The sequence below is a fragment of the Medicago truncatula genome, chromosome 2 (genome assembly GCF_003473485.1).
Source record: "Medicago truncatula cultivar Jemalong A17 chromosome 2, MtrunA17r5.0-ANR, whole genome shotgun sequence".
Lineage (NCBI taxonomy): Eukaryota > Viridiplantae > Streptophyta > Magnoliopsida > Fabales > Fabaceae > Medicago > Medicago truncatula.
In genome coordinates, this window is record NC_053043.1 from 33,920,790 (window position 1) to 34,064,968 (window position 144,179).

The 144,179-nt window shown below is 33.7% G+C and overlaps 13 protein-coding genes, 2 long non-coding RNA genes and 1 pseudogene across 15 annotated transcripts in view; 7 read left to right on the top strand and 9 right to left on the bottom strand.

Moving 5' to 3' along the window:
* The first annotated feature begins 3,102 nt into the window (after positions 1–3,102).
* Positions 3,103–7,221, top strand: LOC120578383 (ATP synthase subunit beta, mitochondrial). The gene is made up of 9 exons (XM_039831066.1): positions 3,103–3,552; positions 4,870–4,945; positions 5,041–5,129; positions 5,257–5,374; positions 5,467–5,570; positions 5,674–5,829; positions 5,928–6,125; positions 6,215–6,523; positions 7,102–7,221. Exons 1-9 carry the CDS (start codon positions 3,103–3,105, stop codon positions 7,219–7,221), a joined length of 1,620 nt encoding a protein of 539 aa, XP_039687000.1.
* Positions 7,222–8,530: 1,309 nt separating this feature from the next.
* Positions 8,531–11,863, bottom strand: LOC120578074 (elongation factor G, mitochondrial). The gene is made up of 7 exons (XM_039830149.1): positions 11,754–11,863; positions 10,526–10,587; positions 10,375–10,441; positions 9,342–9,380; positions 9,158–9,209; positions 8,972–9,051; positions 8,531–8,809 (listed from the first exon to the last, which is right to left on the bottom strand). The coding sequence occupies exons 2-7, from the start codon at positions 10,558–10,560 to the stop codon at positions 8,714–8,716; spliced, it is 369 nt and encodes a 122-aa protein (XP_039686083.1). The 5' UTR covers positions 10,561–10,587; positions 11,754–11,863; the 3' UTR covers positions 8,531–8,713.
* A 5,928-nt stretch (positions 11,864–17,791) lies between these two features.
* Positions 17,792–21,237, top strand: LOC120578224 (uncharacterized). Its single transcript, XR_005644159.1, has 3 exons — positions 17,792–19,623; positions 19,789–20,157; positions 20,865–21,237. It is a non-coding gene; the product is annotated as an uncharacterized lncRNA (long non-coding RNA).
* LOC120578225 (uncharacterized) lies at positions 21,196–21,623 on the bottom strand. The gene is made up of 2 exons (XR_005644160.1): positions 21,524–21,623; positions 21,196–21,397 (listed from the first exon to the last, which is right to left on the bottom strand). It is a non-coding gene; the product is annotated as an uncharacterized lncRNA (long non-coding RNA).
* A 75-nt stretch (positions 21,624–21,698) lies between these two features.
* LOC25486940 (DNA topoisomerase 1) lies at positions 21,699–35,085 on the bottom strand. The gene is made up of 21 exons (XM_039831067.1): positions 34,805–35,085; positions 34,026–34,668; positions 33,847–33,933; positions 33,683–33,729; positions 33,230–33,339; positions 33,022–33,122; positions 32,089–32,181; positions 30,937–31,077; positions 29,836–29,919; positions 28,162–28,230; positions 27,036–27,095; positions 26,117–26,188; positions 25,500–25,607; positions 25,215–25,291; positions 24,752–24,838; positions 23,335–23,413; positions 22,452–22,604; positions 22,275–22,373; positions 22,104–22,184; positions 21,943–22,011; positions 21,699–21,770 (listed from the first exon to the last, which is right to left on the bottom strand). Exons 1-21 carry the CDS (start codon positions 35,083–35,085, stop codon positions 21,699–21,701), a joined length of 2,613 nt encoding a protein of 870 aa, XP_039687001.1.
* A 10,645-nt stretch (positions 35,086–45,730) lies between these two features.
* Positions 45,731–49,849, top strand: LOC25486943 (ATP synthase subunit beta, mitochondrial). The gene is made up of 9 exons (XM_024777066.2): positions 45,731–46,180; positions 47,498–47,573; positions 47,669–47,757; positions 47,885–48,002; positions 48,095–48,198; positions 48,302–48,457; positions 48,556–48,753; positions 48,843–49,151; positions 49,730–49,849. The coding sequence occupies exons 1-9, from the start codon at positions 45,731–45,733 to the stop codon at positions 49,847–49,849; spliced, it is 1,620 nt and encodes a 539-aa protein (XP_024632834.1).
* A 1,309-nt stretch (positions 49,850–51,158) lies between these two features.
* LOC120578384 (elongation factor G, mitochondrial) lies at positions 51,159–53,162 on the bottom strand. The gene is made up of 6 exons (XM_039831068.1): positions 53,140–53,162; positions 53,030–53,096; positions 51,970–52,008; positions 51,786–51,837; positions 51,600–51,679; positions 51,159–51,437 (listed from the first exon to the last, which is right to left on the bottom strand). The coding sequence occupies exons 1-6, from the start codon at positions 53,160–53,162 to the stop codon at positions 51,342–51,344; spliced, it is 357 nt and encodes a 118-aa protein (XP_039687002.1). The 3' UTR covers positions 51,159–51,341.
* A 6,270-nt stretch (positions 53,163–59,432) lies between these two features.
* LOC120578075 (uncharacterized) lies at positions 59,433–60,838 on the bottom strand. The gene is made up of 7 exons (XM_039830150.1): positions 60,691–60,838; positions 60,514–60,612; positions 60,343–60,423; positions 60,181–60,249; positions 59,953–60,008; positions 59,761–59,866; positions 59,433–59,634 (listed from the first exon to the last, which is right to left on the bottom strand). Exons 1-7 carry the CDS (start codon positions 60,808–60,810, stop codon positions 59,542–59,544), a joined length of 624 nt encoding a protein of 207 aa, XP_039686084.1. The 5' UTR covers positions 60,811–60,838; the 3' UTR covers positions 59,433–59,541.
* Positions 60,839–61,504: 666 nt separating this feature from the next.
* Positions 61,505–73,611, bottom strand: LOC120578385 (DNA topoisomerase 1). The gene is made up of 16 exons (XM_039831069.1): positions 73,043–73,611; positions 72,264–72,906; positions 72,085–72,171; positions 71,921–71,967; positions 71,468–71,577; positions 71,261–71,361; positions 70,328–70,420; positions 69,176–69,316; positions 68,075–68,158; positions 66,401–66,469; positions 65,275–65,334; positions 64,356–64,427; positions 63,739–63,846; positions 63,454–63,530; positions 62,991–63,077; positions 61,505–61,652 (listed from the first exon to the last, which is right to left on the bottom strand). The coding sequence occupies exons 1-16, from the start codon at positions 73,609–73,611 to the stop codon at positions 61,505–61,507; spliced, it is 2,496 nt and encodes an 831-aa protein (XP_039687003.1).
* Positions 73,612–77,810: 4,199 nt separating this feature from the next.
* LOC25486947 (fruit bromelain) lies at positions 77,811–81,596 on the top strand. Its single transcript, XM_039830637.1, has 3 exons — positions 77,811–78,077; positions 80,164–80,574; positions 80,888–81,596. The coding sequence occupies exons 2-3, from the start codon at positions 80,166–80,168 to the stop codon at positions 80,974–80,976; spliced, it is 498 nt and encodes a 165-aa protein (XP_039686571.1). The 5' UTR covers positions 77,811–78,077; positions 80,164–80,165; the 3' UTR covers positions 80,977–81,596.
* A 3,892-nt stretch (positions 81,597–85,488) lies between these two features.
* LOC25486949 (transcription factor bHLH52) lies at positions 85,489–86,625 on the top strand. Its single transcript, XM_013608781.1, has 2 exons — positions 85,489–86,169; positions 86,410–86,625. The coding sequence occupies exons 1-2, from the start codon at positions 85,489–85,491 to the stop codon at positions 86,623–86,625; spliced, it is 897 nt and encodes a 298-aa protein (XP_013464235.1).
* Positions 86,626–92,722: 6,097 nt separating this feature from the next.
* LOC112419045 (uncharacterized) lies at positions 92,723–93,674 on the top strand. Its single transcript, XM_024775813.2, has 2 exons — positions 92,723–93,050; positions 93,368–93,674. The coding sequence occupies exons 1-2, from the start codon at positions 92,823–92,825 to the stop codon at positions 93,557–93,559; spliced, it is 420 nt and encodes a 139-aa protein (XP_024631581.1). The 5' UTR covers positions 92,723–92,822; the 3' UTR covers positions 93,560–93,674.
* Positions 93,675–99,502: 5,828 nt separating this feature from the next.
* On the bottom strand, positions 99,503–106,209 carry LOC25486950 (uncharacterized; annotated as a pseudogene).
* A 9,136-nt stretch (positions 106,210–115,345) lies between these two features.
* LOC25486951 (thiosulfate/3-mercaptopyruvate sulfurtransferase 2) lies at positions 115,346–122,497 on the bottom strand. Its single transcript, XM_013608783.3, has 12 exons — positions 122,255–122,497; positions 120,766–120,957; positions 119,418–119,477; positions 119,239–119,301; positions 118,563–118,687; positions 118,284–118,446; positions 118,098–118,157; positions 117,788–117,846; positions 116,493–116,574; positions 116,244–116,307; positions 116,091–116,158; positions 115,346–115,756 (listed from the first exon to the last, which is right to left on the bottom strand). The coding sequence occupies exons 1-12, from the start codon at positions 122,354–122,356 to the stop codon at positions 115,649–115,651; spliced, it is 1,146 nt and encodes a 381-aa protein (XP_013464237.1). The 5' UTR covers positions 122,357–122,497; the 3' UTR covers positions 115,346–115,648.
* Positions 122,498–125,288: 2,791 nt separating this feature from the next.
* On the bottom strand, positions 125,289–127,153 carry LOC112419414 (UPF0329 protein ECU05_1680/ECU11_0050-like). Its single transcript, XM_024777068.1, has 3 exons — positions 126,914–127,153; positions 125,572–125,659; positions 125,289–125,443 (listed from the first exon to the last, which is right to left on the bottom strand). The coding sequence occupies exons 1-3, from the start codon at positions 127,151–127,153 to the stop codon at positions 125,289–125,291; spliced, it is 483 nt and encodes a 160-aa protein (XP_024632836.1).
* A 16,706-nt stretch (positions 127,154–143,859) lies between these two features.
* The window catches only part of LOC25486955 (uncharacterized), a 4,429-nt gene continuing 4,109 nt past the window's right edge, over positions 143,860–144,179 (top strand). Inside the window, exon 1 of the mRNA XM_024776348.2 lies at positions 143,860–143,978. The gene's annotated coding sequence lies outside the window, so the exon portion shown is untranslated. The remainder of the gene's footprint in view (positions 143,979–144,179) is intronic.

Below are 144,179 nucleotides of genomic sequence, written 5' to 3' on the forward strand. Positions count from 1 at the left end.
ACGCCATCTAGCACCTTCTCCTACATGATCAATTCTGAAATAGTACTTCCCTATAACAATTAACCTTGTGCACTTGTCAGAGATGCAAACTGTTTCATTTAGTGCCTCTGCAACAACAGTGTCAAAACCAATTGACTTGTCAATAACAGGAATATAATTGTCAATAGTTCCAAATCCGACCACTGCAACTTTCAAGCCACGTCTTCTAATTTCCTGAAAAACCATAGCTGCTTCATTTTGAGTTCCAAATTCTCCAAGTATATAAACCTGATTAATGTCTCGATCTTGAATGCTGTCAACAATCTTTGAAGTATCATGGCCGATATCAGGTGGTTTTGGCGGAGGTGCATTCAGCCGGTGATTAAATTTGGCGTGTAAGGTCTCATGTGCTTTTGAAAAATTGGGGACCGATGATACACTTTCTGTCGCCGTAGATTCCTTTTCCTTGTCACCGTAATTCACTTCCAGCCATACATAACTCTTTGGATGGGAAACAAAATTGTTCATGTCACACCAAGCATTCTTGGTCTTGGCTAAGAACTTTTGTTCAAACTCCTGGATTGCGCTTTCACGTGAAGAGTAAGGGTCGTGTACCTTGTCTTGGCCCTTTATGCCTACCATTCCCCATCTATGAACAACATCCCATAGCAAATTTTCCTTTGACCAGGCTTTTATTTTCCTCTTGGAAGCTGCGGTACCACCAATTGTTTCCTTAGGTTCTAAAGCAGTTGATGATACAGTTGGCAGCGTCTGTCTCGGGACAGTAATTGGAAACATGCTTGACTGATCCATCAAAATAGAGGGCTTCACACACGCTGAAGTCTCTGATGTAGATTCCACACAACCAGACGGTAATGTTCCAGAAGAAACTTCCACATGTTCATCGATTGCACCAATATTCTCAACTTCGTTCAAATCAGTCTCCTCCATAATAACAATAGGTTCGGTGACTGAATGTTCTTCAACTGGTTCCACAGACGTCGAAAACGCTTCGGTCGTCCGAGCAACGTCGATATCCTCTTTCAACGGCGTAAGAAATCTTAGAATATATGTTATCAAAACAGAATGTCTAGCAATATCTTTAACCATCTTACGCGAACACGAGTTACCTGCAATTCTGAAAGCATGTCTCAAAAGGCCGGTCAAGGAGTAATCTTTGTTGTAACAAAACGGACAACGATATATCGAATCGGAGATTTCAAATTTGTAATAATCATCCTTCAACCTTGTGTAATATCTACGCTCATAGTATTCCAAATCAGATTCATTGCTATATTTTGATTTTCGGTACGTAACAATAGTAGGGATGTTATTACAAACCCTAATAACTGGAATTGGTTCTCCTCCTCTGTTCGGATTGTTTCTGTTGTTGTTGTCAACCTTAGCTGTCCACGCCGCCATCTGATCTGACAAATCTTCGATGTCGTGGTAAGAGTCGCGGTTATGCCGGCAAACTCTGCTCTCGTCAATCAGTTGATCTCCCATGGCTGATCCGTTAGGAAAAGAACAGGAGAAACCTGCTCTGATACCAACTGACGCAGTACGGAAGCGTAGGGTTAGCAAGCGCTAAACCTAGATAGAAAAGAACAAGTTTGCAAGCGACAAACCTATGAAAATAGGGTTGCAAGCGACAAACCTATGAAAATAAGGGTTTCCGGAATCCACCAGAATTGAGAGAAAATCTCGAATAATTTTATTGAATCAAAAAGTGTGCCTCTTAGGCTACATAAGTTCTGCTTATATAGTGATAGTGATAGAAATAACAAACCCGTGGGCTAAAATAAAATAAAACGAAATAATAATAGAAAGTTCTAGAAAATTACTAAGATTTGGATAAATAATAAATACTACTAAATTACTAATAAAACCCTCCTACATCAGACATGATAAAATCAGATTAATTAGATGTTCATGTAAACTAATTTCCACCATTATTGCATAGTACGAAAATGCTACAACAAATGTAAGATGAGATATGAAAGTAAAGAATATAAGAAAATCATAATGTTTTGCAAAAATAATAATTTTTGAAAACTTAACCTCCTTGAAGGTATGAAATCATGGACACTTCACACCTACTTCAAAATCAAACATAATTTATAGGCTTAATTGCATGTTTGATCCCTTATGTTTATTTTAGTTTTTAAATAGGTCCTTCATGTTTTAAAAGTTTTAAATTGGTCCCTTACGTTTTAAAAGTTTCAAGTTGGTCCAAAACATTACCCACGTTGGAATAAGTTAGTTTCTTCCGACACTTAAATTTAAAGATCCAGGTTGACAATATGGGTAATGAAACTTAACTTATTTAAAAAATCAGTTTAAAAATATTTTTAATTTTTTTTTTTATTAAACTCAATATCATGTGGTGGAAGGGACAAACTTACTTAAACATGAGTAACGTTTTGGACCAACTTGAAACATTTAAAGCGTAACGGACCAAGTTAAAACTTTTAAAATATAAGAGACCTACTTGAAACCTAAAATAAACATAAGAGATCAAACATGCGGTACTGAATCATGAATTATTTATTTATTTTTCCAATTCAGTCAATTTCGTCCCTGTAATTTTTTTTCACTTTCGATCAAATTAGTCTTTAAACATGTGACATATGACTTGACAAACCACATCATCGGTTAATGTTCCACGTCATCACTGTTAACGACCCAACTTAACATATAACTCAATTGATGACATTCGTAAAATTCAAGGACCTAATGATCTGTATTTAAAAATTTGAGGATGAAATTGATAGGTACATATAAATTAGTCTTTACTTAATAAAGACCACTCTCTCTTAAGGACCTCTTATTGGAGGAAGAAAAAATGAGTCATTATTAAGTAAGAGACAATTATATAATGACTCTAACGGCCCCACATGTAAAAGAAGTAATAAAATATATACTGGTTAGTCCCAATTGCAAAAGAAATAATAAATTATTTTTGTAAAATGATGTAAAGTTAAGATAAGATATTTTCATTAAAATAAAAAAATAAAAAAAAATAAAAAATATGTATACACTAAGTTCTCTATTAATAGACTAACATTGTGATGCTCTAAAACCCTCCACATACCCTACAACGTCTTCGCACACTCTCTAAAAATGGTTGTTTCACGCAGACTAGTATCCTCTCTGATTCGATTATGGAAACCCTCCGTTTCTTGCTCAACATTAATACGCTCTTCTACATCCTGTGCTTCTCGCCATACCTACGGCGGTATTTCCCAATATGCTTCGTCTGCTTCAACTCCATTGTCACGTCAGGCGAAGATAGAAGTACCCGGAGGTCCTCAAATCAGTGATGAGTTCACCGGTCAGGATGCAATCGGTCATGTTTGCCAAGTTGTCGATACTTTAGTGGATGTAAAATTCAAGGAAGGTTTGCCTCTGCCCCAGATACGGACTGCCCTCGAGGTTTTGGATCATTCTTCTCGATTGGTCTTGGAGGTTGCAGATCATTTGGGTGAGGGCGTGGTGCGAACAATTGCTATGAGTCCAACTGAAGGAGTTGCTAGAGGGTGGCGAGTGCTCAACACCGGCTCCCCTATCACTGTAAATAACACTCAATCCCTTAAAAATATTATTGTTGTTGTTGCTGCTGCTGCTGCTGCTTTTGTTGTTGTTGTTGTTAAGAAAGAATCAATTAGCACTGAATAGTCTTTATTAATATTAGTATTCGGTGAAGTCGGCCTATTTGGCTCTTCAGAGGGGTTTAGTAGGGGGTTTCCCGCCTTCTTTTTAGTGTGGAAGTCGTGGACCCCTCTTAAGGTGAAGGTTTTTTCTTCTTGACCGAGTGCCGCCTCGTCAGAATCTCTTTATTAGGAGGGTTATTGTGGTTCCTAGGGACACTATCTGATGCTTTTGTGGGGAGTTCACTTAGTCGTCTAGTCATCTGTTTGTTTCGCGTCATTTCTTTAATTCGGCGTGGTATAGGTTCTTCAGGTGTTTAAGCTGGGAGTTTGTTCTTCCCTCTTAGTTGGGTGAGATTCTTCGTTTTGTCATAGCGCTTGGGGGCAGTAGAAAGATTAGATTAGGTTTCTAGGCCGGTATTACTATTCTGGCCATTCCTGTTCCTTCTGTGACTGGGAGGCGTGATCTTTTAGGAACTTATGTCTCAGAGTGCCCCTATGCCTACTCCTTCCCTCACCCATCTGGGTTTGGCTCCTATTGCTCTGCATTGTGGAGGTGGTTATGTGAGTTTTGTGGGTTAGGGAGCTGTTTTTTTTTCTTCAGTTGTTTGCCTCCGAGAAGTGGTTAGATGTTCGTGCTCTTTGTGGCTTAAACGGCCGTTTTTTTCTCAGTTGTTTGTCTCACGTTTTTTTTGTGTTGGAGTACTTCTTGCACCCACCTTATCTTGTATACTGATGTACTTTCTTTCTCTTCTCTTATCTTTTGCCTTCAAAAAAATAATAATAATAATTAGACACACAAGCATTCACACAGAACTTATTAGTGAATTTAACAGAAAAAAAAAACTACATTAGACGAACGAGGCATCACAACAGCTTCTTCCACAAGGCCCACACTGTCTACACACACCTAACCTTAAACTAAATATATATAATGTATCATGATATAAAATAGTAAAGTTAGCGGTAATGTTAGTTTTTGGGATCAAACCCAAGACCTCCTCCTTGTAACTCTTTCAACGTCCATTAGCTCACCAACCGAGCTGCTTATGCGGGACTTTTATGGATCATATTACCAATGAATCATGTGCATGGTATTTTGATCAGACCCTGCTGCTCCAGTTCTCCATTATCTTTTAGACTTACATTTCAATTTTGGTTTTAGTGAGTGTTTATGCATGTCTGGCACTAGCAATTACCTAATTAATATTATATAATAATTCTTCTGTATCCCATTTAGGTTCCTGTTGGTAGGGTTACCCTTGGCCGTGTTATGAATGTTATTGGGGAAACCATTGATGACTATGGTGAATTGAGTAAGTAATTTATGAAGTGTTAAGATTATTGTATTTTCTATTGTTTCCTTGGCGTTTTTTTTTTAACTCATGATAGTTATTGTCAATTGACTTAGAAGCGGAGAAAATGTTACCAATATATAGAAAAGCTCCTTCCTTTTACGAACGTAATAAGACTCCGGTCATACTTCAAACCGGCATTAAGGTATTTATTTATTTTTTTATTGTTTCTTAGTGTCTTTTGTTTATTTGTGAATGTATTATTTCTCACTTACGTCAATATTTGCTTGCTTGGATATCTAATGGCTTTTGCATAAATTTTTTCCATATAGGTTATTGACATGCTTGCACCATACCAAAGAGGAGGAAATATTGGGTTGATTGGTTGCGCTGGGGTAGGCAAAAGTATACTTATGATGGAACTGATGAATATTGTTGCTGACATTTATGGTATATGCTAGCTTAATGCACTTATTTATTCTTGTTGAGATGTCATTTTTCCTGTAATATATACTATAATTTAATTATTTCCCATTTATTAGGTGGTTTGTCTGTTTTTGCCGGAATTAAAGAACAATCCCAAGAGGGTGAGGACTTGTACAGAAGAATGGTTAGCGATGGTATCATTAAGCTAGGTGATAAGCAGGCAAGTGAAGTCAATGATACTATTATTCATGATATACATTCAATATATTATTTGAAATATTTGCATTTATAATAGTCAATCATGAATGCTTCATGGATTTCAGAGTCAAAGCAAATGTGCGTTTGTGTGTGGTCAAATAAATGACCCCCCTGGTGCTCGTAGCCGTGTTGTTTATACTGGACTTACAGTTGCGGAAGGTTTCCGTGATGAAGGACGAAAAGTGCTTCTTTTTGTTGACAACCATTTCAGATTTACTCAAGTATTACAACTTATCTATGATAATTTTTCTTCATATATCAATTGACATTCTGCTTATTTTTTCATTTGATAATAATATAATATATGATGCAATTGAAGGCTGATTCGGAGTTATCTACTTTGCTTGGTCGTATCCCATCGGCTGTTGGTTATCAACCAACACTGTCCATTGATATCCATAGTCTTCAAGAACGTATCGCAGCCACATCTAAGAGTTTTATTACCTCTTTCCATACTATCTATCCTGGTGATGACGTTGATGTTCACTTGGATGCTGCAACCGTCTTCTCAAAAGAGGTTTGATTATGTTTGTTAAAGTGGATATTGCTTTGATATTTTTGGTTATCATCAGCTAAATTATTTGATTTTTAATACTTATTGTATAGATCTTTGATCGTGGAATCTATCCGGCTATTGACCCTTTGAAATCAACATCTAGTTTACTATCTCCACACTGTCTGCATGAAGATCACTTTGAAGTTGCTGATGGTGTAATACGAAATCTCCAACACTACAAGAATCTTCAAGATATCATTGCTATTTTAGGAGTGGATGAGCTTAGTGAAGATGATCAACTGATTATTACTCGTGCTCGTAAAATTGAGCTATTTTTAGGTCAGCCTTTGTCTGTGGTAGCCTATCCTAGATCTCAGGAAACATATGTTCATTTGGATGATACCCTTAAGGGTTTCCAGGTATTTTTTTCTTTTTTCTCCATTAGTCTCATTTTATCCAACCAGACAAAGATTCGGTTGTTGGTTATTGTAACTGTAATCTCATCCTGTTGCTATTAGTGCTTTGGTAACCTAGAGTTTTGTTGAGTATTGTTATCATGTGGCCAAAGTTAATTGAAAATAGTTAAATTTAAAAAATAACATGACATTAAATGATTGTATATTATTGAGTAACATACCCAACAAAACTCCTTGCCTTTTTATTTTTTCAGAAGCTATGCATGTTTTTCGTTTTTGTTTTTGTCTGTTGCATGTCATTGTACTAGAAACTAAGTTTGGAAATTTCATTTAAATTTCCAATAATCTACATTTGAATATTTTTATATCTTAAAAATTTTCAATTGCTTTATTTATTTATTTATTATTATTTAAAAACGTGTATTATGGTGAGTTCAATATAGTACAAACTATCCAATCTGGTACTATTCCATATATACGTTATTAAAAGAATATGTTTAGTGATTATCTTTGAATTTACTCATAATGTTATTTGCTAGGATGGCTGCAAACCAACCGCTCTCTTATTGTGTAACTTGCAGGGTTTGTTGGATGGCGAATACGATTACATTCCTGATGCCTATTTTCACATGACTTGTGGCATTAAAGATGTCATTGCAGCGTATGAAAACCATCTCTTGGCTGGAATGCAATGCAACTAATTCTTCTCTATCATGCTATGTGCTTTTGTGGATATCATTAGCATGGGTAGTTTCTTCAACAAAAAATTCAAAGTGATCTATCTGTTCTCCTCGAATTGTTGATTTTGATAGTTAATTGACCGCCAACGCTTGTACACATAACCAAATCAAACACGATCTATCTGTTCTTCTACCTTGTCAACAACCAAATTCTACATTTTCCCAATCTCACTATGTTGTGGTTAATGAAGAAGAACTCAAAGTTAATGGCGCAAAGAGTATTTTTATTTTGCTATACTGTAGAGAAAAATTGTGTACCCATACTCGAACGGGTGTTCAAAATCGAAACCAATCCAAACCAAAACCGCAAAAAACCACATTTGGCTTGGATATATTCGGATAACTTTTTTATTCAACCGCATGGTTTGGTTTGGTTTGGGTTGCAGTTTTTATTTTATCAACCAAACCAAACTAAACTGCAACATAAGAAAACATTAATTAAATCTATGTCACATAAATTAATTAATACTCATAGAAATATAATGGAAATAATTATACAATGACATACTTTTCTCTTATTAAGTTTCTTCTTTGCTTTTTATTTCAAAAACTTAAAATTTTAGAGAACGATGAAATCTCAATCTTTTACATTACTTACCTAATAGAAATACTTTGTCCACATTTTTAATTTGGTGTATGTTTTTTGATGAAAATAAAATTGTAACGTTGGATGAAATTAAAAACATTGTTAAAAATATGTGGAAAACAAACAGCATCAACCGATCCAACTCAAATTTCATTGGTTTGGTTTGGTTCGAATTTTATTTTAAAACTAAACTTATTATTCTATGAGCTCTTTTCTCCTGCCAACTATTTTATGAGATTAGATTCAACTATGCTAAACTCTTATCGGTGGGGTTCAAACAAAAATAGTGGAAGAGGAATCAGTTAAGCTAGGAGAAATAAGTTATGAGGAAGGAATATGGAAGGTATGGGTTCATCGCCAAAGTTTTAATTTAGCCATACTGGAGACGCAAGGTTGGAATATAGTTACCAACCATGACATTACTGTTGCAAGAGTCTTCGAAGCTAGATATTACCTTAAAGGGGATTTTTTTGGGAGCCTAGTCAAGTCATAACCCAAGTTTCATATGGGGCGTAGTATCCACGCTACACATGTAGTGATTAGATGAGGATGGGATTGTGTGTGCGAGATGGGTACGAGATTAAGGTGTTGGTTAATTCTTGGTTGAGAGAGCAGGAGAATTGTTGTGCTACAAGCCCAATAATTTCGGATTTGAACGAGAGTTTTTATCGAGGAGCAGTTTATTGAGAGGATGCCTCGAGTATTCTTTATATTCCTTAACTATTTATTATTTCTCTCTCTAAAGCAACAGTCAAGCCTTATCTCCATAAATTAGGCCTCCTTATTAATTAGATGGGAGATAACTAAAGTTACATAGGAAACCAAAAGTAAAAATCTTTTTGGGCAATTATTACAGGACAGTGTAATTTAACGTTTGAGTAATCCAGAGATACTTTTCATCAATACCAATCGTCCTTTGCCTCCATAAACCTTGACAAATGGTAAATACGCATCGCCTTTACCCTGATAAGCACATCAAATTTGTCACAGATGAGAAAGGTAAAATGAATAAACTACAGCCTTCCCGGTCCCCAAACCAACTCGTAAAGTAGGATCCGGTCCTTGGAAGGCATTCAGTAAAAGCAATACACAAGAAGAAAATACAAAAAAGGAGAAACTACTTACTTGCACGTCAGAATCTCTTGAGACCGACTCAGAAACATCAATGGAAGTCATTGTATAACTTACTAACCCATCAGTAAAGCCTGATTAAATAATTAATACAAAAAAAAAGATTGTCATATAAACATTTGTTTCACATAGGAGCAGTTTCTCTAAACACATTACGACGGCTATGGCAAGAATAAGAACCTGGTGCATTAAAGACAGCAACTATTTCCCCAGCATTAGCCTCTTCAATTACCTTCCAATTTCATAGAAGTATCCCAGTTAGAATTTTAAAAGAGATATGGCAGAACAATTCTAAAAAAGTTCTCCAAAGACATTCGATTGAATAGGAAGATCAAATAATCATGGTGAAAATCTTAAAACTAACCTTAAACACATCATTACACTTCCGAAACAAATGAGGAACCTGCATTTGCATAAAACAAAGGCTTCAGCCACGAAATCACTAATCTCAAAGTGCAATAAATGAAAGCAGAGACATGAAAATGATCTTATGAGCTAAAACTAGTACTTGTCTTTGTCATAGCAATATTTTTAGAAAATAGTACTCCCTCCATTTCAAATTGAATGTTGTTTAAGATTTTACACACATAAAGAAATGCATTAATTAAAAGAAAGAAAGATGTTATTTTACCAAATTATTTTAATCAACTATTGGTTTGTTTTTCATTAAAGAAAAAATAATACTCCCTCCGGTCACTTTTATAAGCAAAAATTGACTTTTTAGGTTCATTCAATAAATTATGTATGTGGTCTATATATGGTCTAGATACATCATTTATTAAATGAATCTAAAATGATTTTTTGTTTATAATAGTGACCGGAGGGAGTACTTTGGAAGTAGTGTGTATAGTATTAATTGAAGGGTACAATTGAAAAGAAAAAGTTATTATTGCATTGGAAACTAAAAGTGACATTCATTTCGAAACATATTTTTTTTGTTGCTAAAACGACACTCATTTTGAAACGGAGGGAGTATAAATTGATGTGACAAGACTAGAATATGCAAGAGGATAATAACATTAGAAGTATGGTTAAATGGATACTATTCTGTAGGATAAGTTTCTTGAAAAAATGATGTGACAAGACTTGAATCCATGCACTTAGTGTTAAGACTTGAATCCATGGACTAGTAAGAAATAGATAATCTGAGGTCTGAGGGTAAATTAACATAAAAAGATCGCATAATTTTGTATATCTTTGTAACTTATTCTTCCCATGACAGAAATTAATTTCAACAGAGTTTGAAAAACATATCATAAATGCAATCTTGAATTGAGTCATATATTCATAAAAAATGAACAAATTGTGCAAAATATAAAAGCAGAATCACAACGCAAAACACCATGTGCACAAGACCAACGCAATTAAACGAGAACAGTGAGGAGCCTTAGACTTACCTCAAACGTCTTGTCAGTGTTAACGTTTGTAATAAAATCCCCCTTCCGAATGACGCCCTCGTAGATTCTTCACCCAATAAAAAAAAAGATCAACATATACATAAGACAACAATTTGAAGTAAGATTTAACCATATTTAAAGGCCAGGGTACCTTAGATATGTTACTTGACCATACTCCCTCTTCATTGTGATAGACAATGCCACAAGGGTATGCTGTTAAAATAGCCCAATAATATTCTTTTTAGTAGATTAAAAGATAGCATAACAACCATGTTTATCAAGATTATGCGGAACACTGCAGTATTTGCTATATTGTGGTGCATAAGAATAAAGAGTGTAGAAGTGTGCATTCTTTTATACATAGAACCCTAAGTTTGTCTCGGAGATTACAAAACTGAACATTGGGAATGGCTTTGTGAGAACGTCAGCAAGAACATGTATCACAACTAGAGAATTGACACAACTTTTCTCAAACAAAGAACAAATCAAGTTCCATATGTTTGGTTCTTGAATGCGGAATCAGGTTATGACTCAAAGCAACAGTATTTTGTTTGTCGCAGTAAATGATTAATGTGGAGATGGGAACTTGCAACTCATTAAATAAAGATAAGATAGGGATGAACCACCAACATTGACAAAGACTTAAGATTGACCCAGAAGTAGGTCACACTTTATCTTACATCAGAGGTCCAATCAACATCACAATAGGCTTGCAAACTTGTGGAAGACAAAGGAGAAGCATTACCCACAACTAAACCATGATCCAGAACCCTTTATTTGAGATATCTATCAAATGATTCTTCAGGGGTTGAACCACAAACGGGCACACTTTATAAAAAGCATATCCAACTTCTAGTCTAGTTGTGGTCACGTGCTGCAGTGCACCAACTATGGACCTGTTGGTGGCAAGATCTTCCATGTAGTCTAAACCAAACTGAGACAGCTTAGGTTTTTCTTAGAAAGGAGGTAGAGATACCCTTGGTAGAGACCATATCTTCTTTTGGAAGGAACCTCTGACATACATGGCCGGAGAAATAAAGAGATGTGATTAACCTCTATACCAAGAAAGTATCATTCGTCATGACCAAGCTATTTTAGAGCAAAGACAACATTATCATGACATACTTATATTGATGCATTTAATTTGGATTTTGTTTTTTTGGGACGAACAATAAGCTTATAATGTTATTGCAAATGTATTAATAAGTCATATATTGATATTTCCCGATTCTAATGAATCAAATCTAACTATTCAAGATTCAAGAAACTGATGTCAAGAAGGAAAAAAAAAACAAGAAACTGGCTGCCAAATTAAAACCTCAAATTGCAATTTCTGATAATTAAGATAACAAAGGATGAAGTTTCTTTAAATCTGGTACCTTTTCCCCGTGCTTAGATTGGTCAAGAGTATAATTACTAGCTTCAATTGGACACGGCAAATAATTAATTACACCATCCAAAAGTAGTTGTAGCCCCTGCACCAGCAACATCAAAAAAATGAAAAATAAAGAACTGATAAAACATTATAGTACAAGCTGGCTTGTATGCATTATTCAAGTCAAAATCAATTTTATCAAATAGTCTTATAAAATCTAAATCCAATGAGAATGCATTGAATATAGAATGTTCGTTTAATTATATTGATAATCAATTAGTGTCCGGAAATGCCTAAGTGTGTATGCATGTGAGAGAATATTATGGGGGGTTTGAAACTTGAAAGCAAGGATCATATCCTAGAGGAATGGAAAAGCTTAAAAAATAGCTAGTTTTTAAAAACAGCAGGACTCTTAAGTAGATTTTATCTGACAGAGATTGCTCTTTTATCATTTATGGTTTAACAAACAACAGGAGTATGTATGGCTAGATTTATGACACAGATTTCCCTTTAATCATTTATTGCATAAGTCTATAAAGCTCCTTGTAGGCTTGTACTATGTTCTGGGTAAGATTTGACCAGAGTGACCTACAGTTATGATTGGTCATGAACCACTAGTGGCCATCATCGCACTAAGAATGATATAAGTGAATTCAATTTCCAAAGTGAACTCTCTGGAAGACCCAAACTAAATTACATCATAATATAGATCATGATTAAAGAAAAAGGATTTTTTTTTTTTTTGAAGCCAAACTAACCCACCAAAATTGCCACCGGGGAGAATCTAAACTGAGACCTTGAGGGGAGCACAATCCAAGGTCTTGAGCCAACAAGAAGAAAGAAAAGGTAGACAGTGCACATATGAATTTAAAGTTAAAGAAAAAGAGAACATAAAACACAAAATGCAAATATGAATTCAAGGTAATTCAACTATTACCTTATTATATTGGAAAGAATTACCCATGAATGCTGGTATAAACTTGTGTGCTATGGTGGCCCTACGAACTGCGTTCTACACACAAAATAATAGCAATAAAAAACTATTTAAAAAAAAATTGGGGGTGGGAGAGAGAAGCAACTATGTAACAGGATTTAAGTAGTATTGAACTAGAAGTATTAATGAATTAAATTATTTTAAATATTAGTTTTATTTTATGTCGGTTTACTATTTTACCCCTAATGGTTGTACTTAAGCTTGCCTTTGTGGCTCATATGAAATCAATCAAACATTTCAACAAAATTATCTTCTCTCTAAAACCCAAAAACTCTTACTCTCAAATGTTCATAACAATTTATCCTTTGTATCGGATCAGTGGCGGAGCCAGAAATTTTGAATAGTGGGGGCAATGCATACAAAAATTTATAGCAGGGTCATCTTAAATAATTTGGAAACTTTATTCTAACTTATAGCAGGGTCATCTTAAACAACTTAGACGCTGATTTACAATACTAATTTAGAGGTTGATACCTATTTGGAGTAGTCATTTTAGTCTCTAAATGTGTGATGTGTTTTCACTAAAATATTTTATATTAGTCAAAACTACGAACACATCTTCAACTGGTTGTTTTGTTACTCATTGTATAGACCAAATTGATTAGTGAAATATATATTTAAAGATCAAATTAACTAACTAAAGACGCATTTAAAAATCAAAATGACTAATAAAAAATAAAGTTTGTTTTTGTAATTTTAATAGAAAGTTTGATAACCCATTTTGATTCGAAACCTTTAAGTTTTTCCATAATATATAATTACATTATTATCATATATTAATTATTAAGGAAAATGAAACTAACATAAAAGATGTTGAGAGATGCAGAGCCAAACGTTTTTGTTTAATAGGTTCCATAACATTTGTATGGAAACTTTGTTTTTGAGTAAATATAATAAATAAATAAGTAAATTGTATTAGTGTATATATGTAATGTAATATAGCATGAAACCATGATGATATAGAAATTTTAGTGGGGGCACAAGCCCACATAGTGCTGTACGTGGCTCCGCCACTGCATCGGATTCTGTTCTAGGTTATTAGAATCCCTACACTTGAGATTAACATGTAAAACTCCTATAAAAAATAATTGTTAACAACACACCTCAAGATCAGTTGCTGATATGGGCTTATCGCTGCAAAAAGCTTCAGCAAGTTTTTCGTCCACCTTTGACACAGTTTCTATGAGTTCACGCCTCTTTTCTGAGACCAAGGCTTTCATATCTGCAGGAACTTCTTCAAAAACTTCATCAACGGCAACCTCCTTTTCTCTGCAATAAGCAACACTTGAGAAGCTTGAAGAATAAACACATGTATAACCAATGTAGAAGTTTCAGAAACAAACCGATTTAACCCATGAAAATAATAGGCCTTTAATTGCACCAGATCAACAAGTCCCTTAAAATCCTTTTTTAAACCTATTGGAACTTGGACTGCAGCAGTGTGATGTTTAAGCTTTGATCTTGCCTGAAAAATAATGCAAAATGGTCGAAAAATAAAAACAACAACTTGAACTTGAATTATATAGCAACACTGAGTAAGAAATATAGAAAGAGAAATGCTAGCAACACTCTCTTTTGAGTACTCTCTCTAGCACTCACTCTTTTATTGGGTGAAATTAGTGTAGGACCTACACTTTGGAAGAGTGTTGCTAGCATTCCTCAATATAGAAAATCTCCAATAATATTAAGTTTACCTGATCTAAAACTTCCCAGGGATTTGCTCCATTGTGGTCAAGTTTGTTAATATATATAAGTCTTGGAAGTTTATATCTTCTCATTGTCTTATCAAGAATAATAGATTTGGTTTGCACCCCACCAACACTACAAAGAACAAGAATGCCACAGTCAAAAGCATGCAAAGCCTTCTCAACCTCAGGAGTGAAATAAGTAGCAGGATGAAGTGTGTGAATTATGTTAATCTGCAATGACAAATTTTAAAGAAAGTCAAAGTCAAAGTCAATGTAAGAAGAAATAATTACAAATAGATATGGTTGGACAGAGGGTTGGCATGATTCGGTTCAGGATGAAAACTGAACCGAACTGATTGCATTTGGAACTGAACTGCAGTTGAGAAAGGAAAAGGAAAAGGAAAAGGGAAAAGAAAAAGAAAGAAAAAAAAAAAAAAAAAACTGTGTACAGTTTGAAATAGTTTTTGAAATATACAAGTTCACTTCTCACAATAGTTATCCTTTTATATGTTTTAATTTTAGTTTTCAAAATTAAAAAATTCAAAACAGTTTCCAAAATTGTAATTTTAAAAAAATAGTTTAACAAAAAAGTTTTTAATTTTCAAGTTTTTAAAAACTAAAAAAGAGTTTTTGAAAAGTGTTTCAAATAGGCTCTAAATCCCATATTAGTTACCGAACTGTTTTGAATGGGAACCGTAACAGTTCAGTTTCAGAACTGTTATTCAGTTCAGCAGTTCAGTTGGGTAGTTTTTTTCCCAACCCTACATATGGACACATAATATAAGACATGGGAATCTTGTAAAAATGACAATAAGACTAAATCAGTATATAATTACCATATTGTTTTTCCAGCGGAGAGAATTGATATCTGACCGCGTCTCATTTATATACCGCCAAGTCTGTTCCAAAAAATTCAGATGCTCAATCTCGTCAATCTCCTCCGTACTCTTGCTGGTCTTTTCGCTCTTACCGAAAACCCTAGGTTGACTAGTTTTTTCTATCTGAATCTTGCGGCTATCTTTCGGCCTCCCTTTGGACCTACCTTCCACTAATCTATTGCCACTGAACAACGAGATCCAGATATTACGCTGCGGCTCTGCTGACTCCGAAAAGTGACGGAGGTAGACAGTGGAGGAAGATGGAGGGGTTGTGGAGGTAAGGAGTCGCGCCAAGGAGGACCTCGAGAAACGAGCCATCGTGATGGTGGTTGGTGTTCGTAGAAGAAGATATTTTGTTTGTACCGTTTCTGTGGAATCGGGATACAAGTACAACCCTAGTGAGCTGCAGATATAGCGTTAAAGCAAAGTTAATTTAGGGTTAAATATTTTTTCTTTTTCTTTTTCTTTTAGCTTATTTGATCCAATGGTCCCTCAAATAATTTCAAGTTTTTATTTTGGTCTCACAATCAATTAAAATATTTAACTTTTTTATATAATACTTCCTCCGGTCCTTATTATAAGAAACAATTAACTTTTTTGGTTCATTGTATAAGTGATATATCTAGTCTATATTTACAATAAGATACATTAATTATTCTATGAACCTAAAAAGTCAACTTTTTCTTATAATAAGGACCGGAGGGAGTAATTTCTTATGTTAGAATCATTAAAGAGTGTCTCGTAACACTCAATAACAAGACCTTTTTTTTTCAAATATTATGAATCTATGTTATATTTATCTCAAAACTTCTTTTAAAAACAAAAATCAAAACCCGCAAAAGTCATATTTTTATAGTTTTTTTTTTTTATTGATAGAAGATAATGAAGATTCAAATAAATAAGATGATGATTTAAAGGAAGAAGATGAAGAATATGGACATGTTCATCTTATTTATGGATTTTTTTATTTATTTTTAACAAAATATATTTAAAATATGAGAAAATTATATACATGCGCTTTTATGAGAGATAATAAAGAACTTAAACAAGAAAAAAAAAATAATGACCTATTACAAATAAAATAAGATAAAAGACCTCTAATTTAATTTTGCCCGACGTTAAACAATAAATAAATCCCTATTATTATGACTCATCAAATAAATCCCTATAAATAATTTTGACCTATTTTTTTGACAACTTTATCTCTATTGGTGTGACTTTTGTGCTAATATCTAATTTTCTTTGTTTATCTTTGGGTGTCAAATTAGTTTTCTTGATAATTGTTTGGTTAAAAAATTGTTGGGTCACGAGTAGAGCTCGGCTGACTGTCCACATCGAGGCTAGAACAATCCCACAAGCAAAGAGAGACGCCACACTCTTACCCAAAACCTTAAGACGATGAGTTTATGGGTCCTCTTACTTATAAGGTGTTCAACCTTTACTATTTTATCCGATGTGGGACATATAACTCACACTTGCAAACCAACAATAATCATCAATTTCAGCTGGTGTCAATATCCTGCAATATAATTAACAAACTAATAAGTTACCAAATCGGGTATTCAAAACAAAAACTTGAGCTTACCGACCGTTTTATGCCCCAATGCCACCCCACCAGCAAAAAATAAGAAAAAGAAACTTGCTACTCACAAAATGCATTGGGAAGTTATCCATTTGCATTGGTAAAACAAAAAACTTAGATTAGAGTCTTAATATTTTTGGGATCAAATTTGTCGAACAATGTAAATATCTTTACTGATTTTAATTAGCCTCCATTAAAAATATAGGTTGCATTGAAAGTATTTTTAGTGACCCTAATTGGGAAATGTTAACTAGTGCCATTGGTTAAGGATCAAATAGAGTGGTACTCCCTCCGTCCCTTAATAAGTGACTTAGTTGACCCAATTACGCATACCAATGCGTAATTTTGAGTTTAAATATCTTGAATAATACTCCCTCCGGTCCTATTTATAAGAGAATTTTGAGTCAACAAAAGTTGATGTATCTAGTTAAAAATTCAGTCCAAATACATTCACTTTTGTTGACCTAAATTTCTCTTATAAATAAGACCGGAGGTAGTATATTGGAAAAAATTATGAAAATTTGAAATTTTGAAAATACGCATCGAGACGAATCTAATGACATCTTATATGATGTTATTTATCTTTGTATATTAGTTGAAAAATCGGGACGGAGGGAGTATTTTGTATCGAAAGTTGTGTTGTCATTACATTAAAAGCTTAAAAAATGTTATTTTTAACTTAAAATTTTCACTTTTAACCGGTGCATTGGTTAACATGACCCTAATTTAAAGGAAAAAAATAATATACACATGTCATTGATTTCAAAACATGATGACAAGATACAAGATGGAGGGGTATTTGACAACGATGGAGGATATCACACGTAGACGAGAATGGAGCATGCAACATGGTTACAAACTTAAAGTGGAGGGTGTTTAGTGCGAGTGGAGGGAGGAGTACTTGGTGACAACATAATAGAGACTGTCAGGCAACGGGGTCCAAGAATTTATAACTTCACAGCAATTATTGAAAGTGAAAACCACAAAATTGGACATGGTGTTGGTTTTTAAACATTTCAAAACTAAACTAATAACAAAAACAAACAACACCGAGAGGACTTGATCTAAGCTTTTTGACCATGGTGCAAATGTATAACAAACACACCATAATATTCATTTCAGTAGCTAAATTCCATTTCGCAGTCCTAACCCATATGCCTCAAATTTATACCTTTTAATTATTCAGATTGGATAACCCATAGCATAATTTTTAGCTCAATTTGATCGGTAAAAGAAACCAGATGATACAAAGTTCAAATAAACAAATACTGAAAAGGGGGAAAAACATGACAGGAAAGTCAGCCAAAGTATATTTTAGGGAACAAAGATATGCACCTGAACTTTTTGTCTGCACCAATGATGCCGATTTCAATGTTTTTTGCTGAGATCTGTCCCTCAAACCTGGGAAATGCCAACAGAAGGGATTAGTTTCAAAGACTAACAAAGGCCGGATACAAACAACAAGGAACAGTAATCACACACTGTCATTTTCAAGTTCCTAATCCAACAAGCTTGGAGCCTTGCTAACATAAAGGCAGCTCATGATGATTTTACAGGGATGTGCCTTTGGTATATGCCAAGATCACTAATAAGAAATTTCTTTGATACACTAGATAAATAGCCTCAATATTTTTCAGTTGAACCAAGAAGCCAATCTTAGGTGCATTTTCCTTCTCCATTTTATAATTCCATTTCGCAGTCCTAACCCATAAATTGCGAAATGGAATTTAGCTACTGAAATGAAAATTTTAAAAGGCAAAAAAGAGGAATGCTTTGTAAATTTTGTGAACAAGGTTACTGATGATAACACTTCTTTAATTTTTTCAACCATTGGATTGGAAAACTTTTCTTTTGTGATCTATAGCAAACGTTGTGTATCACTTCAAAATACATGGATCTCTACCATCTTGAATAATAGGAGAGTCAAGAATCTTAGGATCCATTCATATTTTTATAAACTCCCCTTTTCTCCTAGTACATCTGATTATCTTTTCGGCTCTTCTTCATTGCAAGAACTAGAGTTGCGGCTTAAAGTGTACTCTACCATAAAATTTCCCTCTACCTCTCTTCATTTTCAACAGCTAAAATTTCTCAACTTGTATGGAGTCTTTTTTGACATTGATCCCTCTAGTGACTCTATGAACCTTAATTTACCGCTTGTAAAAAAGTTTGAGATCAGTAACTGCCATTAGTCGAATGGAAAATATGTTATTGTACAAGCCTCCCTACTTGAAACTGTTTCCATAGGACAAGACACTGATTTCTTTAAGGTGAAAACGCACGATCCATGTGCCCAATCAATCAAATTCAATGCTTTGAATCTTAAAGAATTTAATTACTGTGGTTATGGTCTGTCACATAAAATTCATCTTCCTGCTTGTGATTCTGTAAAAATCACATTTTTTAGAAGTTAGCAAAGTAGAATCAGAGGTTTGACGCATTCCTTTTACCCTTCTCCTTTTCCAGCAATTCCTTTTACCCTTTTATATTATTTTTTTCTACTACATGGAACTGTGTATGTTTGGTTATCTTGATTAACAGTTGCACACTTCAGTTTACTTTTACAAAATTAAGCGTTTCTTTATGTCATGCTCATGCAGGGTCTACCACTAGGCCATTTACCTGTATTTTCAGTGTTGAGTCATTTGGAGCTTGGCCTAGTTACTAGTATTGAAGTTATTATAGGCTTTCTTTAAAACTCACCAGTTCTGAAAACCTTAGATCTGAAGAAGGTTAGTAACAGTAATTGATATTTTTAAAAGAAAGTAGCAATGCAACTTTTGCTGTACTGTTTTCATACAAGTTTTGTGACTACTTGCTTAATGATTTTCTTTTCGTTCTATTTTCTTTGATCTTGACGAGTCTTATTTGTACTTGGTTTGATCGTTAATTAACAGGGAGTACCCAAATTCACAAAAGAGATCCTGAAATCTATTGCTGTGCCCGGTTGCTTGGTCTCTTCTCTTCCCAATTCTAAGGTTTTGAAAGAATTTAAGAATAAGTTGTACTCATTTAAGAAATGTTCCTCTTTTCTTATCGTTGAGATGTCATATGATTATTAAGTTACAGAAATAGTATGGTTGACGATGCAAAGAGGTCTTAATAATGCAAGAAAATATGTATATCTTGTCATCACCAGAAGCTAAAAAGAGAAAACCAGTGTTTAAATAACATAAAACAATTGGACGGAGCAACATCTGTCAAGGAACTTTCCTTCCGACGCGGCAGAAACAGAGCTGCTGTTCTTCATACAGGAAAGAAAGAAGGTAGTGATATGATCAAACAAGATTGCATAACAAGACCTATACATGTGTGAAAACATGCTTAGTGGACCACTAAATCTTATCATTTTGTACTACCATAGTCAAAACAAATTAACATAACAAAGAATATTGGTAATGTTCCTTTTCTGTTATGCTGGTTAGTAAAAGTTTTTCTAGTAGTACCTCAAATTAATTTTTAGTTTTGTTCATGGTACACAGATTTACCAATGCTTTACAAACCACTAAGTTTTTTCTTATTTTGAAGACTTCTTTTAAAAAATTGTGGATGTGGGAAATTTTTATTAAATAAGGTGATATGGTCATTTTTACAAACCATCCTTGAGGGGATTTGAACTCCGTCCATTGAGCTAGCATCTCATAGACTGTATTTTGAAGACTCCATGTATGTTTGGAATCACAACAACTTTAACAAAATCATGGTGTTGCCGTGGTTTTGTTAAAGCTCCAAAGCATAGCTTTTGCGAAAACCACAGTCATGCCTTGATTCTATCAAACTCACCGCAAATCCAAACATATGAGGACCATTCTGCATATCTACTATACCTCTTAAAAAAGGAACGTGATTTCTTGTTGATTGTGACATGTTACTATCCTGTTATTTATATGAAGTAGTCGGAAATTGTGATTGTTGAGGTTATTTATCTAAGTGGTTTGTTGGTATTTATGGCTTATCTTTATTTCAAATGTAGGATTTTCAAGAATTGTCCGGTGATGACTATTTTGCTAAGAATATTGAGTTTGCTACCTGGCTTAAAGAAGAGAAGAATGTGTTTTACGTGAGTTGCTTGCAGAATTTGTCAAAGCTTGGAATAAAGGAAAGCTTGAATCGAATTATTATGAAGTCATTAAAACTGCGCCTCGCACAGCCCATAAATGGAAAATCAAAAAGTAGATTTGAAGAAAGAGCAATCATTTTGATCCAATCTCTCTATAAACCCTTTGTTTGTTTAGATTTACTTGAAACTCAGTAAGTATAGATGTTATTTATCTATATAAATTTCGTAGTTCACGCTTGTAAACTTTTGTACTTCAAGAAATACCATTTCATTGTTACCAAAAAAGAAAAAAATACCATTTCATTGTGCAGTCAAAGCATGTTGTCTAATGTATTCTTCATATGAAGCTCTTGTTAAAAATGGTTCAACTGAGTAGGCGGCTGATGTTGTCTTATGTATTCTTCATATTTCGCAGCCTCTTTAAGTACTCTTGAGGAACCGAGTTCCTAGTAAAATTAAAAAGAATAAAAAAAAGCATGTTAGTAATATGCCTACAATTGTAAAGACTTCCTAGGAGGAAGAGCTATTGTATAAAATAATTTAGACAAGTTTCCATCAGACTTCAACATTACCATCAATCTCCAATAATGGCGCATGCCATATATATGATCCTCTCCAACAATCGCTACAATGGAACTCCGAGTTTTAGCATGGTCCCAGAGCCTTGTTATCATAATTCTTAAACAACAACAAACCAATTATCAAATATTTATACAGTATCAATTTATCTTATTATAAAAATTAATTTTAAACACTAAACTTACAAGTCTCGGACGTCGTAAAAAGCCATATCATGACCATATCTCTCAACTCCATATCCTACAAAGAAAAACATTAGAGTTGAGAATTTAGGTAGTTAGAGTTGTTGTGTTATACTAAAACTCGTTGTAACAATAGAGAATAAAATGCTAAATTAGAAATTCATTCCCTGAGATATTCTCAGTTTCTATCACTTTCTATATTTTAACAAGAACAAAGTAGAGAAATTTACATTGTCTTTTTCAAATCCGTATCTCAGACGTAGTTCATCTAACTTTCTATCTTCACATGTCTTCAAGCTCTGTCATACGATTAAAAAGGTTTAAAAAAATAAATCAATAACAAATAAATTTCATTTCTAAAATTATAAAAAAATAAATAAATAAATCTTACACGGTCGCAGATATCGCCAAAAATGATTTCCATCTCCAATGCTTTCGCAATCTTAAAGGCATACCCTTGTTCACAGCCCTCCTATATTAATAATTACATAAAACAACTTAAAATTCTGTTATATATTTGTTAAAAGTTAAATAAAAAATATTAATAATTAAAACAATTTACATGGAAGTATGAATAAAATTTGGGTTCCAAATAACATTCAAGGAACACCGACTGAGGTCGCAAATGATACAATGCAGTTTCCACGTCTCTTCTTGACTTCTGCATAAAATTAATAAAATGTAAGTTGATTTTGATTTTCTATTTGCAGTAAAAAATAAAAAATAAAAACCAAAATACCTCTTTGGTATGTACAACAGGCACAAGATAGACATAGCATTTTTTACTTGGGCCGGATGATGGGCAGCTCAAAGTGACAGTATTTTCATGGATCGGAAAGGAGTGTAAATTTACATTCATTCGTGCAATACTTGCCAACGAATTTGTCATGCTCTGCAAAATTGTAAAGAGGAAACAAAATCAGCAGTTAAATTGGATAAAACACACGTGTGATGCTTTTCCGTCACTTAAAATGGGCAAAACACGCCATAAATGTCTAATAAAAGTTGATCCATAGCACTTAACCCAGCCCTCTCTCACTATCTTCATCCAGTGAAACCCCTCAAACAAACCTCATTTACTTATGGCCCTGCTGCCCATCTTCTACTCAGTTTGGTTCATAAATTCAAACCATGTCATTCTAGGCAGACCCGAACAAAATATGGTGACACTATACCCGAACAAAATATGGTGACACTATACCCAGGTTAAATCCTAATCCCCGGCCCCACATGCCAGTATTAAGTAGGCCTGGTTTCATTTGACTCGAGGCTTTGCTTGAACTGTTTCTATGCCTATTTTCATCCAAGAATATGCTCCAAAACCAAAGACATAAGTTAACAAAGAGCAATATTGTATATTTTTTTTTCTTACCACTAATGCTTTTACTTAAATTCTTATTTAGCATGTGGTTGCCAAGACAGAAAGAAAGTAAAATCTTGATAAATAACAAAAAATGAAACTACAATATCTTATGAATTTTATAAACAGAAAAAAATAATTTCTTATGAACAGAAACATTTGTGCCAAGATATCTAACAGAATAGGCAGCCATTTAGCATTTCAAACAAGTCAAATTATGCCAGTCCATAAAAACATAAAATCGAGCCAAGGTTAAGCAAACCTTTGGTTCCTCTCTTATAGTGTTTGGCTGAGGTGTATCTTCCTCCTCCTCGTCACTATATAATGTTTTCCCAGTGTACCTGTTTTTAGAAATCACAAGTACCACTCATAAATTTGTAATTTCAACAATGATGTGTTTCACAAGGCAAAACTGCTGTTATGAGGACAAGAAAAATAGCAGCCTCAATATTTATATATGACCCTGAGAGTTAAACTATTACATACATAAAATGTCTAATGGCTATAAAGTTTTAGAAGTAATGGAATATACTAAATGCATTCTTTGAATCACAAAAAATACTAATCAAAGCATTAGCATAAAAAACAACCAGTTCAAAAGTACCATGTACAATTAATATGATGCTTACAATAAATGAGGCTGCTCTCATAAGAGCATATAGCAGTAACAAGAAAAGGATTTTCCCAGAGATCCGCTATATGATTCAAAAGAGACTATTATGTATTTTTGTGAACCGTGTCTAATGGCAAACCATTCAAAACTAAGCTCTTTTAAATAGCTTGGCTTGGCATGTAGTTTTATCGGCCTCTACTTCAATTGGGAAATTCTAAATCTACCTTTAACATTGCTTGGTTTGGCCTATAGCTTTATTGGTCTCTACTTCTGTTGGACAATTCTCAATCCAATTTACACCAAGGACTCCAGAGGTCTTCACCCATCTCAATATAAACCCAAACCACAGGCTGAAATTCTATTATATTTTTCATGAAAGGTATTACCCTATTAGAGTATTGATCAGTTTGTACTTTCTGTTTTGTTGGTATTTTTTGTTTGCAGTTTGTAAATTTGTTTCGGTCTGTTGTGTTAGTCATTAAAAATGTTCTGCTATGCTGTTTTTTGTCCAGATTTTGCTATCGTAGCGACTGCAAGAAGAAACTCTGTTTTCCGTGAATCTGAACGGATTTTAGGTAGGATCATACGAACAACATTACAATCCTCTAAGTTACAGTCCTTCAGCCCCTCCCGATGCTTCATAGGATCTCGTGTTTGACAACATTGCATGTCATTTTGTATGATAGACCCACGGATAGTTGAAGGTTTGATTTATGGTATGGTTTGGCATTCCAATTTTCACACCTCTAAAATCTAGAATTAATGTTTTTGATAATCTAACATTTCATATATTCTTGCTTCTACGAGCTTTTCATTTAAGTAGAAGTAAGCATATATGAAATGTAAGATTATCAAAAGCTCGTGCAACTAGACGCTTTGACTATTTAAAGTCAAATAGTTATTTGCACGTCAAACCTCATTATTTATTTGCATTGATAAGAGAACATAATAACCGCCATTCTTCAAAATGTGTATAGTGGCATACAAGTTCACCATTGTGTGAAATCACACAACAGTTAAGCTATAACTTAGAACTTATAAACCAAAAATTTAGCATAACACTTACGTGCACCTAGGATGTTGATCACAGCCTATACAGTAGCCAGCAGCACTAAGTCTACGTACTTTAAATGTCAGTGTGCCTTCCATACAACTAAAACAAGTCAAATAAGAATTTATCAGGAGAATATCTGAGAAACAATCCAGGCACCAATATAATGAATTCAATTAACAAATCATCCCTACACAAATTTTACCCTAGAACATTATAAAATGAATTCATATAATATATTCCTCAGGGTCAACAAATACCAACAGTAACGGATTACGGAATGTCAACCAAGTTTCATAACCAATAAGCATTTAAATTCTTAAACTTTAACATTCCAACAGTAGAGTATGCACACTTATCATGTGATCATCTCTTTTACCACAAAAGTACTGCAGCATAAACATAGCATAATGAGGGTGTGGCACGCATGATGATATTAATATTTAACTATTTCCAACCACAACGTGGCATAATTTACCTTGGACACAACCGACTCTGGTCTGGGAGTGAACCAAATAAATAATCCGCAAATTTGTTTTGTAACATCTCTTCAACCTGTAAGTATAAAAATCATTCATTAGTAGATAAGATAAAAAAACATGCAGAGCGCATTTTGCTTCCAGTCTATCATAGTCATATTAACAAGCATATGCAAACATACAAGGTGGATAGACAACATTAAAAAGAAAGCATACCAAGAAAAACATAATTTGAGACCCCAAAATGGCAAAGCATTGAGCAAAAAGAGAGAACCCACACACACCTGGCGAATATGAACATTAGAAGTACGCTCACAACATGTTTTAAACCGTGTCGAATAATCACGAACAAGGCTTTTCCAATTGGTGGTTCCAGCAGAAACATTATCAAGCTGAATAAAATATGAGATACATTTTCATTATAGAAATGGTAGGCAAGGACTCAATTAAAAATTTAAAAATACAAAATGGAAGTAAACAATCTTGGGTGCCACATTACCACTGCAATAGTAGCACAAACATACAGCTTTAGAAAGATTCACAACTAACTCCGAAGTAAAATTTATATATGTTTGCTAAATATATAATATTCCTAAGAATATTTTTAAAATTTATATTGGTTGAGAAAATATGATGTGAAAGTAGAAAGTTAAAGTTTGTTGAGTTCTAAAATGTTTATTGCCACGACAATACAAAATTCCCACCCCTTAACGGGAATGAAAAAAAGGGAAAGTGTGAAAACATATTCGTCGTGGAGTCCATGAGTAAAATAGATTTCTGGGAACCAATGATACCTGAGAATATTTTGCCAAAATATGTAAGGAATATAAATACTATTCCCAAGAAATGTTTTTGCATATTAAAAGAAATGTGATCTAAAATACACGATTGTAATATATACCTCAAACTCCATGGCAGCAGTGGAACTGTAGTCTGTAACCTCTGAAAAATGATGTGATAAAAAAGCAGACACCTAAATATGACCCAAAAACGACATAAAACTCATAAGTTACAAGAAATCTCATTTCTAAGATATCTGAAAAAGGACTCGTCAATTACAATATGAAACCAAAAGGACTCGCCAATTTAATTCATAATACGTGCATCTCATGAGCGGAAGAGATTTGTAGGGAATTAAATATCTAAGGCTCATTGATGAGAGAGATGGATTATTGCCCTATGAGAATAGTGAGGAATGCATAAATATTTTTAAGTTGTTATTATGCAAATTCACCCAGGCTTTCTAATCTCATTTCCTAAACCAATATGGAAAACAGTGAAGCAGATGACAAGGGTTCAAGCTGGCTTGATTCGGATTTCTTTCATGGGCCCAATAAAAGACAGCATATACACATTATTTCCGCATGATACAATAAAGGTAACAGGAGAAATGTTACCACAAAAATGATCAATCAAATGAATACATAATTATTTATTTTGTTTTAAAATGTATGGACAGACAAAAGAAAAAAGGAAGAAAAAAATATATAACTGGAGACAATGGTAAAAGGAGCACAAAACAAATCATATATCAGATAAATTGCATTTAATAATGATTAGCATAATTCAAAGGAATATATCTGTGAATATGTATAAGTGTTGTAGTTTGAAATTAGTGTGTCTGTAGTATGCATAGTAAGGAAAAAACTACAGAGAGAAAAGATATAAATCATTTGACTCCAAAAGTTCAAGCTACTATAAGCAAGACCAACATCACTTAAAGTCTTCTTTTGCAGCGTATTAATAACATAGTAGAACAATAGAACTAGTATTTTCATCCCAACAAACAATAATTTCAGAACCACAAGCCCAAAGCTTACCGCACGGCCACGAAATTTGGGAGTAAGAACACAGTTTTTTACTTTCACGTAGTTTCCATCCTGAAACAACAAACAAATGAAGACTCATAATCAAACTGATATTAAAACATTAACGCATGCGGTGCCTTAAAATTTATGTGCAGGATGCAGTAAACATGATGAAATAAAGAGTGGGAAACAGTGGCAACAAGACAAATTCCACAAGGTAACTCAAAATATAGTTTTGGGAGGGAGGATACAGAAAGTCGGTTTCTTAACTCTTGGAAAAATATCGTTCCAATAGATTAACTATTACTGTGTCACAACAACTCAACAAAGATAAAATTGGAAGTCACAAAGTATGACGTGAGTTTATTGATAAATTGTTTTTGTGTTGCTTTATTTTGATCCATAACAAGACATCATAATGTCATATGATTCATATATCCGACCTCAGCTAGTGGGAATAGGGTTTGGTCGGATCTAGTAATATATCCTGAAGGTTTCTCTTATGTCCAGGTGCCTCGGTTTGGCCTGGAACTTCAACCTTATAAAGCAGTGAAATCAATGCATTTTACTAAGCAAATCACTAACTTATGGTTAACATACAAACTACACGTGTAGCTCTAACCAACTGCTGCTTAAGTTCCATAGCCTTCTTACATTATATAAAAAGGACAAGACAATAAGCAAAGTTCTATGATTATACAGTTTCCGTTGTGAGAGAGAATATAAATTATCGACAAGGCTTTATTTTCTTGTAGATTACTAACAGCTGTTAGTCAGTTATCATGTTTCTTTTTTACTGGTTTATTGTTCTTTTTCACCAGCAGGCTTATTTTCTTGTTTTATCATGTTCTTTCATCATATTCTACTTTTTTTACTGCCCAGCTGCTTCCTTGTTTCATTGGCTTTTGATGGCACTTAGGGTCGAGAGTCCCACATCATTTGAGATATGATAGAGACCCAAGGATGAGGGGTAAGGGAAAACTCTTCAGATAAATCAAGTATGAGAACATCTATAATTATCTTTGATCAGCTGCTTCCTTGTTTCATTGACTTTTAACTTAATTGTTAGCCTTGAGGTGATATAAGATAGAAAAGACACAGCATAGTTATGCCATTAGACAGTCTCCAAGTCAAATACCTGCAATCCTTGTAATGTTTGTGCATATGATGCCGCTCTTCCGATCCCAATTTCGTCAAGCTTATTAACCTATGACATGCAAATATCATAAAGGAAGTCCTAACATAAGAAAACAAAACAGACAAGCAAAAGAAACAAAAGCTATGTATCTCCTCCTTGACATCACAAAGCATATCTTTTGAAGAGCTCCGGTGCATGTTGAACTCAACATGTAGCAATAGATCTATTTATTTCAGATATCGTATTTAAAATCATAAATCACAGATATTTACAAGATAAAGAACTCAATATATGCATATGTTGCCATACATATAGTTCAACAGGAAGTCGAGAAACGAGTTCATCGTAACAAAACTCTAAATGTAGCCTGTATGTGCACAAGCTGACAGCATATGTTATAAAGATTGAGGAACTGTCACTAGTTAACAGCCAACCACATGATCAATATGTTTTTAACAGTATCTCAATCTGCACATTTTTCTATCTTCGGTTGAGATGCAAGTTTGTGATGTTTTAATAAGCAACTATAAAAGTACATTGTTAGAAGGAAAAGAAGATCCAATAAACAAAAGGCAAGCATTAATAGAATATGAAGTTCCCCATTGAACTGAATCAGGTACTGCTCCGATTAAAAGAAGTGGGTGTTGTTCATTAATTAAGACCAATTATACTACAAATCAAGAAATTGAAATGCAATACATATCTATTAATAATATATAGCCCGTTGGTAGGATTCCAATCAGTGTTATTAATATCGGATTATGGAAAATATTGGATCGCCAAAAACCCGATATTAAAAATAGCAGATAGTGTAGCGGGAAAATAGAGGAAGGCACAAAATGGTTCAAATAAACAATAATATATAAAATAAATCATGCTACACAAAGATAAAAGCTACGTAAACAGAAATTTAAAATGCGGAAATAAAAAACTACATAAACAGAAATTCAAAATGACTTGATATAAAACTCAAAATCACAATAGTTTAAACAGCTAATAAAGCATGATAATGCATAATTGCATACATTAATGAAGAAAGCCATAAAAACAAATTAAAAGTGACTTAAAACTCAAAATTTAAATAGTTCAAAACAACTAATAATTGGTAGTTCTAATTTCTAACTAGTAATAAAAGATCTAATTATTCTACTCTTCCCCAACATAATCATTTATCCTCATTTTCAGATAGCAGAGGCATATCCTTCAACTTCTTCAATTGAATCGATGTCCTCAAACTCTGCTTCTGATTCTACTAAGACAAGATCATCATAAGTTTTAGGTTTTATACTATTATATTGGGCCTACCAATTTGACCAACCCACCAGTTTAGAATAAAATATAGTATTGGGCTTTATCATAAAAAATACATTAAAAGATACAAGCTAAAAGTTGCAGAATTCTGATATGCATGTCATGACTGATATACCAGATTTGAGCAATCTCGCCGATATTTTGGAAATATCTAAGTTGCTAAATCGTATCAGGTTTCGTATCGTCTACCCTGAATTCCGATGCGAAATAGCGATATAGCGCCGGTATACCAGATATTTAACAACACTGATTCCAATATCAACCATCAATTCTACATACAACAAAAGAGTAACCAGCTGAAATTAGTGCAGTCATGGTCTATAATACTCCTCCAAGAATAACGAAGGACACAAAAAGACTTACCAATGATGCTACGGAGTAACGTTGTGGAGGTTGGGAATGGTGTTGACCCGCCTCAATTTGAACAACATGAAACACGTCCTCTCTCTATATAACAAAAGTCAAAGTCAATGAAGGGAAAGGTGTTGCGTTATTTGTTGCATTAATAAATACGGAAGCATAAATGAAGAGTAATTGTGTAAAAAAACAAAGAAAGGAAGCAGGAATTAGTTTTAGGGGAATATTAAAGTGCACGACATATTTGTCGTCTTATTTGCACGAATAACGCTTACTATATCTTGTGGGGTGCATCTCCAAATCAAGTATGAGTGTGTGCTTTGTCTTGTCTGATGGTATTTCTCTTATTACTATAATGCTTTGGCATTTGTACTGGGAAAAATACAAATACTTAGGCCGTTGCTGTTAAATATTTGGCGTTGTATTCACCATACTCCTTTTTGGCATTTTGACCTTTAAATGATGTTTGTTTTAACAAAGCAAATGGCGTGTTGTATATTGTCGTGCGTGTCCAAAGGGTGTCGTGCCATATAGCACCACTCTTAGTTTTAATCTAGGAATGGTGCAAGACCATTTCCAGTTGATATGTACATTTTTCTACCCCATAAATGATTTTAATCCTTGACATGCAATTAAGTCCTCCTATAACCTATTGACTAGGTGATGAGAGTTCAATATTTGCTGCCCCGTTCTTTCAAATAAAGCTTAATTTCTGCACAAGGTAAAAAGGACTTCTAGATAGACAAACTTTAAATCCAAAGGCTATTGCATGAGGAAGGTTAGAGGCAAAGTTTCATTATCTAGCCTCCACCTAACGACAAAAGCTTTTAGAAAAGTTGGCTTTCCCCAAGTAGAAAAATAAAAAAAATAAAAAAAATAAATATGTTGAAGACAAGAAACTACTGCAATTTACATTTTACAAGGTATCTTGTTGTCTTATCTGTATATATGCCAAGACTGTCCTTTTAAAAAACCAATGGCCATTGGCAAAACAACATAAGGAATCCAATAAAAGCAGTGTAGACAAATAAATTAACAAGGCACGGACTGGCAGGCGTGAAATAATTTTAAATAGCATAAACAATAATAAATTTCAAGAAATGTTACCTTCACAGAACTTAGCATGTCAAAATCTAGATCATGATTGGACCTGTCACTATCTCTATATTGTCCCTCTTCAATGCCAAAAGCTAGATCATGATTGGAATCGTCACTATCTCTATATTGTCCATCTTCGGTGACAATGCCCTGGGAGTGAAAAAGAACCATACATAAGTCGGGAATCAGTTTTACTGTCCTACTCTTTTAAAGGGACATGCGAGTATTCTCTACTTCAGCTTAAATTGATGAAGATACAGAACCATTTGTGGACCTAGAGCTTGTACGTTTTGAAGCACTAGTCCTTACAGGAACATAAAAAAATGGTCGTAAACAAAATTGTGTCACAGCCTCGCATGATTAATCAGAAAGGATCGAATTCATATTGAATCCAATGTAAACTACATTGAATCTTGCAAGTCTCTTTTATCAAGTAATGCACAACACAACATAGAACCAAATGCGTCTCTACACTTCAGTATAAAAATTGGATGTGGAGACTCTAGAGTAACTTCGGCATAAATATAGCAAACAACACGGAAAATCTTGGCAAATCATTTTAAGCTTCAATATTTGATATAACGCTCAAGGTCAATACATCATTTTAGATAGCTAATGTATATACTTTGAAACATATGGCAAAACTTCAAAATTTATTTCTCCACAAGCTTTAAATTTGAAATCTACTTATCATAGTTATTTGCCCGGTTGCAGCTAACAGGTACATAAACTGAAAATAATACCATAGTCCATTGTTAAATAATAAAAGTTATAACAAATTAACAACAATTAACCTGATGGAAATTAACATATATCATAATAATGCTTGAATTAAAATTACTGTGTATATTATATTAGGGGAATGTACAAATATATATACACATGGGTCTCCTAATCAATCCCAAGAACTAGGGAAAGAATCAACTGAGAAAGGAAAACTAAATAAATAAAATCAGGATATAAAAATTATCCTATTAATCATAATTATAATATCTCAACAACAATAACAATAATAATAATAATAATAAGCTCAAGTCTAATAAACAAATAAAACCCATTATTTGTAAAACGCAATGAACAGGTATATGAATGATTACAAACTATCACGAGGCTAAATAGCATCAAGTCACAAAGTAACGTATCTGCAAGAACTAACCGTACCGTAAAAACTGTCCGGTACCCAGGAAACTCGACCCTTGAGCTAGCAGACCGTAACAGGATAGACTGATCAGAATTTCCAATATCAACTTGTATCTGGAACCAGAAAAAACATTAGGAAACATAGCTGGTCAAGAATAATAATATCAGATCGAAGCACTTGAACTTTAAATGAACACAAGCTGTATTTCAAGATCATATATTATGTTAAAGATCTTTATTTAGGACAGACACAATCTAACAATAGTAGACCTGGAAATATGGTAAAAAAAAAATTGAATTTACCAAGAAACATTTTTTCCTTTTATAAAGCAAGGTTCCATACAACAGAGGAAGTTGAACCCAATAAAGATGAGTGAGAGAAAGATAAACATCACACCTCAAATCGAATAACCCAAAAATACGATACATGAAAAGCTAAAGAATAAAAAAACTAAGGTGTTACTGATATGATAACACAACGCACATGTTGAATATTATTGAGTATCATTAGTTTGGTGAACTTCATACTTTCTTTTCTTTATGTAAATTATTTGGTTTTGCTATAATCACTTTAATCAAGGGATATGATTAAATAAGCTTGTTTATAAATTTATGAGTGTTGGGGGTCTGTCTCTAAAAATTTCAGATCTCTTTTTTGCATTATTATTCAACTGCTTCCTTTCCTTTTGGAATAAACTGTTTGGTTTTTTGGATCTTAACTAATTTTAGAGGTTTTGCTTTCCACAAAGAGGCCAAATTTCGAGGCATGTTCTGTTGTTGCATTTCTTTAGTGTTTATAACTGGAAAGGAATCCTAGAATTTTAAAGGGAACTTGCTTAACACAGGACTTTATTTTAGATGGGTTTATTTTTATAAACACCCTTTACAAAAAAAAAAAAAAACTAGTTAAAAAACATACTATACTTTTTCTTGATGGATATTTTGTATTCTAACCTTTTCAAGAATAGCCGGTTCCATCTGACATGAGATTGTTCTGAACCAAATCAGTGTGTATAGCTTCAAAGATTCTTTATCTAACACCCCAGCCAGCATCGCTGACAAGTCATTAAGAAGCAATGCTGTTAGCTATGGCACTTAGTTCATCATTGAACTAAAACATTTATTAAAAAAAAAAAAAAAAAACGCATAACTTATTACATACATGGTAACTTGCGTATGTCAGTAGGTCTGATGGCTTCATGGGATTCTAGTGCATTTTTCACCTTTATAACGTTCTCCGGTGGACTTTGTGCAACAAAATTTTGTCCGTACCTGCACCCAGTAAATTTAAGCTCATGGAAGAAAAATTAAAATTTGTTTAAACCAGAAAATAAGAATTCAAATTTAAAAAAAAATAAATAAATTGATAGGGAAAAGAAGTAAAAACTAACGTATTAAAAATAGATAGAACAAAACTATACACACATATATGAAACATATGTATAAGAAAGTAAATGCAATATTAATTTTATGCAACAAATATATGAAACATCTTTATAAACAAAAAACATATAGTACGATGCATACGAATGAATTGATTGTATATTCAGTAGTATTGAAGTTCCTGTTGCAAACATGAGCAAATTAAAAAGAAGTATGAAGAAGCACACGTCACCTTTGAATGATAACGGATCGAATATCCGAAACAGCTTCCTCAGAGATCTAGTAAACAAAACTCCAAGTGTCAAAGATAGAAACGGTTTTCAACAAACAAAATTATTGCATTGACAGAAATACACTCTAAATATATATAGATGTCATCCACGTATGTGAACCTACATGAAGTCCGTCAGTTATGAAGCACGTTATCAGACCGGCTCGGATATTCTTATGGAATTTAACTCCCTCATAGAGTTTCCGAGCAATCTGCATTAATAATTCAATCAAGATTAATGATAAAAGTAATTCTAGAAAATTAAACATGTAAACAAAATTAAATCATAATTCCACATGAAAACCTTCATTGTGATACTCGAAGAGAAATTCAATATTCTTGCTGCATCCTGCTGAAGAGTTGAAGTCGAATAAGGCGTGGGAGACATTTTAGAAATTTTTGATCTTGTAATACCAATGACCTGAAACTGAGCAGAGTATATTCTGCTTTGAATCTCATTTGCCTCTTCAACAGAAGCAACTGAAAACTTATTCAATTCCCTTGAATCAATATGTGTGAGTAGGGTCCGAAATGGTAGATCCCTGTTTGTTCTCTGCAATTGGGGGTACAGTGTCCAATATTCCCTGGATCTAAATGAGTTAATTTCTGATTCTCTATCACATAGAAGAGAAAGAGCAGGGAATTCAAATCTTCTAGGGGATTTGCAACTTGGTAATTTCCTCAGTACTAACGGGGAAATGTTAAACCCAAATAAAAAATCAATGACCCTCTTTGCAAGGTAAGAATTTACCAAATTCATGTCAATCTCTCTAGGTTCTTGCAAAGCAGCTTTAATGGATTGTTCAGTAATTTCATTGAAAACCACTCTAGCGAGAAGGATATCTTCCTGCAGAGATCTATGCTTTTTTCTTAAAATATGGATAATCTGCCAAGCAATAGTCTCACCCTCAGGGCTAGGATCAAATGCAAAGATAAGATTGTTGACCCTGTAGCACAATATAAAATGAATTAAGCAAAACAACTAAAGTTAAAAACAATTCCAATTCCAATATAGCTTATAAAAACAACTTAAGAGCAATTTAACATTAATTTTATCTTAAGTGGAAGTGATAATTTACGTACCCCTTAAGTGCAGCAGAGATCCTCTTCACACGAGTTTGGGATGAATTTGAAATTTCCCAAAACAAACAAAAATCATTGTCCAGACTCGCAGAATTTTGACCTGGATCCAAGTCCATTACAAGTCCATTGCATGAAAGAACTTCATACATGCCACCAAGATAACTTCTAATGGTTCTTGCTTTATCAAGAGACTCCACAACCACCACAGATTTTCCCACCGGTGGATAAAGTGATTTTCCCGTAAATCTCAGAGATGGTAACGTTGTTTCCAGTTCGGTCATAACGTATCTACGTTTACCGTCTTTGATCAGTTCTGGTGGTTTTCGTTTAGACCACTTCACAGTGGTGAAGTTATTGACGCCGAAATAACGAAATGGGTTTAGAAAGCGGTGGGGAATGGTGGTGGGGTTTAGCAAGCGGTGGGGAATGGTGGGGAACAGGTGGTGGTGGGGTTTAGCAAGCGGTGGGAAATGGTGGGGGAACCGGTGGTGGTGGGGTTTAGCAAGCGGTGGGGAATGGTGGGGGAACGGGTGGTGGTGAATGATAATTTTTTTAGGATTTGAATCATTGTTATTGGGATTAGGGTTGAATCGAAAAAATCAAAAAGGTGGAAAATGAAATGAAAACGAGTATTGAACCAGAAGAAGAAGAAGAAGAGGAAGAAGAAGGGTTTGTTAGATCGTTCAAAAATAAAGAAGGGGTTTGTTAGAAACAGCAATGCTATGTAGTACGGGTAGAAAAGTCACGAAAATCTTCTGATTTTTTTTAGTGGAAATCATGGGTAGTGGTAGTGTAATACGTTGCTTTTCATTGGCCTCTCTCGTACTGATCAGTATTGTCCTTGTTTGTTAGAAATTGGTTCAGTTGCTTTGTAAGGAAAAGAGACAGAAACGTGTTCAGGAAGAAATGGAAAATTACTACCAAAATTACAATAATATCCCCTCCTCCTTAATTTCGTGACTAGTGTCTTTTCTTCAACATTTTTGAACCATTAAGTCATGTTCAAACTCCATGAATCATATTGAATCGGTTGACTCGACTGTATTATTCAGTCTCTATAAAAAAATTCTCGTATTTAATTGGATGGTTTGTCCTCTTAAAAAATAATTACACTTATAAAAAGTAAAAAAATTAACATAATTTCATAAGTTCATTTTTCAAACTTAATTCATTGACTATGACATTATTACTCAATCAAGTGCTCCCGGAGCTCTTTAAGGATCATAAGTAGTAAGTATTTATGAAAATGTGTGTTAATCAATGCATTGGAAATCGAAACATTTGACTTTTTTAAAGAATGTAATTGCTTATTTTAAAAGGTTTAAAGTGTGTCCCGAAGGCACTCGTTAAGGTTCATCAAAACACAAACACGAACTCCAACTAAGCAATAAAACCTATAAATCCTAATTTTTAAAACCAAAACTTTCGTTAATCTAAACACCGTATAGTTTTTAACATTTCCCTGTCACATTTATCCACAAAAGTAACAATTTGTTAAGTATTTTTGTTACTTGGTATGTTCAAGGATAAAACGGTTTTAATAAATTACTAATTTATCACTTCAAATTTATTAAAAAGAGAAACAATAATTATCTTTAACAATCTTTGTTCTTCTGATGGACGTATGTGTGTTAGATGGAGAGCAAGATGTTTTTCTTCTTCTTAGATTTAAATGATTCAAACCAGGTAATCCAAACTGTGATTTGATGAAGATTTGAGCCAAGTAATCTAAAGCTGCAATTTTGCCGAGCATAATTTTCTGTTCCGATGAAGAATTTGTTCCTCTTAAGATTTTCCTCTCATGATGATGTAGATGGAAATGGAGATAAAGATTATTTTGCGATGGTGTATGTGTGTGTTACCTCTATAAAGGCAGCAACTCATTAATCCATAAAATTTTGACATTCGAATTTGGAATTGATGAATGGAAGAGGAAGAAGAGTTTGGATAATAGAATGTGGAATTGATGAATGGACTATATATGGTTTTGGTGAGAGACAATCAAAGAAAAAGGGTTAGGAAGGAATCGATGAATCGAATTAATGGGTTTTTGAGAGAAGAAGACATAAAGATTGGGGTTTTAAAAAGCATATATAATTTGATGAAGATGATGGCAAATAAATAGTTCATAATCTCAACCATTTGAACAAAAAAATTCAATAAAGCTCAACCTCTTAAGTGACAAATTAAAGTTGAACCTAACAACACTACGTATAAGAAATGAAAAACGGAATAATTATCCATTGATACAAAAGATGGTTACCGAAAAAATATAAGGTCCAAGACAATTGTTTCTTTCAAAGATGTTAATTTATTTGTGGTTTAGCACTTTATTTATTTTTTAAATAGCCAAGTTATTGCATTCAATTTTAATATGCTTAGTTCAATTTGGTAGAAGATGAGTAACATTATGTTGTTCCTGAAAAACATTGGTTGAATTTTTCTCTTTTTCCCTCCCTCTCTAACAAGTCGGCCCTAGTTTTCTCTTCCATTTTCTTCATTAAGGGGGTGATTTTGGGACAATTCTTGACCTGAAATCACACTATTCATCCTTTTCGCTCTGTTTCAATCTAAATAAGTGATTTTCACATAGATCTAGGTTTTTTTTTCTATTGCGATTTCATCATCTAAGTGTGGTGGTTTATTGTTCGTCGTCTTGTACGGCGTTGTTTGATTTCCCGTCTTCTTGCGATGTTCATTTGATTCATATCGAAAGATCAATTATTCAATCAAAGATTTGGGCGTCAACGTTGCAGATCCAAAGGCCATGGATATTCCAGTCACTTTAATTTTATCATATATTTTTATAGACATTATGACGTTGTATGCTATTAACTTGGATGTTGTGAGTTTGTTCGGAGATTCATCATTTACGTTTTTAGCGGTGTTGAATGATATAATATCTCGATTTAAATGAATGAATATCATTTTGTTTTTATAAAAAAAAAATTATGTTGTTCCTGAAATGCATTAATTTGGCAAATTATAGTACAATAAAATGACATAAAATAAAATAAAAATAATCTTGTACAATAAAATATAAATGAAAGAATTTTTTTTATACAGAAGATTGTGTTAACTACGAGACTATTATCGCTATTACAAACTTGAAGAGAGGCACATTAGCAAGACTTGTGACCACACCGCTCTTTGAATATGGAGAAGTCTAAACTCAACGCAAATAGCATATTGTAAAGATAGTCTTTATAAAAAATAAAAAATAAAAACTAAATTATCCTAGAAAAAATTGAGAATAAACACAAAAAAGCAACCGAAGAAAAACTAATTTAAAGAAGTAGAACTTGTCTTACTATCTATCATCCATATCTATATGGAATAAAAAAAGAATACATGCACAAAAAAAAGTAAAAAAGAAAATGAGAGACTTATATAGAGAGTAAGATAGAGACTAATTTAGATGTTGAAATAAATTATGCTGTGAAGTTTTTGAATATTATGTTGATTGAACTTTGAAGAAAAATTAGTTAATTATTTCATTCATGATTTTTATGAAGTGTGACATTTCATTTGTGATGATTACTCTGATTATTTTAATAAAAAATTTATGTTGGAAAAACGGGGTGTTACACCAACAATCAAACATTCTAACCTCACAATTAAGCATGGAGCTTGAAGATGAAGCTCGACTTTGAGAGTTGTTTTAAGTCATACGACCACCACCCATCATTTTGGATTCAATTTGAACAATTGGCAGGATCCTAGATCAGGGGGTTCAAACTTTTGAACCATTGGCAAATTGAGGACCCTGGGTCACAAGATAAAAGAAAAATTATTCGTCAATTATTCTAGTGGTCGTAATTTCACCCTTGAGATGAATAAACGAGGAATGCCAAGTTTGAACTAGACTTCTTTATATTGTGTATCATAGGGACCGAGTGCAGATATTTTTAACCTGGATTAATGTTTAATACAAAAGCCTAAATTAACAATATATATACTCTCTTTTTGTCCTTAAATATATGACTTTTTCGGAGATTTTGTTTCTCCCTTAATAAGACCTATGCAAATTTCTAGATACATTTATTACTCCTTTATTAATTAGATATATCCATTATAATAATATCAATTTATTTTTTAAGATGAAAAATCAACATAAACATATCTATAAATAAAAGATAATTTAGTAATTGTCACACACAAAAAACATAAACATTCTTAACTAGTCCCCGTATTTTTAATGTTGTACCTCTTTGTATTTCGACTTTGATTATTAATGAAAAACTATAAATTACTTTTTTTAAAAAATAAATATGTATAAACATTCATTACAACATATGTCATATGGTTTTATAAATACAATGTATAAATTGCAATTCAAAATTATCAGTTGGTTCACTTGTTTACTTGTTTTAGGATTCTCGAAGTAATAATCTTATAATCCTCTTAAAAAAAGGTAATAATAACTGGATAAAACAAAACTAGTAATAATAAGTAGATAAAAGGTAGGTGTATTTGGTGCTAGTGCATATCCGTAAGAAGGAAAAAACCGAGGTGCAGAAGTAAGGTGCAAGAATTAAAACTCAGGAGGTTCATAGAGGAATTATATATGATTTGTAAGAGAAATTCTTAATACTCAGGGGGTTCATGTGCATCCCCTCACTTGAGAGTAGCTCCGCCCCTGGCAGCAGGATGGTCTTTGCGAAGAATTGGTTTGGCACAAACATGTTCCCCTTAAGGTGTTTATTTTTGCTTGGAGGCTGATTCGAGACAGACTTCCTACAATGTCTAATTTAGCATATCGTGGTATATTGAATTCAGAGGCATTTTATGTGTGTCAGGATGTGGTTTCGTGGAAGATGCACGACATTTATTTTTGTCTTGCAGTTTTTTTGGTTCTTTATGGTTTTTGGTGCGGTCTTGGATAGGCTTTGATGGTGTTGATCATTGTGATATCTCAAATCATGGCGCTCATTTTGCATTCTACACAGGCGGGTTGAAATCAAGGAGATCTTTTCTTCGGCTTATTTGGTTACTCACGATGTGAGTTATATGGAATGAAAGAAATAACAGGCTTTTTAAGCAAAAAGAAAGTTCCTTAGTTCAATTATTAGACAAAGTAAAATATTATTCGTTGTGGTGGCTGAAAGCCATTGGGGTTGTATTTATGTTTGGTGATCAGATGTGGTTGTCGAATCCATTGTCGTGTTTAGGCATTGGTTGACAACTTGTTGTATTTTTTAAACTGCTTGTATCGTTTTAAGTAGTCTTTTCGGTACATCTTATGCTGAGGGGACTGCTTTAGCAGTGGTAATATAATCCATTTTTGTTTTAAAAAAAAAAAACTCTTTGACTCATTACAAGTTCACAGTTAACACATGAGCTTCCTCCTGATGTTCCTGCAACACATCCACTTGCAACAAATATAAGTTTCACTTCAAGCATAGAAAATAGATAAAAATTTGTAGTAGTTTCCAATATAAGGATATACACATTTGTAGCTTTAATGCATATTGACAATAGATAGGTAATAGACATTGTAAAATATTTTACAAATATTGACATTGACGCAGTACGGAAGCGTAGGGTTAGCAAGCGCTAAACCTAGATAGAAAAGAACAAGTTTGCAAGCGACAAACTTGTGAAAATAGGGTTGCAAGCGACAAACCTTTGAAAATAAGGGTTTCCGGAATCCACCAGAATTGAGAGAAAATCTCGAATAATTTTATTGAATCAAAAAGTGTGCCTCTTAGGCTACATAAGTTCTGCTTATATAGTGATAGTGATAGAAATAACAAACCCGTGGGCCAAAATAAAATAAAACGAAATAATAATAGAAAGTTCTAGAAAATTACTAAGATTTGGATAAATAATAAATACTACTAAATTATTAATAAAACCCTCCTACATCAGTCTCCTCCACCTCTGAAGAACTCGACCCCGAGTTCTCATTCTGATAAAGAGCTTCCACCCTCCTAGATCCCATTGATTGAAGTAATGTGGAATTGGTGAGCATGTGATTACTAAAATACTTGAGAGCTTCAAGGCTGATATATGAATCCCTTGCTGCCAGCCCTTTCCTTCACACCAAAACTTGCCTCTGTCAAATACGAAGTTGAGCAATCCATGAAAGGTGAAGAACATTTTCCAACAAGCTTCCTTAACGGCAACTATCATAGGAGAATTGAGTTCTCTTGAATAACCAATTGCTTTTGCAGCACGGTTTCCAATTGGAGCTGCAAGTATAGTATTAACTCTGATTCTTTTCTTTCTACTAGCTTCAAAAACAAGCACTCTTGTATCACTTTCTAAAGCAGCTTTAGCAAAATTCATACCCCCACCATATTCGGGAATAATCCTCTCTGAAGCAATGTATGTTAGAGATAGTGAAGATCCACCTTGGTTCATGATTGGAAGAAAGTGTTTTAGTAATGAAATATAAGAATAACAAGATGCGGGGAAGGCAGCTAGATATCCTTTTTGAGACGTATTTTTCACCCAATCTTGTTTACTTTGACTAAGCTCTTCAGCAAGATAAATGGTTGCAACTTGCTTAAGTTCGTCCTCATCCATAACATTTGATTCATCGGTATTGTATAGAGCTTCGTGAATTCTAACATACCACAAGTCAGTCAAGGCCTTGCCTAATTCTTTATCGTCGTTCATCTTAGAAGCTACAGCCTTCTGATAAAGTCTGAAACCACTGCCAATAAGTTGCCTTGAAATGAAATTTATAAGGGATGAAGGCATAAAATCCAGCTTGATATCCAAATTCCCTATTGCTCGGAAATAACTTCTTTCTGATGTCACCTTTTGTATAACAACCTTCCAACAAATCAATTCTCACAACACCCTTTGCTTCTGGAATCACATCATTGTTGAAGCCATCATCAATAGTCTCATTAATTTTCTCTGACTCAATGACCGTTTTCAAAAGAACAACTATCAAGTCATCTTGAATGTACTCAAACAGATAATAATGCGCTATAGCCTCCCTTGTAGACAGTGGCCGTGGAGGCTTCATCCTTACTAATGCTATCTGTTTTCCAAATTGGACCTTCCACAAACAATCAGATGCAGTAGCTTTGAAAGTAGGAACAGTAAACTGTGGACACATATGGAGCTTCATGAAAGAGTTCATACTTAACACAAGCAATACACTTTTAGCTTGTTTTAAATCTCTATCATCATGGCTTCCAACTTTTCTAATCACAAACACATCCCGATCAGCTTCTTTACCAATCTCATCAGAAAAAACTAAACCCTCATAAACCTTTTCATAGTCCCTAACAAATTCAATATTTCTTAAATGAAATACAACAACTATTATTTGAAATATAGCATCATGTTCATCAGTACTGATTCCAACAACTTCCATGGCTCTCCTTGTTGCAAGATACTCTTTAGCATCATCCAATGCATCAAGCTCAATGCAATTTGATTGATTGAGATAATGAAAGTTTCTTGAATTTCCCAATTTCAACTTATCAACATCCTCTTGTGGTGCAGCACAAATTATATAAAAGCATTGATAATTTCTCTCAGGATCATAAACTTGACAAACACGTGATTGTTCCAACAAATAATTTCTGATAGCAGCTCCTGATATTCTCCCCTTTTGATCCTTCTCACTCTCTTCTGCGATGAAACACACATAATCGACTTTGACACAACATGGCTTAACTGAGATGAATTGGTTCTCCGTCGGCTGAAGGTTTGCCGGCGGTGACGGTGAAGTCATCGGACATCGTGAGCCCGTGTCCGGAGGTTCTGGTGGATGTGGTAACGTGGTCGGATCTCTCCCGTTACCTTTACTCTCTGTGGAGGCTAAAAGAGACGGCGAGTATATCTCTTGACCAAATGTTCGACGCCATCTAGCACCTTCTCCTACATGATCAATTCTGAAATAGTACTTCCCTATAACAATTAACCTTGTGCACTTGTCAGAGATGCAAACTGTTTCATTTAGTGCCTCTGCAACAACAGTGTCAAAACCAATTGACTTGTCAATAACAGGAATATAATTGTCAATAGTTCCAAATCCGACCACTGCAACTTTCAAGCCACGTCTTCTAATTTCCTGAAAAACCATAGCTGCTTCATTTTGAGTTCCAAATTCTCCAAGTATATAAACCTGATTAATGTCTCGATCTTGAATGCTGTCAACAATCTTTGAAGTATCATGGCCGATATCAGGTGGTTTTGGCGGAGGTGCATTCAGCCGGTGATTAAATTTGGCGTGTAAGGTCTCATGTGCTTTTGAAAAATTGGGGACCGATGATACACTTTCTGTCGCCGTAGATTCCTTTTCCTTGTCACCGTAATTCACTTCCAGCCATACATAACTCTTTGGATGGGAAACAAAATTGTTCATGTCACACCAAGCATTCTTGGTCTTGGCTAAGAACTTTTGTTCAAACTCCTGGATTGCGCTTTCACGTGAAGAGTAAGGGTCGTGTACCTTGTCTTGGCCCTTTATGCCTACCATTCCCCATCTATGAACAACATCCCATAGCAAATTTTCCTTTGACCAGGCTTTTATTTTCCTCTTGGAAGCTGCGGTACCACCAATTGTTTCCTTAGGTTCTAAAGCAGTTGATGATACAGTTGGCAGCGTCTGTCTCGGGACAGTAATTGGAAACATGCTTGACTGATCCATCAAAATAGAGGGCTTCACACACGCTGAAGTCTCTGATGTAGATTCCACACAACCAGACGGTAATGTTCCAGAAGAAACTTCCACATGTTCATCGATTGCACCAATATTCTCAACTTCGTTCAAATCAGTCTCCTCCATAATAACAATAGGTTCGGTGACTGAATGTTCTTCAACTGGTTCCACAGACGTCGAAAACGCTTCGGTCGTCCGAGCAACGTCGATATCCTCTTTCAACGGCGTAAGAAATCTTAGAATATATGTTATCAAAACAGAATGTCTAGCAATATCTTTAACCATCTTACGCGAACACGAGTTACCTGCAATTCTGAAAGCATGTCTCAAAAGGCCGGTCAAGGAGTAATCTTTGTTGTAACAAAACGGACAACGATATATCGAATCGGAGATTTCAAATTTGTAATAATCATCCTTCAACCTTGTGTAATATCTACGCTCATAGTATTCCAAATCAGATTCATTGCTATATTTTGATTTTCGGTACGTAACAATAGTAGGGATGTTATTACAAACCCTAATAACTGGAATTGGTTCTCCTCCTCTGTTCGGATTGTTTCTGTTGTTGTTGTCAACCTTAGCTGTCCACGCCGCCATCTGATCTGACAAATCTTCGATGTCGTGGTAAGAGTCGCGGTTATGCCGGCAAACTCTGCTCTCGTCAATCAGTTGATCTCCCATGGCTGATCCGTTAGGAAAAGAACAGGAGAAACCTGCTCTGATACCAACTGACGCAGTACGGAAGCGTAGGGTTAGCAAGCGCTAAACCTAGATAGAAAAGAACAAGTTTGCAAGCGACAAACCTATGAAAATAGGGTTGCAAGCGACAAACCTATGAAAATAAGGGTTTCCGGAATCCACCAGAATTGAGAGAAAATCTCGAATAATTTTATTGAATCAAAAAGTGTGCCTCTTAGGCTACATAAGTTCTGCTTATATAGTGATAGTGATAGAAATAACAAACCCGTGGGCTAAAATAAAATAAAACGAAATAATAATAGAAAGTTCTAGAAAATTACTAAGATTTGGATAAATAATAAATACTACTAAATTACTAATAAAACCCTCCTACATCAGACATGATAAAATCAGATTAATTAGATGTTCATGTAAACTAATTTCCACCATTATTGCATAGTACGAAAATGCTACAACAAATGTAAGATGAGATATGAAAGTAAAGAATATAAGAAAATCATAATGTTTTGCAAAAATAATAATTTTTGAAAACTTAACCTCCTTGAAGGTATGAAATCATGGACACTTCACACCTACTTCAAAATCAAACATAATTTATAGGCTTAATTGCATGTTTGATCCCTTATGTTTATTTTAGTTTTTAAATAGGTCCTTCATGTTTTAAAAGTTTTAAATTGGTCCCTTACGTTTTAAAAGTTTCAAGTTGGTCCAAAACATTACCCACGTTGGAATAAGTTAGTTTCTTCCGACACTTAAATTTAAAGATCCAGGTTGACAATATGGGTAATGAAACTTAACTTATTTAAAAAATCAGTTTAAAAATATTTTTAATTTTTTTTTTATTAAACTCAATATCATGTGGTGGAAGGGACAAACTTACTTAAACATGAGTAACGTTTTGGACCAACTTGAAACATTTAAAGCGTAACGGACCAAGTTAAAACTTTTAAAATATAAGAGACCTACTTGAAACCTAAAATAAACATAAGAGATCAAACATGCGGTACTGAATCATGAATTATTTATTTATTTTTCCAATTCAGTCAATTTCGTCCCTGTAATTTTTTTTCACTTTCGATCAAATTAGTCTTTAAACATGTGACATATGACTTGACAAACCACATCATCGGTTAATGTTCCACGTCATCACTGTTAACGACCCAACTTAACATATAACTCAATTGATGACATTCGTAAAATTCAAGGACCTAATGATCTGTATTTAAAAATTTGAGGATGAAATTGATAGGTACATATAAATTAGTCTTTACTTAATAAAGACCACTCTCTCTTAAGGACCTCTTATTGGAGGAAGAAAAAATGAGTCATTATTAAGTAAGAGACAATTATATAATGACTCTAACGGCCCCACATGTAAAAGAAGTAATAAAATATATACTGGTTAGTCCCAATTGCAAAAGAAATAATAAATTATTTTTGTAAAATGATGTAAAGTTAAGATAAGATATTTTCATTAAAATAAAAAAATAAAAAAAAATAAAAAATATGTATACACTAAGTTCTCTATTAATAGACTAACATTGTGATGCTCTAAAACCCTCCACATACCCTACAACGTCTTCGCACACTCTCTAAAAATGGTTGTTTCACGCAGACTAGTATCCTCTCTGATTCGATTATGGAAACCCTCCGTTTCTTGCTCAACATTAATACGCTCTTCTACATCCTGTGCTTCTCGCCATACCTACGGCGGTATTTCCCAATATGCTTCGTCTGCTTCAACTCCATTGTCACGTCAGGCGAAGATAGAAGTACCCGGAGGTCCTCAAATCAGTGATGAGTTCACCGGTCAGGATGCAATCGGTCATGTTTGCCAAGTTGTCGATACTTTAGTGGATGTAAAATTCAAGGAAGGTTTGCCTCTGCCCCAGATACGGACTGCCCTCGAGGTTTTGGATCATTCTTCTCGATTGGTCTTGGAGGTTGCAGATCATTTGGGTGAGGGCGTGGTGCGAACAATTGCTATGAGTCCAACTGAAGGAGTTGCTAGAGGGTGGCGAGTGCTCAACACCGGCTCCCCTATCACTGTAAATAACACTCAATCCCTTAAAAATATTATTGTTGTTGTTGCTGCTGCTGCTGCTGCTTTTGTTGTTGTTGTTGTTAAGAAAGAATCAATTAGCACTGAATAGTCTTTATTAATATTAGTATTCGGTGAAGTCGGCCTATTTGGCTCTTCAGAGGGGTTTAGTAGGGGGTTTCCCGCCTTCTTTTTAGTGTGGAAGTCGTGGACCCCTCTTAAGGTGAAGGTTTTTTCTTCTTGACCGAGTGCCGCCTCGTCAGAATCTCTTTATTAGGAGGGTTATTGTGGTTCCTAGGGACACTATCTGATGCTTTTGTGGGGAGTTCACTTAGTCGTCTAGTCATCTGTTTGTTTCGCGTCATTTCTTTAATTCGGCGTGGTATAGGTTCTTCAGGTGTTTAAGCTGGGAGTTTGTTCTTCCCTCTTAGTTGGGTGAGATTCTTCGTTTTGTCATAGCGCTTGGGGGCAGTAGAAAGATTAGATTAGGTTTCTAGGCCGGTATTACTATTCTGGCCATTCCTGTTCCTTCTGTGACTGGGAGGCGTGATCTTTTAGGAACTTATGTCTCAGAGTGCCCCTATGCCTACTCCTTCCCTCACCCATCTGGGTTTGGCTCCTATTGCTCTGCATTGTGGAGGTGGTTATGTGAGTTTTGTGGGTTAGGGAGCTGTTTTTTTTTCTTCAGTTGTTTGCCTCCGAGAAGTGGTTAGATGTTCGTGCTCTTTGTGGCTTAAACGGCCGTTTTTTTCTCAGTTGTTTGTCTCACGTTTTTTTTGTGTTGGAGTACTTCTTGCACCCACCTTATCTTGTATACTGATGTACTTTCTTTCTCTTCTCTTATCTTTTGCCTTCAAAAAAATAATAATAATAATTAGACACACAAGCATTCACACAGAACTTATTAGTGAATTTAACAGAAAAAAAAAACTACATTAGACGAACGAGGCATCACAACAGCTTCTTCCACAAGGCCCACACTGTCTACACACACCTAACCTTAAACTAAATATATATAATGTATCATGATATAAAATAGTAAAGTTAGCGGTAATGTTAGTTTTTGGGATCAAACCCAAGACCTCCTCCTTGTAACTCTTTCAACGTCCATTAGCTCACCAACCGAGCTGCTTATGCGGGACTTTTATGGATCATATTACCAATGAATCATGTGCATGGTATTTTGATCAGACCCTGCTGCTCCAGTTCTCCATTATCTTTTAGACTTACATTTCAATTTTGGTTTTAGTGAGTGTTTATGCATGTCTGGCACTAGCAATTACCTAATTAATATTATATAATAATTCTTCTGTATCCCATTTAGGTTCCTGTTGGTAGGGTTACCCTTGGCCGTGTTATGAATGTTATTGGGGAAACCATTGATGACTATGGTGAATTGAGTAAGTAATTTATGAAGTGTTAAGATTATTGTATTTTCTATTGTTTCCTTGGCGTTTTTTTTTTAACTCATGATAGTTATTGTCAATTGACTTAGAAGCGGAGAAAATGTTACCAATATATAGAAAAGCTCCTTCCTTTTACGAACGTAATAAGACTCCGGTCATACTTCAAACCGGCATTAAGGTATTTATTTATTTTTTTATTGTTTCTTAGTGTCTTTTGTTTATTTGTGAATGTATTATTTCTCACTTACGTCAATATTTGCTTGCTTGGATATCTAATGGCTTTTGCATAAATTTTTTCCATATAGGTTATTGACATGCTTGCACCATACCAAAGAGGAGGAAATATTGGGTTGATTGGTTGCGCTGGGGTAGGCAAAAGTATACTTATGATGGAACTGATGAATATTGTTGCTGACATTTATGGTATATGCTAGCTTAATGCACTTATTTATTCTTGTTGAGATGTCATTTTTCCTGTAATATATACTATAATTTAATTATTTCCCATTTATTAGGTGGTTTGTCTGTTTTTGCCGGAATTAAAGAACAATCCCAAGAGGGTGAGGACTTGTACAGAAGAATGGTTAGCGATGGTATCATTAAGCTAGGTGATAAGCAGGCAAGTGAAGTCAATGATACTATTATTCATGATATACATTCAATATATTATTTGAAATATTTGCATTTATAATAGTCAATCATGAATGCTTCATGGATTTCAGAGTCAAAGCAAATGTGCGTTTGTGTGTGGTCAAATAAATGACCCCCCTGGTGCTCGTAGCCGTGTTGTTTATACTGGACTTACAGTTGCGGAAGGTTTCCGTGATGAAGGACGAAAAGTGCTTCTTTTTGTTGACAACCATTTCAGATTTACTCAAGTATTACAACTTATCTATGATAATTTTTCTTCATATATCAATTGACATTCTGCTTATTTTTTCATTTGATAATAATATAATATATGATGCAATTGAAGGCTGATTCGGAGTTATCTACTTTGCTTGGTCGTATCCCATCGGCTGTTGGTTATCAACCAACACTGTCCATTGATATCCATAGTCTTCAAGAACGTATCGCAGCCACATCTAAGAGTTTTATTACCTCTTTCCATACTATCTATCCTGGTGATGACGTTGATGTTCACTTGGATGCTGCAACCGTCTTCTCAAAAGAGGTTTGATTATGTTTGTTAAAGTGGATATTGCTTTGATATTTTTGGTTATCATCAGCTAAATTATTTGATTTTTAATACTTATTGTATAGATCTTTGATCGTGGAATCTATCCGGCTATTGACCCTTTGAAATCAACATCTAGTTTACTATCTCCACACTGTCTGCATGAAGATCACTTTGAAGTTGCTGATGGTGTAATACGAAATCTCCAACACTACAAGAATCTTCAAGATATCATTGCTATTTTAGGAGTGGATGAGCTTAGTGAAGATGATCAACTGATTATTACTCGTGCTCGTAAAATTGAGCTATTTTTAGGTCAGCCTTTGTCTGTGGTAGCCTATCCTAGATCTCAGGAAACATATGTTCATTTGGATGATACCCTTAAGGGTTTCCAGGTATTTTTTTCTTTTTTCTCCATTAGTCTCATTTTATCCAACCAGACAAAGATTCGGTTGTTGGTTATTGTAACTGTAATCTCATCCTGTTGCTATTAGTGCTTTGGTAACCTAGAGTTTTGTTGAGTATTGTTATCATGTGGCCAAAGTTAATTGAAAATAGTTAAATTTAAAAAATAACATGACATTAAATGATTGTATATTATTGAGTAACATACCCAACAAAACTCCTTGCCTTTTTATTTTTTCAGAAGCTATGCATGTTTTTCGTTTTTGTTTTTGTCTGTTGCATGTCATTGTACTAGAAACTAAGTTTGGAAATTTCATTTAAATTTCCAATAATCTACATTTGAATATTTTTATATCTTAAAAATTTTCAATTGCTTTATTTATTTATTTATTATTATTTAAAAACGTGTATTATGGTGAGTTCAATATAGTACAAACTATCCAATCTGGTACTATTCCATATATACGTTATTAAAAGAATATGTTTAGTGATTATCTTTGAATTTACTCATAATGTTATTTGCTAGGATGGCTGCAAACCAACCGCTCTCTTATTGTGTAACTTGCAGGGTTTGTTGGATGGCGAATACGATTACATTCCTGATGCCTATTTTCACATGACTTGTGGCATTAAAGATGTCATTGCAGCGTATGAAAACCATCTCTTGGCTGGAATGCAATGCAACTAATTCTTCTCTATCATGCTATGTGCTTTTGTGGATATCATTAGCATGGGTAGTTTCTTCAACAAAAAATTCAAAGTGATCTATCTGTTCTCCTCGAATTGTTGATTTTGATAGTTAATTGACCGCCAACGCTTGTACACATAACCAAATCAAACACGATCTATCTGTTCTTCTACCTTGTCAACAACCAAATTCTACATTTTCCCAATCTCACTATGTTGTGGTTAATGAAGAAGAACTCAAAGTTAATGGCGCAAAGAGTATTTTTATTTTGCTATACTGTAGAGAAAAATTGTGTACCCATACTCGAACGGGTGTTCAAAATCGAAACCAATCCAAACCAAAACCGCAAAAAACCACATTTGGCTTGGATATATTCGGATAACTTTTTTATTCAACCGCATGGTTTGGTTTGGTTTGGGTTGCAGTTTTTATTTTATCAACCAAACCAAACTAAACTGCAACATAAGAAAACATTAATTAAATCTATGTCACATAAATTAATTAATACTCATAGAAATATAATGGAAATAATTATACAATGACATACTTTTCTCTTATTAAGTTTCTTCTTTGCTTTTTATTTCAAAAACTTAAAATTTTAGAGAACGATGAAATCTCAATCTTTTACATTACTTACCTAATAGAAATACTTTGTCCACATTTTTAATTTGGTGTATGTTTTTTGATGAAAATAAAATTGTAACGTTGGATGAAATTAAAAACATTGTTAAAAATATGTGGAAAACAAACAGCATCAACCGATCCAACTCAAATTTCATTGGTTTGGTTTGGTTCGAATTTTATTTTAAAACTAAACTTATTATTCTATGAGCTCTTTTCTCCTGCCAACTATTTTATGAGATTAGATTCAACTATGCTAAACTCTTATCGGTGGGGTTCAAACAAAAATAGTGGAAGAGGAATCAGTTAAGCTAGGAGAAATAAGTTATGAGGAAGGAATATGGAAGGTATGGGTTCATCGCCAAAGTTTTAATTTAGCCATACTGGAGACGCAAGGTTGGAATATAGTTACCAACCATGACATTACTGTTGCAAGAGTCTTCGAAGCTAGATATTACCTTAAAGGGGATTTTTTTGGGAGCCTAGTCAAGTCATAACCCAAGTTTCATATGGGGCGTAGTATCCACGCTACACATGTAGTGATTAGATGAGGATGGGATTGTGTGTGCGAGATGGGTACGAGATTAAGGTGTTGGTTAATTCTTGGTTGAGAGAGCAGGAGAATTGTTGTGCTACAAGCCCAATAATTTCGGATTTGAACGAGAGTTTTTATCGAGGAGCAGTTTATTGAGAGGATGCCTCGAGTATTCTTTATATTCCTTAACTATTTATTATTTCTCTCTCTAAAGCAACAGTCAAGCCTTATCTCCATAAATTAGGCCTCCTTATTAATTAGATGGGAGATAACTAAAGTTACATAGGAAACCAAAAGTAAAAATCTTTTTGGGCAATTATTACAGGACAGTGTAATTTAACGTTTGAGTAATCCAGAGATACTTTTCATCAATACCAATCGTCCTTTGCCTCCATAAACCTTGACAAATGGTAAATACGCATCGCCTTTACCCTGATAAGCACATCAAATTTGTCACAGATGAGAAAGGTAAAATGAATAAACTACAGCCTTCCCGGTCCCCAAACCAACTCGTAAAGTAGGATCCGGTCCTTGGAAGGCATTCAGTAAAAGCAATACACAAGAAGAAAATACAAAAAAGGAGAAACTACTTACTTGCACGTCAGAATCTCTTGAGACCGACTCAGAAACATCAATGGAAGTCATTGTATAACTTACTAACCCATCAGTAAAGCCTGATTAAATAATTAATACAAAAAAAAAGATTGTCATATAAACATTTGTTTCACATAGGAGCAGTTTCTCTAAACACATTACGACGGCTATGGCAAGAATAAGAACCTGGTGCATTAAAGACAGCAACTATTTCCCCAGCATTAGCCTCTTCAATTACCTTCCAATTTCATAGAAGTATCCCAGTTAGAATTTTAAAAGAGATATGGCAGAACAATTCTAAAAAAGTTCTCCAAAGACATTCGATTGAATAGGAAGATCAAATAATCATGGTGAAAATCTTAAAACTAACCTTAAACACATCATTACACTTCCGAAACAAATGAGGAACCTGCATTTGCATAAAACAAAGGCTTCAGCCACGAAATCACTAATCTCAAAGTGCAATAAATGAAAGCAGAGACATGAAAATGATCTTATGAGCTAAAACTAGTACTTGTCTTTGTCATAGCAATATTTTTAGAAAATAGTACTCCCTCCATTTCAAATTGAATGTTGTTTAAGATTTTACACACATAAAGAAATGCATTAATTAAAAGAAAGAAAGATGTTATTTTACCAAATTATTTTAATCAACTATTGGTTTGTTTTTCATTAAAGAAAAAATAATACTCCCTCCGGTCACTTTTATAAGCAAAAATTGACTTTTTAGTTTCATTCAATAAATTATGTATGTGGTCTATATATGGTCTAGATACATCATTTATTAAATGAATCTAAAATGATTTTTTGTTTATAATAGTGACCGGAGGGAGTACTTTGGAAGTAGTGTGTATAGTATTAATTGAAGGGTACAATTGAAAAGAAAAAGTTATTATTGCATTGGAAACTAAAAGTGACATTCATTTCGAAACATATTTTTTTTGTTGCTAAAACGACACTCATTTTGAAACGGAGGGAGTATAAATTGATGTGACAAGACTAGAATATGCAAGAGGATAATAACATTAGAAGTATGGTTAAATGGATACTATTCTGTAGGATAAGTTTCTTGAAAAAATGATGTGACAAGACTTGAATCCATGCACTTAGTGTTAAGACTTGAATCCATGGACTAGTAAGAAATAGATAATCTGAGGTCTGAGGGTAAATTAACATAAAAAGATCGCATAATTTTGTATATCTTTGTAACTTATTCTTCCCATGACAGAAATTAATTTAACAGAGTTTGAAAAACATATCATAAATGCAATCTTGAATTGAGTCATATATTCATAAAAAATGAACAAATTGTGCAACAAAAAAAAAACAAATTAGTAACATAAAAATATAAAAGCAGAATCACAACGCAAAACAACATGTGCACAAGACCAACGCAATTAAACAAGAACAGTGAGGAGCCTTAGACTTACCTCAAACGTCTTGTCAGTGTTAACGTTTGTAATAAAATCCCCCTTCCGAATGACGCCCTCAAAGATTCTTCACCCAATAAAAAAAAAGATCAACATATACATAAGACAACAATTTGAAGTAAGATTTAACCATATTTAAAGGCCAGGGTACCTTAGATATGTTACTTGACCATACTCCCTCTTCATTGTGATAGACAATGCCACAAGGGTATGCTGTTAAAATAGCCCAATAATATTCTTTTTAGTAGATTAAAAGATAGCATAACAACCATGTTTATCAAGATTATGCGGAACACTGCAGTATTTGCTATATTGTGGTGCATAAGAATAAAGAGTGTAGAAGTGTGCATTCTTTTATACATAGAACCCTAAGTTTGTCTCGGAGATTACAAAACTGAACATTGGGAATGGCTTTGTGAGAACGTCAGCAAGAACATGTATCACAACTAGAGAATTGACACAACTTTTCTCAAACAAAGAACAAATCAAGTTCCATATGTTTGGTTCTTGAATGCGGAATCAGGTTATGACTCAAAGCAACAGTATTTTGTTTGTCGCAGTAAATGATTAATGTGGAGATGGGAACTTGCAACTCATTAAATAAAGATAAGATAGGGATGAACCACCAACATTGACAAAGACTTAAGATTGACCCAGAAGTAGGTCACACTTTATCTTACATCAGAGGTCCAATCAACATCACAATAGGCTTGCAAACTTGTGGAAGACAAAGGAGAAGCATTACCCACAACTAAACCATGATCCAGAACCCTTTATTTGAGATATCTATCAAATGATTCTTCAGGGGTTGAACCACAAACGGGCACACTTTATAAAAAGCATATCCAACTTCTAGTCTAGTTGTGGTCACGTGCTGCAGTGCACCAACTATGGACCTGTTGGTGGCAAGATCTTCCATGTAGTCTAAACCAAACTGAGACAGCTTAGGTTTTTCTTAGAAAGGAGGTAGAGATACCCTTGGTAGAGACCATATCTTCTTTTGGAAGGAACCTCTGACATACATGGCCGGAGAAATAAAGAGATGTGATTAACCTCTATACCAAGAAAGTATCATTCGTCATGACCAAGCTATTTTAGAGCAAAGACAACATTATCATGACACACTTATATTGATGCATTTAATTTGGATTTGTTTTTTTGGGACGAACAATAAGCTTATAATGTTATTGCAAATGTATTAATAAGTCATATATTGATATTTCCCGATTCTAATGAATCAAATCTAACTATTCAAGATTCAAGAAACTGATGTCAAGAAGGAAAAAAAAAACAAGAAACTGGCTGCCAAATTAAAACCTCAAATTGCAATTTCTGATAATTAAGATAACAAAGGATGAAGTTTCTTTAAATCTGGTACCTTTTCCCCGTGCTTAGATTGGTCAAGAGTATAATTACTAGCTTCAATTGGACACGGCAAATAATTAATTACACCATCCAAAAGTAGTTGTAGCCCCTGCACCAGCAACATCAAAAAAATGAAAAATAAAGAACTGATAAAACATTATAGTACAAGCTGGCTTGTATGCATTATTCAAGTCAAAATCAATTTTATCAAATAGTCTTATAAAATCTAAATCCAATGAGAATGCATTGAATATAGAATGTTCGTTTAATTATATTGATAATCAATTAGTGTCCGGAAATGCCTAAGTGTGTATGCATGTGAGAGAATATTATGGGGGGTTTGAAACTTGAAAGCAAGGATCATATCCTAGAGGAATGGAAAAGCTTAAAAAATAGCTAGTTTTTAAAAACAGCAGGACTCTTAAGTAGATTTTATCTGACAGAGATTGCTCTTTTATCATTTATGGTTTAACAAACAACAGGAGTATGTATGGCTAGATTTATGACACAGATTTCCCTTTAATCATTTATTGCATAAGTCTATAAAGCTCCTTGTAGGCTTGTACTATGTTCTGGGTAAGATTTGACCAGAGTGACCTACAGTTATGATTGGTCATGAACCACTAGTGGCCATCATCGCACTAAGAATGATATAAGTGAATTCAATTTCCAAAGTGAACTCTCTGGAAGACCCAAACTAAATTACATCATAATATAGATCATGATTAAAGAAAAAGGATTTTTTTTTTTTTTTGAAGCCAAACTAACCCACCAAAATTGCCACCGGGGAGAATCTAAACTGAGACCTTGAGGGGAGCACAATCCAAGGTCTTGAGCCAACAAGAAGAAAGAAAAGGTAGACAGTGCACATATGAATTTAAAGTTAAAGAAAAAGAGAACATAAAACACAAAATGCAAATATGAATTCAAGGTAATTCAACTATTACCTTATTATATTGGAAAGAATTACCCATGAATGCTGGTATAAACTTGTGTGCTATGGTGGCCCTACGAACTGCGTTCTACACACAAAATAATAGCAATAAAAAACTATTTAAAAAAAAAATTGGGGGTGGGAGAGAGAAGCAACTATGTAACAGGATTTAAGTAGTATTGAACTAGAAGTATTAATGAATTAAATTATTTTAAATATTAGTTTTATTTTATGTCGGTTTACTATTTTACCCCTAATGGTTGTACTTAAGCTTGCCTTTGTGGCTCATATGAAATCAATCAAACATTTCAACAAAATTATCTTCTCTCTAAAACCCAAAAACTCTTACTCTCAAATGTTCATAACAATTTATCCTTTGTATCGGATCAGTGGCGGAGCCAGAAATTTTGAATAGTGGGGGCAATGCATACAAAAATTTATAGCAGGGTCATCTTAAATAATTTGGAAACTTTATTCTAACTTATAGCAGGGTCATCTTAAACAACTTAGACGCTGATTTACAATACTAATTTAGAGGTTGATACCTATTTGGAGTAGTCATTTTAGTCTCTAAATGTGTGATGTGTTTTCACTAAAATATTTTATATTAGTCAAAACTACGAACACATCTTCAACTGGTTGTTTTGTTACTCATTGTATAGACCAAATTGATTAGTGAAATATATATTTAAAGATCAAATTAACTAACTAAAGACGCATTTAAAAATCAAAATGACTAATAAAAAATAAAGTTTGTTTTTGTAATTTTAATAGAAAGTTTGATAACCCATTTTGATTCGAAACCTTTAAGTTTTTCCATAATATATAATTACATTATTATCATATATTAATTATTAAGGAAAATGAAACTAACATAAAAGATGTTGAGAGATGCAGAGCCAAACGTTTTTGTTTAATAGGTTCCATAACATTTGTATGGAAACTTTGTTTTTGAGTAAATATAATAAATAAATAAGTAAATTGTATTAGTGTATATATGTAATGTAATATAGCATGAAACCATGATGATATAGAAATTTTAGTGGGGGCACAAGCCCACATAGTGCTGTACGTGGCTCCGCCACTGCATCGGATTCTATTCTAGGTTATTAGAATCCCTACATTTGAGATTAACATGTAAAACTCCTATAAAAAATAATTGTTAACAACACACCTCAAGATCAGTTGCTGATATGGGCTTATCGCTGCAAAAAGCTTCAGCAAGTTTTTCGTCCACCTTTGACACAGTTTCTATGAGTTCACGCCTCTTTTCTGAGACCAAGGCTTTCATATCTGCAGGAACTTCTTCAAAAACTTCATCAACGGCAACCTCCTTTTCTCTGCAATAAGCAACACTTGAGAAGCTTGAAGAATAAACACATGTATAACCAATGTAGAAGTTTCAGAAACAAACCGATTTAACCCATGAAAATAATAGGCCTTTAATTGCACCAGATCAACAAGTCCCTTAAAATCCTTTTTTAAACCTATTGGAACTTGGACTGCAGCAGTGTGATGTTTAAGCTTTGATCTTGCCTGAAAAATAATGCAAAATGGTCGAAAAATAAAAACAACAACTTGAACTTGAATTATATAGCAACACTGAGTAAGAAATATAGAAAGAGAAATGCTAGCAACACTCTCTTTTGAGTACTCTCTCTAGCGCTCACTCTTTTATTGGGTGAAATTAGTGTAGGACCTACACTTTGGAAGAGTGTTGCTAGCATTCCTCAATATAGAAAATCTCCAATAATATTAAGTTTACCTGATCTAAAACTTCCCAGGGATTTGCTCCATTGTGGTCAAGTTTGTTAATATATATAAGTCTTGGAAGTTTATATCTTCTCATTGTCTTATCAAGAATAATAGATTTGGTTTGCACCCCACCAACACTACAAAGAACAAGAATGCCACAGTCAAAAGCATGCAAAGCCTTCTCAACCTCAGGAGTGAAATAAGTAGCAGGATGAAGTGTGTGAATTATGTTAATCTGCAATGACAAATTTTAAAGAAAGTCAAAGTCAAAGTCAATGTAAGAAGAAATAATTACAAATAGATATGGTTGGACAGAGGGTTGGCATGATTCGGTTCAGGATGAAAACTGAACCGAACTGATTGCATTTGGAACTGAACTGCAGTTGAGAAAGGAAAAGGAAAAGGAAAAGGGAAAAGAAAAAGAAAGAAAAAAAAAAAAAAAAAACTGTGTACAGTTTGAAATAGTTTTTGAAATATACAAGTTCACTTCTCACAATAGTTATCCTTTTATATGTTTTAATTTTAGTTTTCAAAATTAAAAAATTCAAAACAGTTTCCAAAATTGTAATTTTAAAAAAATAGTTTAACAAAAAAGTTTTTAATTTTCAAGTTTTTAAAAACTAAAAAAGAGTTTTTGAAAAGTGTTTCAAATAGGCTCTAAATCCCATATTAGTTACCGAACTGTTTTGAATGGGAACCGTAACAGTTCAGTTTCAGAACTGTTATTCAGTTCAGCAGTTCAGTTGGGTAGTTTTTTTCCCAACCCTACATATGGACACATAATATAAGACATGGGAATCTTGTAAAAATGACAATAAGACTAAATCAGTATATAATTACCATATTGTTTTTCCAGCGGAGAGAATTGATATCTGACCGCGTCTCATTTATATACCGCCAAGTCTGTTCCAAAAAATTCAGATGCTCAATCTCGTCAATCTCCTCCGTACTCTTGCTGGTCTTTTCGCTCTTACCGAAAACCCTAGGTTGACTAGTTTTTTCTATCTGAATCTTGCGGCTATCTTTCGGCCTCCCTTTGGACCTACCTTCCACTAATCTATTGCCACTGAACAACGAGATCCAGATATTACGCTGCGGCTCTGCTGACTCCGAAAAGTGACGGAGGTAGACAGTGGAGGAAGATGGAGGGGTTGTGGAGGTAAGGAGTCGCGCCAAGGAGGACCTCGAGAAACGAGCCATCGTGATGGTGGTTGGTGTTCGTAGAAGAAGATATTTTGTTTGTACCGTTTCTGTGGAATCGGGATACAAGTACAACCCTAGTGAGCTGCAGATATAGCGTTAAAGCAAAGTTAATTTAGGGTTAAATATTTTTTCTTTTTCTTTTTCTTTTAGCTTATTTGATCCAATGGTCCCTCAAATAATTTTAAGTTTTTATTTTGGTCTCACAATCAATTAAAATATTTAACTTTTTTATATAATACTCCCTCCGGTCCTTTTTTTTTTTTTTTTTTTTTGACAAAATAAAAGATATTCATTCATTCAAATTGATAGAGTACATCGATATAATGCAAATTCGCTAAAAACAAAAAGGATGAATATGTGAACATGCTCACATCATCCATGTTAATAGCATAAAACGACAAAGTACAATTGCCTACACATATGACTATATTTAAATATCCGGAATAACCATGTATCCGGATCTGCAACGTGGATGACACCTACTCCCTCCGGTCCTTATTATAAGAAACAATTAACTTTTTTGGTTCATTGTATAAGTGATATATCTAGTCTATATTTACAATAAGATACATTAATTATTCTATGAACCTAAAAAGTCAACTTTTTCTTATAATAAGGACCGGAGGGAGTAATTTCTTATGTTAGAATCATTAAAGAGTGTCTCGTAACACTCAATAACAAGACCTTTTTTTTTCAAATATTATGAATCTATGTTATATTTATCTCAAAACTTCTTTTAAAAACAAAAATCAAAACCCGCAAAAGTCATATTTTTATAGTTTTTTTATTTTTATTGATAGAAGATAATGAAGATTCAAATAAATAAGATGATGATTTAAAGGAAGAAGATGAAGAATATTGAGTTTGCTACCTGGCTTAAAGAAGAGAAGAATGTGTTTTATGTGAGTTGCTTGCAGAATTTGTCAAAGCTTGGAATAAAGGAAAGCTTGAATCGAATTATTATGAAGTCATTAAAACTGCGCCTCGCACAGCCCATAAATGGAAAATCAAAAAGTAGATTTGAAGAAAGAGCAATCATTTTGATCCAATCTCTCTATAAACCCTTTGTTTGTTTAGATTTACTTGAAACTCAGTAAGTATAGATGTTATTTATCTATATAAATTTCGTAGTTCACGCTTGTAAACTTTTGTACTTCAAGAAATACCATTTCATTGTTACCAAAAAAGAAAAAAATACCATTTCATTGTGCAGTCAAAGCATGTTGTCTAATGTATTCTTCATATGAAGCTCTTGTTAAAAATGGTTCAACTGAGTAGGCGGCTGATGTTGTCTTATGTATTCTTCATATTTCGCAGCCTCTTTAAGTACTCTTGAGGAACCGAGTTCCTAGTAAAATTAAAAAGAATAAAAAAAAGCATGTTAGTAATATGCCTACAATTGTAAAGACTTCCTAGGAGGAAGAGCTATTGTATAAAATAATTTAGACAAGTTTCCATCAGACTTCAACATTACCATCAATCTCCAATAATGGCGCATGCCATATATATGATCCTCTCCAACAATCGCTACAATGGAACTCCGAGTTTTAGCATGGTCCCAGAGCCTTGTTATCATAATTCTTAAACAACAACAAACCAATTATCAAATATTTATACAGTATCAATTTATCTTATTATAAAAATTAATTTTAAACACTAAACTTACAAGTCTCGGACGTCGTAAAAAGCCATATCATGAGCCATATCTCTCAACTCCATATCCTACAAAGAAAAACATTAGAGTTGAGAATTTAGGTAGTTAGAGTTGTTGTGTTATACTAAAACTCGTTGTAACAATAGAGAATAAAATGCTAAATTAGAAATTCATTCCCTGAGATATTCTCAGTTTCTATCACTTTCTATATTTTAACAAGAACAAAGTAGAGAAATTTACATTGTCTTTTTCAAATCCGTATCTCAGACGTAGTTCATCTAACTTTCTATCTTCACATGTCTTCAAGCTCTGTCATACGATTAAAAAGGTTTAAAAAAATAAATCAATAACAAATAAATTTCATTTCTAAAATTATAAAAAAAATAAATAAATAAATCTTACACGGTCGCAGATATCGCCAAAAATGATTTCCATCTCCAATGCTTTCGCAATCTTAAAGGCATACCCTTGTTCACAGCCCTCCTATATTAATAATTACATAAAACAACTTAAAATTCTGTTATATATTTGTTAAAAGTTAAATAAAAAATATTAATAATTAAAACAATTTACATGGAAGTATGAATAAAATTTGGGTTCCAAATAACATTCAAGGAACACCGACTGAGGTCGCAAATGATACAATGCAGTTTCCACGTCTCTTCTTGACTTCTGCATAAAATTAATAAAATGTAAGTTGATTTTGATTTTCTATTTGCAGTAAAAAATAAAAAATAAAAACCAAAATACCTCTTTGGTATGTACAACAGGCACAAGATAGACATAGCATTTTTTACTTGGGCCGGATGATGGGCAGCTCAAAGTGACAGTATTTTCATGGATCGGAAAGGAGTGTAAATTTACATTCATTCGTGCAATACTTGCCAACGAATTTGTCATGCTCTGCAAAATTGTAAAGAGGAAACAAAATCAGCAGTTAAATTGGATAAAACACACGTGTGATGCTTTTCCGTCACTTAAAATGGGCAAAACACACCATAAATGTCTAATAAAAGTTGATCCATAGCACTTAACCCAGCCCTCTCTCACTATCTTCATCCAGTGAAACCCCTCAAACAAACCTCATTTACTTATGGCCCTGCTGCCCATCTTCTACTCAGTTTGGTTCATAAATTCAAACCATGTCATTCTAGGCAGACCCGAACAAAATATGGTGACACTATACCCGAACAAAATATGGTGACACTATACCCAGGTTAAATCCTAATCCCCGGCCCCACATGCCAGTATTAAGTAGGCCTGGTTTCATTTGACTCGAGGCTTTGCTTGAACTGTTTCTATGCCTATTTTCATCCAAGAATATGCTCCAAAACCAAAGACATAAGTTAACAAAGAGCAATATTGTATATTTTTTTTTCTTACCACTAATGCTTTTACTTAAATTCTTATTTAGCATGTGGTTGCCAAGACAGAAAGAAAGTAAAATCTTGATAAATAACAAAAAATGAAACTACAATATCTTATGAATTTTATAAACAGAAAAAAATAATTTCTTATGAACAGAAACATTTGTGCCAAGATATCTAACAGAATAGGCAGCCATTTAGCATTTCAAACAAGTCAAATTATGCCAGTCCATAAAAACATAAAATCGAGCCAAGGTTAAGCAAACCTTTGGTTCCTCTCTTATAGTGTTTGGCTGAGGTGTATCTTCCTCCTCCTCGTCACTATATAATGTTTTCCCAGTGTACCTGTTTTTAGAAATCACAAGTACCACTCATAAATTTGTAATTTCAACAATGATGTGTTTCACAAGGCAAAACTGCTGTTATGAGGACAAGAAAAATAGCAGCCTCAATATTTATATATGACCCTGAGAGTTAAACTATTACATACATAAAATGTCTAATGGCTATAAAGTTTTAGAAGTAATGGAATATACTAAATGCATTCTTTGAATCACAAAAAATACTAATCAAAGCATTAGCATAAAAAACAACCAGTTCAAAAGTACCATGTACAATTAATATGATGCTTACAATAAATGAGGCTGCTCTCATAAGAGCATATAGCAGTAACAAGAAAAGGATTTTCCCAGAGATCCGCTATATGATTCAAAAGAGACTATTATGTATTTTTGTGAACCGTGTCTAATGGCAAACCATTCAAAACTAAGCTCTTTTAAATAGCTTGGCTTGGCATGTAGTTTTATCGGCCTCTACTTCAATTGGGAAATTCTAAATCTACCTTTACCATTGCTTGGTTTGGCCTATAGCTTTATTGGTCTCTACTTCTGTTGGACAATTCTCAATCCAATTTACACCAAGGACTCCAGAGGTCTTCACCCATCTCAATATAAACCCAAACCACAGGCTGAAATTCTATTATATTTTTCATGAAAGGTATTACCCTATTAGAGTATTGATCAGTTTGTACTTTCTGTTTTGTTGGTATTTTTTGTTTGCAGTTTGTAAATTTGTTTCGGTCTGTTGTGTTAGTCATTAAAAATGTTCTGCTATGCTGTTTTTTGTCCAGATTTTGCTATCGTAGCGACTGCAAGAAGAAACTCTGTTTTCCGTGAATCTGAACGGATTTTAGGTAGGATCATACGAACAACATTACAATCCTCTAAGTTACAGTCCTTCAGCCCCTCCCGATGCTTCATAGGATCTCGTGTTTGACAACATTGCATGTCATTTTGTATGATAGACCCACGGATAGTTGAAGGTTTGATTTATGGTATGGTTTGGCATTCCAATTTTCACACCTCTAAAATCTAGAATTAATGTTTTTGATAATCTAACATTTCATATATTCTTGCTTCTACGAGCTTTTCATTTAAGTAGAAGTAAGCATATATGAAATGTAAGATTATCAAAAGCTCGTGCAACTAGACGCTTTGACTATTTAAAGTCAAATAGTTATTTGCACGTCAAACCTCATTATTTATTTGCATTGATAAGAGAACATAATAACCGCCATTCTTCAAAATGTGTATAGTGGCATACAAGTTCACCATTGTGTGAAATCACACAACAGTTAAGCTATAACTTAGAACTTATAAACCAAAAATTTAGCATAACACTTACGTGCACCTAGGATGTTGATCACAGCCTATACAGTAGCCAGCAGCACTAAGTCTACGTACTTTAAATGTCAGTGTGCCTTCCATACAACTAAAACAAGTCAAATAAGAATTTATCAGGAGAATATCTGAGAAACAATCCAGGCACCAATATAATGAATTCAATTAACAAATCATCCCTACACAAATTTTACCCTAGAACATTATAAAATGAATTCATATAATATATTCCTCAGGGTCAACAAATACCAACAGTAACGGATTACGGAATGTCAACCAAGTTTCATAACCAATAAGCATTTAAATTCTTAAACTTTAACATTCCAACAGTAGAGTATGCACACTTATCATGTGATCATCTCTTTTACCACAAAAGTACTGCAGCATAAACATAGCATAATGAGGGTGTGGCACGCATGATGATATTAATATTTAACTATTTCCAACCACAACGTGGCATAATTTACCTTGGACACAACCGACTCTGGTCTGGGAGTGAACCAAATAAATAATCCGCAAATTTGTTTTGTAACATCTCTTCAACCTGTAAGTATAAAAATCATTCATTAGTAGATAAGATAAAAAAACATGCAGAGCGCATTTTGCTTCCAGTCTATCATAGTCATATTAACAAGCATATGCAAACATACAAGGTGGATAGACAACATTAAAAAGAAAGCATACCAAGAAAAACATAATTTGAGACCCCAAAATGGCAAAGCATTGAGCAAAAAGAGAGAACCCACACACACCTGGCGAATATGAACATTAGAAGTACGCTCACAACATGTTTTAAACCGTGTCGAATAATCACGAACAAGGCTTTTCCAATTGGTGGTTCCAGCAGAAACATTATCAAGCTGAATAAAATATGAGATACATTTTCATTATAGAAATGGTAGGCAAGGACTCAATTAAAAATTTAAAAATACAAAATGGAAGTAAACAATCTTGGGTGCCACATTACCACTGCAATAGTAGCACAAACATACAGCTTTAGAAAGATTCACAACTAACTCCGAAGTAAAATTTATATATGTTTGCTAAATATATAATATTCCTAAGAATATTTTTAAAATTTATATTGGTTGAGAAAATATGATGTGAAAGTAGAAAGTTAAAGTTTGTTGAGTTCTAAAATGTTTATTGCCACGACAATACAAAATTCCCACCCCTTAACGGGAATGAAAAAAAGGGAAAGTGTGAAAACATATTCGTCGTGGAGTCCATGAGTAAAATAGATTTCTGGGAACCAATGATACCTGAGAATATTTTGCCAAAATATGTAAGGAATATAAATACTATTCCCAAGAAATGTTTTTGCATATTAAAAGAAATGTGATCTAAAATACACGATTGTAATATATACCTCAAACTCCATGGCAGCAGTGGAACTGTAGTCTGTAACCTCTGAAAAATGATGTGATAAAAAAGCAGACACCTAAATATGACCCAAAAACGACATAAAACTCATAAGTTACAAGAAATCTCATTTCTAAGATATCTGAAAAAGGACTCGTCAATTACAATATGAAACCAAAAGGACTCGCCAATTTAATTCATAATACGTGCATCTCATGAGCGGAAGAGATTTGTAGGGAATTAAATATCTAAGGCTCATTGATGAGAGAGATGGATTATTGCCCTATGAGAATAGTGAGGAATGCATAAATATTTTTAAGTTGTTATTATGCAAATTCACCCAGGCTTTCTAATCTCATTTCCTAAACCAATATGGAAAACAGTGAAGCAGATGACAAGGGTTCAAGCTGGCTTGATTCGGATTTCTTTCATGGGCCCAATAAAAGACAGCATATACACATTATTTCCGCATGATACAATAAAGGTAACAGGAGAAATGTTACCACAAAAATGATCAATCAAATGAATACATAATTATTTATTTTGTTTTAAAATGTATGGACAGACAAAAGAAAAAAGGAAGAAAAAAATATATAACTGGAGACAATGGTAAAAGGAGCACAAAACAAATCATATATCAGATAAATTGCATTTAATAATGATTAGCATAATTCAAAGGAATATATCTGTGAATATGTATAAGTGTTGTAGTTTGAAATTAGTGTGTCTGTAGTATGCATAGTAAGGAAAAAACTACAGAGAGAAAAGATATAAATCATTTGACTCCAAAAGTTCAAGCTACTATAAGCAAGACCAACATCACTTAAAGTCTTCTTTTGCAGCGTATTAATAACATAGTAGAACAATAGAACTAGTATTTTCATCCCAACAAACAATAATTTCAGAACCACAAGCCCAAAGCTTACCGCACGGCCACGAAATTTGGGAGTAAGAACACAGTTTTTTACTTTCACGTAGTTTCCATCCTGAAACAACAAACAAATGAAGACTCATAATCAAACTGATATTAAAACATTAACGCATGCGGTGCCTTAAAATTTATGTGCAGGATGCAGTAAACATGATGAAATAAAGAGTGGGAAACAGTGGCAACAAGACAAATTCCACAAGGTAACTCAAAATATAGTTTTGGGAGGGAGGATACAGAAAGTCGGTTTCTTAACTCTTGGAAAAATATCGTTCCAATAGATTAACTATTACTGTGTCACAACAACTCAACAAAGATAAAATTGGAAGTCACAAAGTATGACGTGAGTTTATTGATAAATTGTTTTTGTGTTGCTTTATTTTGATCCATAACAAGACATCATAATGTCATATGATTCATATATCCGACCTCAGCTAGTGGGAATAGGGTTTGGTCGGATCTAGTAATATATCCTGAAGGTTTCTCTTATGTCCAGGTGCCTCGGTTTGGCCTGGAACTTCAACCTTATAAAGCAGTGAAATCAATGCATTTTACTAAGCAAATCACTAACTTATGGTTAACATACAAACTACACGTGTAGCTCTAACCAACTGCTGCTTAAGTTCCATAGCCTTCTTACATTATATAAAAAGGACAAGACAATAAGCAAAGTTCTATGATTATACAGTTTCCGTTGTGAGAGAGAATATAAATTATCGACAAGGCTTTATTTTCTTGTAGATTACTGACAGCTGTTAGTCAGTTATCATGTTTCTTTTTTACTGGTTTATTGTTCTTTTTCACCAGCAGGCTTATTTTCTTGTTTTATCATGTTCTTTCATCATATTCTACTTTTTTTACTGCCCAGCTGCTTCCTTGTTTCATTGGCTTTTGATGGCACTTAGGGTCGAGAGTCCCACATCATTTGAGATATGATAGAGACCCAAGGATGAGGGGTAAGGGAAAACTCTTCAGATAAATCAAGTATGAGAACGTCTATAATTATCTTTGATCAGCTGCTTCCTTGTTTCATTGACTTTTAACTTAATTGTTAGCCTTGAGGTGATATAAGATAGAAAAGACACAGCATAGTTATGCCATTAGACAGTCTCCAAGTCAAATACCTGCAATCCTTGTAATGTTTGTGCATATGATGCCGCTCTTCCGATCCCAATTTCGTCAAGCTTATTAACCTATGACATGCAAATATCATAAGGGAAGTCCTAACATAAGAAAACAAAACAGACAAGCAAAAGAAACAAAAGCTATGTATCTCCTCCTTGACATCACAAAGCATATCTTTTGAAGAGCTCCGGTGCATGTTGAACTCAACATGTAGCAATAGATCTATTTATTTCAGATATCGTATTTAAAATCATAAATCACAGATATTTACAAGATAAAGAACTCAATATATGCATATGTTGCCATACATATAGTTCAACAGGAAGTCGAGAAACGAGTTCATCGTAACAAAACTCTAAATGTAGCCTGTATGTGCACAAGCTGACAGCATATGTTATAAAGATTGAGGAACTGTCACTAGTTAACAGCCAACCACATGATCAATATGTTTTTAACAGTATCTCAATCTGCACATTTTTCTATCTTCGGTTGAGATGCAAGTTTGTGATGTTTTAATAAGCAACTATAAAAGTACATTGTTAGAAGGAAAAGAAGATCCAATAAACAAAAGGCAAGCATTAATAGAATATGAAGTTCCCCATTGAACTGAATCAGGTACTGCTCCGATTAAAAGAAGTGGGTGTTGTTCATTAATTAAGACCAATTATACTACAAATCAAGAAATTGAAATGCAATACATATCTATTAATAATATATAGCCCGTTGGTAGGATTCCAATCAGTGTTATTAATATCGGATTATGGAAAATATTGGATCGCCAAAAACCCGATATTAAAAATAGCAGATAGTGTAGCGGGAAAATAGAGGAAGGCACAAAATGGTTCAAATAAACAATAATATATAAAATAAATCATGCTACACAAAGATAAAAGCTACGTAAACAGAAATTTAAAATGCGGAAATAAAAAACTACATAAACAGAAATTCAAAATGACTTGATATAAAACTCAAAATCACAATAGTTTAAACAGCTAATAAAGCATGATAATGCATAATTGCATACATTAATGAAGAAAGCCATAAAAACAAATTAAAAGTGACTTAAAACTCAAAATTTAAATAGTTCAAAACAACTAATAATTGGTAGTTCTAATTTCTAACTAGTAATAAAAGATCTAATTATTCTACTCTTCCCCAACATAATCATTTATCCTCATTTTCAGATAGCAGAGGCATATCCTTCAACTTCTTCAATTGAATCGATGTCCTCAAACTCTGCTTCTGATTCTACTAAGACAAGATCATCATAAGTTTTAGGTTTTATACTATTATATTGGGCCTACCAATTTGACCAACCCACCAGTTTAGAATAAAATATAGTATTGGGCTTTATCATAAAAAATACATTAAAAGATACAAGCTAAAAGTTGCAGAATTCTGATATGCATGTCATGACTGATATACCAGATTTGAGCAATCTCGCCGATATTTTGGAAATATCTAAGTTGCTAAATCGTATCAGGTTTCGTATCGTCTACCCTGAATTCCGATGCGAAATAGCGATATAGCGCCGGTATACCAGATATTTAACAACACTGATTCCAATATCAACCATCAATTCTACATACAACAAAAGAGTAACCAGCTGAAATTAGTGCAGTCATGGTCTATAATACTCCTCCAAGAATAACGAAGGACACAAAAAGACTTACCAATGATGCTACGGAGTAACGTTGTGGAGGTTGGGAATGGTGTTGACCCGCCTCAATTTGAACAACATGAAACACGTCCTCTCTCTATATAACAAAAGTCAAAGTCAATGAAGGGAAAGGTGTTGCGTTATTTGTTGCATTAATAAATACGGAAGCATAAATGAAGAGTAATTGTGTAAAAAAACAAAGAAAGGAAGCAGGAATTAGTTTTAGGGGAATATTAAAGTGCACGACATATTTGTCGTCTTATTTGCACGAATAACGCTTACTATATCTTGTGGGGTGCATCTCCAAATCAAGTATGAGTGTGTGCTTTGTCTTGTCTGATGGTATTTCTCTTATTACTATAATGCTTTGGCATTTGTACTGGGAAAAATACAAATACTTAGGCCGTTGCTGTTACATATTTGGCGTTGTATTCACCATACTCCTTTTTGGCATTTTGACCTTTAAATGATGTTTGTTTTAACAAAGCAAATGGCGTGTTGTATATTGTCGTGCGTGTCCAAAGGGTGTCGTGCCATATAGCACCACTCTTAGTTTTAATCTAGGAATGGTGCAAGACCATTTCCAGTTGATATGTACATTTTTCTACCCCATAAATGGTTTTAATCCTTGACATGCAATTAAGTCCTCCTATAACCTATTGACTAGGTGATGAGAGTTCAATATTTGCTGCCCCGTTCTTTCAAATAAAGCTTAATTTCTGCACAAGGTAAAAAGGACTTCTAGATAGACAAACTTTAAATCCAAAGGCTATTGCATGAGGAAGGTTAGAGGCAAAGTTTCATTATCTAGCCTCCACCTAACGACAAAAGCTTTTAGAAAAGTTGGCTTTCCCCAAGTAGAAAAATAAAAAAAATAAAAAAAATAAATATGTTGAAGACAAGAAACTACTGCAATTTACATTTTACAAGGTATCTTGTTGTCTTATCTGTATATATGCCAAGACTGTCCTTTTAAAAAACCAATGGCCATTGGCAAAACAACATAAGGAATCCAATAAAAGCAGTGTAGACAAATAAATTAACAAGGCACGGACTGGCAGGCGTGAAATAATTTTAAATAGCATAAACAATAATAAATTTCAAGAAATGTTACCTTCACAGAACTTAGCATGTCAAAATCTAGATCATGATTGGACCTGTCACTATCTCTATATTGTCCCTCTTCAATGCCAAAAGCTAGATCATGATTGGAATCGTCACTATCTCTATATTGTCCATCTTCGGTGACAATGCCCTGGGAGTGAAAAAGAACCATACATAAGTCGGGAATCAGTTTTACTGTCCTACTCTTTTAAAGGGACATGCGAGTATTCTCTACTTCAGCTTAAATTGATGAAGATACAGAACCATTTGTGGACCTAGAGCTTGTACGTTTTGAAGCACTAGTCCTTACAGGAACATAAAAAAATGGTCGTAAACAAAATTGTGTCACAGCCTCGCATGATTAATCAGAAAGGATCGAATTCATATTGAATCCAATGTAAACTACATTGAATCTTGCAAGTCTCTTTTATCAAGTAATGCACAACACAACATAGAACCAAATGCGTCTCTACACTTCAGTATAAAAATTGGATGTGGAGACTCTAGAGTAACTTCGGCATAAATATAGCAAACAACACGGAAAATCTTGGCAAATCATTTTAAGCTTCAATATTTGATATAACGCTCAAGGTCAATACATCATTTTAGATAGCTAATGTATATACTTTGAAACATATGGCAAAACTTCAAAATTTATTTCTCCACAAGCTTTAAATTTGAAATCTACTTATCATAGTTATTTGCCCGGTTGCAGCTAACAGGTACATAAACTGAAAATAATACCATAGTCCATTGTTAAATAATAAAAGTTATAACAAATTAACAACAATTAACCTGATGGAAATTAACATATATCATAATAATGCTTGAATTAAAATTACTGTGTATATTATATTAGGGGAATGTACAAATATATATACACATGGGTCTCCTAATCAATCCCAAGAACTAGGGAAAGAATCAACTGAGAAAGGAAAACTAAATAAATAAAATCAGGATATAAAAATTATCCTATTAATCATAATTATAATATCTCAACAACAATAACAATAATAATAATAATAATAAGCTCAAGTCTAATAAACAAATAAAACCCATTATTTGTAAAACGCAATGAACAGGTATATGAATGATTACAAACTATCACGAGGCTAAATAGCATCAAGTCACAAAGTAACGTATCTGCAAGAACTAACCGTACCGTAAAAACTGTCCGGTACCCAGGAAACTCGACCCTTGAGCTAGCAGACCGTAACAGGATAGACTGATCAGAATTTCCAATATCAACTTGTATCTGGAACCAGAAAAAACATTAGGAAACATAGCTGGTCAAGAATAATAATATCAGATCGAAGCACTTGAACTTTAAATGAACACAAGCTGTATTTCAAGATCATATATTATGTTAAAGATCTTTATTTAGGACAGACACAATCTAACAATAGTAGACCTGGAAATATGGTAAAAAAAAAATTTGAATTTACCAAGAAACATTTTTTCCTTTTATAAAGCAAGGTTCCATACAACAGAGGAAGTTGAACCCAATAAAGATGAGTGAGAGAAAGATAAACATCACACCTCAAATCGAATAACCCAAAAATACGATACATGAAAAGCTAAAGAATAAAAAAACTAAGGTGTTACTGATATGATAACACAACGCACATGTTGAATATTATTGAGTATCATTAGTTTGGTGAACTTCATACTTTCTTTTCTTTATGTAAATTATTTGGTTTTGCTATAATCACTTTAATCAAGGGATATGATTAAATAAGCTTGTTTATAAATTTATGAGTGTTGGGGGTCTGTCTCTAAAAATTTCAGATCTCTTTTTTGCATTATTATTCAGCTGCTTCCTTTCCTTTTGGAATAAACTGTTTGGTTTTTTGGATCTTAACTAATTTTAGAGGTTTTGCTTTCCACAAAGAGGCCAAATTTTGAGGCATGTTCTGTTGTTGCATTTCTTTAGTGTTTATAACTGGAAAGGAATCCTAGAATTTTAAAGGGAACTTGCTTAACACAGGACTTTATTTTAGATGGGTTTATTTTTATAAACACCCTTTACAAAAAAAAAAAAAACTAGTTAAAAAACATACTATACTTTTTCTTGATGGATATTTTGTATTCTAACCTTTTCAAGAATAGCCGGTTCCATCTGACATGAGATTGTTCTGAACCAAATCAGTGTGTATAGCTTCAAAGATTCTTTATCTAACACCCCAGCCAGCATCGCTGACAAGTCATTAAGAAGCAATGCTGTTAGCTATGGCACTTAGTTCATCATTGAACTAAAACATTTATTAAAAAAAAAAAAAAAAACGCATAACTTATTACATACATGGTAACTTGCGTATGTCAGTAGGTCTGATGGCTTCATGGGATTCTAGTGCATTTTTCACCTTTATAACGTTCTCCGGTGGACTTTGTGCAACAAAATTTTGTCCGTACCTGCACCCAGTAAATTTAAGCTCATGGAAGAAAAATTAAAATTTGTTTAAACCAGAAAATAAGAATTCAAATTTAAAAAAAAATAAATAAATTGATAGGGAAAAGAAGTAAAAACTAACGTATTAAAAATAGATAGAACAAAACTATACACACATATATGAAACATATGTATAAGAAAGTAAATGCAATATTAATTTTATGCAACAAATATATGAAACATCTTTATAAACAAAAAACATATAGTACGATGCATACGAATGAATTGATTGTATATTCAGTAGTATTGAAGTTCCTGTTGCAAACATGAGCAAATTAAAAAGAAGTATGAAGAAGCACACGTCACCTTTGAATGATAACGGATCGAATATCCGAAACAGCTTCCTCAGAGATCTAGTAAACAAAACTCCAAGTGTCAAAGATAGAAACGGTTTTCAACAAACAAAATTATTGCATTGACAGAAATACACTCTAAATATATATAGATGTCATCCACGTATGTGAACCTACATGAAGTCCGTCAGTTATGAAGCACGTTATCAGACCGGCTCGGATATTCTTATGGAATTTAACTCCCTCATAGAGTTTCCGAGCAATCTGCATTAATAATTCAATCAAGATTAATGATAAAAGTAATTCTAGAAAATTAAACATGTAAACAAAATTAAATCATAATTCCACATGAAAACCTTCATTGTGATACTCGAAGAGAAATTCAATATTCTTGCTGCATCCTGCTGAAGAGTTGAAGTCGAATAAGGCGTGGGAGACATTTTAGAAATTTTTGATCTTGTAATACCAATGACCTGAAACTGAGCAGAGTATATTCTGCTTTGAATCTCATTTGCCTCTTCAACAGAAGCAACTGAAAACTTATTCAATTCCCTTGAATCAATATGTGTGAGTAGGGTCCGAAATGGTAGATCCCTGTTTGTTCTCTGCAATTGGGGGTACAGTGTCCAATATTCCCTGGATCTAAATGAGTTAATTTCTGATTCTCTATCACATAGAAGAGAAAGAGCAGGGAATTCAAATCTTCTAGGGGATTTGCAACTTGGTAATTTCCTCAGTACTAACGGGGAAATGTTAAACCCAAATAAAAAATCAATGACCCTCTTTGCAAGGTAAGAATTTACCAAATTCATGTCAATCTCTCTAGGTTCTTGCAAAGCAGCTTTAATGGATTGTTCAGTAATTTCATTGAAAACCACTCTAGCGAGAAGGATATCTTCCTGCAGAGATCTATGCTTTTTTCTTAAAATATGGATAATCTGCCAAGCAATAGTCTCACCCTCAGGGCTAGGATCAAATGCAAAGATAAGATTGTTGACCCTGTTGCACAATATAAAATGAATTAAGCAAAACAACTAAAGTTAAAAACAATTCCAATTCCAATATAGCTTATAAAAACAACTTAAGAGCAATTTAACATTAATTTTATCTTAAGTGGAAGTGATAATTTACGTACCCCTTAAGTGCAGCAGAGATCCTCTTCACACGAGTTTGGGATGAATTTGAAATTTCCCAAAACAAACAAAAATCATTGTCCAGACTCGCAGAATTTTGACCTGGATCCAAGTCCATTACAAGTCCATTGCATGAAAGAACTTCATACATGCCACCAAGATAACTTCTAATGGTTCTTGCTTTATCAAGAGACTCCACAACCACCACAGATTTTCCCACCGGTGGATAAAGTGATTTTCCCGTAAATCTCAGAGATGGTAACGTTGTTTCCAGTTCGGTCATAACGTATCTACGTTTACCGTCTTTGATCAGTTCTGGTGGTTTTCGTTTAGACCACTTCACAGTGGTGAAGTTATTGACGCCGAAATAACGAAATGGGTTTAGAAAGCGGTGGGGAATGGTGGTGGGGTTTAGCAAGCGGTGGGGAATGGTGGGGGAACAGGTGGTGGTGGGGTTTAGCAAGCGGTGGGAAATGGTGGGGGAACCGGTGGTGGTGGGGTTTAGCAAGCGGTGGGGAATGGTGGGGGAACGGGTGGTGGTGAATGATAATTTTTTTAGGATTTGAATCATTGTTATTGGGATTAGGGTTGAATCGAAAAAATCAAAAAGGTGGAAAATGAAATGAAAACGAGTATTGAACCAGAAGAAGAAGAAGAAGAGGAAGAAGAAGGGTTTGTTAGATCGTTCAAAAATAAAGAAGGGGTTTGTTAGAAACAGCAATGCTATGTAGTACGGGTAGAAAAGTCACGAAAATCTTCTGATTTTTTTTAGTGGAAATCATGGGTAGTGGTAGTGTAATACGTTGCTTTTCATTGGCCTCTCTCGTACTGATCAGTATTGTCCTTGTTTGTTAGAAATTGGTTCAGTTGCTTTGTAAGGAAAAGAGACAGAAACGTGTTCAGGAAGAAATGGAAAATTACTACCAAAATTACAATAATATCCCCTCCTCCTTAATTTCGTGACTAGTGTCTTTTCTTCAACATTTTTGAACCATTAAGTCATGTTCAAACTCCATGAATCATATTGAATCGGTTGACTCGACTGTATTATTCAGTCTCTATAAAAAAATTCTCGTATTTAATTGGATGGTTTGTCCTCTTAAAAAATAATTACACTTATAAAAAGTAAAAAAATTAACATAATTTCATAAGTTCATTTTTCAAACTTAATTCATTGACTATGACATTATTACTCAATCAAGTGCTCCCGGAGCTCTTTAAGGATCATAAGTAGTAAGTATTTATGAAAATGTGTGTTAATCAATGCATTGGAAATCGAAACATTTGACTTTTTTAAAGAATGTAATTGCTTATTTTAAAAGGTTTAAAGTGTGTCCCGAAGGCACTCGTTAAGGTTCATCAAAACACAAACACGAACTCCAACTAAGCAATAAAACCTATAAATCCTAATTTTTAAAACCAAAACTTTCGTTAATCTAAACACCGTATAGTTTTTAACATTTCCCTGTCACATTTATCCACAAAAGTAACAATTTGTTAAGTATTTTTGTTACTTGGTATGTTCAAGGATAAAACGGTTTTAATAAATTACTAATTTATCACTTCAAATTTATTAAAAAGAGAAACAATAATTATCTTTAACAATCTTTGTTCTTCTGATGGACGTATGTGTGTTAGATGGAGAGCAAGATGTTTTTCTTCTTCTTAGATTTAAATGATTCAAACCAGGTAATCCAAACTGTGATTTGATGAAGATTTGAGCCAAGTAATCTAAAGCTGCAATTTTGCCGAGCATAATTTTCTGTTCCGATGAAGAATTTGTTCCTCTTAAGATTTTCCTCTCATGATGATGTAGATGGAAATGGAGATAAAGATTATTTTGCGATGGTGTATGTGTGTGTTACCTCTATAAAGGCAGCAACTCATTAATCCATAAAATTTTGACATTCGAATTTGGAATTGATGAATGGAAGAGGAAGAAGAGTTTGGATAATAGAATGTGGAATTGATGAATGGACTATATATGGTTTTGGTGAGAGACAATCAAAGAAAAAGGGTTAGGAAGGAATCGATGAATCGAATTAATGGGTTTTTGAGAGAAGAAGACATAAAGATTGGGGTTTTAAAAAGCATATATAATTTGATGAAGATGATGGAAAAAAAAATTGAGAGAAAAAAATAATTGGGTTCTTTGGATTCATATCAAACCCTCGCACGGGTATTTGCCTAGTATTTATAAATAAATAAAATAAAATATTTTTGAACAAAACAAATTTATTTTTGAAATACTAATTTTTTTTTTCAATCCAAATTTCTTCGACATCTTTGGATTTAGGATGACTAGTGTGTATATCCGTACGGTGCACGGGAAAATACGTTCTTTGAATTAAATTTAACATTACGATACATTATAATTTCATAAAGAATTAATTATATAGTACAATTTACTATAAATTATGAAAACACTTGGCACAATTTACTATTAATATTTTTTCAAATCTTACGCTCACATGTCTAAATTTTACAATCTGTAATTTTCCAGCTACAACAATAAAAATTTCAACCAAATAGTATCTCCAAGTGACCCAAAACATCCATAAGATTATTACGGCAATATATTTGAGGCAAATAAATAGTTCATAATCTCAACCATTTGAACAAAAAAATTCAATAAAGCTCAACCTCTTAAGTGACAAATTAAAGTTGAACCTAACAACACTACGTATAAGAAATGAAAAACGGAATAATTATTCATTGATACAAAAGATGGTTACCGAAAAAATATAAGGTCCAAGACAATTGTTTCTTTCAAAGATGTTAATTTATTTGTGGTTTAGCACTTTATTTATTTTTTAAATAGCCAAGTTATTGCATTCAATTTTAATATGCTTAGTTCAATTTGGTAGAAGATGAGTAACATTATGTTGTTCCTGAAAAACATTGGTTGAATTTTTCTCCTTTTCCCTCCCTCTCTAACAAGTCGGCCCTAGTTTTCTCTTCCATTTTCTTCATTAAGGGGGTGATTTTGGGACAATTCTTGACCTGAAATCACACTATTCATCCTTTTCGCTCTATTTCAATCTAAATAAGTGATTTTCACATAGATCTAGGTTTTTTTTTCTATTGCGATTTCATCATCTAAGTGTGGTGGTTTATTGTTCGTCGTCTTGTACGGCGTTGTTTGATTTCCCGTCTTCTTGCGATGTTCATTTGATTCATATCGAAAGATCAATTATTCAATCAAAGATTTGGGCGTCAACGTTGCAGATCCAAAGGCCATGGATATTCCAGTCACTTTAATTTTATCATATATTTTTATAGACATTATGACGTTGTATGCTATTAACTTGGATATTGTGAGTTTGTTCGGAGATTCATCATTTACGTTTTTAGCGGTGTTGAATGATATAATATCTCGATTTAAATGAATGAATATCATTTTGTTTTTATAAAAAAAAAATTATGTTGTTCCTGAAATGCATTAATTTGGCAAATTATAGTACAATAAAATGACATAAAATAAAATAAAAATAATCTTGTACAATAAAATATAAATGAAAGATTTTTTTTTATACAGGAGATTGTGTTAACTACGAGACTATTATCGCTATTACAAACTTGAAGAGAGGCACATTAGCAAGACTTGTGACCACACCGCTCTTTGAATATGGAGAAGTCTAAACTCAACGCAAATAGCATATTGTAAAGATAGTCTTTATAAAAAATAAAAAATAAAAACTAAATTATCCTAGAAAAAATTGAGAATAAACACAAAAAAGCAACCGAAGAAAAACTAATTTAAAGAAGTAGAACTTGTCTTACTATCTATCATCCATATCTATATGGAATAAAAAAAGAATACATGCACAAAAAAAAGTAAAAAAGAAAATGAGAGACTTATATAGAGAGTAAGATAGAGATTAATTTAGATGTTGAAATAAATTCCGCTGTGAAGTTTTTGAATATTATGTTGATTGAATTTTGAAGAAAAATTAGTTAATTATTCCATTCATGATTTTTATGAAGTGTGACATTTCGTTTGTGATGATTACTCTGATTATTTTAATAAAATTTTTATGTTGGAAAAACGGGGTGTTACACCAACAATCAAACATTCTAACCTCACAATTAAGCATGAAGCTTGAAGATGAAGCTCGACTTTGAGAGTTGTTTTAAGTCATACGACCACCACCCATCATTTTAGTACTATATAAATCCCTTATTCTAAATGCTTGTTAGGTCATGCTATCATTAACCCTAATTTTTCCCTCAAATAACCTTTCATTAATTGCTAATGATCCCTCAATCCTGCAAATTTTCCCTCCTCTTCTATGCCCCATTTGAAATTCAAAAGTCTGATGGTTGTATTTCCATAAAATCCGCCTATCAATAAGTGTTGGTTTGATTTTTATTTAAATTTCAATGTACTCATTTGATGCTATTAATTTCGACCTTTGCCATACCCCATGTAAACTCAATCAATACCTACTCATCCCACTCAGCATATTTTTAGGTGTTTCCAATAGAAACACACACGTATCTCTTTCTCTTCCTTTTCCTTTACCCGAAAATCTTCCCATCCCTCTGCATATCTTCCTTTTCTATCCTTCTTCTCCATGATTTTCCATCTCTCTGCATATTAACCCATAAAACACCAATTTCTTTAAAGCGCCATTTTGATCCAAGGCATATGCAACCCGCCTTCGTAAAGTCATAAATTTCCACTTCCATACCCTTTTCTTACTAAATCAAAGACATGTAGATGCTAAAACTCATCCATTTTAATTTTTCGATTCTCATTTTAACAATATTTAGAACTGATTTCATGGGTATTATCATCACAATCCCTCACTAAATCCATTCAACCTTTCGATTCTGATTTCAATTTTGTGAATGGAGCCAAACCCTACTATCACCATCTTGGCTGGGTTTATATACGTAGCTTTCTTCTGTTTGGATCGTTCCGAATCCAAGTTCCGCCGCCTCTGTTTTGTTTCGATGGAGCGTCAAAGGAGACTTTTTACGGTGACTGGCGTTCTGCTGTTTACACAAGGAGGGACCCTTCAACCCATCACGGTATGTGTTGTTTACAGTAAGATTTTAGAGGCTTCTCATTTTTTATTTTTGGGTTTTTAGTAAGATTTGGTTAAAAAAAATAATTCCAGGGTTCTCTTATGGTTGTGATTGAATGCATGTCAGTATATGAAAGTTTTGCGAAACTTATTGAAGGATCGATTCAGCTTTATTACAAAAATCAAAACCAAGTTTCACAAATTATCTAAGCGAAAAGAAGAAAACAATTGTATCATATCAAATACACTTCCATAAAATCACAAATTGTAATTCTGCAAAATCAGTTGGTTCATCTAAAACTAATAATATTTTTCTGCCGCACCAGATTGAGGTTTGGCACCAAGTATCTATCATCTACTTTTTTGTTCCTATCATTGTAAGTTTACCATGTAACAGAAGACACCATTTGGTTATTTTTTATTTGATAAGTTTTTGATTTCATTGTTCTATTCAAAAGCTATTCAGGTTTGCAATTGCAACAAAAATTCGTAGTTATCCTACAGTTGATTGACAATTTATCAGTTGGTATCAGTGTATTAGAGATGATATCAGAATTATTAGTACCTTTCATATGAGTAAGCAAATGCATTTTAATTCAGTTTTTGTAGTATTGAAAGCTAAACCAATTATTTATTAACCATTATATGAACTAAAACCATTATTTTTTTTTATAAAGGTCTTATTTGTGGAATAACAAAACAGTTAGACACAGAGATAGTATTATCTTCCATATTGCATTAATACAAGTTTTGAAGCATGTTGCTTTTACCCCTTTAATTTTCCTTTTTTTTCCTTCTAATGCTTAAGATCTAAACTGTTGCTTTCATATTTGATGGTTTCATTTAAATTTAAAGTCTAAACTTTTGATAGACCATTGATTTCAAAATAAATTAGATAGTGACAGAGAAGTGAAAATTGTCACTCACATTTTCTGCTAACGAGTTTGCTTTCATGATTCTTATTGGTTAAACCATTGCAGTTTTCATTTCATGTTTTGATTTTGCTTATGCTTTTAAATGTTAATGATTATATCAGGTTTGTAGTGTCATGTATGATGTATCCTGTAAAAGAGATAATATATTGGTGTGTTATCAAAAAGTTAGAACATGTGATTGTTTTAAGTGATGCATGCTTCAATTGCAAGGTTTATGTTGGTTTAATAGTTTGTAAGTTGTCTGCAAGCGACAATATATGGTCCTTATGTCCATATTAGCATTAGTAATAAATAAAAATGATTTTATTTTAACTTCGAAGTTTATATTGGTTGAAACGAGGGTAAATCATAACATATGAGCTTCATTGGGTGTGATTTTGACAGGTTCCATTGTATTAGAGTAACTCAAATATTCTTTATTTTGTGCATTCACTACATATCAGAAAATTTGACTTAATTCTGTCTCATAAACACCAGAACTAATAGGATGACGGTGAGAGATGATATTTTTAGGTGTGCCACTACCCTTGCATGCATTTTTGCGGCTTCAATGACACATTAATCTGAAAAAGTTCTTCCAAATTATAAATACATCTCACATTTATTTGCTCTTTAATTTACTATATTTCCTTTGACTTTTTGTACAGGTTATGATTTGGTCGACTAAAATGCATTTGAACTGACATAGGAATAACTTACTAATTTTAGTCTTTTTGTAGAAATAATTTTAGGCTTTTTGTCTGGTGTGTACAATATGTGGACATGAGTCTTTTGTGAGCCAAACTTCGGCATCCTATATCCTCATCCTCTCCTCAATGCCTGGTGTAAGTTGTGCTTACTGAATCTTGGTTGTGCTATCTGGACATTCTTTTTCTATAAGAACCATGTGGTCAATTGAGTTGTATTAATTGCTTTCATTATTTTCTTATTTGAAATCAATGTTATATTGGGTGCTTTACCGAATATTTAATTGTTCTACAATAAATCTACAATATACTACAGTTTTTAATTCTAAAAGACCCGTGCGGCGCAAGGGTCGGCGTTCTAGTAAATCATAACCTTTGTTTATCTTCACACAACCAGTGATAACTATCTTAGAAATGAAGAATCTTACGATAGCTGTTTTCTTCATATTTTGGACATGTTCATATCCAGCAATGTCGAGAACATTGCTAGAATCATCTATTGCTGCTAAAACACATGAACAATGGATGAAAGATTTCGGACGCACTTATGCAGATGATGTTGAGAAGGAGAAACGGTTTAAGATTTTTGCAAAGAATTTGGAGTACATCGAGAATTTCAACCGTGCTGGAAATGAAACTTATGAGTTGGGTCTGAATCAATTTTTGGATTTAACTAAGAAAGAATTCACTTCTAAATATACTTGTGCCAATCTTAAAGGCAAACTAGAGTCATCAATGGTGGCATCAGTTGCAGCTCTATTTAATGTGAGTAAAATTTCAACTAACAATTCACTAAAAGGGAAGAGAAAACCAATTCCAGAAAGCATAGATTGGAGAGAGGGCGGAGCTGTCACTAGTGTCAAGAGGCAAGGAGCATGTGGTAAGTAGAGTCTCTTGCATTATCTTTAATCACTACATTAGCATAGTTATAATTAAACATAAAGATCATGTTTATAAAATTTAACATTAATCGGATATCAATTGTTTTGTTAATGAGATACATAAAAATAAACGTGTTTGATAAAAGTTCATAAAAAGATAATTTTGAGATGTTGGAGATGTGCACATATCGGACCAGTAGGAGAAAGGTTACGTTTGCTAACCTTACTCAAGATATAATCAATCATATTATGATGAGTTAATCGTGTACTAATTAATATTTTGCTTGATTGACTAATCCATTTAAATTACAGCAAGTTGTTGGGCATTTGCGACATTGGCAGCGGTAGAAGGAATTGTGCAAATCAAAAACAGGGAATTGGTGTCGCTATCTGCGCAATAATTGGTGGACTGTGACAAAGGGAACAAAGGGTGTAGATCTGGTATCGTAAAATTTGCTTACGATTATATCAAGAAAAATGAAATAGCATCAGAAGCCGATTATCCGTACACAGAAAAAGAAGGCAAGTGCCTTAGCAGCGAAAAAAACGTGCTGTGAAAATCGACGGATATGAAAAAGTACGGTCTGGTGAAGAGAACCTACTAGAAGTTGTTGCTCAACAACCAGTCACAGTTTTAATCGCTACCAATGAGAACTTTGTTAATTATAAAGGAGGAATATTTGGTAGCGGACCATGTGGACCGATAGAGTCACTTCAACTAACGCATGCGGTTACTGTAATTGGATTCACAAATGAGTATTGGTTGATTAAGAATTCTTATGGAGAGAGTTGGGGTGAGAAGGGTTACATGAAATTGAAGAGAAAAGGTGATTCTCATCATACTGTTTGTGGTCTTTCCATGACAGCTTCTATTTATCCAACTATTAGTGATGTTAAATGAACACATGTAATATTAATAAACCTGAAATTGTTACAGGAAAATTAATAAAATCAGTAAGTGATCTTATTGAATGTCAATTTATGTTACCTTAAAATGTCATTGAGTGTATGCAATCCTGGAATTACCTACCTATATACATCGATTGCAATTATTATATTATTACATAATATGCCAGCAACTCACTCAAAGTATGCATGCTCTCTACAGATTTACCTTGAAATTTCTTCTAAATTTGTAAGTAAATGTTCTTGTTCAAAATTTAATGCATAACATCGTCTGCCACCTCTGAGAAAAAACATCTTATTGGTTAAGTTGTTTAAGATCTAGTTTTGCAATTCAAATAAGAAAAAAATAGTCATTTGATTTGAAGCTAGTAACCTGATCCATATTTCGGTTGCACGAACGGAATCCCTCAAAACATGAACAACCATTTTGTCTCCATTTCCACAAGTTGGAGAAGTGGTTAAATTCTCGATTCCCCATCTTTTTCTATAAAGAAGCGTCCATGAGCTGCTATGCACACAAAGGTTTAGATTATGTCAGGTGTTTTCCAATTCCACACACTTTTCCAACCCCCTCCAATGGATATGAATCCCTCACATTAAAGGTTATAGCAACTTTTAAAAGGAAGTTGATGAGAGTCGATGGTAAATCTTCTAGCCAAGCTAAGACACTAATGTTTCCAATCCATCCACTCAATCTGTTTTGAATTTTCCCAATAATATGATTGAACTTTCCGCAAGTGGTCTTTCCTAGAGATTAATAGATTAAAAGAGATGAGGATGAACTATTTTCCTATACTTATGGCATAAAAGAGTAGAATAAACTTGTATCCTATAATAATATATTGATTTTTTTTCCTATATTTACGGGAATTCGATAATAAGGAGAAGAAAGAGTACCACTACGAATTAGAGAAGGATTTTAGGGAGAGACAAAATTTCATAACTAATTGTGACGGATTTAGAGACGGATTTTGGTATCAAACACAATAATAGAATTGTCAATGATTAGTGATGGAATAGTTTAAAAATCCCTCACAAACTACCTGTGACTAAATCCCTCGAAAAATTGATGAATTAAAAGTTGGTTACGAAATTTGACACGAAAGTGATCCTTTTCTAAGGATTCTCTCAATAAAACCATCACCAATGTCAATTAGCGTTTTGGCTTTCCCTCCTCTTATACTAAAAGATTCCCCCTCTTTTTTAATTTTCCTCCAAACTCGGAACTCCTTCCTCAACACCTTATGAACTCCAAACAGCTTCTAGATCGTGAATGAATAATCAAACAATGTCGAACTTCAATCCTCAAATCTCTCTTAAATCCTCAAATCATACAGAAATCTACACTAATACTTCTTCCAAAATTGTTCCCTCAAATCTTTCCTTCTCTCAAAACTCACGGTAATTGATAAGTGCTCAAAATGTTATAATTTATGTGTTAGTTTAGGCATTTTTGATGATTTGTTTTACAAATTATTGATGGAAAAGCTTCAATTATGTGCCTAAATGTCATTTATGCTTTGCATGCCTTACTTTACCCTTTTTGTGAAGGAAAATACAAGCAAGAAGCAAGAATTGCCAAAGTTCACAAGAAATTCGCTATTAGCGAATATTTCACTAATAGCGAAATTACTCCAGAGAGTGTTCGCCAATGGCGAAAGTTTGGCGAAGTCAGGAAGCGGAATTGAAGAAATTCGCTATTAGCGAATATTTCGCTAATAGCGAAAATGTTCCAAGGAGCTTTCGCCATCAGCGAAATTTAGCGAAGATTCAAGATTTTCAAGTGGATAAGGGCCACATGGAAAGTAGTTTTACACAAACAATTTATACCCAAACACTTAATATGATAAATATTGTGAAAATGCTTATGAAATACACAACTTCCTACGGAAACGATCCTATTATACTTACGTGTAAATAGTTTTATGACATGTAAAAATCTTACATAGTAATCTCTCTCTTTAAATCTCTGAATTTATTTATTTATTATTGTAATCTGATTTTGGTTTTGTGGGAGTTACAGTGAACTCACTCACATTTCTGAATCCAAAACCTTCCTTCTGTTTGTTATTAATTTTGCATTTTGAATGATTGTTGTTGAAGACTGGGATTATTTAACTTTTGAATTTGTTGAAGATTATATTTTTGGATGTCTTACACTGTTGGTTCTGTTCTTTGGCATTTGAATGTCTTCCATTCTAGTATGACTCAACACACTTTCAAACATGCTTTACTACTAAATCTAGTTGTGTTTGTGTTGTATTATTGGTAATGACATTAGAAATTGTTATGCTAAGGAGGATCATTCATTGGTATAGGCTAGCTGTCCTTCACTTCCATAGAATGCATAAGGCAGTTGTAACACTCTCCATTCTGCTCACATAATGCATTCATATTTGATGCCATTATTAGTCCATGAATTTTAATCAAAACACTGATTTCAAAAAGATTATTTGATCAGCTGTGTTTTGTGCTCTCTTTAGAGCTCTTTTCCTTTGGCTTTTAATTTACCAATATGTTAGAGGCTGCATGTTAAAGGGTAAAAATGAAAAAATTTAAGAAAAGACTATATTGAAGATGACACATTCAATTACTGTTATCTTCACTCTATGAAAATGATTTTCAGCTATAGTTGTGTTTGATATGTTTATTTTTTAGATTTTTTTCTATTGTGAATGATACATTGTTATGGGGTAATTTAGAGGGTAATTTAGTTTTCTATCGCTTGATGTTAAAATTTCAAGCGATATATGACCCACGACTAATGCTTTATTGTCTAAATAATGCATCAGCAATGGAGAGATTAAGTGGCTACCTGAACTTGATGGAGAGATAAGAAGTCATTTGATCATAAAGCCTCTCATTTATATACTCAAGTGCAATGTATAGGAATGCGTAAAAAATTGGATGAAAAATGGAGTGAGAATGAATGGAAAAGGAAGTCACAAATTAATGGCGAAAACAGAAAATCTTCTGATGCTCCACTCCATGCACACTGGAGGGTCGATTCCAACAACTGAGATTTCTAAGAGAATAGTAAGTAATTGAATTTTAGTTTATTTGCAACACATACCTTAATGTGTGTCTATTAGGACATTTTCAGTAAGTAATTGAATTTTGTGTTTATTTGCAAAATCATAAAAGAGTGTCATTCTTTAGGACATTTTCTTTTGTTCCTTTATCTGCAACACATACCTTAATGTGTGTCTATTATGAAGCTACTAGTTCCAAACAGATGTGTAGTATAACTAAAATCACGTTTCAGTGGAAGCAAAACCAATTATGATAGAATCTATCAAGAACCCAAACACACACTTAGTAGGGCTTATCAGAAAACATGGAAGTTACTCTGGCATTAGAAGCTGCATAGAGAATTCTATAACTTTTAAATATTGAACAATTTCATAGATACTCCCTCAAGAGATTAAATAAAGATAACATTATCAGTACAGAATAATATCCTTCAAAAGTTTCTATACTCAAAGGGTTCACATATTTGAATAGGGTTTAACATGGAAAGCTATGTTCCCTCACAAACTACGATTAATTAATTAATTAATTAATAATAAAACAAAAAAGAAATTAGTAGAATTAATTAATTAATTAATGTTAAAAACAAAAAAAAAAAGAGAAATGCATAGGTATTGGTAACTGCCTCCAACTTCCCCTGAATTTTCTGAACCCACAATGAAATCAGTTTTATATATCATAGCTGTATTCTCTCAACAACACTCTACTTTTACACTTCTTTTTCTCATTTCTCTCTCAAAATAAAGTCATACGCAGTCTTTTTTTCCCCTTCAATCTCTCTCTCAAACCCTCAAACCTAGCAAAGATTTCTTCTCTAGAAGATTTCTTAATTCTAGCACACTGTCTCTCTCAGGTTTCTCTTTCTATCTACATTAATTAATTCAAACAAACATTCTCGTACTTGTTTGTCTTTAATTAACTAACTAACCATTTTTTCTTTTATGTTTTTTTCTTGCAGATTTTGTTTTTTTGTTAACATGGGAGCACTTAGCACATACTTCAATTATAATTGTTACCCTTATCAACCTACTCAAACTACCAATAACAACTCAGAAATCACCACTTTTCAACATCATGAACAAGAACAAAACCACTATTTCAATGAAGCTTCTCTTTTAGATGAAAGCTTCATTTTTCAAACTTACCCTTGTCAAGATCAACAACTACTTGTTGACTCCACTTTTTCTTCTCAAAATGATGACTTTGTTTCAATGAATGAAATTTTCCCAAATGAGGAAGATTTCATTTTCAACAACTACCAGCTTCCATGTCCAAAACGCCAAAAGCTGATATACTATGAGGAGGAGAAAAGAGAAGAGCCACAACAAGAGCTTTTGAACTCAACCAATTTTTTTATGGATGAGTTTGTGACTAACCCTAACCCTAACCCTTTTGCTTCCTTTGAGGCAGAAGTAGAACCACCTTTTGCTGCTACTTCAAAAATTGAGAAGAAGGTTACCGAAAGGACTATCTCGTCGCAGAGTATCGCGGCTCGAGAAAGGAGAAGGAAGATAACTGAGAAGACACAAGAGCTTGGGAAGTTGGTTCCTGGTGGACCAAAGATGAACACAGCAGAGATGCTTAATGCTGCTGCTAATTATGTCAAGTTTCTTCAAGCTCAAGTTGGAATGCTTCAACTTATGGAAACATTTAGCAAGGTAATTGTTGCAATGTTCTTATATTATTAGAGCTCATAATTTCAACTGTTTTGTGTCCTTAGGGCTTTGTTTGGGAGTTTGGAGGGGAAGGCTTTGGAGGGTTAGAAATATATCAAAAAATGGACAAAAAATTCACATTTTTTGAAAGAACAATTAGCTTTGTTCCAAAAGAGTTTCTCACCACATTCTAATTATTAATGCTTAGAATATTCATTCTCTTTTGCTAATTGATTATTTCAGGAAGAAAAGGAACCTCCTCCAAGTGAAGAACTACACAAACTAGTTGTTTCTCCATTTGTTCAAGAGAAATTGTATTCAGAAGAAAAGTGCTTTGTTCCAAAAGAGTTTGTTACCACATTGAGCAATCATGATGATGTTCAATCAAAACCTACCATCCTTAAGGGTCTGAAACAGCTTGTTGGAACTGAGATTGAGAAGAAATCAGACCAAGAATAGTGTTATTTTTTCTCCATTTTTTACTGCGGCATAATTTATTTCATTTTTCATTAATAAATATGGCTCTCTACTCATGAGCCTAGCTTAGATTTAATATTTTTGTACTTCATTTTGCATTCAATTTCTTGTACCTCATTTTGCTTTAAAGAGGAACCATTTATTTATTTATTTTTAGTTTCATGAATTATGATCTTATTTTTTATAATCATATGATCTTATTTTCAGATTTAAGTATCTCACCTCGCTAATCTCTCCTTAATTCATTCATTAATATCTCTAAACTTGGTACTAAAATTTGACAATAATAATATATAGTACTAATTAGAATAACAAACTGAAACTGAAACCAAAGTTTTTATTTCCTGGATTTAAAGTTTGAATCTTAATTGTTTTTAAGAGGAAGATTTGAGTAACATTCAATATTTGTTTCGACAGTGGTTATTATTTGCTTTGGGATTTTGCTCAAAAAAATTTCTGCGGTGAAAAAAGAAGAGAAATGTTATGCATGGTATTAAAATATGACCACAATTGAGTTTTGATTTATCAAATTACACTATGTACTAAAAGCTTAAAAATATTATATGATTTGACATACTCATATGACGACGTGAATATTTAATATATTTAATTAAATCTTTTCTATTAAAAAAAAAATGTCCAGACGATGTAAAACTTTTTTACATGTGCAATGATCCAATGATATTACACCAAAGTTTCATTTTTATATTAGTTCCTAAAATAATTAGTGCATACAAATTAAATATTTAATACTACAAGAATGAGAATTAGAATATGCAGATTTCAAACCCTAAATATCTCACTCAGTTATTAGGCTGCTTGACAATTATAATATATAACATTAATATTGTTCTTCAAAAAAAACATTAATATTGTTAGAAAAAAAAATAGTGCTCAAGAAAAAAACTAAGAAGAGTTTTCTAATGTCCCTAACTAAGATTTAGTCCAAAATTATATCCCTATAACTATAACATATATCTGCATGTATTTTTATTTTTTTTGAAATAATTTATTCTGCATGTACGTTTTCTTGAATTTTACCACTTCACTCAATTATTTTTTGAATATGCTCTTCGCTCAATTATTACTCATATACATTTTTTTTAAGGAATTTACTCATACACACATGTATATGTTTCTATTCCCCGTGCCTTCTTTTATTTGTTTGAGAAATTTAGAAATTATTAAAAAAATTAGAATATGATATAAGTAAGAGAAAGAAACAAGTCACCCAAAAATTGAGAAAGAAATTAGAGAAAATATTTATTTAAAAAAAAATGGTTTTTACACTAAAAATTTCCTTTTTTTATAGTGATGAATCACCAAGTAAACAGTTATTAATATGAATACTTGGTCCAATATACAGGATTTTCGGAAAAAAGAATATTGCAAATGAAATGAGCTGGTTTTATAACGGTTTTGCTAGTAACTAGGAATGTGAAGATATGATCTTTGACACGTTATTGATCTTATTTAATCACAATCCTAATTATTCTCATCCCATTCTCTTAGCATACCGTATGAACCGGTCTACAAGAATGTGAAAGGAAATCAACACATAAAACACAAGTGAAATGTGAAAATGTACCAAGTTATAAAAGAAGTGAGGTGGAATGGAAGTTGTAGCAGTTATTTATTGAGTTCCTAAGGAAATTATGAATTATGTTGATGAAAGAAAGTTTTAAAGTAAAATATATTGGATGTGCAAAGATTATTTGGAATTATAAATTTATTATTTAAGTGAAATTTTGTGCGTTTTAAAGTAAGATATATTGGATGTGCAAATATTATTTGAAATTATAAATTTATTATTTAAGTGAAATTTTGTGCTTGAAGAAGTATATATAAGAAATGGGTCATGATAACCGGTTCCTCTGGGGCACTCGTTAAGCATACAAAAAAAAAACGAAATTCTTATCATAAAAAGAAACTTTGTTGACTTATTTATAGATTAATTCCACAATTTTGAATGCAATAATTACTATATAATTTTCCTTTTTAATATCCTTAACCAGTATCCCGGGGCACCGGTTATCATTTCCCATAAGAAATTTATGAACAATAGTTTGATATGAGTGTAATGGAATAGCTGTTATGTCACTTAATGGGAACAAAGGTTGTGGCATGCCGAATGAAAATGTTGAACTTGAATTGATACTGATGTACTATATCTTAGTTCAAATGATAATACTAAGGTTTTTTGGTATTTCATTTTTGTCAATACTAGTTAGCGTAAAACATTTGTACCTTTGAGGTACAACAATATTTTTTAAACATGTGCAAATTTTAGCATTAAATTAAAGAAGTTGCGAATTTACTTTTATTGAGGACTATGATTATACATGTACAAGAAACATGTAGTTTTCTTATTCTAGGGGGAGGCCGGGTGTCTAAACAACTTAAAGTTAAAGTGAAGACAATATTCCGCGCACTACTAATTCGATGGCTCTCACCCACCTATAGAAGCAAAAACAAGGGCCTTAAGGTAAACCCTCTTTTGGTCGAGTTAGTTGAGATTATCAAAGATATTTCGATTGAAATGAGTTGCACATGTGGATTATATTTTTGCTAAATCTAGGATCCAAACTCAATTGGAAGCTATTTTTGAATGATTGTAGATCTATGGTATAGTTATTTCCACATTATGTCTTTCATAATGTGAAGATAATATTCCGCGCACTACTAATTCGATGGCTCTCACCCACCTATAGAAGCAAAAACAAGGGCCTTAAGATAAACCCTCTTTTGGTCGAGTGAGTTGAGATAAACCCTCTTTTGAAACTTTTTTTTTAATTAACAAAATAACAAATTAATAATAAAAGTAATGCAAATCAATAATTATTAGTAGCTCAAATAATGAAAGTGCATACATATAATTAACAACACAGATAAAACAGAAACTCTCTAATTCCTTTGTGTTAAAGAGTACGAACTTCAAGATTTAACTAAGTTTAATCAATAGAGGAGAATTCATCGACTCCAAGAGCAAATATAAATAGTTACTTTAAATTTTGACAATTAATTTTTATATTAATTCATGATTGTGATTGATTATCACTACTAATCCTTAGCATAAGGTTTTCGATCTGTTTCTTCTTCTGAAACAACTCACGATAATACGTAAACCACCAACCAACCATTTTATTCGATGGAAGATCAAATGGGAAAAAAATATGATTCGATTGTGAACCTTTAGTGCAGACTGATTAAATTTTTTTAAAATAAATCTGATTCAATTTTTAACCATTGCAAAATAATTTTTAACCGTTGCAAGAAGAATACAACTTTTTATTGAATTGATAGAAATTTTTTTTTTTTTTTTGTAACCAAAAAAAGAAATTCACATTTTTAAAAGGAATAAATGGGATATCCAAAGTTCGAATTTCTGACTCTCGTATATATTATGCAATGTGGACAGAAAAAATATGAATTTAATTGAAACAATTTTTTTATTCGACATAAAATCAATACTATGTTGATTGTTCTTTTACTTATAATCAAGAATTTTAACATGCAAGAAAGTTATTGAGTAAATCATAAAGGTATCACTAAATTGCATGATTTTCTAAGTTTCATTGGAACACCGCGTTCCAAAAAGTAAGTTGTTTGTTTGAGAATCTAGATTACCATGTAGGTGTTGGGTTGTTTTAGAAGTGGGAGTAGTAAAACCTTAACCTAGTCCTTCTCTCGCTAATTATAAGTAAATTTATTTTTTTAGGTTTATTTAATTAATGATGTATTTAATTTATATCGTGGACCACTTAAATAATTAATTGAATGAATCTAAAAAGTTAAATTTGCGATTGTAATTAGGAACGGAAGGAGTATGAATTAGTCGTGATTAATCACAACCATAAATTAATATTAAAGAGAAATTATATTTGTACAACCAATTTTTGACAACTTTCTCTCTCATACTCACGTTATCCTCTTATTTTCTCTCTTCTTTTTTCTCTCTCCAATATTTTTAACCAATGAAAAGAGAGAGAAAATAAGTTGTCTTAAATGGTTGTTAAAATATCACTACTCAATATTAAAATTAATGACCAAGATTTGAAGTAACTTTTTATACTTACTTTGGAGTCAATTGATCCCTCGTCCATCAAATAATACAATTTTCTACTGAGTTGCTTTTTGCCATCAAAGGCTTATTTAGTACTCCCTTCGGTCTTATCTATAAAAAAAAAAATAAAAAAAATAAAAAATTGACTTTTTAGATTCATTGTATAATTATTGTATCTTGTCTATAGTATAGACCAAATACATCATTTATGCAATGAATAAAAAAGGTCAAATGTTTCTTATAAATAGGATCGGAGGAAGTACATCAATACATTGAGGTGCAAAACAAACCACATGACTAAGACTGTGTTTGGTAAGTACGAAAAGCTAGCTTATAGCTTATTGAATTAGCTTATAAGTTTGTTGGATCAAAACATGACGTGTTTGACAACAAACTTTTCTCATGAGCTTATAATTTTTGAAAAGCTATTTCAAGTAGCTTTCAAGCTTATAGCTGATAGCTTTTTATATTCTCTTCCAATTTTAAACTTGCTGATTTAATTTTGCTATTTTTTAATAAAAAAAAAAAAAAAAAACTACCCATATATTCATATGTAACTACCCACTTTTTATATTTATTTTAAAAAAAATAAACAAAATACCAACTTTTTATGCATTGTTGCAACCAGCCACTTACGTCACTACCCACATTTTTTTGACGTCACTACCCACATTTTTTTTTACAAAGCGTCACTTTACCCCAACCAATACACATTAGCCACATAAGCACATTTTTAAGTGGTATCCATGAACTATCTTGACCCCACTATTACATAATACAAAATCTGAAGAAACAAAGCATGAAGAAAATGCAGTACAAGCTACTTAAAATGTAGTACAATAGCTTAAGTATAGTAGTACATTCACATATAAGATAGTACAATTCATTTGTATAAATAACTGGATGTACAGTACTCTTTTCAATCTTCAATGAATCAGTTTTTTATCTTTCTTTGATTCTTAATATGGTATCAGTTTTCTCTCTCTTCTTGAGAGAGTTAGTTATGATCTAGATCTAGCTTCCGCCATTGATGATTCCTCTTCTAGCTTCATCAAACTTCTTTTTTTACTTGATTTTTCCTTGAATCTTCGTGATTCTTCTTCATATATCCTTGTTTAATACTCAATTCTGTATTGAGTTACTCTTGATTTCTTCAATCACATTTTTTGTGGTTTTTCAATTTTCATCTTCTTTGAAGCAATTGAAGCTCTGTTTTTTCTACTTTCCTCTTGAATCATGCCTCCTCGTGCAGTTCCGGTTGTAGTTCCACAAACTAACACCGATTCCGTTTACTATGTCCATCCAAGTGAAGGACCAAATTCTATGACTGTCACTCCTCTTCTCACAGGCTCCAATTATCTCGCTTGGAGTCGTTCGATGAAACGTGCGCTTGGTGCGAAGAACAAATTCGCCTTCGTTGATGGATCCATTCCGATCCCTGATCCTGATGATCTGAATCGCAATGCTTGGGAGCGCTGTAATCATCTCATACACTCTTGGATTTTGAATTCTGTTTCTCTGCAAATTGCACAAACAATTGTTTTTCATGAATTCGCCATTGATGTTTGGATTGAGCTTCAAGAGCGTTTTTCTATAGTTGATAGAATTCGTATCGCTTCTCTTCGCTCTTCCATCAACAATCTCAAACAAGGTGCTAAACCTGTACTTGACTATTTCACAGAGATGAAATCTCTTTGGGAGGAGCTCAATTCACATCGTCTTATGCCTATGTGCACTTGTCTATATCCATGCCGTTGTGAATCTATGCGCGCTGCTAGAGAATTTCGCATGGAGGATCAAGTAATTCAGTTTCTCACTGGCTTGAATGATACTTTCTCAGTTGTGAAGACTCAAGTTCTTCTTATGGATCCACTTCCTTCAATCAACAAGGTTTATTCTATGGTTGTTCAAGAAGAAAGTAATAATACTGCACTTACTCCAGTTTCTAGTGAAGATTCTAGTATACTTGTGAATGCATCAGATGCTAGAAAGTTCTATGGACGTGGTAAACCTTCTTCAGGACCACCTCAATCTAAGAACAATTCCATATATTGCACTTTTTGCCATAGGAACAATCACACAGTGGATTTTTGTTACATGAAGCACGATTATCCCAATGCAAATAAGCCTCATGCTTCTTCAAATGCTGTTGTTAATGAAGGCATTCCTGATTCTCAGAAAGATGGTGAAGGATCTTCCATTATCTCTCAAACTGGTCTTACTCAAGAGCAATATGGTCATCTGGTTGCTTTACTTCAGCAATCATCTTTGGTTCCTCAAGCATCTGCCTCAAGTCCTGCTAGCACCAATCATATTACTTCTTCTATTCCATCTTTCCCCTCAGGTATAAATACTGTTATCTCTTGTTCTATACATACTCAAAATAATCATTGGATTGTTGATTCAGGGGCTAATGAGCATATTTGCTCCTCTTTGCATTTGCTTCATTCCTTTCATAAGATTAAACCTATGCATGTTACTTTACCTAATGGTTCCACTGTGATTGTTCACTATGCTGGCACTGCTGTTTTTTCACCTTTTTTCCATATTACTAATGTCTTATATTCACCTCATTTCAGAGTTAACCTAATTTCTGTTTCCAAACTTTGCACTATTTTGTCTTACCAAGTCAATTTTTTGCCTGATAAATGTCTGATACAGGATATGAAATCCCAGAAGATGATTGGTTTGGGTAATATTTGTGATGGTCTCTATAAGCTGAATACTGCTTCATGCAATCAGAAGTCTTTTGTTTCTTCTTCCACAAGTCTTTGTGCTCCAGTTTCTTTGAACTCTTGTAATTCTGTTTGTTCTAGTGTAGCTATTTCCTTTATTCCTTCCAATGCTATTTAGCACTTTAGATTAGGACATTTGTCAAATCAAAGATTGTCCAAAATGCATAATTTGTATCCCTCTATTTCTGTTGATAATAAAGCTACTTGTGACATATGTCATTTTGCTAAGCAAAGAAAATTACCTTATCATTCCAGTCAATCTATTGCTAGTTCTAAATTTGAACTTTTACACCTTGATATTTGGGGTCCTTTAGCTCAAACATCTGTTGATGGCCACAAGTATTTCCTCACTATAGTTGATGATTTTAGTATATTCTTATGGGTCATTTTACTTAAAACCAAAGCAAAAGTTTCTTTGCATGTTAAAAATACTTGATCCATAATCATCATCATGTTACCCCAAAATTCATAAGGACTGATAATGGTCCTGAATTCTTTTTACCTGATTTTTATGCTTCAAAAGGCATCATTCATCAAAGAGCTTGTGTAGAAACACCTGAACAAAATGCTAGAGTAGAGAGAAAACACCGACACATTCTCAATGTTGCTAGAGCTTTGTTGTTTCAATCCAAACTTCCCAATGTTTTCTGGTCATATGCTGTTTTGCATTCAGTTTTTCTCATAAATAGAGTTTCAACTCCTCTTCTCAAACATAAATCTCCCTATCATGTTTTATATGATTCATTGCTTGATATTCATTCTTTTAAAGTTTTTGGTTGCCTTTGTTATGCTTCTACACTTCAAGCTCATATAACAAAATTACAATCTAGAGCCAGAAAGTGTATTTTCTTAGGTTACAAGTCTGGATTCAAAGGCTCAATTGTTTTTGATTTACATTCCAGAGAAATCTTTGTTTCCAGAAATGTTGTTTTTCATGAATTGATATTACCTTACAATTCATCATCATCCTCTTCTTCCACTAAAGATTGGCAATATTTTCCTACTCCTTCCACTCATTTTTCTAATTTTGAGGATCCTGACTTTTCACAATCACCACCTTTTATCACACCACCTGCACTCCCCACTCCTTCACAACCTACATCATCACCTCCCAATGTCTCTATACCTATTAGAACTTCCATCAGGAATAAAGTTACACCTGCATATCTACATGACTACATTTGCAATGCATCTGTCATTTCTTCTGCTAATAACAGTACCAGTCAATACCCCCTTTCCAATTTTGTTTCACATGCTCATTTATCTAACACTCATTCTGCTTTCGCTATGTCTCTTGTTTCTTATACTGAACCAAAATCCTATGATGAGGCAATCAAACATGACTGTTGGAAACAAGCAATGCAGACTGAACTTAATGCTCTTGAACAGACTGGCACTTGGAAGATAGTGGATCTCCCTTCATCTGTCAAACCTATAGGGTGCAGATGGGTTTATAAAGTGAAGCATAATGTAGATGGCTCTATTGAGATATACAAAGCACGTTTAGTTGCTAAGGGATATAATCAGATTGAAGGCCTTGACTATTTTGATACTTTCTCACCTATTGCTAAGGTTACAACTGTGAGATTAGTTATAGCTTTGGCTTCAATAAATCATTGGTTTTTGCATCAGCTAGATGTAAACAATGCTTTCCTTCATGGAGAGCTTCATGAAGATGTTTACATGATTGTGCCTCCAGGTGTTGTTCCTTCAAAGCCAAATCAAGTTTGCAAATTGTCCAAATCTCTCTATGGCCTCAAGCAGGCTAGTAGAAAATGGTATGAAAAGTTGACTAGCCTGCTCATCAACAATCAATATATACAAGCTACTTCTGACGCTTCCTTGTTTACTAAGACAACTTCTGATAGTTTTACTACACTACTTGTTTATGTTGATGATATAATCCTTGCTGGAAATTCTCTCACTGAAATTACTTTCATCAAGAATGTTTTACATCAAGCCTTCAAAATCAAAGACCTCGGTACTTTGAAATATTTTCTAGGTCTTGAAGTTGCACACTCCAAAAGTGGAATCTCTCTTTGCCAAAGGAAGTATTGTCTGGATTTGTTACAAGATTCAGGTTTACTTGGCTCAAAGCCTGTTACCACACCTTCAGATCCATCCATTAAGCTGCACAATGACACTTCACCACTCTTCACTGATGTCTCTGCTTACAGAAGATTGGTTGGGAGATTGATCTATCTCAACACAACTAGGCCTGACATTACATTCATAACTCAACAGCTCAGTCAATTTTTGAGTAAACCAACACACACTCATTACAATGCTGCTCTAAGAGTTCTTAAATATCTTAAAGGCTCTCCAGGTCGTGGCATTTTCTTTCCTAGAGCTTCAGGATTACACATTCAAGGTTACACAGATGCTGATTGGGCAGGGTGTAAGGATACTAGGCGTTCGATTTCAGGCCATTGTTTCTTTTTAGGACAGTCCTTTATATCTTGGAGAACCAAAAAGCAGCCTACTGTATCTAAATCTTCTTCAGAAGCTGAGTATAGGGCAATGGCATCAGCAACCTGTGAACTTCAATGGCTTTTATACTTGTTGAGAGATCTCCACATTGATTGTGTTAAGCTTCCTGTCCTATATTGTGACAATCAAAGCACCATGCATATTGCAGCTAATCCTGTCTTTCATGAGCGCACAAAACATCTTGAAATAGATTGCCACATTGTGAGGGAGAAACTTCAAGCTGGACTGTTCAAGCTCCTGCCAGTTACAACACATGACCAACTTGCAGATTTTTTTACAAAGTCTCTGTTCCCACAGCCTTTTAACATTTTACTTTCCAAGTTGGGGTTGCTAGACATCTACCAACCTCCATCTTGTGGGGGGCTATTACATAATACAAAATCTGAAGAAACAAAGCATGAAGAAAATGCAGTACAAGCTACTTAAAATGTAGTACAATAGCTTAAGTATAGTAGTACATTCACATATAAGATAGTACAATTCATTTGTATAAATAACTGGATGTACAGTACTCTTTTCAATCTTCAATGAATCAGATTTTATCTTTCTTTGATTCTTAATACCCACCAACGTGGGTAAATTACCCACCATTCTTCAAAGGTAATCTAGAAAAAACCTGTAGTTTTTTTTTTATATTTTCTTTGTTTACTTTCTTTTTACCTTGCCCTTGATTCATAATATATATATATATATATATATATATATATATATATAGTGAGAATGACATCTTTATGTGAGAATGTAAGAATACAATATCAGCCCTTTAGATTAAAATGAAAGGCTTAGATTTAAAATTCCAAAATAAACATCTGGTGGACCATCGCTTCTTCTTTTTTTTCTCCGCATTCCAACACAACGGCCTCTACATTTCTTCTTCTTCTTCTTCTCATGTTTGAGAAAAGGGGCCAAATATGCAACCGAAGAAATTACAACAATGGTGCCAAGAAGCTTTTCCACAAACATCCAATTGAAGAAAAGGGATATCTGCAATTCAACTTTCTATATTCACGCTTTCAATTAGAGAGAGAGAAAGAAATAGAAAATGGGAAAAATGAAGGAACTACATAGATAGGGAAGGAAGTAGTGTCTGATATATAGATAAACCATAATCAGAGATAAATCAACAGTGGGGCGCTAGATCCAGTGCAATCATAGTTTTTTTTTCTCTTTTAATTTCTTTCCCAAAAATTATATATGTATTTAATTGTTTTTTATTTCTCCTGTACTTCTTATTTGATGAAGATGACTTTGTTCGGGAGGAAAAGAGGACTTTGTTCTTAATGTATCGATGGTGGGAAATCATTTTTTTTCTTCTTCTTCTCAATCCTGTAGATGAACAGATAGAAGAGAGGGATATATTTCTCAAACGCGGAGAAGAAAAGAAGGTGATGGTCCACCTGATGTTTATTTTGGAACTTTAAATCTGAGCTTTTCATTTTAATCTAAAGGGCTGATATTGTATTCTCACATTCTCAGATAAAGAAGTCATTCTCACTAGATATATATATATATATACACACACATACACACACAATAAAATCTACAATAAATAGGAAAGCCACTTTAGTTGAATAAAAAAAGTTATTGAATTCATAAAACACATTTATCATTTCGGAGATGAAAGTAATTTGAAATAAATTTAAATATTTAAAAAGAAAAAAACAAGTAAAACAAACTATACGTATAATTTATATATAAAAAATAAATAAAGATGTCATTTTATATTTATCTACCACTTCAACAGTTAATTTTACCAAACAATTTTTTTTTTTAATAATCAAGTTTTTCAGCTACATTAACTTCAAATATTTACACACAAATCACATTCAGAAGTTTCTTAAGTTATCTCTAATCCATCTCTCTAACGTTTGGTTATGATTGTTGAGGTAATGATCTGCCTCTGATGATAGAAAATGTTTTATGGTATGAACAGAATTTGATTTGAACTTCTTCAATTTTTTGAGGCTAAATATCTCATCCGAAGGAACATAGATATCAAAATTCACAGCTTGTGGTTTGCTCCAAGTTGATGGACCTAAATTTCTTAAGTTATTATTCCTTAGGTTGATTGTATATTGCATCAAAACAGTGCAAGAAAATGAAGGGCCAAGTAAATCAATTGCCTTCTACACTATGCTTTTGACATTTTCTTCCTCTATGTGAATGACACCAACACTTCGAATCAAATGTGTGTTATGTAGCCAACACTGATAAAATTTTGTTGGCCGCACAGTTTTGTGATTTCCAGCAATGTAATATAACATCACAAAATTAGCTAATATATTATGGGAAATGAGACATTTATTAAGAAGTTTAAGAGTGTGTTTGGATGAGCTAATTGAGAAATTTTAAAGAATTTAGAATTCTTGACAATTCAAATGATTCAATTAAAATGCTTTTATTTCTCAATACTTTTGTTTGGATGTAGTAATAAAAAATTTCATTGTCATTTTTTTTGGACAACTTTTATAAATTTTAATTTTTTTGGGCCAAATTTGGAAATTGAAATTAGGGGTCAATTTGTAAATTTCAAAATTTTGAGGGGTCAAATTATAATTTTGAAAATTTTGAGTGGTCAATTTAAAAACAATGAAGAAATTTGAAATTCCTAGCTTTTAGGTGTCATTTGAAATTCTCTAAATTTAACTTGAACAAAATACCTCATAAATTTTCATCATTTTGCAAATTCTTCAAATTATAATTAAACAACCGAATTCACCTAAAATATTTCAATCCCGTCAAAACATTCACCCATCCAAACACACTCCGAAGAAGAAATTTTATCAAAATTTTATCTTGAAAATAATGCATCGAAACTTTAAAAAGTAACTTTCTAAACATAAAATTTACCAATTATTCCCATTTTTAAATCCTTAACAAGTGTCTTAAAAGAACTTGTTAGCAAGACCCATTAACTAAGTATATACATCTTGTGTGTGGGACTTGCCCTATTTGAGAAAATATTATATAAGATTTGGCCTTCTTGATTGTATAAATCAAAGAATTGTAATCAGAGTGAATGATGCCATTAATATACAATTCTCAATAGATGCAGACGAACTAAAGAAAGAGTTTCTTCTTGTATTTGTCTTGAATCACATAAGTACTCATTCATAAAGTTTTAAAAAAATTATATAATTAAAAGAAATTAATTGTTAGTTCCACCAGAGCTTAGATATGGGATTCTAAGCTCTACCTAGTCAACAGGATATTATGACAGTATATTCCCCCTTTGTCAAAAAGAAAATTGCTGCAAGTCATAAGTTATCACGGTCCACTAGACTGGACTCAACCAAATCAGTGTAAAGTTTGATGTTGCAAATTTTTCCTAAATTCTGGAATGTAATTTAGTATAATGTCAAGACTTCTATACAAATTCTGATTATATGTTGATGTCTTGACTTGCAAATTGCAAACATATATAAGTCTAAGTATTGTAGTTTCCATAAAGTGCATAATTATAAAGTAAAAGAGAACAAAGGCCTTTGTTTCCATAGAAGTGAAGGAAGCAAAATATTGTTGACAGATACTCATAAGTAATTAACTGATTCAATAATAATAATAATAATAATAACAAAGGTGCCTTAACATAGTCTTACAAACCACAGAAAAGAGAACCAAGTTAAAAGAACACGAAAACTTAAAACATTGTAAAGAGACAGACATGGTAACAAGTAAATTTAAAACCTATGCAGAATACTCAGTAAGAAGGGAATGCAGAACTGAGGAGCTTCTCATCCTCACAGAAAATCTGTAAGTTGTTGGATTCCATCAGGAATTCAATATCTTCATTCTTGAATTTCAGCACAAAACCCAATGTGATCAATTCAGAGAGGGCAGGAACAAAATCGTGATTCTCAGACAAAACACCTTCTGATATTGTTTCAGAGACATATGTGGCATATTTCAGTGCATTTCTCTGAGGCTCATCCAACTTCTGGATGAAAAACTTGGAACTTTGCCTTTCCCAGCGAACCATTTTGTCATCTTTCTTTGTAACGATGTCCCCTGATGACAGTAATAGACTATAGCTAACCGTGACCGGGACCTTTGCCTCAAGGAAGCTCATGTTGAGAAGACCTTGAACAGCTTCATGCCTCTTGTCTGGTTCCATCTTCAGGCTAGAACAAGCAAGGAAACCAAGAATGAGCTTAATCAAACCTTTTAAGTTGAAAAGAATATCGTTATGATCAACTTGCACCATTTCAACACCATCATTCCGCAAGGAAGATTCTTCTTTGCATAGTGATTCAGATATATTTCGAGCACCGATTTTTCTGTAGATGTCATATAACTTAGAAATGGACGAAGGCCCAAAGTCCTGCTGAGGATACCACACAAAAATCTTCTCCTGCTCAAAAAGCTTCTTCAGATGAAGGTTATCAGGTATAAAAACATCTTTCTTGTCCAGCAGAAATATCTCTTTGCTTCCTGTTGTTACAGGTAGTTTGCTCAACCTCTCCGAAAGTTTCTTCTCTGTATTTGTGCCCAAATGTTTCAGGATAAACATCCAGAATTTCCAGCACTTGTCATACGACAATTCTTCCAATGAACTCTCCCATTCATTCCAAAGATCAACATAATCATCAAGTGAGGGTTTAGCCCTGACATCCATGGCAAAGGTAAAAAAGGGAAAAAGCTTCCTATCATAGATATCTTCAAGAACATAGAATTTTAAACCAAAAAGCTTATCAGGGTCATGTATGATGCATTCTTCAGAGCGGACCCACTGTCCACCTTCAGCTCGATTGGGAATCCAAATTTTCTTGGCAGCTTTATCCTCAGGTTTCCAGTTGTATTCAGACAAGTACCTATGTATATTCACAATACTATCAAAGTCAGAAAGAGAGTTAAGGCGACTGGCAAGCAAGAAGCAAAAAGAGAGACAACATGTAGGTGATTAAATGACGCACCTGTATATTTTGACAATAGTCTCACTGTTAGAGAGAATCTCAAGGTGACCGGCGAGCAAGGAGCATCCTTTCTCTAGGTCAGTGGTGACACCTATTGCATTGAATTCTTTCTGGAAAGATGCTATTGTAGGACCATAAAAATTTGCATCAACGAAAGGCCCATCAGTTTGATTAAAGAAAGAACTCCACTTGGAATTAAACAGCAAACACATCTCTGGAGGCCTATAACCAGCATGCGTCTTCAACCAATTCCTGGACAATCTCTTCCTGAACTCATCATCAATGGAAAGCTTATGCTTTCGGATGCATTCCAGCAAAGAAAACACACTTTCAGGAGTAATGGTGGTGGGATCTGAAGGAAAATTCAGACATTCAGGCACAAATCTCACTCCATGTTTGTATTCAGTAACAACACCAGTGCTTTTCAGCTCGTCCTTGTAACCATGTATTGCCATGCCATAAAAATTTACACTGTCGTCAATGAAAGGGAGACAAGTAATTGAAGATATAAATTTCCACTCGGGACCATATAAAATGCATTCTCTTGGGCACGCATAACAACCGACCTTAGTATACAGCCACTTCTGATTATGTATAATGCTTGAGAAATCAGAAGGAAATCTATAAACAGTTCCCTCCAGCTGTCTGCAACAAGAAAGAAATGACATGACATTTTCTTGAGTAAATGAAGTTTGTGATGCTTTCTGTTTGAAGAGAGAAGCAAATTTTTTTATAGCATCTTCAAAATCAACCACCACACCGATTTGCTTCAGTTCATTTTTGTAAGAGAAAATATTATCTCCATAGAATTTATGATCAATCACAGGAAGGCCATTGAATACATCAAAAATGCAGCCCCACACCTGGTCATACAAGAAACATTCACTTGGTATTTTGAAACCCATGTTTGTCTTCAAGCAGCTTGTTCCCTTCAATGAACTTAAGACTTCACTAGGGTCATCCATGAATTTGATGCATTTCATCAGCAGAAGAACAGCCTCAGCGGTCAAAGAGGCCAAATATGAGGGTGATTTTAAATGCTCGATAACAATTTGGTAATTTCCACTTATGCCAACTATCACTCCCAACAACTTCAGCTCCTCTTTGTAGTCATATATTTCCTCGCCAAAATAAGATTGATCGATAAAAGGGATATTGCTAATCTGAGATGCGACTTGCCATCCGGAATCATGCAATACTGATCCCACAGGAGACCTTAGACCCAAAGATGTCTTTAGCCAAGGTCCATCTCTGATGCTGTTCACAAATTTGTCCAACGGGAGAAGACTTTTCCTGAGATATTGGATGAAGTTAAGCATCAAAAGAACATGATTTTTACTTAGAGTAACGGAAGATGCACGAGACATCAGTTCTCTTCCAATGAAACTGCATGCTTCCTCACAACTGGACATCACTCCTACAGTTTTCAACTCTTCTTCATACTTGTTTATTCTATCCCCATAGAAGCTCTCGTCAATCAGGGGGATATCAACAAGAACTGAACCACTTTGCAAAAATTTTCCCAATGGCGAGCGAATTAAGAACGACTTTGAAGGAGGCCTGTATCCAATGACGGTAACTTTAAGCCAGCTGCCATCTTTTATACATTTCAAAAACCTCTCTGGTAGGTTCACTCCCCTGGACTTCAGGTTCCGAATCCAATCCAAAAGCAAGAAGGCATTTTCTTTGGTAAGTGGTGTATCATTGACAAAGAGTGGTATAAAAAGTGAGCATATGCAATGACATGTTTGCTGTTATTTTTAACAGAACTGCAGACGACATTGGCAAAAGTGTACACGCTCAAATTAGTAACATAAACGTCGTTTGCAAGCCATTCCATCAAAGTCTGTTTCTGGGCTAATCGTAAAATCGCCTTTTGTGTGCTTTCAGGCATAAAAAACCGGTTTCCTGCACATGCAAATTCCTTGTTCCAATTAACCAACCAAGAACAAGCATTAGACTGACTTGAGTCTGTTATTACTACTCGCTTCGCACCTGCATAGTGCTGTGTGCATTCAAGAAAACTGAAAGAGGATAGAGTTCCATCAGAAGCGACATATTTTATCAATGGAATATTGATAATGTCTGTGCCCTCAAATATTGAAGACCAGTTTTTAGCAATAAACAGTAAAAGTTGAAGATAGAGATCTTCTGATACTCCATCCACAAGATTAGAACTCTGGATGCACTTTGCATACCAATCAACGGTCACTGATTTAACCCCTAAAAAGTTGAGTACATTATCATACTCACTTTTATCAAACGAAGAACTCAAGATCTTCCTCCCATCATGAGAAGATAGGTTAAGCAAGTACACTCCTTCGCCCCGGGCTTTAGACAAAATATTCCAGAATTCAGGCAGCAGCCTACTAACTTCACCAGGCTTATAGAAGTGCTTCTGCTCTTTGTATGTCTCAATAGGAACAATATTTTCATTAACCAATTTTTCTTTGATTTTGTCCCTCACGTAATTAAACTTCTCAAATGGAGAACTTTCAATGGGAAGGAACTTGAACATACGAGCCAAACTGGATACTGGAGCTTGATCAGATCCTACAACAAGTGTTTTGAATGCATCCATAAAGGCTATTGGAACACATTCAAGTATCCCTTGGTTCCATTTATTATCCAAGAGAATTGTCTCCCTTGATGAAGCAAGGACAAAATCGGCTTGAATAATGAAAGGAAAATTAGTGACCATCTCTGTAGGCAGAAATGCATAGACCCCCGGTGAGCTTTTACCCCTGTGAAGCCTCTCCTGATTTGGCAAGGCGAGTGTCACAACCCATTCTTCCACATCTGTTCTTCTTTCGACCACACTTTCTGACCTGACCGGAAACTTTTGCTTCCACATGTAGTAGCTGCATTCCTTCTCATTATTACTATTTTCCTCTGCGGAGAGATATAGTGTGTAAGACTCAGCATTCATGTTTTTCCTTGTCACGAAGTTAATCTCGCTTGAAATAGATACAGCAGTTACCATGCTCTGTCCAGGATTTTCATTTACTTCTCGTACAGAAAGGTGTCTGATTTTTGTAAGAAACAAAAGAACTTCTGGATGAACGCTTGAAAGCTGCTGTTTGACCGGGTTGACCTTATCCGGCTTTAGGGGCAAGACAATCGTTGTAGTTGGAAGAGCTTTACCAGCACCGTCGTATATCTGCTTTATGTCAACAAGGGTTGGCTTCTCCTCAACCCATTCAGGAACTATATATCCAAGACTGCAATGTGGACAAGGCATCTCATTGAACCTTATCTGATATCCATTGCTAAAAATATATGGCTGAGCACTAACCAGAAACACACTCTTGAATCCGATTCCTGAAATTCAACCATAAGAGAGATTCTGTCAAAGATTTGTGTTATCATCTTCAATTTGGTTACTTTTATGGATATTCATACTCCATAGTCAAGCATGGTTTTATATCACTCGATTAACAAGGATTTCCAAAAGATAGATAGCTGACTATCAAAAAGTACACGTGTTTATATTTATGTCCTTTTAAAAAAAAGATTAAAATTACAATTCAGATATTAAAATACAAAATAAAACATTCAACTAATCTTCATTCTTTAAGAAAAAACTAATCTTCATTCAAGTAACTATATTAGCAGAAGTCCATCTTGAGTCCAAAGTATGTTGAAGTATAATTCATATTCTAATGTTAGTTAGTTGTGGATAAATCCAACTATGCTTGTTGGTTAGTTAGTTTGTTAGTGGCTTGTAGTGCAAGTTACTCAACTTAGCCTATAAGTACTTAGCTTTTGTATTCAGTTGATATAGATTGTATAGCACACATCTCATATCTCTCATATTCAATAATAGAAGAGTTTTATCATTCTTTTGTAGTTTCCTCTCTAAGTGTGAGTGTGTAGAGATCATTCTAATATTTCTCTCAATTATGTATGTGCATGTTCTATCAAAGTACACAACATTTTAAGAAACACATATGAATATAAGAATGTGATGTACCTTTCTCTCCTATATAACCACTGCTCCTATTGCCTTTCTTTGTTGATCGTCCAACACTGCATATGGACTCAATGTTTTTTGGAGAGAAACCCTTTTCATTATTGAAAATAAGTAATGTGGCTGGAGCACCAGTAGCAGTAATGTCATCAGAAGTTATGACAAACTCCAGTGTTGGTTCCACTCCCTCGTTATAGTGGTTATCTTCAGCATTCTGTAAAAGTTGACAACAAAAAAAATTATGAAAATGAACTTCGAATACTATTATTTATAGGGGATTCAAATACTATATTTGAAAAGAGAAATGTTATTCAGTTTGACAACAAAATTGGAGTCCAACACCTAATATATAAATAACTGAAATATATTTTATCTTTTTATGCTATTATAAGATAAAAAATCTATTTTAAGTTCATTGAATAGTTGATGTATTTGGATCTATAATAGTTATTCAATGAATCTAAAAAGTAATTTTTTCTTATATAACACGGACATTAGCAATTTTAGAGGTTTATAATGATTGACATGTTTTAAGTTTTTTCCAATAAAATTGATTTGGACTCCAGAATTGACTATAACTTGAAGCTAGAATTTGTAGCTTTTGACTACAAATGTGATTTTTACGCACAAATTTAAACATAAGTCACTTTGTGTTCAACTCACTTGGACTAAAATCAATTTCACGAAATCAATGCATATAAAATCAATTTTTTATCACCGCAAAACCAAACAAACACTAAAAATAGTGTTTTTTTTTTTATACGGCATAATAAGATGATAGGTTTTTTATGTTGAAATAGCATCCCTCGTATATAAACATGATTACATCTCTAGATATGAGAACAATGACAGTGATATAAAAGAAGAATAAGCATATTATCCAAAAAAAAGTGAAGAAAAATATTAAAATGTAAAAGAAGAATAAGCATGGTCTTAGTACATGTAACTGAACCTACACAAAAACAAGACAAAAATATAATTTTGAAAACATTTATAATATTATTTGTACACATGCATGATTATACTACTAATTAAGAAAAGAGGTGAAACAGAAAAGAATGAACATGTACTTGAATCAGTTCCATCAGGAAATGAACATCTTTTGCATAAAGCTCGGCGGAGAGATTCTTAACGGCATGATGAAGATCCTCAGTCAAAGGATTAGGATTTCCACCAATAGAGAACTTTGTCCTTCGTATCTCTTCAACGTGTTCTTTTGGTGTAGCCATTGATCTTCTGTAACTGTAATGAAGAAGTACCAGCAGTGAAGAAGAGAATGATTTACTTCTTGAAATGACACAAAGCACACAGTGAAGACTCCTTCTTGGAGAAGTAAAGTTGGTTATTGCCTATTGGTTACTGATGTGTACGTTAAAGAAAAACTGTCTGTCTAGTGTCTAGTTTCTTTGGAAAAGAAAAGGTATGAGTCACCTTGGTTATTGCCTATTGGTTATTAATGTGTACCTTAAAAGAAAGAGTGTGTCTAAGTGGAAGTAAAGATACTCTATATTTCTAACTTTTTCCATTTGTTGCAATTTATAGAGAGATAGACACATAAAAATAATGATAGTGGGATTCATTTAGTGATAGGATCCACCATTTTTTTTTTTGTCTATCTCTCTTCAACTTACAACAAATAGAAAAAGTTATAAATGGGTTAAAATCATCTTCATTTATAAAAATAAATTGAAGATACAATTTGTAGAGAGATGGACAAAAAAAAAAATATAGGTCTTACCATTGAGTAAGTTCCACCGTCATTAATTACTTTTTTTTTCTTTATCTCTCTAAATGAAAAAATTTATAAATAGAGAGGATTTTAACCCATATCTAGCGTGGGTGTTCTTCCTTCCAAATTTCCTTTCGATTTCCAAAGGGTCAAGTCAACTAAACCACACAGGTTACTCCTTGAATGTTGGGATCTATACTCCCTCGGTCCTTTGATACAAGAGTAGTAAATTGCGAGTATTAAAAATGGGTGAGGTTTAGCATGGGAAAGGAAAAATATTTTTCATGATGGGAAAGTCTATCCAGGACCATAGATATAATAATATTTTATTTCAATGGTTGAGATTCTTTACCGGTTAATGGCAATAACTTTTTGTTGACAACCAAAAAACAAAAATGAGAACCCTACCAATTCATTAAATAATAAATGTTGCTCTTCACCCAGCACTTTTCGCTCGCGCCCTGCAGCGTTGCCTAAATTACCCCTGCGCAAGTTAAGTCACGCAATGTGTCTTAACTTGCGCACGTTGTATTTTGTGTGCCACTTAAGTAGCGCAACGTGAGTTAACTCACGCAGCAGTTACTTAAGTCGTTTACTGTAACAGCCCGATTTTTTGCTAGATTTATTTTTAATTATTTATTATGTGATTATTTGTGCTTGTGTGTAATTAGTTGTCATTGGGTGCATTTTCATGGATTACCGTATTAGAAGGGTATTTTGGTCATTTAACGAGTAAGGGTAAAATGATAATTTTGGTGAAAATTATTTTTAATGTTTAGTGAGAACCATTATTTTACTAAGTTACTAGTATAGTAATTAGTTTTTACCGCTTAGTGACCGTTGGTTATATTTTACCGTTGTTAGTGATTTACCGTTCAGTGTATAGAAACTTTTTAGAATTATGTTAGAATGGGATAAGCCCATTAGGGTCTAGAATTGAGCCCAATTGAGATGGAGCATATCTAACCTAAACTTGGAGAGAAATTCATTCATTCATTTCATTTTCACAAAGTTAGAGAGAGGTAGAGAGAGAAGTGGGAGAAAGGAAGAACAAGGGTTAGAGAAAGGGGGAAACTTGAAGATTGAAGAATTAGGAGTTAAAGTGAAGCCTAAGTTTGAATTAATCATTACCTAAGGTAAGGGGGTTAGTCTTCATCATAATCATGATTGTTTTGTTTGCAATTTTCTTGGTTTGTATGAGAAAGTGCTTAATTGAGCAAGTATTTATATGAACCCAATCTTTGAATTTCGTGCTCTTGTTTTGGTGATAAGTTTAAGTATGTTAATTGATTGATAAATGAATTGTTGGTGATGAAATAACATGTTCATAATGTGTGAAAATGGGTAGTTGTGAAATTATGCTTAATTGATGAATTATGATATGTTGTTGTTGAATTGAGGTGAGAATCAAGTTTCAATTGATGTTGTTGTTGTTGAGATATGTTGTTGTTTATGATTTATGGCTTGGGTGTTCATATATCATGATTGTTGATGAGAAAATGAGATGTTGTTGGTTGTTTTGCAAAAATGGGTCAAATGATGATTTTGGGTTAAAATGATGTTTGATTCAAGTGGTTTTATGGAATTGAGTGTCTTTTCATGTTAAGAAACGTTTGGATGCACTTTGGGATCGAATTTGGGTAATGGAAAATCAAAAATTGGGATTTTGAGGTGAAAAAGGATTTTTCCCGTAAAACTGAATTTTTCTGAACTGTGCACACTCGCCAGGCGAGCTGGTGGCGAGTAAGCTACTGTCTTAGCTCGCCATGGCGAGCAATCTTCCCGCCAGGCGAACTGCCCAGTTCCAGCATCCCATGTTTTCGCGTTTTGCGTCGTTTTCGCTCGTTTCTGTTTTGTTTTGGCTTTTGATTTTAACATGAAAGTTTTAGACAATTGAGTTGGTATTCCATTGGCCTTGGTTTGGCTTGAAAATAATGTTTTGTTTTTGAGTTATGAAGAAAATACTCTAAGGAGGTTTTAATAAAACTTTACGAAAATTCCGCACAATTGTTTCTAAGTCAACCCAAACCTTATGGATTATTTCCAAACTTCAAAGTCTGTTTATTATAAGTTCAATTAAAGGTTTTAGAGTATTGGAAACTTGGTTTGTGAAATTGGGACTTAATTTGAAAAATTACTTAAAATGTCGATTTTTCCGGAATGTGATTTCTATTAAGAAATGGAATGGGGTTAATGTTGTTTATTGATTATTGAATTTTTGGAAATGGATGAGATTGGTTCCTTTGAACTTTAATTGGTTTTACTTTGGAAATGGAGATGTATGGATAAATTATGATATGTTGGATGTGGTATTAACATGAGGTGTTGTATGTTCTCTTACTTGGTATATGAGAAATATTATAATGATGAGATGATGTTGGTGAGTCCATATACATTGTTATTATGATATGGTATTGATTATCCATGTGGTGATGAATTATTGGTGTGAATGCATAAATGCAAATAAATATTGGTGATGATATGGTGAGTTGTTGTGTGAACATATGCATTGTTGTTGAGTCATATGTTCATGCATACATGACTGATGGAGACGGATATTTTTATATATCCAAATGGTGATGATTATGATGTTTTGTCGGCATCATGGGCGACGGCCTAAATATTGGTGAGATCGGTACCGCATGCATATAGAGTTGTGTCTAGGATCATATCATGTTGTGGCATGAGTCCTAGTTGTGAATTACTTGATGTACTTGTGGATGTAAGTGATGAATGGTGATGTTTGTGTTTGATGGATTGTTGTGTTATGTTATGATTAATTTTGTGAATGATGATTATTAATGATGATGTGTTCATTGAATATATATGTCGGTGAGACTTGGATTACGGTGATAATGTATGTATGGAAATTATCTATTTTGATTCATACACAATATTGTATTATGTTATTCCTGCTTATCTGTGTTATTGATTATGTTGATGTAATACTCACCCCCAGTGGTTTTAACCGCCTACTTGCCTGTATGGGTGAGTAGAAGTTGTGCAAGACTAGTAGCTTGGTGAGTTCCTGATGTTGGTGGATAGTGGGAGCTTTCTCCACTATCGGGTCTTAGAGTAGTGTTGGCTCTGATCTAGGGTTTTATTGTTAGCTCTAGATCTTGTTGGATTATTTTTATATTTTGAGATTTTGTCCATGTGTCGGACCTGGAGATTTTATGCTATGTATTTTGAGATTACATGACATGTATGCTTGATGTATAAAAATGTGTATCTGCTGCGACTGATGAGGTTTTATATACATGCATGCTAGTTTTCGATCTTTGGTTTTCGTTTTTGGTGAAAGTAGCGTCTATTTCTTGAATATATGAATTATTCGCATGTTTAATTGCTTCAATAGAAATAGGGCGTTCCATTTACCAGCAAAACAGAGACAAAGTTCCTCATTTTTCCAACTTCTTCAAACACGAAATTTTCCCCTCCAAGTGCGATTTTCACCATTCTTGCGCCATTCAAAGCCAGTTTTAGTGATGATTACCCTACTTCATTGCATTTAACTTGTAGAAATTTTAGTTTTTTTGAAGAAATATAACATTTTTAGGTTTTTATAAGTTTTGCTTGCATGTTAGTTTTGATGTTTGTTAGTGATTGATTAACTTAGGAATTGTTGTTTAGAAGTTGTTTAGAGTACAATGCGGTAGTTTAGGGTTTACAAATTACTAGATTGCCTAGTTGTTTGAAAATTGCACACTATATGTTTGATAAAATGTCTCTATGGTAATTATTTTGTTTTTTTGGATTGTGAATTATCAAATTAGTTTGCATATGGTTTGTTAATTTTGATTATAATATGTTTAACTGCAATGTGGTAGTTTATAGATTGAAATAACATTGTTGGAATTTTAGTGTTGTTGTTAAATTGTTGGAAATGACACAATGTGCATGTGAAAATGTATCATTGAATTTGTGTTATGTTAAATGTTGTGTAGATATGCCTCAGAGGAATATGTCTCAGAGACCTCCTGAGCCGCCTCAGGATAGGAGTGACAGACTTAGGGCAGGCAGGCCTTCCCCTACTGGTAGTGCACGGAGGGAGAAACAATCATTACGCCCTCCTATGGTTGGTCGAGGGAGAGGTGGGGGAACGAGACTTGCTAGAGTTGATACTGCAGGGGGGGTCAATGTCACAGACGGGTCCATCCCAGATGCTGAACCCGACACAACATTAGCAGGATTATCATGTGTCTGAGCAGGCGAATGATCAGGCCTATCATTTTCAGGAGCCTCAGCCTTAGTTGTATCAGTTTGATGCGTATCAGCAGCATCGATATGACGATCATCATGAGCAGCCTGGTATTGAGGAGGAGCAACCTCAACAGCATAATGGTGGGGCTCATTTTCAGGGGGTGCCGAGGGTGGTGTACGAAGCCAGACCGGACGGATATGCAAGGGGGCCTTCTGAGCTGACACTTTTACCTCACTTTGATGGACATGTGGCATGCAGGGTCTAGATTGATGCTGATGTAAGTATAATTTAATTATTATTTTACTTATTTAATGTTAGAATTAAAATTTATGTTAACATATATTTAATGTTTGATTTACTTATTATTTATTTTACGGTGTTGTTTGTTGTTTTTTGTTTTTGTATTTCAATTTCGAAGAAAACATAGGGTGAAAGGTATCTTGCACGGGAAGAAGCCGAGCCTTAAAAACTTGACATTGCCTATGCCGGGGGAACAAAACGAGTGGTTTTGGTCAGAAGCGAATATGTCCGATCTTACTCCCCTCCTGACTAGTGGGTACGAGAACATCTCTCACGGGTTTGTTTGTGCGATGACAGAGAGATGGCATGAGGAGACCAGCAGCTTCCATCTACCGGTTGGGGAGATGACCATCACACTAGATGATGTGCCGTGTCTCCTGGGCATCCTCATCACTGGGAGACTCCTTCCCGATAGAGTGTTAACCCGTGAGGAGGGGCTAGAGATGATGCAGGCGAACCTACTGTTTACAGAGGAGGCTGCCGCTAAGGAGATGACAAGACAGAGTGTTGCTCTCGTTAGTTTTGGTGTATTGATGAGGCGCTACGAGAAGCTCTTGAATAGGTGTAACCAGCTGCTTGTGACTGACACACAAGAGGAGCAAGACGAGCGAACTGAAGTTAGGCTGGCGTGCATTACGACATTTATGTTGCTATTGCTTGGTTGAACCATTCTTTTCGGGAAGAACAACAAAAACATTAATCTTCTTTGGCTGGTTGCTCTACAAGATATTGACGAGTTGGACAACTGGTCATGGGGTGGGATGAGACTTGATTTCCTATATGAGCAGCTATCTCTTACCTCCGACTCATCTGTGGTCTCCTGCGGTGGTTACATGACATTGATTGTGGTAATATTTGTTTTTCCTTCTTTTTTACTTATTGGATTGTAAATGTTTAGTTGTTCGTATAATTCTTGCGGTGATATAAATATTTGTTTCTTTGTGTTTACAGGGATGGACTTTGGTGAACTTCTCGAACATCATTCCGAGGATTGATGATGATGCCTACGACCCTGTTGTTTCCCCGCTTGTGAGTCAATGGGAACCTCCAAGGGGCTTTTCTAATCCTGGACACTACAGAGCTGCCATCGATTCGTTGGACCATTCACATGTCACCTGGAGGCCGTACGAGAGACGACAACACATCACGCCCTTTCAAGACATATGCTGGTACTCCGGATAGATCATGGCCGGCAGCGACATGATGGTCCGTCACTTGCTAGAGCGGGTTCTTAGGCAGTAGGGGTATGTCCAGACTATTCATAGTGCTCATACAAACATTGAGCTTATTGTGGCGGATGACGTGGCCTAGGCTTTCACATAGTTTACTCTACATGTCCTCAGTCATCAGGATAGGGGTCATCCGGTTCCGGATAACCAGCTGTGGGCTCATAATAGGGGGGTAGATGAGATGGTTCATTAGAGTATCACATCCTATTGTGAACCCCCATGCGGCCATTCCTGACTATGCAGCTGCTGCCCCTCCTTGTCCTTTCCCTCCTTATGAGGAGGTTATTGTTGAGCAGCAGTGGGCCAGACATACTCCAGACCCATACCAGATCATCAGCAACATCAGAGCCTGAGTGGACGGTGCAATGGGACATCATGATGTGTTTCATAATCCAGAGAAGGTTATGCGCTTGATGCAGGGCATACAGTCTGAGTGGAGCATGCTGAAGCAGGTGCCGGCTCCGCGGATCCGCGGAGGAGGAGTAGGAGTCCACGGGATGGACCAGAATGACTTTGTGTAGCTTTTATGACTTGTGTAGTTTTTTTTGTTTGACATTTTGTTGGATTTGGTTGTAATCCTATAACACTTGCGCTTTTTAGCGTTTTTATGACATTATTCGTTATTTTATTCTGTTGTTTTACTCCGTTTTTTTCGTAGTATACTTATGACTTAATGCTTGGTTGAATGAATGATGAAAAATGTTTGCTTGAATGAATGTATGAAAGAATGATTGCAAAAAATAGGGAAAATAGAGGTTTCTGCCTCTTTTGGTTGTATGCACAAACTGTGCGTGAGTTAACTCACGCAGTGTTTTACACTTGCGCTCTTTAAGTTGCGCAGCTTTAGTTAACTAGCGCATACATTTACACTTGCGTGAGTTAACCAGCGCATGAGTAAATTTGGAACGGCTGCAGGGCGCAAGCAAAATATGTTGGGTGAAGAGCATAATTCTTAAATAACATTATGTCATTTGTTTGTAGCATTAGGCTTTTGACAATAATTATGGATTAGTAAGCACCAATTAGCCCATTTTAACAACTTTGACTCTTCCAATTTTTTTTTTTTGTTATTAATTATGCACAGCATCTTAAAAAATTATTATTATCACATTAAATATTTTTTTGAAAGATGATTAGATTAAATATTAAAAGCAATAATGCACGACACATGATGATTTAGTTTTACCCTTAAAAAATGATAATTTATTTTCATGAGAATAATATGAAAATTAAATTAGGAAAATGTTTATGAATGTCCTTCGAACATTGGTTAAAGTTTTAAAATAGGTAAGTTTACATTAAAAAATGTTAAAATTATTGGTAAAACGAAAGTACAATCTTGTATTTGCAAGATAAATTTTTTATTAAAGGTAAACCAAAAAAAAAATCTATTAAATGATTCTTTAACTAATGTCCAATATTCGTTAGCAAGATCTATTAAATTAAATATTAAAACACAATAAGTAATATTTATCAAGGAGCTGTAAATTTTGATGGCATTATGTCGTTATATACTATTAACTTGTATGTTTCCTTCAACAAAAAAAAATTAACTTGTATATTGTGAGTTTGTTCGCAAATTCATCATTTACATTTTTAACGATGTTAAATGATGTACTATATCGATCTGAATGAATGAATATCATTTTATTTTTATAAAAAAAAATAACTAAGAATATTTTTATCCATTTTTTAAATTAAAAATTAATACTTGACAATTAAATACATGCAACACAACATTAATAAAAACTTACAGTACACTAGAAAGTACTTTGGTCCACTGATTACATACAACACATAGTACTAGATTAACATTAACAGCAAGGAACACAAAACAAAAATACAGTTTGATAACAAAACAATTAAATCTTGTAAAAAAAAAAACAATTTATTCTTTCACGATTTTGTTTTGTTTGAAAGAAGAAGCTTTGTTGTTTTTCTTCTTTCTTCACAACCCAGCTTCAAATGTTGTTGTTGTTGAACATTACCTTAAAAATGTTGTTGAAGTTATAAATTTGTTTGAAAAGTAAGCAATCATTGCATGTTAATGTTAATTTTTCGTATTTTAAAATAAGTTATTAGTATTAATTAAGTGTGCGTTTGAGAAAAAATAATAAACGCATCTAGTAATTTCAAAATAGATTTATATTTATGGACAAATTTTTAATCAAATCGGTGTTTATACATAAAGACAGGGAGTACTATCAATTGTGATGAATGCATCTAAAAATTTGTGATTGTCTTATATTTAGGGACAAAAACATTTTTTTTTTTTAAATTGTCTTATAATTAGGGGCGGATGGAGTACAATTGTCAATTCAAAACTCAGATTAGCTTAGTTTAAGGGGAACGGACACGAGATCTCTCTTGGGTTTCGAAAAAGAAATAAGATGGTCATGGGTTTTTGTTTGAGATCTTCCGACACGAAGATAGAGTTATTTCTTTTCTCTTGTCTACGGTTCTTGGAAGTTCACAATTTTTCACCTCAAAAAAATTTCGATTATTTGTTTGAGGTTTTAAGGCTAGTTCTCTCCTCCCTTTTTAGATTCTATCCTTGAGTGGGAGTCAAGTTGTTTCGATTGATTGTCCCTGATCTAATCGATTTGTTGTTTTCATTGGTTCGGGATCTGATTAGATTTGACTGGACTCATGTGAGTACATAGAAAAAGAAGCTTGTATAGCTATTTTTAACTTCAAAAAAATAAGGTATTTTTAGCTAAATATTTTATATTATTTTTAAGATGAAAAAAACCGTTGCATTTTTAGCTAAATATTGTGAGAGATGTAGGCTCTATAATGAGTTGGCGCACCCAAAATTTGCTAGTGTGTAGCAGTTAGAATAAAAAAAGGGTGCTGAGTATGTATAAAGTATAACCTACAAATAAATAAATAAATAAAAATCAGCCATATAAGGGGATTCATTTAAGTTACAAAGAAGATATCATGGAACAACATTTGTACACTGAGATGTAAATGTAATATATATTTTCCATGTCTTCTTTCAAAAAAATAAATATATTTTCCATGTCTCATTTTAAATGAAAAATAAAGTACAAATATATTGTCAAATAAAGTCAAAAGTAAGGTAAAATTTCACAAATAAGATTCTCCACTTTCAATAACATTAGATTTTCCTTTTATCATTGATTTTAATTTAAAACCACAACCTCCTTAACAATCCTATCGTTATTTTTATAAGACACATGACAGGATTTACTATTAGTATGGTTGTTGGAGATGAAAATATTCCAATTTAATCACAATTAATCCAAAACAATAATATAAAGCAAAGATGCAGAGATAAATTAGGTGAGCTCAGAATGTTTGGAAAGTAGATATAGCCTTTTGCCATTCAAATACTTTTTGGTGGCTCTATTGCGTTTGTTTGGCGGTGTCAACGGGTGTATCAGGATGTGCTCCCCATTCAGTCCATGATCCATCATAAACCGGAACATCGGTCTTTCCAAGACGATGAAGACCCTGTAACAAAAAAAAGTCAAAATCAAAATGTAAAATAACGAAATTTCCCAATATATCAAAGTATTTACACAATAAGCACTTGTGTGACTGTTCGAGTGAATTTATGAAAACAAGTTATGACTTGTTCATAAGCTGTTTTCAGCTTATTTCCATAACTTTTCCAAGAAAGCTTATGAAAATTGCTTATAGTTTATATGAAAACAATTGGACTTTATTTTATCTTGTGTAACCAAAATAGCTTATTCATATGCGCTTATGCTATAAACTGCAAATTAAGTTGTTTATCCAAACAGGCCAGTTCCTATGGAAAAGATTAGGGAAGAGACGGAGATACCAGTGCAAGAATGCATGCAGTTACTCCAGTTCCACACGAAGTCACAACCGGGCTTTCCAAAGAGATACCTGCAAGTCAAAGGGAACATGTGACGGTAGAATTCAGGAACTAAATGACTCAGCAATATTAAAATCTATAGAAAGATGTTCAAACCTTCTTGATCAAACCGCTTCTTAAGATCGTCTGCTGGTAACAATGTCTGTGAACCATCTAACATCTACAGGTAAAAGACGTTTGGCATTGATAAAATAGTTTGGCAATCACATACACGCATAATGTAACAATATACTGAAGAGTTCTTAATAACAATAACGATATCAGACAGGTTGATACAACTCGATCAGAGTTGAGATAAGAATGTATGACTTGTATTGATATAATGGACTTGATGATATGCTGTACCTGGGAAAAGGGAATGCATTTGCTGCCAGGTACATGACCACTTCTGATTCCCTTTCTGGGCTCTGGTGCAATTCCATCAAACCTGTCAGGATAAAATCTTCACAAATCCAAGAACCATATATCTAAAACTAAATTGAGTACGAAATTGAAAAACACATTTTTCATGGGCAGAATGGTCATCCTATCAGTCTACAAGTAAGGTTCTCGGTGATCATTTCTTTCTCCCAACGGAACTCATGATACCCTATTCACTCTTCCTTACTCCTTATGTAATTAACTCTCCCCAAAAAAGATCATTTCCCTCTCTCTCTCTCTTGCCAAGTCAGCCTTCCCACTATTCTTAAACCGTTTTCTATGATGCACTAACACGAACACCAGGCACGAAAGCGACACGTAGACACCGATAATGACTTAAGAAAGTAGAAATGATTGTATGTGATTACAACTTACAAGTGTCACTGTCATGTTGGTGTCCATTGTCCAACAACACCAACACGTGTCAGACCCTCAGACACGCCTTCAGTCTAAAGTTTTGTTGTTCTAAAGACTGTTTCCTATAGTAGACTTGCCATATTTTGGGCCTTCCCTCCACATTAGGTGCCACTTGGACCAGGTCATCTACACGGTCCCTATCATCTAGTGTGTGCACAACCCTGCACAGTTTCACAGTTCATGCACGCACCTCATAGTTCACAGCACTCTGATCCTGTGTGCTGTCGCAATTCACTGGTCTGTTTTTCTATTAACTTGACCATCGTAGTTTTTTCTATTGATTACATAACTTACTAAGATTTGGTGTTGCACTGTTTCACCATATGCTCATAATTGACTTTTGTCGTCATTCAATTTCCTTGTTGATTACGCCTTAGATTGACTGTGATTGCTTGCATAGATTATTACTTTTGAGAATCAATCCTGAAAACGTTTTTCAATTTTGGATTTTTTATTTGAGGACCGCTATCAATGGTAAAGCGCTGCCATTGATGGAGGATAGCAGGTTATGGCGGCCAGCAAAAAACCATATAAACCTGGCATTACGGCTTATCATGAACATAATAGGTGTTGCGGCTTATGGCAGCAGGCACAAAAAGTGGAGTCATATAGCACCATGTCACCACCATGGTGGCAATTTGACAGCACTTATTTTTGTATATATATAGTAAAAATTAATAATCTTTATAACTATATTTTCAGTATACCAACCATCATGTTATAGCATTTCCGGATTGATAACTAAGTTACATGGCAATCATATATGATGTCAAAGCATAAAACCAAGAGGGAATGTAGATCACCTGGGTTTTCCTCGAGCATCTACGTGTTGGTGAGATTTTTCCTCTATATTTTTTGTTACCTATTAGGAAAAGGAAACAGAAAAAATAAGGTAGCATTCAATTAACAATACATCTACATAACTGATTAATATTCTTGAACCACCAACATTGTTAATATAATTCAATCAATTGCTGAAGTGATTGAAACAGGATTAACAGCCACATTATGAAAACGGAACTTATTCTGTCACAATACAGTTGCATCTTCAGCAATCACAAGACATACATATTCATAAATTACATTTGAAATAACACTAGCAATGCAACCAACCTGTTCCAGGTTCCAAACAAGTTGTGGCTGAAATTTAGTCTCAAATGTGATTGGACCAACCTGAAAAACAAAAAATGTACATGCAAGAAGCAACACGTTAACTTATAAAATAAAAATGCCAAGTGCAACTCCAAGTAAAGGAAAAAAATATCATGAATAAAAAAGATGGATAGTGCCCAAACTCACTGCTTGTCCCTGATATACTTTCTCTATTGCCTCACTTGCAGCACTGGCTTTAAGAATAGCATCACTTGAAGCACTAGATTCAACATCATAACCAGATGCACGCCATCTTGGCAGGCCACCATCTAAGACCCAAACTCTGTCATGCCCAAACACTCGGAACATCCTGTTAATCAGTGAACACAGAACAAAGGTATTAATGAAACTACAAAGAAAATTCAACAAGATTACAGTCCAATATTATTTTATTTTTTTTTGTTTTTGCACCACACCATGGCTTACCACCAAACACGAGCTGCACTAAATATTCCCTTGCCATCATAAACAACTAAGTCGTCTTTGTTCTGTATGCCAAGAGCAGAAACAGCAGCAGCAAAAGCTTCCTCTGATGGCAACATGTGTGGCAACTGATCAATGAATAAGATTCAGCGTTCACAATTTCACATTTTAACCAAGAATAATCTATCAAATAATCAGATAACCATTAAGAATGCTCACATAACAAATAAACAATACTCTTAAATGTTAAACTACTATCCATCTAAAGGAAGCAGGACTGTCAGTCATCATTCTTTTATGCACTCCCTGAAATTGAAAAATATTCTTGAGACTTCCCTAGCAGCAAGGTGAATAGATATTTAAGTTTTGCTTAAATTGTTTTACTCCATCTGCTTGCTATTTTTATTCTAATCATCTAAGCTAGGGTTTCATGAAAGAAAACGTAAACTGAGTTTTATCTAAATTATGTTACTGCTAACATAATCATCTAAATTATTGCTCTGTGTATAATACAACTAACATAATCATCCAGAGAAGTGTATGCTCTAACATTTATAAATAGTATGATTGATTAGAAGATTACTAAGAAGATATGAAAACAAGAATCTAATATAAGAACTGTTTCAACAAAAAAGTATATATAAAAAAAATCAAAATAATAAAATGGAGATAAGCTCACATTTGTAGTTCGATCTGCTATTCCATCTACATCAAAGAAAAGGGCCCCAGGAATGTGAGCAACCTGTCGCACATGATATTACACAAAAGGAACATTAATTAAAAATGAAGTACATGTAAGAGAACATATTGAGGCAATGCCATATATCATCCAATTGTTCAGAACTTTAATGTCAATACCTGATACTCCTGAATTGGATTCCTCTGCTCATCTGGCATGTACCAGGATGCATCCACCACCTGCATAGAATAGACAACGTAAGTATTAATGATCTAGAAATAAATCATACTAAATTTACGCCAATTACAGCAAGTTGACTGTATGACTGTTTTATAAGCATTTAGACAAAAACAAAGTTTACAAGATATGTAGCACCAACACTTTAAGTTCAAGGCATAGTCACATAAATGAGAAGTAATATTTAAACTAATTTCATTTGGCATGGGAAGTGAAAAGTCACGGTCACTATTACCAAAAAAAATAAAAAATACCAGAGAAAATGAAAAATAAATATAAATATTTGAACTAATTTCAATTAGAATGGGAAGTGATAAGTCACTGGCTCCCAACTGTACAGCAGCGTGCGTGGCTTTCAGTACACTGAAGTATCAGATGTATGCTCCTCTATTTATAAACTTTTCCTATCAATGTTTTACTATATGACCGATGTAGGACATTTTCAGCTACTATATTTCTATCTTTGACAAATATTTTATATTTTCACAAGTATTACGAACCGATGCATGCCGAAGCTCTATACCCCCATATGTACTGAATTATTTTCATGTCGCGTACCCGTACCCGTACCGCGTACCAACGCGAATTGCGTATTATGTGACTATGGTTCAAGGTTTGTCTAAGTGTCCAACATGTGTCAATGTCCGAGACGTGTCAGTGTCTGACACTCATACTGGTTACACTCAATCTCTTCCACTTTCTCAAATTATAATCGGTGTCTATGTTAATGTCAGTATTGCATCCGATGTCCATGCCGTGTCTGTGTCGGTGCTTCATGGATTACAAGTTGGCGGCACTAAATGGCAGGAAGTGCTGGCTTTGCAAATTTTGCTAGATGTTACTAATGCACTCATATTCTTGAAATAATGAAATTCACTAACATATATATTATATGGTGATTGAACAAGTGTCCAGATCTATAATTACCAAGTGATCAAAAGAACAGGGCTTTATGTTTATAAATCATATACATAGCACAACAATAGCAGAGTTCTTCCGTCATTAAATAATAAAAGATCTCAAGCGGAATTTCATTTCCCAGATCTGATCAAATTAGCAAACCTAACTATCTATGGGGGATTGTTGGTAAAACTCTCGGCTTCTACCTTTTCATTAATGTAAACAAAATTGCATTTAGAATTCAATAAATAACTTCCAGACATATGTGCAATGTTCCACAACCAATAAAAAAAATAGCATAAATAACAAAATTTGTAATTTACAAATGCTAAGAATAAAAACTATGTAAGTGTGCTATTTAGGCACCAATAAAAGCATTAAGGCAAGTACCTTAATAGCAGGCTCCTTCAGGTTATCATAAAGCCAATCCACAGAAACAACTGGCTCATTTGAAGGTGCAGACCGTGTTGAATATGTAGCTGTTCTGCTAACTATTGACGAAGCCATACAAGGAGACCAACCAGTCGACTTGGTATTTACGGCTGTAGAGGTTGGAACAGCTCGTATAGAGAACAGCCGCTTCTGCATGTCGAAGAGAAATTATACAATATGATCGTGTCAAAAGAACAAACAAAAAAGCCTGAGATCAATAAGACGATAACTTTATGGTCAAACAAAGGACAACAGTATAGACTGCAAGAGAAAAAGTTCTCTGGTTCACAATAACAAATTGAATGAAACACTTTTCACTTGCTTCTACCAAATTTTTACACACAAAAATAGCATCATGTCCGGTACTTGCACCCTAAAAATAAATATTCCAGTGCTGTCAATCGAGATTTTGTGGAAAACAGCGGTAAAATTCTGCTATGTTGTAGCCACTATTTGACAACACTTTGTACTAAATCGCATATCACAAAACAATAGTAGTTTATTCAAATTCCGCTACAATATGGCCACTATTTGACAGCACTAAAATATTCAATTACAAACAACTGTATCTCAGAGACTAACCACCACTTTTATCAAATAATCAACAATTCACTCATAGAACCAATACAAAGAAATTGGATTCATTATATTAACAGTCCATAAGTGCGTCTACAAACTCTGAATCACGGATGCCTCTTAAATTAGGTGTGTCCATGTGTCTGACACCAACACATATGTTTACACTAATACACTTTACATTCAATAAATTCATTTTCTCAAATCATTACCACTGTCGACGTATTCATGTCAGAGTCATATCCAGTGTCCGTGTATGTGTTTCGTATCTTACAAAGGCTAATAATTGTAGTATTCCCAGTGATGACAAACTAGTATCGTCACTAGAATTAATCCCCCACCAGATGTTTCACTCAAATCAGTTGTATTAACAATGTCCTTTCCTTGGAAACAAGCATGCAAAACACCCAACAATCCATATAACCAATAACAAATGTATTACAAACTTCTTTTTATGCTACTACTAGTACTAGTGTGTTAATAAACTTTGGTTCAACACTAAAAGACACAAAAATTGCCACAGAACTAAGTCAAACCTCTGTAGCACTCAAACCTCTGTAGCACCGACACTTCTGATGGAAGACATATCTGGTGTCCGACACTAACAAATGTGATAACGTTCAATTAATTCAATTTTTTTAATTTGTTTACCAAGTGTTTGTGCCAGTGCTTCATAGAGTCAAACAAGTATATCATCACTCAACTGATCAATCAAGAACCTAAAACCCAAAACACACAATCTGGGCCACCTTATATTTCAATTCCAACACTTAAAAATCAAAACTTTACAACCAAAGAAAAAACCCAAAATCTATAAAGCCACAAAATTGAAGTAAAAAAAATACCCAGATGAAAATTGAGGGATTCTTACATTGAAGAAAGAAGAGAGAATTGGTGGGTTGTGAGAGAAAAAGGAAGAAGTGTGAATCGAGCGAGGGCGTAAAAGAATCTTTGTGAAAAGGGACGAAGCCATTAAAAGGAGTGGCCTCCGATAACTCGAACAAGAGTCGCAGGTTGTTCCAAAATCGAAATTTTAATTAAAAATTAAAAATCAAAAGAAGCATCAATTAAGTGAGTGTGTGTGATGTGATGCAGCAAAGGTGTCACTGTTTTTGTTTTGTTCTGTTGATCATCGTTTTTAAGTGTAACGTTTTGTAAAAGTTATAGTATTTTGATTTGATATGAGTGAATAGACAAATTCATCCTTAAATTTGTTAGAACATCTACAATAATCGATATTCTTGAGGTCTTAAACGGCAAAAGTTATGGTCCATAAGGATGCACCATACATAAGCAAATCACAACCATTGGATCTTGTAATAATCCTAGGGTGGGGAGCTCAGCTCACACTTTCACAACGTTCTCACTGCTCCGCTCAATATTCTCACGGCTCCGCTTAACTCACACACTCTCTCCGACGTGCTCACTGCTCGGACCTGCTCACCGCTCCGACGTGCTCACCCTTTCTCGCCGCTGCGACGTGGTTTCACCGACGAGGTCACGGCGACGTGATTTGACCGGCGTGTTTGCACGGATTTCACTCCTTGCTCGCACTCCGACGTGATTTCGTACTGCATTTTGAAGAGGTAATCATGTATATGATTTAGGTTTTGATTCAAATTTCTGATTTAGGTTTTGATTCCAATTTCTGATTTCCAATTTCTTAGGTAAAGGAACAATTTAGCAATTGGATAAGGATTCAAATTTCTGATAAGGATTCAAATTTCTGATTTAGGTGTTGATTCAAAATTTCTGATTTTGAAGAGGTAATCAATGTAAACTTCATTTAGCAATGGTATTTTTTAGGAACAATTAAATAAGAAGGTTTTCGTCTCTATGAAAAGGTCAAAGTTGAAGGAAAATACCCCTTTCTTCTTTCTTATTTTGATGAATAATAACTTTGTTATCCTTGAGAAATTATCGCCCCAAACGATGAACATTGAAATGTTATTTTTTAAAACTCCAATTTCTGTGTTGTTATGCTCTTGCTTTTAGTGAAATTTCGGGTACTTTCATGTGACATTGATTTTCACAAGTGTTGGAATACTTTCAGTTCCATATGCATTAAGCCTCAGGAGGATGGTTAAGTTTAGCACTTTTATTTTCTATTGCAGCAGCAACAATTTACACAGGCATACTAACGAAAAGATGCATGGAAAAAAAATTCAAACATTAAAACATATCCTGACATAGGTGAACTTGCATTTGGAAAAATAGGAAGATTAATAGTATCAATATCAATGTACACAGAGCTATACTTGGTTTCAATTGGATTCTTGATTCTAGAAGGTGATAATTTGAGTAATTTATTCCCAATTGAAGAGTTTCAAGTATTTGGATTATCAATTGGTGTAAAGAAATTCTTTATGATATTGGTTGCAGTGATTATCTTGCCAACAATTTGGTTAGATAATTTGAGTCTTCTTTCTTATGTATCTACAAGTGGTGTGTCTGCTTCTGGTGTTATTATTTTGTCGATATCATGGACAACATCATTTGATGGAATTGGTATTCATCAAAAGGGTGATATTGTAAATTGCCAATTCACCGATGCTTCTTATTATTCATTACTAAAATATGTTGTAATCATCATGTTGTTATGTTTTCAGTTTCACAACTTTGTTCTCATTTGTGAGTTAAACTCACTTGTTGTTCCAATTTCATTAGATTTCGAGTTTACAAGCGAGTAACCTTGAAATTGCTATCTAAATATAATCATTGAATCGTACAGGGGCTTCTTATGTCAACATGTTTTGAATATCTTGGAGTTCTTAGGTGGTTATGTGCAATATCATTTTTTGAAGACAATACTTGGACAATATGTTTTAAAGCGTTGGACTAGAGATGTGCGTCCGTCTGTTGATAAGCTGAAATTTACCATCAATGTTGGGACTGAAAACACCACTCAAGCACAACGATATCAACAAGTTTGTGATGTTACCTTTCAGCTTTCTACACGTTTTTGTGCAGATCCGGAGGCATCTGAAATTTTTCTCAACGATGTTCTTGAAGCTGGGAAAAAGGGAGAGGAGTTGCTTCTTTCTAAAGGTATTCGTCCAGACCCATCTTCCGTGACGCCATCAAAGTCTTCAAAAGTAGCTGCTGTCGATGAACCATCTGCTGGGGTGAAGTCCACTACACCAAAGTTCAAAGAAAGACCAAATCCAATTAAGTCAAAGAAGCGACTTAAAAGTGATTATGAAAAAGCTAGAGAAAGGCAGAAATTCCTTATAAATCGGAAGAAACAAAAGAAAGATGATGAAGCTTTAAAAAAAAGCGGTCACTGATTGATTGTTTTTATGTTATAAGTTTGTAATAGATTTTATCAGGAATATTTTGATATGATCTATTGGAAATTATACATTTCATATTCTTTATTGTTATGTATTGATGATTATATGTTGTTACAAAACCACTAGACAATTAGTTTGGTTTCACATAGAACACTATCAAAACCATTAAACCATACTTATGGTTTCAGTAATATTTTTTATTTAAAACCATTTAAAAATAATGATTTTCATTATTATTTTATTTTATTTACCATTTGACAATTATTTTTCTTCCAATTGAGTCAAAGAAGCGACTTAAAAGTGATTATGAAAATGCTAGAGAAAGGCAATCGGAAGAAACAAATTCCAATTCTCAAATCCATACTTTGTGCAACCTTGCCATTCTTCCCATGCTTTCTAGTTTTGGACCAATCTTTGAAACATTCCATTTCGGTATTGCCACCATCCCATTCAGCAAGAAACTTCATGCAAAAGACTCCACAACTGTCTTTATCACATTGATTAGGCATCTTTGGTGTTTTCCACTTGAATGTGCTAAACTGGAAAGACATTGTGATTTTTCTTTTCTTATACAATTCTGTCACAAATGCTTTCACCTCCTTCAGTCACACATCAAACATCTTCTTGTACACAATCTCTTCGCCATTCTTCATGTTCAATGTCTCTCCTTTCAAGCTGTTCAGGAATTGAAATTTTTGGCTCTTGAGATTCACAACGAAGCATACATAATGAAAACCCGGATCTCCAATTAGTGCTGGCGTCATTATCTATTTCATCAGTAGAACAATCAACACCATATAAGTCAAACAATCAATATGTAGAAATCTTCAAAATTATATAAGAACTGAGTCTTTGCCCTTAGCCTCTTTTGTTTTTTGCTTCTTATTTTTATCACCATCAGTGACATTCATGCCCTCCTCTTCCATCTGTGTTAGTCCAATACTGAATGATGGCAATGACTCTAGCTCTTTAGTTTTTTTCACCTGCATGAGCAAAGAAAACCATTAAATACATCTAATGGTTTTGGAGTACAACTCACCAAAACCATTTCCACAGCACAATGGTTTTGGTGTTAAGAACATTGAATTAGTGGGTACATGTATCAATGAAATGAGTTTCTTAGGAAATGGTTTCTTGTCAAAAGCAAAATGTATTTCTAAGTACAGAAACCATTTCCCAAGCAGAAAATAGTGCAAAGTTAAAAATATATTCATACTAATGTATTTCTTCAAAACCACGTTAAATAAATCATCACATAGAACTGCCTAGTTACACAAATCAATAATTTGCATTTTGTTTAGTTTTCTGCATATATGGAAGTTGGAACTGTATTAATAAACTCACTTATTCAAGCCATTTCATTCATTCTGTTTTTGAGCCACTTAGCAATGACTTTATTGTGATATATTGTTTGTTACTAGTTAAACTCAGGTCATCTTTACAGGTCAAGTAAATGATTAAAACTTGAGTGTATTTTTGAAATCAATTAAAAGAATATGGTTCTGCAATGTCTCTAACAGAACTGGGTACCTAGTTGCTATACTCAACTAAAACTCTTGCTAGCATGGTTCTTGTGAAATCAATGAGAAGATCAATTTGAACAAGAAAAACTATAACATGTCAAGCCTACTAACTGGATTTATCATATCATGATCAACACTGATGCAACTCCATTATTAGGTGGTACATGGAATCAATCAGAACTAAAAGGGTTTGGATTGAGCAAAGAGAGTATGTTGTTTGCCTATTATGTAGCAGCGGCCAGCATATTTGAGCCTGAGAGGTCTCTAGAGAGACTTGCATGGGCAAAAACAACAGCTTTGCTGCAAATACTGGAGTCGAATTTCAAAGATGAAGAAACTAGGAATGCTTTTGTAGACCAGTTCAATAAATGCATTAATGGAGGAAACTACTCAGACGAGTAAACAACATATCTTTCTAACAATTATTGTGTATGCTTATTAATGCGTGTCTTAAAATTTGAGTTGTGTCTAATTCATGAAGTTAGTAGTTACCATATATCTGGCATATCTAGTAATAATATTTTATATTTGAACATTGGTTAATAGCTCTCTGTAGACGTTAAATTTCATCACTGATGCAACAAAATATGTTTTAGATATGCATGTGTAATTTGTTGCAGGGGGTTAGACGAGAACAAGAGAGAGGAAAAACTCATGGGAGTTAAGAACAAAATATTGGGATGCTTTTCATAGATATGAGTTAAGATCATATACCTTAGGTATACTAGTCTTATGTCTCAGTCTTTGCTTTGCATTTTCCTCATCTGAACTTCCTTCATTCTTTTCTTTGCTTTTAGCCTCTTCTTTTCGCTCCTCCTCCAATTGTTCTTCATTCTCTTGTTTCTTTCTTTTACTCATCTTTATGTGCTGTTTTTTTTCTTTGCCCTTAGCCTCTTTTGTTTTTTGCTTCTTATTTTTATCATCAGCAGTGACATTCCTTTTCTCCTCTTCCATTTGTGTTAGTCCAATACTGAATGATGGCAATGACTCTATCTCTTTAGTTTTTTTCACCTGCATGAGCAAAGAAAACCATTAAAACTTGAGTGTATTTTTGAAATCAATTAAAAGAATATGGTTCTGCAATGTCTCTAACAGAACCGGGTACCTAGTTGCTAAACTCAGGTCATCATTCAGATTTGTAGAGAAAAACATTGGGATGTATGTGCATGTTCATCGACCATACATCATTAACAATGCATGTTCATCGAATCTTCTTAACAATGCATCTTTACCTTTCTATATAAGGAGAAAATATTCAGATTTGTAGAGAAACACATGTTCATCGACCATACATCATTAACAATGCATCTTTACCTTCCTATATAAGGAGAAAATATTCTCATAGTTGCTACAGCAAAAGTAACTGGTTCTTGAAATCTTTTTTGTCCCTAAGTAGTATTAGTATTAGTACAGGTAAAAAGGTTGTTTATCCTTGCATTGTGATGGCAACAAAAAGTAGCAATGAGACCAAATCTCATAATGTGAAAGCTTTAGTGACGTTGAAGCAAAGTGATGGTGGTCTCATAAAGAATATTGTTACTGGTATTGTTGGTAACAAACACTTAGTTTTGGAGCTGGTTAGTGCTGAACTTGATCCAAGTAAGTTTAATTTTATTGCTTCCATTGTCCTTTGCAGTAACATCAAAACCATGGTTTATTTATCTTTTAATAACATTTTGTTTATAAAACATGAATATGTATGTATACAAAACTCTGGAGCACAACACCATTCATTGTTACTAGTAAATTGTCAAATCATGTCAAAACTTAAATTGTCACATATGAACCACTTCCTTCCAACACACACACCATTCTTGTTAATTTTTTTATGTTTGTGTGTGTGTATGTGTTGCTATGCTAACAAAGTCCCTAAAACAAAAGTTGTCACATAAAATGGTTTCAGAGTAAAACTTACAAAAACCATTTACACAGCATATTGGTTTTCAGAGTTGATTTTCCAGAAATTAAACCAATTCGAAATTAAACATTATGAAACCATTTCCAGAAATTAAACAAATCAACACTATGAAACCATTTGCAAAAATTAAACCAATTCGAAATTAAACAGTGAATTTAGGGTTACAGATGAAACCTGTTTTGTTTTCATCATTTCCATCTGTTTTGCGGCGATGATGATGAAGATGATGAATGCGGTTATGGTGAATGCGATTTCCAGCTATGGAAGTTTGTTTCCGACGTGATTTGCAGTGGTGGAAGTTTGCGACGTGATTGTTACCGTTCCGACGTGGTTTGCTTCCGGTGGTGAATGTTGTTTCCGACGTGAATGCGGTTATGGTGAATGCGGTTTCCAGTGGTGGAACGGTTTCCGGCGTGATTTGCGGTGGTGGAAGTTTGGTCGTGTTTGTTACCGTTTGTTGGAAGACGGTGATGTGTGTTGTTTTGTCTTGTTTGCTTGCATGGTGTAGGAAGCAATTCTTTTGGGATGTAGGAAACAATTCTATTGGGCTAGGTGCATAATGGGCTGGATTAATGCAGGCTTATGCATGGTGCATAAGTTAGGCTTATGCATGATAACCACGACAAAAGTTATGGTGCATAAGCCATAACTTATGCACCATGCATAAGTACTTGTCAACCATCAGATCATGCTTAATCTAACGTTTCACAGCTCACATCTCACACCCACACTTTGATTGCAGAAAATCATTCTTGCTCGCACGCGTTTTCGCAATCAACTACTCCGATGTGACTTTGCTTTCCCTGACCCTTGCTCCGACGTCGTTTTCCGGCAAGGTCACGGCGACTCAACTGCTCCGACTTGATTCCTCCGACGTTGCTCTCTTGCTCGCGCTGGAACTTGCTCCGACGTGGTTTTCCGGCTAGATCACGACGTTACTCAACTGCTCCGACGTTTCTCCGACTCAATTGCTCCGACATTTCTCTCTTGCTCGCGCTTACGCTAGCTCCGACGTGGTTTTCCGGCTAGGTCACGACCTGATTTCACCGGCATTCACCCTTGCTCGCTGCTCCGGTTAGCTTTCAATTATATATTTATTTCGTTCATCTTCTATTATGAACTTGATTCTGGTGGTTTTCAATTAATTCTTAGATGTTTTGGTTGCTTACAGAATTGATTCTTACCACAAATTTGTAGCTTTTGATTTTTATGCACAAATTTATAGTTCAACTGACTCACTCAAAATTTATATGAAAATTTGTAGCTTTTGATTCTTACCACAACTGCTCCGACTCAATTCCTTCGGCGTTGCTCTCTTGCTCGCGTTCGAACTTGCTTCGACGTGGTTTTCCGGCTAGGTGATGGCGTGACTCAACTTCTCCGACTCAATTGCTCCGACTCAATTAGGTCACGGCCTGATTTCACCGGCATTTACCCTTTCTCGCTGCTCCGGTTAGCTTCCACGAATTTCACCCTTGCATTTTCAGGTAATCAGTAAATTGTATTTAGGTTTTGATTCAAATTTCAGCACTCTTTTATGGTTTCTGTTTATAGAACTATGCTCTGTACTTGTTTGGAATATTTCAGCACTTCACTTCAAATTCCTTGACCAATCTAAATTTGAATTATTGTGAATTATAATATTTTGGATCAATGGAACATTTAATGATGTGTTTGTGTATCCTCTTCTACATGCTCTCTGCATCTTTATGTTGAAATTTGTCTACTATGAGGTTTTCCCTAAGATCTTAGCTAAGTCTTTTATTAGGTGTATGATAAATCATATAGGTTGATCTGGGTGTAGCCTTTTTTGGAAATATTTGTTGTTGTAGCTTGTTTCCTTTTGCTGATCATGATTGTCAGATGCTATGCATAAAAAATAATTTTTTGGTTTTTGTGCAATAAAATCCTTGAAAGTGTGTTTTATTATCTGTCTAAGAAAAAATGTACAATTTGGGTCTGAGTCTACATTTATTATTACACTATAAGCACCTACTTAAATGTGCAAGCACAGCCTATATGGGCATGGCTCACCATAATGACCTTTTTTCTGATGACATTTGCATGAGTTGTATTTGAACCTAGGGTTCCTTCATTCAAATCCTGCTATAAATCCTTTTTGAGTATGTGATTTGCATTGGGGTAATCCTTCTATCATCCTAAACTTTTTGAGTATTTGATTTGCATTTGCCTTGTGACTAAATAAGTAGTGAAGTTTGAATTTTGATGCTCTTTTTGATTTTATTTTGTTTACTATCTAAAATGATACGCTTTGTGCAGGGAACAAGGTCAAACAGGGGGAGGCACTGGTATGCAAGACAATTTTGCATTCTTTTATGGTTTCTGTTTAAAGAACTATGCTCTATTAGTCTATTTGGAATATTTCAGCACTTCACTTCAAATTCCTTGACCATCTCTTAAGATCACCAATCTAAATTTGAATTATTGTGAATTATAATGTTTTGGATCAATGGAACATTTGATGATGTGTTTGTGTATCCTCTTCTACATGCTCTCTGCATCTTTATGTTGAAAATTTGTCTACTATGAGGTTTTCCTTAAGATGTTAGCCAAGTCTTTTATTAGGTGGATGATAAATCATATAGGTTGATCTGGGTGTTTAAGTTATGTGGCCCTTGAGGTAGGGCAGTGCCTTAAAATGTTTCTAACTAAATTTAAGTTGCGCCTAACTGAATCCTTAGTATCCATTTATACATGTGAAACCATTTACATGGTCAACCAAATGGTATGGGCAATAAAGCCGAAGCTTTAGGCCAATAAAGCCAAAGCTTTAGGCCTCATCTTCTGCAAGGCTTTAATTTTTATTTCATGTTAGTATGTTATACATGTAGAGGCTGCCCAGGTTTATAAGTGGGTTTTTTCTTCTTCATAAAAATGCAACTATTGTTCATTACATCTCATTACACGATCATATGTTTTAAGTGGTTCATGATAGCTTTACAGAAATGAAAGCATAGGTGCATATTGAGCAGTTCTTGTTAATGCACCTGTAATCTGGTTCATAATGTCGGTGTTTAGTTTCTGAATAAATTAGAAAGAAAAGGCGTAAACTGATGTTATATGTTGGTTCACTGTATTTTTTGTTTTATACTTGCCTGTAATAGTCAGGATTAGGAGTGAGAGTGGAGGTATTGAGAAGGCCATAGTTCCCTCCAATTAATGTCTGCCTACAATAAACTTTATTATTAAAACTAGCTCTTTACAATGTACTCCTAACAATTAAGTTCTTAGCTTTTTCTTAGCTTTCTTCATCTTGATGATATTAGTATTAAAATAGGTGAATGTGAATAAAGAATAAATATTGATGTGTATTTGGGAATGTGAATATGAATAACTATTTGACCAAAATGCAGGATGAATTTGATATCAACTTCATCTGACAGTGGACAACTGAGTGTTGAAACTTCATCACTGATTCATGCTGATCGACCGTCAATGTTGGCACTGAAGACACCACTCAAGCACAACGATATCAACAAATTTGTGCTGTTACAGTTCAGCTTTCTAGACGTTTTTGTGCAGATCCGGAGTCATCTAAAATTTTTCTCGACGGTGTTCTTGAAGCTGGAAAAAAGGCAAAGGAGTTGCTTCTTTCTAAAGGTATTCGTACAGGCCCGACGCCATCTAAGTCTTCAAAAGTAGCTGCTGTTGGTGAAACATCTGCTGGGGTGAAGCCCACCGCACCAAAGTTCAAAGAAAGACCAAATCCAATTAAGGCAAAGAAGCGACTTAAAAGTGATTATGAAAAAGCTAGAGAAAGGCAGAAATTCCTTATCAATCGGAAGAAACAAAAGAGAGATGATGAAGCTTTATTGGGGATAGTGGTCACTGATTGATTGTTTTTAGGTTATAAGTTTGTACTAGATTTTATTTTGATGATTATAGTTTGGATATGATCTAAATGAAATTATACATTTCACATTTTTTGTTGTTATGTATTGATGATTATAGTTTGGATCATATATGATCTAAATGAAATTATATAATTCACTTTTTTTTTTGTTATGTATTGATGATTATAGTTTGGATATATGATCTAAATGAAATTAAATATGTAATAAAAAATGAAAACATGAAATTATGCCAAAACCATCTTGCTAAGGTTTCCAGCAGGTGAAAAAAACTAAGGACCTAGAGTTGTTTCTGTGAGTTGTACTCCAAAACCATTTTGCTGTGAAAATGGTTTCTGTGAGTTATACTCCAAAACCATTTTGCTGTGGGAATGGTTTCCAACAAGAACAACATGTACCATTAAACCATGCTTATTGTTTCAGTAATAATTTCAGTGTATAATATTTTAATCATTATTTAAACCCATGTACCATTAATAATTTCATTTAAAACCATTACACAATTATATTGGTTTTACATACAAGACTATCAAAACCATTAAACCATACTTATGGTTTCAGTATTCCATACCCCTATGAAAAAACTAAGGACCTAAAAGAAGCGACTTAAAAGTGATTATGAAAAAGCTAGAGAAATGCAGAAATTCCTTATAAATTGGAAGAAACAAAAGAGAGATGATGAAGCTTTAAAAAAAAAAAGTGGTCACTGATTGATTGTTTTTATGTTATAAGTTTGTAATAGATTTTATTGGGAATATTTTGATATGATCTATTGAAAATTATACATTCACATTCTTTATTGTTATGTATTGATGATTATAGGTTGTTAGAAAACCATTAGACAATTAGTTTGGTTTCACATTTGAACATTCTTATAAATTTTAATTAAATTGAACATTCTTATCACATTTGTTTTTATTTACAAAAACATTAGAACCATATACCAATAATAAATTCATCTAAAACCATTACACCATAAGTATGGTTTTACATAGAACACTGTCAAAACCATTAAACCATATTTATGGTTTCAGTATTCCATACCCTTAATTTTGATCAAATTTTAATTAAATTCAACATTCTTGGGCCTAAAATAACTGTTAGAATCATATACCAATAATAAATTCATCTAAAACCATTACACCATAAGTATGGTTTTACATAGAACACTATCAAAACCATTAAACCATACTTATGGTTTTGGTATTCCATACCCCTAATTTTGATTAAATTTTAATTAAATTCAACATTCTTGGGCCTAAAATATCTGTTTATCACATTTGTTTTTATTTACGAAACAATTAGAACCTTGTCCCGATAATAATTTCATCTAAAACCATTACACCATAAGTATGGTTTTACATAGAACACTATCAAAACCATTAAACCATACTTATGGTTTCAGTATTCCATACCCCTAATTTTGATCAAATTTTAATTAAATTCAACATTCTTGGGCCTAAAATAACTGTTAGAACCATGTACCGATAATAAATTCATCTAAAACCATTACACCATAAGTATAGTTTTACATAGAACAAAATCAAAACCATTAAACCATACTTATGGTTTTAGTATTCCATACCCCTAATTTTGATCAAATTCTAATTAAATTCAACATTCTTGGGCCTAAAATAATTGTTTATCACATTTATTTTTATTTACAAAACCATTAGAACCATGTACCGATAATAATTTCATCTAAAACCATTACACCATAAGTATGGTTTTACATAGAACACTATTAAAATCATTCTTTTCTTTGCTTTTAGCCTCTTCTTTCCACTCCTCATCCAATTGTTCTTCATTCTCTTGTTTCTTTCTTTTACTCATCTTTATGTGCTGTTTTTTTTTTCTTTGCCCTTGGACTCTTTTGTTTTTTGCTTCTTATTTTTATCACCATCAGTGACATTCTTTTCCTCCTCTTCCATTTGTGTTAGTCCAATACTGAATGATGGCTCTAGCTCTTTAGTTTTTTTCACCTGCATGAGCAAAGAAAACCATTAAAACTTGAGTGTATTTTTGAAATCAATTAAAAGAATATGGTTCTGCAATGTCTCTAATAGAACCGGGTACCAATTTATGTATTAAACTATGACGCTGTTGTTAAAGAAACCACATGTTCATCGACCATACATCATTAACAATGCATCTTTACCTTCCTATATAAGGAGAAAATATTCTCCTTATATAACACACTTGGTATTGGTTAAAAAAAATCATGTGGATACAACTAAATCACCTAGGTTTCATTCTGTATTTGGTGGGACACATTTGCTAAAGTAAAGAGATTCATGACAATTTTTACCTATTAAAAGTGTGCAAGAGAGTGTGTGGTTAATTGTGCGCAACTTAGCATTGCTCTTTACATGATCATTTTCAGACTTCATATGTACTACCGGTTCCATTTCAACAATAAACACAATTAAATTTTATGAGTATTACTAATTTATACTACACGTATCTAAAATACACACGATATGAATGAATATCTTTGAATTGCAGCCGACAGAAGAAAATCCTTTATTGTGTGGTATTAAGAGTGGCATGCTTCTGGCATAAGGTGGCTCTCTTGTGAGTAATTTATGTTAGAGGATGTTAAAGAGATTGTTAAAAACAGTTTCAAAGAAAATCAACACTCTGAAACCATTTCAACAGCAAAATGGTTTCAGAGTAAAACTTGCAAAAACCATTTACACAACACATTGGTTTTGGCATAATTTTTAAACAAAACATACTATAATAAACACATTGGTTTTTAAAATGCACTAGTCTTCTAACTTAACTTAAACTAATAATGCTATAGTCTTCTATCACACTACATACTTGTCTTCAAACACCAGCAAATTTTCCCAACCTATCTCTTGAAATCACTTTAAGCTTTTATGTTATATATATTTTTTCTTTCTGTTAAGTTTTTATAGTTCTTGGTTGGTTTGTTGGATACATATAGATATGGTTGTGCAACAGATAGAAATAGAAGTAGCAACAAGAAATCATTTTTGTAGTCTTTTGCTTATTGATAAATTGTTTTCTGCATTCTCATGTTTTCAATGCTCAGATCCGTATAGCTTGTTCATTTCTTTATGGTTCAAAGAAAAATTTAACACCAGAAACAAATGCAGAAGTCCAGCATCCAGAAAATAACATTAAATCTAAATTTCTAGGTTCAGACGTGAGATAAGGCACACTAGAATTAGAGTAACGAACCCCTAATTTTCGTGCAACAATTGAGATAGGTTCTCAACGTGCACGAGCTCCCTTTGAATGACATCTTCCCCCTTAACTTGACCGAACTAAACTCATGGTAGCGTTGATGTGGAACGGAAGCAACTTCCCACTTAATCAGTTATCCTAATTCTCATTAAACTGCTCTCTTAGTCTTGATCACTCAAAACTATTTTATATTAAGGTAAGGAACACATCATAATTTATTGAGAAACACACTATAGTACAGACTACAGAATTTGACACAATTTGACAGATAGTCAAAATCAGTACCCTGCACAAGCACAAATAAAAAGTGACACTTCTTTTACACTTCCAATACCAAACTAATATATTATGAAAACTGGTTCTATAGTGTGTTATTAATAATACACTTGAGACATTAATCCAAAGAAAACAATTACCAGCATCAAATGGTTTTGGTGTAAAACTTTCTGAAACCATTCCTTGTGCCAAATGGTTTCAGACAGTATATTAATAATATACTTGAGACATTAATTCCAACTGTTTTTAATTTTACAGTATTAACATCTTAGGATTCAATTGGAAGTGATGAAGGAGAATGGAAGACTGCATTGGTAAGAACAGATCTAACTAAAAACAGAACAGATAGAATTGAAGAATTACCCTTTTTTCCATCTTCTTTTCCATCTTTTTACCTTTTTTTTTTCCATTATCGTCATCAGATGCTTGCTCCTGCTCTAATTGCGTAAGTCCAATACTGAAGTTTGGAATTGGCCCGTCGTTAGATTTGTTAACCTGGATCAAAGAAATCAATTACCAGCATTAGATGATTATACTATACTTGAGTCATTAATCCAAAGAAAACAATTACCAGCACCAAATGGTTTTAGTGTACAACACATAGAAACCATTTCCACATAAAAATGGTTTTGGTATTTATTTTCTTAAATGGTTTTAAGATGTAGAAACTTGTAACTTCTAAGTTCTAACTAGACATGCACAATTGAAAACTTTACACGACCAAAATGGTTTAAGAGTAAAACTTGTGAAAACCATTTACACAGCATATTGGTTTCAGAGTAAAACTTGACAAAAGCTTATGGTCTACAAGCTTATGTTAGAGGCTATGATGTTGCATGTTAAACCTGTTACATTGAACATTGTTCTCACATCAATTTCAGTTCACTAGAGACTAATTTTCATTTGTCGATTCACTCCCTTGGCACAAACACTCTGAAACCATTTCAATTTGAAATTAAACTGTCAATTTGAGATGATTTCAAAACTATTTGAGAACAATGTTCAATGTAAGACAGCGACAGTGAAAATGAGCAAGAAATCATATATGATAAGTTTGAACCTGTTTTTTTTTTCCATTTTGCGAAAACGGAGTTCCGGTGATGAAGACAAACACAGCGACGGGGACTCGGTTGCTGTTGTTCACCGTTATCCACCGAACAGAAACACAGCGACGGTGGTTTTGAAATGCTTCGGTGACGGTGATGTTGAATGCTTCAGTGACGGTGGTTATGAAATGACGGTGGTTCTACACAGCGACGGCGGCCATGCAATTGACGGTGATTATGAATGATGGTTACGGTTACGGTTACGATGACGATGACGTTGATGGCGAGCAATTGAAATGATGGTGAACAACTGATCGCGACGGCGAGTTGTGAGCAACTGATCGGAATAGAGCGCGACGGCGAACGGTGACGGTGACGGCGAGTTTTGCTGATCGGAATAGAGAGGATGAGTGAATCTGATGTAGGGAACGTTTTTGGCTTTTGGTTTACGTTTTTTTCAATTCAACTTTTTTATTTTGGGCTTTTGGTTTACGTTTGGTTTTGTTTGGTTTGGGGGGTGTATGACAAAATGGTTTTGGGTGTAGGAAGCAATTATGCACGGTGCATAAGGAAATGGCTTATGCACCATAACCACTCCCTGATAACCACACCCGTCTTAAACGGGTTTCACATCGACATTTTTTTTATAATTTTCTATCATTGACATGATAGAAAAACCTATTTTTTAATAATAGTACTTAATAGATACTCAACCACTTCAATAGAGACTCTTTAACAAAATGTCTAAATGAGTCCAACCAATAACTCTTTATCATTTACATTTCTTCAATAGAGACTCTTTAACAAAATGTCTAAATAGGTCCAACCAATAACTCTTTATCATTTACTTTTCAACCAAAGCAACACAACGGGGTACCTGTTAGGTAACGGGTCTTAAACGGTGAAGACCTCACCAATGGAGATGGTCTAAGGACTAATCAATTTTGTCCCCCCAATTTGACAAGATAGTAATTAGCCTTGAATTTAACGAATGTCTATCAAATTCATTCATCTGTTCAATCTCTATGTTAGAAATGATGTTGTATCAATCAACATGTTCTGTTATGCTATCCACATGTCCTCCACGTGTACAGTGATCGAATTACATGAAATGTTTCACTTTCCACTTTTATGTTTTTAGTATTCTTCTTTTACTCATCCTTTTATCCTCGTATTTAATTCACATTAAACGAGTCGCTGACTCTTCTCCTTCCTGCTAAAACCATCGCTCCAAAAAGCTTTGTGATTCCATCACCATCAATCATCTTTTGAAGGGCCGTTTTGAAGGAAGATTTCATGGTCAATAAAGGTAAACTCTTTCCTGTTAGTTTTTCCATTCATGATTGTTCATTATCTCCATTGTTTGTGACCGCGTTTTTTTCATTTTTCATTTTCATTTTTATACATCCGTTTTCTTCTTTAACATTCGATTGATGTTTGATTTGTTGATCACACCGTCACCCGTTTACTTGGGTTTGAATTCATTTTAGAGTTTTCGGTTTATAACTTAAAATTTTGTTGTTTTTCATTTTAGTTACTAAAATTGATGACAATGAGATAAGTCGTGAAGGAATTAGTGGTTGATTAACACGGTTACTAAAAAGGGTACATTTTTTATGGTAATGAATTCTGATTTGGATTGTGTTGTTGTTTTCTTTGTGATTATGACTAACTAGATCGCGTCATATTGGCAATTTAGAACTACAACGTCACATGAAAATAAATTAAAACAACGTGAAAAAACCTCATTTCAACATTACATAGGATAGTAATAACGTTAACTAACGAACATTTTAAAACACTTCTTTGTAAACTACATCAGATGTAACATTTGTATATTCGTCTTCTTCATTATGTAACAATATCTCTAACCCTTTTCATGAAGTCATTATGGACTTTTGACCCGTGCATATTAAAAATCATTCTAAAATGTCTTTCAAGGGCATTTATCGACAATTTTTTTTAAAATATATTTACATGATTAGCATTTCTAAAGAAAAAAAACTTAAATTGAAATAGCATATGATTTATTCAATCAACCAAACTTATGTGCAAATAATATGGAAGTTGATAAAATGATAGATTTGGATGATGATGTCTATCAAAGTTTATATATGTCCATCAAAGCATAAGATTTAAATATGGTATCTATCAAGACTGGTACACGCCTATCGAAACATAATATTTGGATGATGATGCTTATCAAAGTTGGTACACACCTATGGAAAACATGAGACTTGAATAATGATGTTTATCAAAGTTGTTACACGTCTATCAAAACATAAGATTTGGATGATGATACCTATTAAAGTTAGTACACGTTTATCAAAACATAATAGTTGGACATATAATTAAGTTAATAGACCAAAATAAATAAATTTGGTGAATACTATAACTTAAGGTTTTAAGATATAAAAAATAGATTACAGATGATTCAAACATTTTTTTTAACAAACAGATAATTTGAACTCTCTCTCTCTCTCTCTCTAATTAAATTTATATCCAAGACATTACGTCTAATTCTGTTTTTTCTTAAAAGACAAGACTATTTTGTTTCTTCATAACTAGAACATAACAGAAATTAATTAAACTAATTTAATTACAATTCAAAACCCCAAATTTGTTTTCCGCGTACACGCATCAATCAAAACATCTAGCACACATCATCTCTTCTTTGGTACCTAAAATGTTGGTTGTAAGGGTTAGTCACCCATGAAATAAAATCAATTATAAATTACAACATCAAATAAGAATATACAACCATCATCAAGGAATTGTGCTAAAATAATTTCTTTTAGTTTAAAATATTCATCACTCTAAAATATGCTATAAGAACAAACACAATACTAAATACTCAATGTTGATGATGATGCAAATGCATGAAATGCAAATAGATCATGATCCAGATATCGCCCCAATTGGCATAATAGTTTTAATCGACCCATTTAACTTATAATAAAGAATCACCCCATTTAACTTATCATAATAATCGCCCCATTTGACACTTAAAAATCCATTGAATCGCCCCATTTGACATATAATAATAATCGCCCCATTTGGCACTTATAAATCCATTGAAATAATAATAATCGCCGCACTTATAAATCCATTGAAATAATAATAATCGCCCCATTTGACACTTAAAAATCCATTGAAGTAATGATAATCGCCCCATTTGGCACTATCAAATGCAATGATATGCATGCTATGCATTCTTTCTATAAACTACAAACTTTTCCGACTCTTAACCACATAATTATGAATTTCACATCATCATTATACTTCAAAATCAGTAAACTTTAACACAACCACATATACAACGAAATCACTTTAACTCAACAACATTTCTCATTGCACAAATAAGAAAACATCAAGATTTACACATTCATCAAATCACATACTTTAACAAAATTGCAACTCACAAATTCATATAATTATCAACTACAAGAAAATTAATGAAACATAATAAATCTTTTCACTCATCCATTAAATCAAGAAGCATATCAAATTCAACATCATAATCTATCATTTTCATTTAAACATGGTTAAGACTAGAGCCCTTACCTTAGACGCTTTCCTTCCTAATAGCACACTCTAATAAAATTGCCTCACGTGCTTGAGAAGAAGTAGGACAAGAGAATTTGCTTATGATCTTAGGAAAATCTGTCAAATTTGGAGACTAGGGATGAAGGTCTTTCGCGTGTGAAGATTTCGCTCCCTTTAATTTTGAACTAGACATCGATATGGAAGGAACATTGATATGGAAGGAGATTCAATAGTGGTTAAGGGAGAGAGATGGAGCAAGACACACTTTCAACCAAGAGGGGAAGAATTAATGGATAATCACTCTTGGGGTTTCTAGAGGAGTTACTAGTTTGTATGACATGATTCCATGAGGATTATAGAGAACCGTTCATACCGTTTAGAATCAAGAGATCCTAATATGCATTTGTATGTCTACACACATGATAGCTACGTCCCCCTTAAGTTAGTGGAAAAACTGCTCCTTATATTTAGCAAGTAACCCATGAAAAATAGGCATAACACCTTTGACCCAGCAAGTAAAATGACCACATGGTCAAGGGATAAATCAGAAAAAAAAAAAAAAAAAAAAGTATAGTGCAAGTAGGTGTACACGTGGTAAAACCAGTAGTAAATATTAAAATATATTAATTAATTCCAAAATAAGGTAAAACATGAATAAAAATTGTTGGAACAAAATATGTTTCACAATAAATCTTAATGAGTTTTGATGATAACAAGGTATTAAAAATTGTCAATTGGTTATTGCTAATAATTGTTCAAGTGTACATGACCATAGGCAAGTCAATCAATTTCAATAGGTCTTGGAAGAACAATGGAGAGCAAAGGAATCCGAAGCATCTGAAGAATACTGCGTCTGAAGTTAAAGTGCTTCTGAAGTAATGACGTCATCAGAAGCAGAAGCCCATCAGAAGCAGAAGACCATCAGAAGCAAGGTTTCATCAGAAGCGATATCATCACCAGAAGCTACAAGTGTTCAATTAATTTAAACTGAAGATTCAAAGTAGCTGTTTCTCATTTCAACCTCGTCTAAGAAGAACGAAGAATTGAAAGGGAGGTATCAACGGTCATTTGAAGAGCACTGAGTACTTGTCCTTCGTTATCAGAGTTGACAAAGTACAAGTGTACAACCACTACCTCCACTACTCTGTTTTTGTCTACGCTACAAGACAAGACAACAGCTCTGCCTGCAGAAATGTTCCTTCAAGATGAGAATGAATTTGAAGTTGATTCTTCAAAGGACTACACCCAAATCAGGCAAAGGATTACTGGTGGATGATCAAAGGAACTCAACGACTCTTTAGACGTGCTAATCATCTCAACGTCTCTTTCACGCCTCTATATAAAGGAGTGAAGACTTGAAGATTGTAGACAGAGATCAACATAAGTTAAAAGCGTCAAAACTCTGTCAATTTGATTCTACAAAGCACATTGAATTTCTGCACTGATTTGATACATCTTAGAAATTCATAAGTCTAGAGTCTTTATTGCATTGTATTGTGAACACCACTGATTGTATATCAAGTGTTCAAGGTCAAACATTTTCTCTGTATTTTTGTTTGAACAGAAGACTCTCGCCTGCGTGCTTGAGCATTAGTAGACTCTTGCTTAGTGCTTGAGCATTGGAAGACTCTTGCCTGCGTGCTTGAGCATTTTGAGAAGTCTCATACTTAGAGAGTATTGAGCATTTGTAATCTTTGTGATTATTAGTGAAATCTCCTTGGAAGTGCAAGGGGGACTGGACTACTTCCGATTTGTGGAAGGAACCAAGATAACTGCTTGTGTCTCGCTTTTCTTTTCTCTGCTTTGATCTTTTCCGCTGCATATCTAATTCTGTTCATTACATCAGAAGCATTCCAAAACTGCTTCTGAAGTATTATCAGAAGAAGAATTTTTAGAGAAAAAGAAAACACAATTCAACCCCCCCTTCTTGTGTTTTTCTCACCTTCAAAAATGTCATTATAATGTATATAAAATATGAGGGTGTTACAATATTATCTCCTTAAAATAATTACGTCCTCGAAACTACAAAGTTACAAGAATGTAAGGGTTGATCTCCCTTATTTATACAAGATCATAGGTAGTCAAAATTACTTTAATAAAAAGGAGTCAAAATATTCTAATGCATAAAAAGAATAAAACATTTTTTTACATAATAAAATTTTCAAGTCTTACATTCTCCCCACCTAAAATAGTTTCGCCCTCAAACTACGCAATAGCAAAAGATTAGTGTACAATTTGCAAATATATATCCTTTAAACTTTTCAACATTTAAAAAAACTACGATAAAAAAAAAAAATTCATCAATAATTTTCAAAAAAAATAATCATCAATAATTTTCAAATATATATCCTTTTGGGAACAATTATTATTATTATTTGGTTATTTTGAGCAACTTATTATTATTATTATTATTATCATCGGTCAATTCCATATTACAATTTCATTCACTCTAATATTGAATTTTTCTTAAGAATCATACAATCCTTTCAAATCTTAAAATCTCATAGAATCCTTTGAAATCTTAAAAGTAAAAGTTACAAATCCTTTTAAATCCTGATTTGAAAATCTTGATTATAAAAAGTCTTTTAAATAAAGTCTTTTAAATTCCCATAAAATTAATACAATCACACAAAGTCTTTTAAAATCTTTAAGATTATTTTTGACAAAACAATCTTTCAAAATCTCAATCCAATACATCCCCTAAACCCGACACTTTCGGGTTCGAGCATCACTAGTGTTTTTGAAGGAAGACAAACATAAATTCACTTATTTTAAATCGATTATTTTTTTCATCATAACCGCATAACGAACACCCACATTTTCTATCTAATTCTTTTTTAAAAATAATAAATTTGCAGTTAGAGAAAATTGTGAGAGATAAGTTGAATTGTTTGGAAATAGTAAAAAGTTGGAGTTAGCAATAGTAAGAGTTGATTAAATGCAATGCAACACTTATTATTAGTTAAAGTTGTCGTTTCATTACTCTAAAATGAAAAAAGAATTGGAGTTTTTCTATTTACACCCCATGTTATTCATTCTCAGTGAGTTTCACCCTCTTTCATCCCACAAAGCGATGGATCAAACAATTTGATGTTCAATATCAATCTCCATGAAAATTAAAGAGTGAATCAAAATATTTTTCATCCATACTCAATTGGATATAAGTAAGTGAATTTCTTCTTCTATTTGTTAGTTTCAATTTTTTTCCTTCAACTGCACTAATGCACTGTACGATTACGGTTTTAATTTACATTGGCAAGGTTAACTTAAATTCAGTTTAAGTAGGTTCATGTAAACTAAAGTTTACATGAACCTACTTAAATTAAGTTTACATGAACCTACTTAAACTGAGTTTACATGTGCATACTTAAACTGAGATGACGTATAATCATTGAATAAGATTGAACTTTTAGATGTACATTTAAACTAAGTTTGCATGATCAACTTAAACTAAGTTTACATGACCTACTTAAACTTAGTTTACATGAACCTACTTAATCTGAGTTTAAGTTGGTACACTTACTTAAATTTAGTTTACATGACTTACTTAAACTCAGTTTACATGAACCTACTTAAACTGAGATTAAGTATATACACTTAAACTCAGTTTATATGACCTACTTCAACTAAGTTTTAGATTAAATTTTATGAAAGGATAATCTTGTCATTTTGGGGTGTAACCATGATTAAGTAGGATGAGTAGAAAAACTCAAAGAATTGTCGTTTTGTGCATTGATACTTAACACATACACGCTGAAGACGCGGTGAGTGGCGCCATATTACAAATGCCAACAACTTCTTATTCTGAGTGAGTGTGAGAGTGTACCCATTTCTCTCTTCTCTCTCTCTCTCACAACAACAACTACAACCAGAAAATCAAGAAGAAAATTAGCGCGGATTAAACGGTTTCTCATTTTTTCCCATTTCCATTCCAAATTTCTACAATCTCATCTCTATTTTCACGTCCCTAAATGTTTTTAACTGTTAAGCTTCACAAATTCAAAACCAACTTTTTATCAATCACCATTTTTGTTTTTGTTTTTGATTTTAATCTATTATTGTTTTCATATTTCTGCTGTGTAAATCTATGATTTTTACTTGATTAG

Excerpts from the sequence above, each read along its gene's own strand:
- LOC120578384 (XM_039831068.1), bottom strand. The coding sequence starts at position 53,162 with ATGGTTAAATCTTACTTCAAATT. Across the intron at positions 53,097-53,139 it reads GTTAAATCTTACTTCAAATT|AATCTTTGAGGGCGTCATTC; the intron begins GTTGTCTTATGT and ends TATTGGGTGAAG. Across the intron at positions 52,009-53,029 it reads ACACTGACAAGACGTTTGAG|GTTCCTCATTTGTTTCGGAA; the intron begins GTAAGTCTAAGG and ends ATGCAAATGCAG.
- LOC120578385 (XM_039831069.1), bottom strand. The coding sequence starts at position 73,611 with ATGATTCAAATCCTAAAAAAATTATCATTCACCACCACCCGTTCCCCC. Across the intron at positions 72,907-73,042 it reads ATCTCTGCTGCACTTAAGGG|GGTCAACAATCTTATCTTTG; the intron begins GTACGTAAATTA and ends ATTGTGCAACAG. Across the intron at positions 63,847-64,355 it reads CTGCTGCCATGGAGTTTGAG|CTTGATAATGTTTCTGCTGG; the intron begins GTATATATTACA and ends TATTTTATTCAG.
- LOC25486949 (XM_013608781.1), top strand. The coding sequence starts at position 85,489 with ATGGGAGCACTTAGCACATACTTCAATTATAATTGTTACCCTTATCAA. Across the intron at positions 86,170-86,409 it reads TTATGGAAACATTTAGCAAG|GAAGAAAAGGAACCTCCTCC; the intron begins GTAATTGTTGCA and ends TGATTATTTCAG.
- LOC120578075 (XM_039830150.1), bottom strand. The coding sequence starts at position 60,810 with ATGAATGTAAATTTACACTCCTTTCCGATCCATGAAAATACTGTCACT. Across the intron at positions 60,613-60,690 it reads CTGTTGTACATACCAAAGAG|AAGTCAAGAAGAGACGTGGA; the intron begins GTATTTTGGTTT and ends AATTTTATGCAG. Across the intron at positions 60,250-60,342 it reads TTGGCGATATCTGCGACCGT|AGCTTGAAGACATGTGAAGA; the intron begins GTAAGATTTATT and ends ATCGTATGACAG.
- LOC25486940 (XM_039831067.1), bottom strand. The coding sequence starts at position 35,085 with ATGACCGAACTGGAAACAACGTTACCATCTCTGAGATTTACGGGAAAA. Across the intron at positions 34,669-34,804 it reads ATCTCTGCTGCACTTAAGGG|GGTCAACAATCTTATCTTTG; the intron begins GTACGTAAATTA and ends ATTGTGCTACAG. Across the intron at positions 24,839-25,214 it reads CAGAGTCGGTTGTGTCCAAG|TTGTATGGAAGGCACACTGA; the intron begins GTAAATTATGCC and ends GACTTGTTTTAG.
- LOC112419045 (XM_024775813.2), top strand. The coding sequence starts at position 92,823 with ATGCAAATAAGCCTCATGCTTCTTCAAATGCTGTTGTTAATGAAGGCA. Across the intron at positions 93,051-93,367 it reads TATTCCATCTTTCCCCTCAG|GATATGAAATCCCAGAAGAT; the intron begins GTATAAATACTG and ends TGTCTGATACAG.
- LOC25486947 (XM_039830637.1), top strand. The coding sequence starts at position 80,166 with ATGTCGAGAACATTGCTAGAATCATCTATTGCTGCTAAAACACATGAA. Across the intron at positions 80,575-80,887 it reads CAAGAGGCAAGGAGCATGTG|CAAGTTGTTGGGCATTTGCG; the intron begins GTAAGTAGAGTC and ends TTTAAATTACAG.
- LOC120578074 (XM_039830149.1), bottom strand. The coding sequence starts at position 10,560 with ATGAAGAGGGAGTATGGTCAAGTAACATATCTAAG. Across the intron at positions 9,381-10,374 it reads ACACTGACAAGACGTTTGAG|GTTCCTCATTTGTTTCGGAA; the intron begins GTAAGTCTAAGG and ends ATGCAAATGCAG. Across the intron at positions 9,210-9,341 it reads AGTGTAATGATGTGTTTAAG|GTAATTGAAGAGGCTAATGC; the intron begins GTTAGTTTTAAG and ends TGAAATTGGAAG.
- LOC25486943 (XM_024777066.2), top strand. The coding sequence starts at position 45,731 with ATGGTTGTTTCACGCAGACTAGTATCCTCTCTGATTCGATTATGGAAA. Across the intron at positions 46,181-47,497 it reads ACACCGGCTCCCCTATCACT|GTTCCTGTTGGTAGGGTTAC; the intron begins GTAAATAACACT and ends TATCCCATTTAG. Across the intron at positions 48,754-48,842 it reads CAACCGTCTTCTCAAAAGAG|ATCTTTGATCGTGGAATCTA; the intron begins GTTTGATTATGT and ends CTTATTGTATAG.
- LOC25486951 (XM_013608783.3), bottom strand. The coding sequence starts at position 122,356 with ATGGCTTCGTCCCTTTTCACAAAGATTCTTTTACGCCCTCGCTCGATT. Across the intron at positions 118,688-119,238 it reads TAGCAGATCGAACTACAAAT|TTGCCACACATGTTGCCATC; the intron begins GTGAGCTTATCT and ends TTCATTGATCAG. Across the intron at positions 116,575-117,787 it reads GATGCTCGAGGAAAACCCAG|GTTTGATGGAATTGCACCAG; the intron begins GTGATCTACATT and ends TTATCCTGACAG.
- LOC112419414 (XM_024777068.1), bottom strand. The coding sequence starts at position 127,153 with ATGGAAGAGGAGAAAAGGAATGTCACTGCTGATGATAAAAATAAGAAG. Across the intron at positions 125,660-126,913 it reads ATAAGACTAGTATACCTAAG|GTGAAAAAAACTAAAGAGCT; the intron begins GTATATGATCTT and ends TTGCTCATGCAG. Across the intron at positions 125,444-125,571 it reads GGGCATGAATGTCACTGATG|ATAATGACGCCAGCACTAAT; the intron begins GTGATAAAAATA and ends CTGATGAAATAG.
- LOC120578383 (XM_039831066.1), top strand. The coding sequence starts at position 3,103 with ATGGTTGTTTCACGCAGACTAGTATCCTCTCTGATTCGATTATGGAAA. Across the intron at positions 3,553-4,869 it reads ACACCGGCTCCCCTATCACT|GTTCCTGTTGGTAGGGTTAC; the intron begins GTAAATAACACT and ends TATCCCATTTAG. Across the intron at positions 5,830-5,927 it reads ACCATTTCAGATTTACTCAA|GCTGATTCGGAGTTATCTAC; the intron begins GTATTACAACTT and ends ATGCAATTGAAG.